Source organism: Paroedura picta, chromosome 18 (assembly GCF_049243985.1).
Source record: "Paroedura picta isolate Pp20150507F chromosome 18, Ppicta_v3.0, whole genome shotgun sequence".
Lineage (NCBI taxonomy): Eukaryota > Metazoa > Chordata > Lepidosauria > Squamata > Gekkonidae > Paroedura > Paroedura picta.
Window position 1 is genome coordinate 15554141 of NC_135386.1, and position 144179 is coordinate 15698319.

The following is a 144179-nucleotide window of genomic DNA, read 5'->3' on the forward strand; positions in this document are numbered from 1 at the left end:
TACACACCCCATGGTGTTACTCTTAGCAGGGATCACCAACCTGTTACAATTTGCACAGCCAAGCACTCTGCGAGGGGCATACAAGTGAGATGGTCCTGGACTGTGCATGGCCTTAAAGGTCAAAATCTTTAGATCCGTATTTGCCTGGATCTTGTTCACTAACATTGTGTTGGATCCGCCAGCACCCTCACTCATGTTTGCCCAAGTTCTCTCCTTCCTTCCGATTGCTTTTCCTTCCCCAGTTCCACATTTTTTGTATTTGACAATTCCATGGCCCTGGCACAGTTTTTTTAGTTGGCCGAAGGCGATCTCCTATCTGTCTTACCCAAAATTATTTGTTCTGACTGGCAGTGGTTTTTCTCAAGTTATCAACAAAAGCATGCTGAGGCATGGCCCCCCTGGACATGGGGAATTTAAATTCCCCATGTTTTAGAGATACCACTTCAGGATCTTAAGAACAGAAGAAAAAGAAGAGCTGTTGATTCATACCCCGCTTTTCGCTACCCGAAGGAGTCCCAAAGTGGCTTTCTCTTCCTCTACCCACAACAGACACCCAGGGAGGCAGGTGGAGTCAAAAGAGCTCAGATAGAACTGTTCTGCAAGAACAACTCTAAAAGAACTGTGACAAGCCCAAGGCCACCCAGTTGGCTGCATGTAGAGGGATCAAACTCATCTCTCAAGATGAGAGACTGTCATTCTTGATCCCTTACCCCATGCTGGCTCTCAAAATACTCCCCTGGTGGTCGGTCCACCAGCCCTCAGTTGCATTGAGACCATCCTCCAAAACCCTTTTCTCCAGAGGGATCCAATCTCTGTCGTCTGGGCTGGAGATCAGTAGTAATCCCTTGATACCTGCAATCCCTCTCCACCTGGAGGCTGATGACCTTACAGGTGGCCTTTTAGGAACCCCCTCCAGCTCTGCCTCCTGACCTCAGGGTTCCCTCCCATGAACACAGAGGTGTTTTGTCCAGACGAGGTGCTCCGTGCATACGTAGATAATGTTGATATCTCGCTTTAAAGATGAAAGGTGTTATATAGATGCCTGGGCATTATCCCACATCCAAAGCGCTGCAATCTTTGAAGTGATTATCGTGTGCACATAATATTGAATGGTAATTCAATATGCAAATGTGAAACATTATTTACATTTCTTCCAGGCAAGCTTAATTTCCAGTTATCGGCACGAGAGAGGGAAAGAGAGAGGGAGAGAGGAAATCTTTTGCACAAATAAGGTATCGCTTATTCCAAAGGTCCCTTTGGGCTACCGGCCCATAATCTCCCGAGAGGTTCTCTTTAAGCTGCCTGTAAGACGACAGACGGGTCTAGTTGGTGGCATTCTTATGGATTACCGATGAAACAAAAACAAAAAAACCCAGCGCATAATTTGTCCATCAAAAATCAGACCCCGGATTGGTATTCTTGTGTGTTTTTTAAAAAATAAAGGCACCCATTCCAAGCAGGCCCCACACGATTAGCCAGCCAAGTCGCAAAACCCATGGAAACTTAATTCTCTCCGAGCTCCTTTGCTTGTTAATTATGGTGAGAATTAAAGGTCTCACTGCAGTTCTCAAACAGAACTGTCACGGGCTTATTCTCGCTGTCACATGATCGGCGCTGCGGAAAACGGTTCCAGCGTGATCCCCTTCCAAAGGATCCGCGTTCTAACATGTTCAATCTGTACACTGCCAGACTGAAGTTTCGGTAACAGTGTTTCGGATTCAGAATTCATTCCCCCCTTCGAATATAACAACAAGCAGCCTCAGTAGCGTGGCCTAACTGGGCCTTGTCAGAGCTTGGAAGCTAAGCAGCATCTGCCGAGGTTATTAATTGGGTGGGAGACCCCCAAGGAAGTCCAGGTTTCCTGTGTACATCTCCTGCCTTGGAAAACTCATGGTCCTGGGGTCACTGTCAGTCAGCTGCGGCTTGCTGGCAGACCATGATAATAATATTAAAGCAATCCAATTTAAAGAGCCTCTTGTGGCGCAGAGTGGTAAAGCAGCAGACATGCAGTCTGAAAGCTCTGCCCATGAGGCTGGGAGTTCAATCCCAGCAGCCAGCTCAAGGTTGACTCAGCCTTCCATCCTTCCGAGGTTGGTAAAATGAGTACCCAGCTTGCTGGGGGGTAAACGGTAATGACTGGGGAAGGCACTGGCAAACCACCCCGTATTGAGTCTGCCATGAAAACGCTGGAGGGCATCACCCCAAGGGTCAGACATGACCCGGTGCTTGCACAGGGGGTACTTTTACCTTTACCTTTTAATCCAATTTAAATTTTAGCCCGCCCTACCAGGCACTCAGGATGGGGAACAACATTAATAAAAACGCCATAGAAAAGAAAAAAAATATGATTAACTAAATGCCCCCAAGTAAAATTCCCAGACGGGGGTGTCTGGCATTGGGAGTGGGTCTTTCCATCTCTCTCAGTGGTGAGGCGGACTTTCGTGGGTGGGTGTTATTTTGAGGCCCGACCCTAAGCCTGGTGTCATCTTACAGGCCCTGAATAACTGATTAAGGTTCCGCAGGGCCCTGATCTCCCTTGGGAGTGCATTCCAGCAGGCTGGGGCCGGGACTGAAAAGGCCCTGGCCCTGGTCAAAGCTCATCGCAGCTCTTTAGGGCCGGGCATTCTGAGTAGAAGTTGATCCAAAGATCTCAATGCTCTTGGGGGAATATAGGGGAAAAGACAGTCCTGCAGCTACGCTGCTCCCCTTATTATCCATTTCAGGTCCTTGACGTAAGGAGCCTCGCATCTGGTTCTTTCCAGGATGTGGAGCCTTGATGGAACATCGTAATTTCTGATCCACCTTTCGCATTTGGACTCAAGGCGGATTACACAGATTGCTCTGTTTGGGGTTTTCGGGATGCTTTATCAGCCCCCAACCTCCCCCGAGCGCTTCACATCCCACCCGCAAGCTGAAGACAAAGAACGGACAACTGTTCCCTAAACGTCTGTGACGGTCGGTCAATGGCCAAGTGTGAGGTATGCTATCGGCTCATGAGGGTTCAGCTCTTTCCAAGTGACAAGAATCAGAAACCCACACGGTGAACGGCTCTGTTCAGTTTCAAGGGGCTGGCAGGCTGCGGATCCCAATTTGAGAGTCCAGCTCTTTGGCTGAACGTAAAGCCTTTGCTTGCCTTTCACCCGGGGGACGCCTGAAATGTCAGAGTTCCCCATCACCTCCTGTGTCATCTCACATCTCACAAAGGAACATGGAAGTCATCAACCTGTCTCGCTGGTTATTGTCACAACCCCCCATAAACACTCACTCCCCATAAATGGTATCAGCCCAATTAAAGCACTCTTTACGGACCCTGATCATTTTCAGACGGAACGTATTGATTCCCCCACCTATGGGCAGTGCGTAGAAACATCCCTTAATGAGAACGGGGGCGACCCCTGAACTTTGCTCTCTGACCCCGTAATATACTCTCTCAATTTTCTGTTAAGTGGTCTAGTGGCACGTCAGCGGAGACGGAAAGGCCTGCCTATTCTTTAATGTTGACACTGGCATACACAGAAGGAATCTCAAATCTTCATTTTAATGGGAGGTGACGCGAGAGGTCACTTTTATGCGGGGCTCTCGGCTTGTTCGACAAGACTTCTCTTAATAAGTGGGACCTTGCTGGGGGGACAGTGGCCGTCAAGTGCCTCTGCCATTTAACCGGAGGGGAGGGGGCCGGGAAGCCAATACAACAATCCCAATTGGCTCGTCGGCTGGCCCAATGTTTCTCCTCCACACCCTACCCTAAAGGTTTGTGGCAGGTTTGTGGCAGGTTTGTGCCTGCTCACAACTTGGGTTGGCTTCGCCTACACAACCGACATCTGCCTCTGCTCCAAACGAAGGGAAGGCGTGAATCCCGTCGGTGCGGAAGCCGAAGATCTGTGACATCTCTCGACACATTGAAGGAGGAATCCATTTGGCTGAAACGACTCTTGATTTGGAACGCAGGGGCTGCACGATGAACATTAGGAGACCAATACAGGTGGGCGTAAAGACGCTTTGCCAATCAGGCTGGGAAGGAGAGCGGACGCATCTCGACACTGTTCGCTCGGCTAAATGCCCACCCGAGGAATACAAAACCGACGGCTTTCAATTTGCACGCTGTTTGGTTTTATTGTAAATACAGCCATTTGCGGGGCGAGCGACAAAGCTTGGCACCCCCGAGCCCATTATGCCGCTGCGCATTTGCATCCGATCGTTTTTGCCTGGTTTCCACTGGCGCTCTTTGAGAGCCGTACTTTTGGCAAAGTGGAAACAGCACCATGGTAATGCCATATGCCACAGCTCAGAGACCTTTAACAGACTGAGAACAAAAGGGGGGGATGCACACAGTTCACAGTATTCAAGCAAATGTCGATCGTTCCGTATTTAGCCATATTTAGATGACAGCATTCAAATTTTAGTGATTTTCCTTGTATCACACTGGAACGGTTTTACATATTGGGTTCCTTCCTTCCTTCCTTCCTTCCTTCCTTCCTTCCTTCCTTCCTTCCTTCCTTCCTTCCTTCCTTCCTTCCGCTGCTCTGGACACAGCATCTCCCTCCCTCCCAAATAAAAAAATTAATTCTGAACTTTAAGAACCTACGAAGAACCCTGCTGTATCCGACCACTGGTCCATTCAGTCCAGTATCCTATTTCACAACCATCTCCTCTGGAGGTCCAACAACAGGGTGCCAAGGGAGAAATTCCCCCCCCCCCATCCTTTTGCTTTCTGCCACTGGGATTCAGAATTAGACTGGTTGGAGGACAGCAAATGCCACATTTTGATCATTTCAGCTTCTACGTTTCATGTCTGGTGTTAGAGAGACAATTATCCAATGGCTGTTTCCTTTTAAAAAAAATGTAAATAGTTTGCTTCTATGTTTGGTTTCTTCTTCCAAAGGGCACAGTCTATTACCAGCTAGTTTGGTTTTTCTCTGATAGGAGACCTCCTGCCTTTGTCAGTCTAATGGGATCTGGGGGTGAGAGATTCCCTGCCTCTACTGGGAGCTTGGTAGTCCTAAAACATAGTAAGAACTTAAAAGAACCCGGAGGTTCCACCTTGAGCAAAACTTCTGCGAAATTTCAAAGGAAGATGAAAAACCTTCGCCGTGACCAGCCACCTAACAGAATATCAACAGCGTGAAATCACTTGAAGCAGTGGTCCCCAACCTTTTTATCACCGGGGACCAGTCAACAATTGAAAATTTTACTGAGGCCCAGGGGGGGGGGTAGTCTTTTGCCGAGGGATGTCCCCGCCACCTGAGCCCCTGCTCCACTTGCTTTCCCGCCACCTGCTGGGGGGGGCGCTGCCAGCAGCAGCTGCGCAGTGCCACGCCGAGGGGGAGCCCTAGCCATGGCAGCTGCCGGAGAGCACCAAAGGTGAGCCAGTGGCAGAGTGGCAGGGCAGCCCCCAAGGCAACAGCCAGGGAGGAGGACGAGGAGGAGTCACGGCCCGGTACCGACTGATCCATGGACCGGTCCCGGTCCCGGACCGGGGATTGGGGACTACTGACTTAAAGTCAAGTCCAAAGTTGCCTCTAAGATGGGTGATTCAAGGTAGCCCCAAATATTTCAACAAGACTAGAGACATTTCATAGACTGGGGAGGACAACCGAGACCTTCCCCCCAAGCGACAACCGGTGTTTGCATCTTAAAACAGCCCTTTGGGATTCCAGCACCTGGACAAAGTCCTAAAACTCAGGGAACATTTGCAAAACTGGATTGCATTTTAGGCACACAATGGAAGATGCTATCTGCTGTCGGATGCTTCGCCCGCAGAAAGAGCCGCACAGGCCGCGCCGTCCGAGAAGATTAAGGACCGAAATGAAGAGGGCCTCAGCTAGTTGAAAAAAATGTATAGAGTACGGCATATATAGTATCTCGTGAATGGAACTCTCACATGCAGCCATTTAAAGTATGAAAGTCGTTGCGAATATAAAGGCTCCGGTTTAGAGCTTTCCTTTCTTAGTAGGATAATGGGGGTTGCAGAGGCATGTCACATGATCGGCGGCTTCCCTTTGCATCCATTATTCTCATTTTCCTTACATTATCCCTTTTGCCCTTTTCCTTATTTCGAGGAAGCCATTGTTGCAAAGGAGGGGGATGCCGGCAAGGGATGGTTTGGATCGTAAAGGCCAAAATGAGGCTGAAACGAGGGGAATAATGGGGATCGGCGGAACGAGGAGGCTCAGGAGTGAGGCTCGGGAGCCGGTGTCATTCCATCATCTCATTTGAGGTTTCTTTTTCAGAAATAATTCTGCATGAGAATGCCAGCTAAAGTGTCACCTCACCCAAACGGCGCAGGATATTGGTCAGGGGTCACTGGAATGATGCCTGGAAATCGCTCCGAAAGGGTGGGGCAGGGGAGAGAAAATTTCCCTAAGTGGATCGTGTAATTGAGTGTAAAATTAACCCGTTCTTATGGTTGGCTGGTGGCCATTCAACAACCCCAAGCGTAGCAGTTTAGGGGGAGAGTGGAGTGCCGATTTTGCATGCAGAAGGTTCTGGGTTCAATCCCCAGTATCTATGGACGGGGCATAATCACAAAATGGCTGCCACGGGAAATGAAGCCTGCAACAAAATGGCTGCCAAAGAGGTGATGCTAATCACAACATGGCAGCCAGAGAGGTTATATATAACTCTAATACTTATTCTTCAGCCTTTGTGGCAGAAGTCCTGTTTAATGGGATGTCCTATCTGCACAGTCAATTGGCCAAACCTGCTTGGCAAAACCTCCACCTAGCCCTGTTCTCTTTCTGAAAGACTTTGGGCTGGGTGCCAGGAAAGGTATGGGCAGGCTCCATGGTGTCATGGGTACTATCCTGGGAACCCCTAATCCACAGCTAAAGGGTCAGGGAGTAGATAATATGGAAAAAACTCAACTTGATTCCCCCCAGGGCACCATCGCCAGTCAGAATAGATAAGACTAAGCTTGAGACAGCAGAAGTGTGACCATGGCCACTTGGCACACAAAGTCAAAGGTTTTGTTCATGCCATCAATTGTTAAAAGGATTAGAAAAATCAGGGGTGTGGGAGGAAAGTCAGCATAATATAGCCTGACACTGTCAGATTGCAGAAGCTAAGAAAGATTGAAACTTGGTAGGGTTTCTCCTGGCAACCTGTAGGGGTAGAATTACCTGGAGAATGAAAAACGCCTCAGCCTCATAGCTGGCATCACACAGGAAGTGACACCATCACACCAGCACCATTCAGATGATCCCCTAGGGCAGTGGTCCCCAACCTTTTTATCACCGGGGACCACTCAACACCTTTTACTGAGGCCTGGTGTGTGTGTGTGGGGGGGTAGTTTACTCCTCTACTCTCAACCACTGCCCTAAAGCTCTCTGATCGCTATGGTAATGTTTAAACATCCCTTCAAAATAAGATACAGACATGCCACAGTGATGAACATAAGGGACATTTTATTTTCATGGAAATTTTAACTCATGACAATGACAAATCAATGGGAACCCTGAGCTTGTTTCTCTGCAACGAGATAGTCCCATCTGGGAGTGATGGGAGACAATGACACCCAAAGTGTGTTGTAAAGGGCTGGGGGGGGGGTGTGAAGTAAAGGGCCGGGGGGGGGGAGAAGGCGTCCTTCGGGGCCCACCTCCAATTAGTAGAAGGACCACATGTGGTCCGCGGCCCACAGGTCGTCGATCGCTACCCTAGGGTACAGACACAAACTTTATGGTGAAACTGACTTCTATCATGGAGTTCTTTTCTCAAATATCAGAGTATCACCAGGACACTAATGCTGTGATGATGTCACTTCCTTTGTGAAAACAGGGATGAGGCCTAGGCCTTTCTCTTTCTGGTAAATCCCCCTGTTGGCCAGCTGGCCAGCATCTAGGGGGCAGGGCTTGTTGGCAGGGGACCCACTGGGCATCTGACACCCCTAGAATTTGGATGGATGAGCAACAAGAAAGATGCTGATGAGCAACAGCCTCTGCTTCTCTCTTGCCTGGAAATCTCATTGCCAGGGTGCCATCAGTTGGTTGTCACTGTGCGGTGTCTACTGATTGCCAGAAAAAGATATCTTGACTTGGTGCAAAGATCACTTTATTGGAAGTTGCAGATATACCCTACAAAACTTTGCCAAGACTAAGGAACGATGGTGACTGGGGTGCTTATATCCCTTTCCACCCCCACCCCCCTCAGTTCCAGCTAGAGCGTGAAACAGTCCAGGCAATATCAAAGACATGACATCCCTCCAGGAAAAAAATGGAGAATAGATCTTGTAGCAGAAAGGAAACCAAGGATCCATAAAACAATTGACACTGTCTAGGGCTCCCCCCTGGAACTACCCTCAAATTCTACCTAGCATAACATGGTTTGCAAACAACTAACTTACACTTGGTTTGCAAAAGTAGAGGGACCTTCAAGGATTTTTTTTCAAAGCTTTCACGGAGGTAGAGAGGCTGCATCATGAGAAGCAGGGTGAAAACAGGAGAAACATAAAGAAGGCTGCAAACAATAGAGAGAATATACGGTATCTCTCCTTAGAGTTCAAAAGGGCGAAACATGCTCTCCATCAATATTTACATCGAAGAAACTGCTCTCCAAGAAGGTGTAGGTGGAAATCTCTGCCATGTGTCACCGTGGTCTGCAGGGGAGGGTGCAGCGTTCTTCTTTGTAAATATGGAAATGTGTTTGCAGGACGAAAACTCAGAGTCAGGAAGTTCCTTCTTGTGATTAGAATTTTTCAAGTCTGCACTCTTATGATGGCCTGCTGTCTGCCTCCCCCACCACCCCAAAGAACCAGGGTAACGCTTCCCTTTTGAGCAACTGCTGGAAATCCCATCAAACCCGTTTTGTGGTGTAACGGTAAGTATTTCAGGATAGGATCTAGGAGTTGTTGTTAGATTTCTAGCCCACCACTCCCAATGGCTTGTGGTGGGTTACAACATATATAAAAACTCTGATAAAATAACCCAGTAAAATTCCCCTAAAACCAAAAACTACAACAATTCCCAAGATGTCCAGAATGGCGGACTAAATATAACTAAACTCGCCCAACTATCCACCAAGGGGAGGGGCATGGGGTCGATGACCATAAACCCACCTAAGAGTAACCCAGGGGGGGTCCAGCTCTTCCCTAGCACACCGGCCTCAACCATAGACCTGGCGGAACGCCGGAACGCCAGAAGCTCCCGCAGGGTCCGTAGCTGCGGAGGAACTGGTTGGCCACTGCGTGAGAAGGGAGGCTGGACTAAAAGGACCCTCACTCATCTGATCCAGAAGGGCTCTTTTTTTAGTCTTAAAGCACTCAGTCGAAACGGCTGCCCTACATACATTCCCCCAACGTCAGGCATCTTTGCGGGTTTAGCATACGAAAAACGACTCCAGCCCTCCTAGCTTTCATATTAACGGTTCCTCATTTGCAGACTTCACAGCGAAAGGGAAGCAAAAGGTCATTCTGCCGGCACAGTAGCTGCTAAAATATGAACACTGGTGACCAATTGTGGGCCAGGAGAGAAAGATGGAAAGAATTAAGCTTCTACAGCGAATTAATAGCTGGGATTACAGCTGCGGAATCCTGTCATGCCACTACCCTTCTTTAATAACTCCTCGACAGCTTCTCCCTCTTTCCTCACAGTTTGACAGCCCAATTTTCTTTATCATTTTCTCTCTCTCCCCTCCTCCTTCTTTCATGTCAGTGTAGAACTTTTAAAAGAAATCGGTGGGAAAAGGGTGAAGCAGCAGGAGACTTTTCTGTTGCAAGGAGCCCAACTTTTACAGCCCGCCGTTTCTAGAAGAAGGCAGTCATCGGTCTTATCGAACGAGCGCATGAGTCCCCAGAAGCCGTCATCAGATGCTGTCTTCAGGTCGCCGGTTGGTTTGAACAAATGCAGGGCGCCAATGTGCAAACCATCTCCAGATGTGGATTTACCCGAGCCAGGGGTCCTGGGGCTGTCAAGATTCCGGTGGCGCCAGGAAGGCCTACCTTGAGGTCCCATTGCTGATCCAAGAGGGGAACACTTTCACAAAAGAACTGGGATGACATCACTTCTGGGAGAAACCCAGAAGTGACGGCAAGGTAAAACCATAGAGTTTCTGGTGATTCCTAGGTCGACTTACCATCAGTTTTAGGTTTTCCCCAGAAGTGATGTTGTCGTGCTTGCTATGACACCCTCACCTGGTCCCCATCTCCAGTTCTTCTGACGGTTCCCAGGCTTGCCCTAAAGACTGTCCAGCATGGCAGCTATTAGTTCCACAGGGCCTGCAGATTTGTTTCCTAGCACCCCTTCTGGTCTGCATTGATTGGTTTCATTTCAGTTCTTTTATACCCTATCATTTTCATTGAGCTTCAAGACAAACGACAAATATTTAAGGGAGGAGCTCCATGGTAGAGCATCTGCTTCCAAGTCCTGATGAGTGAGCAGGACATGATCCACACGTTTCCCTGTTTTAATGCTTGGCCCAGGCTAGCTAGCCTGGAGGTATTCTGCACAGAGCCAAATAAAACAGTTTAAAAAACAACTAGTTTAGACCGCTTTATTATACTACAATCGTCTGTTGAAAAACTTCATTGCAATGCTCTCTGCATTTAATAATTCATAGCCCTGCCCCCTGTAGTTTTGCCAACTTCACTTTGTTCTCTAATGCAGTCACTAATCTGCATAACCAAGGAGCTTCTCTGCATGACTAATGGATGGACTGAGATAAATGAATCAGTGAAAAGCCTCTTTCAGAAACAACGCTTAAAAGACACTTAAAGCACCGATGAGGCAGTTCACCATGCAGAGCAAAATCAGTTTTGTGGAGTCAATTCCCTCTCTTGTGCAGAGATCAGAAAAACAACAACGTATTTAGTGAGTTTTCATCAGCTTTTCCATCATGCAGAAGAGGCCCTGATCTCATCAGATCTCAGAAGCTGATCAGGGATGGCCCTTACTAGTATGAGAATGGAAGACCACCAAGAAGGTCCATGGTTGCTATGTAGAGGCTATCAGTGACCAACCACTGCTGAACATCTCATAAACACTACGGGGTCATCCTACATCAGCTACAAGCTTGACAGGAACAAGCAAACAAAAAGCTTCTCCCCTTGAAGTAAATCTCAACACTTTATTGATCCCATTGACTTTCTTTTTAGTTCCCTCGCGGTGGATATTTGGCTTGTACAAAACCTCAACATTTGCTTCCAATTGAACCTCAGGCAAGTTTGGATGATCAATGAAGTCCATGCCCTTCTTTGAATGTCCCATATTAAACAAGATATGCTAAATCAGGCCTAAGTAGGGATGGTTTCAAATTTCTCATCCCTATTATTCAGCCCTCCGAATCCCAATTTCAGACACAAGCCAACCTGGATGTAATGTCCTTTGCAGTCGAGAGCCAACTGAAGAGACAAAAAATACCACACAACTTTTATCAGTCCAAAACATAAAGGAAGAAAAAAAAACCCAGATTTTCGAACCCCACCCCCTATAATATGTGCTCAGATTAAAATGATACACAAGAGTTGATTAGTGAGAGAACATCAACCATACCCTTCTGTGCAGTTCATTGGCAGTAGAAAAAGGCCGGTCAGACAAAATGCTATCTGTTTTTGGATCCAGGCTGGAGGTACCCAGATGAAGGTATCTATTTGGTGGTCTGGCATATTCCACATTTAACATATGATATAGGTTTATAGGAGGATCATTGTCCATGGGATCGCGATGAGTCGGACACAACTTTGCAACTAACAACAACAACATAGCTTTATAGATGCTGGACAGGGGGTGTACCCCACTGTTTACACCCCAAAGTGATTGCAAAGTAGTTTATAATTGCCTTCTCTTCCTGTCCCCTAGCAGACACCCTGTGTGGTAGTTGGGGACTGACAGCTCTGTGAGAACTGTTCAATGTGAACAGTTCTAAGAGAACTGTGACTGGCCCAAGGTCACCTAGCTGGATGCAGGTAAAAGAGGAGAAGCGATTCAGGAATCGAACCCAGTTCTCCAGATTAGAGACCACTGCTCTCTCTCTCTCTCTCTCTCTCTCTCTCTCTCTCTCATATATATATATATATATATGTAACATTATATATATATATATATATATATATATATATATATGTGTGTGTGTGTGTGTGTGTGTGTGTGTGTGTGTGTGTGTGTGTGTGTGTGTGTGTGTGTGTGTGTTACATGTTTCAGTAACAGAACTATGAATATTAAACTGATATTTCTCAATATGTCTTATATTTTCCTTTCCATGCCATTTTATCAATCTATATAATCCATTTTCTACTAAACTGATTTTGATACGTTTTGCTTCAAATATGTACATTTTGCCATTGACCCATATTCCATCATATTGCAATAAAATATGGTAAAGATTCCTTATTGATGTATATAAGATCTTGGCAGTTGTTACTATATATTTAACAGATTCACTCTACGTTTTAATACTGTGTGGTACTACATTGCATAACATATATTTTGGACCCATTGCAAACCTGATTTTCCATAGCTTTTGCATTTCATCATGAATCATAATTAGATATTTCCTCACCCTCTGACAAGTCCACCACATATGATAAAATGGTATTGATTTCATAACATTTCCAACATTTTCCATTATTGACCTTTAAGGTCCCTACTTTTAACCACTATACCATGCTGGTTCTCCCATGTGGGATCGGGGGAATCTCCTGGAAATACAGCTTATCTCCATACTACAATGATCAGTTCCTTGGGGAAAATGGATGCTTTGGAGGGCGAATTCTATGGCACCATATCCCAGTGAGGTCCCTGTTCTCCCTAGGCTCCATCCCCAAATCTCCAGGAGTTTGCTGATCTGGATCTCCCCCCCCCCAGTGGGGACGGGGGATGGGACCTGGCAACCTTATGTAGATCAGCCATTTATATAAATGAAATAAAGATGTAGTTTTGAAAGACATCATGTCTTCCTTTTGAAATGGTTCTCGAGACCAACAGGGAGCCAGTCAAAAACCATGGAGGAGAAAAAAAAAATAACAGGCACACACAAGATACCAAATAGCCCGGAACACCTTATTTATACCGACTTACACTTCAGACTTCCTTCCACTTTGAAGTTTTATTTATGCCCCCGTTTCCCCGTGCCACTTTTACCCAATGTTTTCTCGACAACGCATTAACTTCCCTCGCGGTACAATAATCTACTTCAATCTGCTATTATCACGGAAATAGAAGAGGTAAAGTGCTCGTAATAGGATCCAAATCAAATCACTTTCACTTCAGCTGGGTTTTGCTGTGAAGGCAAAGATTCCCCAAGGAGATTCAATACAGAGAAACACCTGGAGACATGGGCTGAGGCCTGCAGATTATATAGGACACGACAGGCCTGGGTTTGCTGTGGCATTTTCTTAGTCACAAGATGGCCCCATCAATGGTAATAACTAGAGGCAGGACTTGATGCAACCAGGCCTCCTCGCCGGAGTTTTAGTTGATTTGACCCTTCCTGAAGCAACACAGCAGTTTACTGGGGAGAAAAACACAGCTATATTTAAATTTTGTTTCCTGGAGCATGCACAGTGGTCCAGATCTTTGTGTGCGGAGGGGCTTGATATCGCTGCAGTTTTCCAGGATTTCCCCCCCCCCTTTTTTTTACCATTAGTGTTTAAGAGCAGGACAGCCTGGAGTTTATAAGAGGAGAGAGACGACGTTCCATATCATTCTGCCCCGGCGGCTAGGAAAGGCCAAAGCAAATTGAATTTAATAAGGTTCAGGCTGAAGGGGGAAGAGGCCGAGAATCTTTTCCATGTGACCTAAAAGATACTGCGCAGCAAGGAAGGGCTAGGAGAGGCATGGAAAACACTGCACACAACTCGTTTCTGGAGTGGTTAAGGCAGGGGTAGTCAAACTGCATACCTCCAGATGTCCATGGACTACAATTCCCATGAGCCCCTGCCAGCGTTCACATCTGGAGGGCTGCAGTTTGACTACCCCTGGGTTAAGGATTTCTTCGAGGCTCTCATACCTGATGGGGATGTTGGTCTCCAGCAGAAGGTCAGAGAATCTCTGAGGGGCTATTGCTGCCAGTCTAGGACTGGGGCATGATATAGCTTCTGGGAGAACCTTGGAAAGTGTATCATGTCATAACATTTGTTTGTTTGTTTCCGGATTTGTATATCACCCCCTCTTGGCAAAACCGTCTCGGGGAGGTTTACATGTATAGATCCCGTAAAACAAACCATGCAGTCAAATACAGTGAATTATGTCAATAATTGTGTCTGTTGTGGGGAGAGGAAAGGGATGGCGATTGTAAGCCGCTTTGAGCCTCCTTCGGGTAGGGAAAAGCGGCATATAAGAACCAACTCTTCTTCTTCTTCTATTTAAAACCTTTAAAAAATTAAAAAATCATTTATCGTCGCATTACCAATAGTAATAGGGCTGTGCTCTTCGGCTCAGTTTGGCCACCCCACCGCTCACCAAAGCCCAAGGCGGCCAGAGCCATGGCATGGAGAGGAGGGGCGGTGGTGGTGCGCCCTCGGGTGGCCGCATGCAGGTGCAGAGCTCTGTGCTAAAATTAAGAAAGAAAAAAAATAGAAGTATTGTGTGGACAGGGTGGGGGTGGATGCTGACAGATACAATTGACTTGGTTTGGAGGGCTCGTTTTCTTTTTTGGGGAGGGGGGTCCCTTATCCAGGACAAAACTGACTCTGTGACCCACATCGCCTCACTCCACGCCTGGAATTTTTAAAGCCTTCGTAAAATTAAACCAGCGCGGGCGAGATTTTGACTAATTAGGTTTCTTGGATAATAAGAGCTCTTTAATAAGGTACATATCACTTACAATATTGCTAATGAAACGTGAAAGCGATTCAGGACTCGGGGAGATGACGGCTAACTTGTTTTAATTGTGAACGTTTCTTCCTTGCTTTCAGTGACACAGTCATTATTTTGCAGTCCCCACTTATCGCCGAAATCCGAGAGGATTAATGGTTTCACTTATACCAGCGAAAATGTTTAAGCTGTCCCGATTATCTGTGCACTTGGAAAGAATAATGGTTATTTGTCATTCCATTTAGCGCCAGGATAAATTGTTCCAAGGAGTACGAGCACTTTAACCCGTGGACGGCCAGGAAAAGGGCTTCATGGGGTTTTTTCCCCCAAAAGCCAGAAAGCAAAGATTTATGACTTGATAGAAGAACACAAATACATGTACACATACTTACGAATCGCTCAAATTCACTTCTGGATGTGCTTAAAACACTGATTCTACAGTTCTGATTTGTTGGTACCCCCAAGTCTCCAATCATAGCATTTGTTTTGTATTTTCTCAGTCTCATCTCCCTCCCATCATGCCTCCCCATTTGGGGTGGGGGATGGTATAAGCACGCACAATGATGTACTCATGCTATAACGCAATCAAAAGTAATTTTTTAATAAAATCACACACACCCAATCCCTTGATTCTTATGACACTTATCACCCAAGCGAGGGAGGAGGGGTGTTGTATGTTGATGTATGTTCAAAAACTATTTATGTATGAAAATTAAGCACATCAGCTGCCGTTACGCAACGGCTTTTTCTGCACAAAAGTTACCAAGTCTCCTGTTGCTCCTTAAAACATAAAGAAGACCTGGAGGATCGTTGTCCATGGGGTCACGATGGGTCAGTCACAACTAACAACAATAACAACATCCCTTCTAGAAGACTCTTGTTTGCTGTGTCACGTTTCCTATTGTTGTTGAAGTAATTTTGGCATGCATTGGACTGGATTCTTTCAACTCTTCTAACCTGCCCTCCTAGGGAAGACCGGTGGTGGGGAGGTACAATTTTATGTCCCTATATTCCCTCCAGGGAAAACCTGGAAATGGCAAATGGTAGCTCTAGGGGTCACCGGAAACTCTATGATTTACTATAGAGTTTTTGGCAATTACTAGAGTTACTCTGTCACTTCTAGTCTTTCCCCGAAAACAAATATATCACCGTCAGCTCTCCTCCCCACTTGGAGTTGCAGCAGGCAACAGAAACCAGGGGTTGGTGATCCCCCTCCTCAATGGGAAGCCAGCAAGTCCATGCCTTCCTGCCTTCTAATTGTGTGCAGAATGGCACTCAGGTTTTGCGAGCCAGATGTGAGAAATATGCTCCGGTTTCTAGTGTGTTAAGTGGGTTGCCAGAAGACAAGTTAATGATGTACACAATCAGTCAATGAAGATTGATTGCCGGTGGTGCAATCCGATGGTAGGCAAGGACAAAGGAGATCGCTGGGAAGGGGAAATGGAAAGAGGGAGGCTCATGCAAGGTAGACCAGATGCCTGGTGGGTGGGACTGTCTCCCAGAAGTGGGCAGGGATCTGCATTTTGGAAGAATATTCCTCCGAGTTGCTCAGCAGGCCTCTGAAGAAAAGAACAGGCCGGGGGGACACCTGCGGATCAAGTTTGCATACCTTGCAGAGCAGTCGCTGAATTTCCTGCCCCATTAAGCACAGATGTAGCTGAAATTAATTGCCTTCACTCCAGCTAATAAGCTGTTTTAAAACTCCAGGGTAAAATGTTTTTGGTTTGAGGGTTGCCAGTTCTGGGGTTGGGAAATACCTGGAGATTTGGGGGGTGAAACCTAAAGAGGGCAGGGTTTGGGGAGGGGAGGGTCGTAAGCAGCATACAATGCCACAGATAAACCCCATCTTCCAAAGTGGTCATTTAGTCTAGATCAGGGGTGAACAAAGTGTGGCTCTCCAGATGCCCATGAACTACAATTATCATGAGCCCAAGCTGTCATTGTAATACATGGATACACAGCAGGGATCTGCAGCCTCTGAACTTTGGAGGGAAGTGGAAGGAGGAGGGGGTGGTCAGGGGTGGGGGGATGGAAGATGATTGGCTGGCTGCTGGACAGACAGGCAAGCCGGTTGGAGGAGAAAGAACTCAGGGGTGGGACAGCTGCCCTGAGTGGGTGTTAAGAGCTGTGTGCCACTTCAGGCATGAGACACGCTCCGCCTCCAAGCCCTTACCAGAAATATATTAAGTGGGACAGATTATGAGGAAGTTCCTATTCTAACTATGCACACTGCACTTCTCTTCCGATGCCCCCTATAGGATATCCTACATATGCCTTTGAATCATGCACTGTCCAACACTGAACATATGAAGATACCATATACCAGACCCTTGGTCCATGAAGGTCAGTATTGTTTACTTAAACTAGGAGGAGTTCTCCAGGTTCTCAGGCAGAAGTTTTTGGCATACAATTATTTGAAGAGGCAGGAAAATCAGTCACATACACATCCGATCTACCACACAAGAGACAAAGACACTATGGGCAATTTTAGTGTTGAATTGTTTTAAAGTTTTTTTTTAAGTTAATTCTAATGTCTATTTCGTATTTTGGAATTTCCCACATGTAATTTTATCTGGCTTGTTATCTGGCCCACATCTGCAGAGCTAGAGCGAAATAGAAATTTAATTATAAATAAATAGATCTAAATATAAAATTATAAATAAGTCAATCGTTTCTAACTGCTTTTCAAAATACAATCACATTCATCTAAGTAGTCTATGACGATCTAAGGACGAAAGATGTGTTTCTGATCATTTTCATTTTCTGAGCATTTTCACATATCAGCAGTTTTGGGGAAATATAATGTCAATGTTTTCAGCAGGAGTTTGAGTCGTTAAGTAAAGAAGCAAGTTGATCCAGTGCTTGGCTCCCATCTGAGCCAAAGAGTCAAACACAGGAAGTTCGACTATCAAACATATCTGGTGTGAAATTCACAGCATCTCTGATCAGGAAAGAAGAACTTAAAGACCTGCTGGATCAGACCAGTTTATCTTGCTCAGTAGCTTGTTTCCAGCCAGTTACTTCCAAGAACTGCACCAGTATGCTATGAAGGCACCCATTGTCACAAAATTACAACAGGGTTTCTCAAACAGGGTCTTGTGAAATACTGGGGAGAGCCAGTTTGGTGTAGTGGTTAGGAGCGCGGACATCTAATCTGGCATGCCGGGTTCGATTCTGCGCTCCCCCACATGCAACCAGCTGGGTGACCTTGGGCTCGCCATGGCACTGATAAAACTGTTCTAACCGGGCAGTGATATCAGGGCTCTCTCAGCCTTACCCACCTCACAGGGTGTCTGTTGTGGGGAGAGGAATGGGAAGGCGACTGTAAGCCGCTTTGAGCCTCCTTCGGGTAGGGAAAAGCGGCATATAAGAACCAACTCTTCTTCTTCTTCTTCTTCTTCTTCTTCTTCTTCTTCTTCTTCTTCTTCTTCTTCTTCTTCTTCTTCTTCTTCTTCTTCTTCTTCTTCTTCTTCTTCTTCTTCTTCTTCTTCTTCTTCTTCTTCTTCTTCTTCTTCTTCTTCTTGATGGCCATGGAAGGGTTTCCCAAAATGGTGGGAGTTAATTAATTTTTAATTAATATATTTTAAAAATTGTTAAACACATAGAATCCCCACTCTGCCCTGGAAGCTTGCTGGGTAAGCTTGGGTCAGTTATGCCCTTCCTGTCTAACCCATCGCATAGGGTTGGGCAGACCATAAAGAAAGAGGAGAGCAAGAAGATCTACGCTGCTTTGGCTCCCAGTTGGGAGAAAGGTGGGTTATAATAGAAGTATATAAGCAAATGCCGGTTTTACAGGGAGACTTGTGGATGGCAATCTCAGGCGGGCTATTCTCATGCTATATGGGACCAAAGGGTTTGCTTTAGCAAATATAAGGATAAAAATTGCATACTCCTCCCTTTTTCTGAATTTGGATATGTACCAGGTGGAGCGATTCAAGGATCCTAACCACACCCAGACTTCCCAACATCCAGGTGAGGCCTGGAATTAATATATATATATATATATATATATATATATATATATATATATATATATATATATATATATATATATATTTCTAGAATACAGAGGTCAGTTCCCCCGAAAAGAAAATGGTTATTTTGAAGGATGGACTGTATGGTATTATTCTCCACTGTGCCCTCCCCAGCGTCCACCCAGGCCCCAGTTCAAAACTGGCAACACTAATCGAAATTCAACGTAATCGCCAACCCCAGTGGACCCGAAGGGTGGAAGACCAGTTTGGGGGATTCTACAGAGGTGTAGCCTGCAGCCTCCTTTGGGTTGGGAGATTTGGACCTATGGGCTTTGTGACTTTAATGCATTAATCCTCAGCACCTGCTTGACGTTCTCCCGTGGCTTTCTTGTCTGCCCTTCCGCACATAGCTTCACTGCACTGCCCAATAAAAAATCCCCTAATATCTGCCTCCCCCCTCAAAGCTGCATCTTACCCTTTCTCCTTTTCCTCCCCTTTCCAAAAGAGAGGGGGAGGCGAAAACAAAATTCTAGCATCGGGGCCGATTCGCTGTGGCTGCATTTTAGCAACCCCCTCGCCCCCTACGTCCCCTTACGTCCGGGTGTGTTCAAAATCAATTTGATAATTGTGGATAATAAAAACCGCTTTGCAACTCTGGCATTAAAAACGCCTCATAAAGGAGGGGGGGGATGGAAAGGGAGACTTGGGGAGGGGGGGGGATGAAGGCCCAGTATGACAGTCCTTATCAAAGTGTATATAGAGATGTTATATGTTCCAGTAATTGTTTAGGCCGGTGAATTAATGGATCCCTGGCTGTAAGTCTCCATTTGAAATGATTTTCGCCAGTGCCTGCCTGCTGTTCTGTTCCTTTGGAAGGGGGGGAAAAAGCCGGAGCTGGCGTGTGAAGCTCTGAAGAAGGGCCTTGATCCTTGCCATTCATAGCTTTTCAGCCTATCAGCTGAATCTAATTGCCAGAAAGCATACCAGACCCCAAAACCTGATTGTTCTTCGACCTCCTTTGAGGTTCTGAGGCATGAAAAGCAAAAGGGGTGGGGGGGAGCTCTCTTTTGATCTTCTGTTTCTCTCTCTCTCTTTCTCCCCCACCTCTTTTTCTCTCTCCCCCCCCCCTCTCTGACTTGAAGAATGACACATTTCTTTATTCGGCTGCAGCTTCTCCTCTTCCACAAAGACAATAATTAATAAGGCCTTTATAAAAAAAAAGGGGGGGGAAGCCTTGAATTGGTGTCTCCTTCAGGGGTGGTCCAAGTGTGAAAGACCCTGGTGGGCCATGGGTGGGGGCGCGAGAGAGCATTCCTGGCCTTCTATACGGGTCAGGTTTAAACACCCTGACCTCAATTTTCGCTCTCTGCCACTAATGAGCCAAATCGCACGCCGATACAAAATTGTACGTGGGAAGAAAGACAAAGGGAAGACGATGTCATTGACCCCCACAAAGGCCTGGGCGGCATTGTCATCACAGCGTTCATGACATCACGGTTATGGGCACCCTTAATCTCGTTCTCCCTCCAGAGGAGCATTTCTCCCTGCTCCTCCAACCCTACTCCACCGCCATAGAATTACTTTCACAAACTTAAAACCAAGACACCCCAACCTCTTATTTGTCAAGGTGTCAGGAAGTCATGGAGAAGAGTAGATGGAAGCAACCAGTTCTCTGTCTCTCTCTGTCTGTCTCTGTCTCTCACTCTGTCTCCCTGTCTCCCTGGTATGGTCACACAAGCAGAACTGGCATATTTCGCCAAAGGTTCTGCCGTTCCTCCTACCTGTCAATTGTTAGGGATAAAGCGGCATTATTTGTATCTCTTCTATTTCACTGGCTTACCAAGTCGACACTTAAAGAGGGAATTTGTGTTCGTTTTCTCTCTATCTCTCTCTGTCTCTCTCGCTCTCTCCCTGCCTTCTTTTAAAAAAAGATGGTCCTTGTTTGAAAAGAAGCTACATCAAGATGGTATCCCTTTTGTCCACGTTTGAGGAGGGAGTGACATTGAGTGAGCTCTGGCTCAAAAGGGAAACCATTGTGGTAAATATAGATGTCTTATAAAGACAATTCTTTGCAAATTTAGGAAGGTCAGTATAGAGATGGGTGCAGGCGGGGCTGATTTTCAGGTTTTGTCTTAGGTCTGAACCATCCCCTTTTTTAGTTTGGAATTTTGAATTAGCATTTTTGACATTTCCAATATTTCTGGCTTATCTAAATACAATGAAGAATCACAGATCCAGAGAGACCACCACACCCTGCAGGCTCCATAGCTTGACTTGCTGGATAGAGGCCTAGGTCACTTTAGATTTATTTCTCTCGCAGAAGGGGGGGGGGATATGCTACTTTGACCTCAAAAGTTTACAGTTCCTTAATATTTAACCTTACCTTTTTAATATTGAAGAATTATTAATACTTCTTATTTAATGGGTAACTTTCAACATGAGATTTTAGCTCCCCCTCCACATCTGGTAGCAACATCAGGATCCGGGACTCCTTCTTTTGTTGGGTCAGAATAGTTCCATCTGCTGCTGACCTTCACGCTTCAGACTTTATGATGAACCGTTCCCCGTCTCTGATTTCAACCACCAACAACTTCAGAGATTCTACTCCAAGAAGCAGACCCTAAGCACTGCCAACTTTAGGACTTGGAAGTGCTGTTCTCACAGAGCTCTCTCAGCCCCGCCTGCCTTACAAAATGTCTGTTGTAGGGAGAGGAAGGGAAGGCGACTGTAAATCGCTTTGAGACTCTTTCGGGTAGAGGAAAGTGGCATATAAGAACCAACTCTTCTTCAGTAATATCAGGGCTCTCTCAGCTTCACCTCCCTCACAAGGTGTCTGTTGTGGGGAGAGGAAAGAGAAGGTGACTGTAAGCCACTTTGAGATGCCTTTGGCTAGTGAAAAGCGGGTTATAATACCAACTCATCTTCTTAGCTGCCACTGCCCTCCCCTTTCCTTGAGAACGGCTTGATTTGATTCACAGCACACAGGGAATAATCCCTGACTTGTTTCATTTACATTTGGGATCCTAAAGCAGCTTCTTACATTCTCCTTCATTTTCTCCTGACAAAAACCCTGTGAGATAGGTGAGGATGAGAGAATGTGAAGGGCCCAAGGTCACCCAGCAAGTTCCCATGGCAGAGTGGGCATTCCAACTCAGCTCTCCCAGATTCTAGTGGGACACTCTGACCATTATAACCACATTGGCTCAAAGAAGAAATGTTCCCCAGCCGTCAGAACCCCCCTCCACCGCCCCAGGTAGATTTTGTTTTCGCTCGCTGCCCTGTTCCCAAAGCCATCGATATAATGCAAATAAATGTCAAATTAGCTTCCCTGTTCAACATCAGTTTCCTTGAGTAAGGGAGATAAATTGTGATAAAATTTCCATGGAATAATCACATCTGTAATGCAGAACACATGTGGAGGTTAGATGTTTATTAACATGCGCTGAGAATGTCTATTTGTGAACAATGTCTTGTTCTTAAACTGTGTATTTTCTCACTTCTGGGCATTTCCTCTGTCTCTCCGGGACCACCCACTGTGTTTCCAGAAGAGAAGAACATAGATTCTCTTTGCAGAACGTCCATCCCATTGCTACTCTCCTCCAGGGCGGTCACGCAGAGTCTACTCAATGGCATGTCGATGCAGAGTTGAAAGAGGAAAATACGAATCTTCGCTCTGCAGAGAACACCACGAAATTCGGCCGGGTGAAAATGAAAAAATAGAACACAAAATGGGGTTCGGAAACTAAATTTTGTCTTTGGGGGTTGGGTGGGTGGGAATCGAGTTTTCAAAGACAGAACGTACTTCGTATGAAATTATTAGTATATATCAGTATAGTAATGTGAAAATAGATCAAAATTCCAATTACAGGACAAATACATTGGATGTAGAAAGGCTAAAATAAATGTTCAGAAAGATTCTGAACCATGAAAGTTAATAAAGTTTCAGAGTAAAATATAAAACAGCCAGAAACAGTACCTTTGCTCCAGATTCACCCAGGTCTTGGTCAGTGTGCAATACTTCACAATTTAGTAGCTAAATATTCTTTTAATACTACGACAACCCTGTATGCAGTTTTGGGGCACTTAAAATTGGCCTTTGACTCTGTTTCAAGGAGAATTTTATGGGGCAAACTAGCTAAGCATGTGTTTTTACTATGTAGGTGGGGCCAGATGAAGTTCTGGCCCACCAGGGCTTCTAACAACAACATATAAGAGTTGGTTCTTATATGCCACTTTACCACAGTGGCTTCCAATCACCTTCCCTTTCCTCTCCTCACAACAGACACCCTGTGAGGTAGGTGAGGCTGAGAGAGCCCTGATATTCCTACTCGGTCAGAACAGCTTTCTCAGGGCTGTGGCAAACCCAAGGTCATGGCTCCATGTGGAGGAGCAGGGAATGAAACCCAGCTCAGCCGTTTAGAAGTCCGCACTCCTAACCACTACGCCAAGCTGGCTCTTGAGCCAAACTAGCAGGTGTTTGAGTAGCTCTACCTGCTGCAGTGTGGAGTGCACTTAGGTCTATGACAGAGCAGCCACTGAAACCCCTTATCTGAAATTCAGGAGAGCACTTCACAGCCAGGTTATCTATAAACCCCTGGTCTGACTAGGCAGAGTTATATGTTTTCCTGTCTTCCGAGCTGTCCCGACCTACATTTTTGCAGGAACAAAGTCCGTTGCTTTCTGAAGAGGTGTCTGATCTCCGGTATCGGCGATCGTCTCCCTGCTGAATATCTTTACACCTAAAACACAATAGAGCCCTTAACCTTAATAGGCCAGGGCTGAGAAGTAATGATTTTGTCAGCAACAGAACACTAGCCCTGACTGTCTAATGTGGCGCCAAGGCCTCGCCTGTTTAACAACAGTCTGCCAGACCCCAGACAGTATTATCAGGACCACCTGTCTAGGATGCCATGTTATCTGATCACCCTCCGCTCCGAGGGAGCCTCTCCGTTTACCCAAAACAAGCTGTGGAGACCCCCCAAATAAAACAGCGTTCATGCCATTCGGGGAGCGCGGGGAGGAGGGGGAGAGGAGTCACCGGGCGATAAATAAAAGTTGAGCCGAAAGGTTTGGAATTTGCAACCGATGCCACATATAGCAGGAGCGATAAGAGGCTCTCAGACAAGTTGGAACGCCAAGATATGCCATTCACCCTCGAGAGGATGCGAAAGGGCGGTGAGCACAGGTGACCAGCCTTGCAACAGGCTATCTCGCCTTTCTCGGATGACACGGACCGATACAATAATCAGGCACTTGGCACATTGTGTTGACGTTTGGACAAGGGGTGGGGGGAGAGCCATTGTGCAAACAGGCGAGCGAGCCAGATCAGATTATGCTCTCCATTATTCTGTGCAAATCGGTGGCTCGGGGCCGCGAGGAGGAAGCCTGATACCGGCAAGGATATGACATGAAAAGACACGACTCCCCAACATGGGGGAGGTCCTAAACTTGTGGCAGAGTCATAAGCTGCAGGAAGGCACCAAGGATCTCCTCACTGGTAACTCTAGCACTGTCCTCTCTATGGTAGCTGAGTACAGGAGACAATCGTTTGCGTTGTCTCTGCTGTAGCGCCACCACTGAAAATGGCCAAAGGGTAGGATTGCAGATGGTGTCAAGTGATATAATTCCAGGCTCTAGCCATTACTTAGTCTGTGGGCTGCGGAGAAGTGCGGTGGAACTATTCCACCTTGGTGGCAGGTGTGCACACTGAATTCTGGGGCGCACCATGTCCGGCAGGGGAAATCTTCCTCCGTTCATACACAAGAACTGGCAGGTGCATAATAGGTATGAGGGGAAACTAGAAGCCTTCCACACTGACACAGTCCCTTAGCTTCACAGGAATTGTGTAAAGAAATGCAGTGGATCTTTGGAAATCCATTTGCAGTTCTGTGACATCGACCACCATCCCGCCGATCCCCACCTTCTCCTCAGACCTATTTGCATGGTTAGCAACCTACTTAAACCCAGACAGTGATCTTGAGCAAGAACTGCACTTCCCTTAAGGAACACAGCACAGATTTCTATGCTTAACGGGTCTGGCTAGAGAAAGCAAAGTCAAGCAGCCGTGTGGGTTTACAGAGCAAGAAGCATCCCAGCCCCACCAGTCTCCATTTCCCACCCTCTGGTGGGCATCTCATTTGCCAAAAGGCCATTGAAACTGTGGGCTGATGCGGGACCGCATCTAAAGCTCAGAACTGGAGAACAGGAAATAAAGATCTCTGTGATAACCATGGGGGGGAGGGGGAGTAACAAGACAAAAGTATCACAGGGACTAACAAGGGCAAAACAGATAATGACATCGATTCCGCCTCCCCCTCCCCAAATGACACCGAAATTGTCGCCTCCCTAGAAAGCTTCCTTTTTTATTGCAATAAAAAAGTGGTGAATATCCTTTCTTGTGGGTTTTTAACGTACATGGTACACACAAGCCTTTCTCCCCCTCTTCCAAATTTACCCCCACAGGCTTCTTGATGTTCTCACTTCAAAGGCACCGATCTGTTTTTAAAGTCCTTCTTTTTGACGCCCGGCAGCTCTGATCTGGGAGTTGCCATCCACGAAAACAGAGATGTGATCATTCTGGAGCTGCCGCTTCCACCGTCATTTCCAAGTTTCCCACTAGAAAAGAAGAAGAAGCGGCAGCCATGATTACCTTTGATACTGCTAATGATGTTGCCACGACAGCAAAAATTTTCCAGCTGATTAATTTAATTTCCAAGCTGGATGATATTATTTAATGGCTAGAAAGTTCTTTTTTCTGTTTTTTAAAAAATGTTCCCCAGCCTTATGGATTCCCTTTTGCACTGACCGGTGACAAGATCAAAGTGCAGAACTTTGATCTTTGAACGCAAGACCCATGTCTGTACCTGATGTGGGTGGCTCTTACTCCAGCTGGCTGCTTTCTTCAGAAGCAATTCACATAGATCAGCCTTTTTCAGTCTTTTGACAAGCAAATATTTTTCAGGCTTCAAGGAAGAGGTGACATTCCCCTTCTGAGAATTGGGTACAGAAGGAAGATGTGGGAGCCAGAGAATCAATCAATCATTTATCGTTTCCATTTTGGAGAAAAAGACTATTCTGCACACATTGGATAATGCACTTTCAATGTGCTTTTGTGGCTGGATTCTCCTGTGCAGAACAGGAAAACCTACTTTGAAAGTGCATTAACCATTGTGTGCGGAAAGGGCAACAAGGAAAGTGGATTACAGGGAAGTCTAGTGATGTCTGCAGCCTTCAGAATTTCTGGGAATGGCCACATAAGCCCTGGGGAGCTCTCACAGAACCCCAGGGTTCCACAGAAACCTGGCTGGGATTTTCTGAAGTAGACCATTAGACCAGCTTTCCAACCAAACCCAGAAAACAAGAAAACCCGAGTTCTCCCCCCTAAAACTCTGGTTCCTCTGCCTATGGACATATTCCATCATTGCACCATTCGTAGGGTTACCAGGCATGACCTGGAAACCAGCAAGAAATGGGGGATGTGGGTACTTACTGTGGGGGGGGGGGAGGCGATCTTCATGACATCACTTCCCGTACAACTGGGAACTGCCAGCATCACAGCTGGGCAAGTGTCATCCCAGTGCAATGCCAGTGCTTTCAGGTGATGTCATTGCACACTGATGATGTCCTTTTACTACTTGAAGTCAAAGTGGCCCTTTGTGGTAGGTGAGCTGAGGGGGCTCTGAGAGAACTGTGACTGCATATGGAGGAGGCGTGGGGAATCATATTCAGCTCTCAAGTTTAGAAGCTCCCACTCTTACCCACTATGTCGGGCTGATAACCTAACTCATGGCAACCCTCTTGAATCTATGCAAAGAATTGTGTCCGCACACAAAAGCTTATACCCCGAATTGATTTTCATTGGTCTTCAAGGTGCCCCTCGACTCAAATTTTATTTGGCCATCCATACTCTCTAGCTATCATATTTAGCTAACAACCTTTTGCATTATTTGTAGCCTCATTTTCTCACTGGAAGTCCTGGTGCATTACACCTAAGGACTCGACACAATTGACTGGTTGGGACATTTAGGCAACGATAGGATCAGGACCGTCCAAGTCTGGAACCATCCCGTAATCAAAAGACCTAAACATAGCAGAAGTATTAACGTGACACACTGAGCAGTGCAGAAATGACATAGGTCCGAGTTACAATCAGCTCTATGCAGCAGTACAGACGACAGCCCCCAATTATTTATCCAAGTAACTTTGCAAATCATTTTGTACAGCGCGACAATATGACCTGTCCCGAAATACCCTGAACGATTCAATCTCCCATGAGTATGGGAGCCTCCTTGATTTCCTTAGGCAGACTGTTCTCAACAGAGAAAGTACACAAATGGGGAAATGGTTGCATTTTCCCTTTGCGGGCTGCACCTGCAGAAGGCCCTGAAGAAATGAAAGAATGACTCAGTGCCACAAATTTTACTTTATTGCCCATTGCATTTTTAGGCAACGACTTATTGTTCCTATCATGGTGGACCTTTCTGGCCCTATAGACATCATTAGACATTTGCTAGCTGTTAGGTCCCCAGAAATAACGGAACTGGTGGCCAAATTCTTGGCTACAGTGATACAAAGGGACAGTCGGCTAGTCAAGAAACAGTTCTAGAACAGGGGCATCCACAGCTGGTGGAAATTGCTGATTGTTGGGCATTTGTTTCATTTAGACTATGTAATTATTATCAATTAATTATGAATTACCCCTATCTGGACGATGTTTTTATATGCCATTAAAGGTTTTTTGAAATTTGAGATCTGAAACGAAAAAATGAGCATAGTTTGGTGTGTGTGAAAGACAGCAGCAGAAAAGGGCTGGCGTTAGATACAAAACGATCCTCTTCTCAGAGGGATCTGATGCGAGGCTCTGTTGCGTTCCTTGCATTCTATCTGCAGAAACCCCAAAGGGTTTCTGTCTCACGCCATGAAATGGGCCAAAGAAGCCAAAATAGATGCACGTCCTGCAGTGCAAAAGCCGGACCACAGAGGCCAAGATAACCCCACCTTTCTGTCACGTTGACTCTGGCGGTCTTGCTGTGAGACGAGTGGATTTGATGCCTCCAACCAGGGACGGCTCATTAGCCGCGACTTTCCCAGGGTCTGCAATCCACCTCCGGTAGTTAACGGCTTGCCGATCGCAGTCTCCACCAGCCGTCGAAGCCGCGTGATCCGGTCGCGTGTCAAGATGTCAATTTCACCGCCTCTTGCGTGGCGCGCAGTCGCTTTTGATTTGATTGAGTTTTGACCTCTTTGTCACCTTCAAAAAAAGAAAAAAAGAAAGGAAAAGAAAACTCGTCTTTGTTACTTACATGTATCCACCAGGCCGGATCAATAGCTCAAGTGGGAACTTGGTGACCTCAGCAAAGTAATTTGACGAATCATCCCCACTAAGGCAGAAGGAAAGTGCCCTTCCTTGATCAATCACAAAAGAAAGAAAATTCACCTGTCACCACCACTTAATCTGTACATCGACGGTGGGGGGAACTTTCTACTTGTACAGACGTACTTGGGTGGATCCGCAGGCTGCTGCTCCGAGAAAGCCACTGATAGCTGAGATTTGACAAACCACATGCCTAACGTGGTGAGATCTGGTGGACTCGTTGCCAGAGGTCAAGCTGGGCTTTCTCAGCCTTCACAATTGTCTCCCGGCTTCTATACTTCAGTAGGTAGTAGAAAGTGCCATCAAGTTGCAGTGACTTATGGCAAGCCTGTAGGGTTTTCAAGGAGAGTGGTGTTCAAAGGTCATTTGGTGGTCTCCCATCAATGTACTAACCAGGGACTTAGCTTCTGACATCTGATGAGGTTGGGCGAGCCTGGACCATATAGGGCAGGGCAAAAGAAATACAGACATGGGCTGTCATTGCCTACCTTTGCATAGCAGTTCTGATCCACATTTCATTCCACTGTTCACCACTGGTGAATGGGATGTGACCCAAACCTTATTTCTAGCCTTCCTCTCTCCCTGGGGCTCACAGCAGATTGCGCAGAATGAGTCAATACAATCAACTGGATGGGATGTTCTGTGAATGACACTTAAGGATTTTAGAACTTGGGAACTGCCACCCTCAGTATTCACAGGACACACAACACAGAATAGAGATTACACAAATAGAAGCTGAGCCAGCAGTAGAAACCACAGTCCCTAATTGTTTATCCAACCAAGGGGAGTGGAAGGGCTATGGCTCAGTGGCAAAGCCTCTGCTTGGCATACAGAAGGCCGCTGGTTCAATCCTTGGCCTCTTTAGTTTAAAAAGATCAAGCTGTCAGGGCTTTTTTTCTGGAGTGTTGCTGCCAACCTGAGTCGACAACACCATCTTTGATGGACCAAGGGTCTCAGCATACGGCAGCTTCACATGTGTTCAAGTGTGTAAAAGCATTCTGTATGGGGCAGAACTTGCCCTCTCGAATAGTTGAGCTTTGTTTGTAGCTGGAGATGTTTGAACTAGTGGTGCAGCCCGTCTTGAGCCAAGAGGGAAGGTGAAAGAGACGTATTTTCATAAATAAATGAACGCATAATGAACCTGTCACCCCTGGTCGAGGAAAGGAGTGTGCAAAGCCATATAACATTAAAACCTGGTAAAAAAGCCATTGGTCTGTCCATGGCAGGGTTCAAATGAAGCCATCTCTTCTCACAGCTGCCTCCTGTGACCATGAAAATGAAATGCAAGGACCATTTTGGAGTCCTCCTCACTCCCGTTCCTCAATATATATATATATATATTTTACACGAAATCTGATTTCATTCTGTGTATTCCTCATTAACAGGTAGATGTGCACTGCGGTGTCTTTGAGCACAAATATAACCAATCAGGCCATGCGGCGTGGAAGCACTAATGGGGACATGCAACGCCACCACATCTCAGCTAATTTCCTTGCACTTTGTCTAGTTTCTGCGAGACGCGCTCGCTCTGCAAAGGCATGCACCCCGTCTATGATTCCCATAGGTGAAAATCATTTTGGCCTCCACACCAAGCAAATTGGCCCAGATGCACATTAAAGCTCCGCATCTATATTAAAGCCCAAATCAACACCCTCTTCCTCGTCAAGCTGTTTGGTTTGGTGTTGTTTTTTTAAAGGATTACGAGGGGGGGGAAAAAACCCACCCAACCTCAAAGCGAAGCGTTTGTGTTTACGCTGGTTATTTCATGTCAGGGCAATTACCGTGATGCTATTAGGAGAGATCGGGGAGGGAAAAGTGATGTCGGACGGGAAGGAGAGAAAACAAACCTTTAAGCAATCATGTAGAGAAGGCAGAACATCTTAAAGCAGGTGGGGGAACAAAGCCCCACACTGTCAGACGATCGATCTATTCCATAAGGTGCGGAGTCCTGCGCCACTGTGATTGCCTTCCCCGCTGGGTTGAGAGCAGACTGAAAGAATACAGTATCGATCTGGCCCAGTTCCCGAGAAGTAAGTTGCTGATAAACATTGAGCCGAGGCCACCGGCTCGGATTCCAACGGGGTGAAGCGGCACAGTGCGGGGCCTTGAGGCCCCGGACGATGTTTGCATGGGTATGTGATGGCGGCTGAAGCAATGTGGCGACAGCCATTTGTTTGGGCGAGGGGCAGAAGAGGTGGGCTGTGGGATAGGAATTTGGGCGGTGGTGAAGAAGGCACCGAAGGAGGGAAGCGGAGGGTTAGGCATTCTCTGGAAGGGTCCACATCAACAGTGTGCTAAAGATGGCGGGGGCATCTATGGAGGGTTCCAGGCTATGGGTTAGTAAATCCCTGGAAGTTCGGGGTGGGTCTGATAGAGATTGAGTGGTGAGACCAGCGGAAGCAGAGGGCTTAATTAAGCTCATTTGCATAGCACAACATTGTGGCTGCGGCAAGCATGTAGGCCAAAAAAAACAGCAAACAAGGAAAACACAAACTCAGGATGTGCTATTGAAGTAGTCTAAGAACTATTTATTAGAGGACTCCATTCTAGACCGGGAAGACAGGAAGTTCATCCATGATCTAATCTAGGTTGTTGGATGGGGAGAGATGCGGGAGCATCTCTACACCAGTTTGATATAGTGTTTGGTGTAGTGGTTAGGAGTACGGACTTCTAATCTGGCAAGCCAGGTTCGATTCTGCGCTCCCCCACATGCAGCCAGCTGGGTGACCTTGGGCTAGTCACAGCACTGATAGAACTGTTCTGACCGGGCAGTGATATCAGGGCTCTCTCAGCCTCACCCACCCCACAGGGTGTCTGTTGTGGGGGGAGGAAAGGGGAGGCGACTGTAAGCCGCTTTGAGCCTCCTTCGGGTAGGGAAAAGTGGCATATAAGAACCAACTCTTCTTCTTCTTCTTCTACACCCACCCTGTTGGGGGCAGACAAGATGGAAGAAGGGGAGAGAGATCTGAAGAAGCCCGTAACAGGAAACAGGAAGTTGTCCCGGACTCAGTCTAGCCTTAAAGGGACAGCGTTAGAGAGCTTGAAAAAGAGAGTGGCCAGTGTTTCGGTCTATCTCACAGACTCTAGGTAAGGAATCTTCTCCTCCTGCCTGATGAGGCAAGCCTCGTTGCACAGGGCACAATTCCCAGTGGGACCTGGGGAGGGCTGGATTTGGGGACAGGAGGCTCCGGCAACAGAGTCTGCTCTCCAAAACTGACATTTCCTCCAGGGGAACTGATCTGGATCATCTGGAGATCATTTGCAATTCTAGGAGGTCCCCAGGCCCTATCTGTAGGTTGAGTTTGTGGAGGCAGGATAGGCATATGCTCTTGTTGATCTGGTGCTCTGGTATCCAGACCTATAGCCAGGAACAAGCTTCACTCTTCATTCATTCATGAAGCTGACATATACTGAATCAGGTCATTCGTCCCAGTTTACTGTTGTCTCCTACAGGGGTGGCCAAACTGCGGCTCTCCCGATGTCCATGGACTACAGTTCCCATGATCCCCTGCCACCATGCAAGGAAAGGTGGCATGGTATAGCCCAATCTCATCAGAGATCAGAGTAGTGGAATAGGCTGCCAATATGAATAGCAAACATATAAAGATGACGCTTACCCAACAAAAACTAGACTGCACAAGTGACTAGAGGCCTCTCGAATTTTGTGATGGGCAGCTAATGGTGGGGAAGGGGTTAGCTCAGGAATATTGTTGTCGTAGGGCTGAAGTTGTAAGCAATGGCTATATTAGGAAGCGTCTAAGGAAATATTATATGGGCCTTCAAGAGAGGCTCAAATTACCCAGCTGCATATGATTAAAACAAGATAAGCTCTCATTACTTAAGCTCCCCACCATAATGGAAAATGGGATACTAATGTGGAATCTAATCTTTCAGGCTCGTTCCAGCCGTTAGAGGGGTATTTGGAGGGGGGGAAATCCTAATATCTATTATTAGGTCATCGGGGCAAAGGAAATGGACCAACGCGCACCAAATTTGGATGAGGGAGAGAGTCACTTTAGCATTCAGTCCCTGTAGCATTCGCCGAAGCTCCGGGTTTTGGGTTTCCTCTTCCTCTCGATGCCCCCGATAAGAAGCAGTAACTTAATGGTCTCGGTGTTTTCTATCAGCAGTGATAAAAGCGCCATTTACAAATTGGGAGGCATTGTTCAACCGCGATCTGGTTCCACCGGCTTCCAGTCCTGCCAAAAGTTAACACCCAGAACTAAAGGAGAGAATGCAGGCACGAAGATACATGCCATGACCATGACATAGGCAGGAAGGGGGAGTCCCTAGAAAGCAGGTGCTTAGAACAGCTTTTTCAGCTATCTTAGGAGAGATTGATTAATGAATTCACTTGGGCAGCAAGGAAGGCCGTCTACTGATCCATGCCTTCAGCACTGGTATTGATGTGAAACTAATGAGAAATGTGATGTTCACATTTGAATGTTGATTCCAATTACCGAACAACGGATCTAACTCTGCGTGTGTTTGTTAAAACAAAGGAGTTAGAATCTGAGCTTTCATTTGCAATGCAAGGTGTACGCCATAACATAGAGCAAACCACTGTGGGGCCACCTACATCAGGCTTTCTCAACCCGGGTTTCAGGAGACCCTGGGTTTTCATGACAGTCCTGGAAGGATTTCCTGAATGGGTGAGAGTTAATTAATGCTTTATCTATTTTTAAAATTTGTTGAAGATTTATTGGGTGATATGGCCATATATCTGTTGTTTTGATTGTTTTGATGGATATTGAACTGAACTGAGGAACTGGCAGACTGAAAGGTTTTCAGTTCTTCAAGCACATTTTGCTATCAAATGTTTCCATTGAAGGAAGAAACTGTGACAAGTTTACAAATTATCTGATGATGTTTATTGTTATCAGAAATTATTGCCACACAGCATTTCTCTCTGTTTCCCACCTGGAGCCTGGCATCCCTGTACCTCCATGGGATCCAAAGCCTGGGAATGGTTTGGCTGATGGTCTCCATAGAACTTTCCCCAGTGGACGTTGATTAACAAAGACACATATCTGAGGAGCAATCTTGCTTTAAAACATATATTCATTGAGGAAATTAAAGGGGTGGTTGAGTCTGCATGAGCTTTTGCGAAGAGAAAGTGGAAGGGGGGTGGGAAGCCCTGAAAACCTTTTTGTGGAAATACAGGCGAACTTTGAAAAGAAGTTATCCAATCCCTTCTTTTAGTTCACACTTAGGCGGTCAAAGAGTTCAACTCTCTGCAGAGACCCGGAGAGACACTGAGTGGCTGTCATGTGGAACCGATTTGCTACCTTTTCAGGGGCGCCATCCCTCCCTCCCACCTCCCTCCCCCAGCTGTTTCATCTTCCAGTGCAGCTGACAGGCCTGTTTGGGCTGCCAAAGGGAATCAGGCCACTTTGCGGTGCACCTGCAAGCCAACGGCTCCTGTTGGGCTGGATCAGGGCTCTTCACTTCATTGAACCCATTAGAATCCCACCTTCCCATCTGGGAGCAACAATGGGGGCTCTTCTAACTCTGTCCCTCCCTCCCTCCTCTTCTCCGTGGCAGGAAGTGTTTCCTCCGGCACTTTTGGTGACCTAGCCTTGACTCTGAGATAGGAAAACCTGACCACAGGCAGGATGTGTCTGAGCATGTGAACGCTAGCAAAGAGACCGGCCAATTCACCACCAGGGGAGAAAAGAAATGAAAGCTAAAGCTCAAGGAATTGCTGGAAAGTAGGGTTGCTAGACCCCCAGTGGAAGAGGGGCTTCCCCACATCCAGGCCCCACACCAAAAAGGTATGTGTCTGAATTGCACCCAGCTAGGGTGGATTCAGTGTGTTGATATGCAGTCAAAGGCCTTGGTGGGGAAGGACCAAAATGGGTCAATAGCAAGGGAAATGTCAACGGCCCAAGATTAAGGTTTGCTTTGGCTGAGCCAGAACACAGATTGATTATTAAGTGTCTTGAGGGTGGACATAAGTGAATATTAGCATGCCTCCACACTTCCTTATCCCCCTGAAAGTCCTGTCCACTAGGATGTTCTCTGACCCAAGACCCAGTGAAACAGATGGGAACAATTAAGTGACTCAGAAACCAACACTCTTAAATGGTCAGAAGAAGAAGAAGAATAGGGATATATATAATATATGATATGATACATGTCCTGCTTTTCACTGCCCAAAAGAGTCTCAAAGTGGCTTGCAACCACCTCTCCTTCCTCTCCCCACATCAGATACCCTGTGGGGTAGGTGAGGCTAAGAGAGCTCCGATGGAGGTGCTTTGTGAGAACAGCACTAACAGCACTGTGACTGGCCCAAGGTCACCCAACTGGCTGCACAAGGAGGCATCAAACCTGGGTCTCCGGGGCCAACACTCTTAACCATTCCATCAAACTGTCCTTTGGAGACGGACAGGTGTAATAGCTAAAAGTGTAATCGTGCCATGCGTCCATTTGCTCACTTGTATTTTCCCTCGTGATCAAAAACACACACGCACAGAATAAAATTGTCCTTTTATCATTACCTCTTGGTCTGGGGACCTTTCTTCACCAAAGGAAGCAGCAGCAGACACTGCCGCCAATCTTGTATTTATTTAAAAGCAGAACGGGGAAGCATATCAGAGCACCGGACTTCTCCGCCGGTCTCCTCCTTATTCCTTAGAGGAGCGAATAACCTTTTCTCTTGGTACAGGATTCAGGTATTGATCTGTCCTCCTGTTTGTTCTAGCACAGCTCCCAGAGGTGCGTTCAGTTTGAAACGTTAAGGCTAGTTCATTAGCCATCCCTAGTTCGTTTCTCGGAGAGAATAAAGATAATACTGTGGTTACTTAATGGCTTTCTCTTGTTTCCCCCAGGGTCTGCCTGTCCAAAGCCTGCAAGTCTAGAAAGCTTCTGCTCTCCCTACTTCTCCTAGACCTTTCCTCCCCCCACCCCAAAAAATACTATTTTGTAAACGAGCAGTGCTTACAAGAACCGACGGTGTTTGCAAACAATATGAGCGTTCCATGGGCATGGTGTGTGTGTAGGCACATGGACGACAACCTGGGAGCTGTATTTCTCAAGGACAAGGGGGTGGGGAGTATGGGGAAGCGGGCAGAGATGGAGGCGGTCTCAAATGCAGCACAATCGTCATGTCTCTTTTTTCAGAATGACCGGGCAGGAGGAAACAAAGCCTTCTCCCAGCAAAGGTGTCATGGTCCTTTCTGTTCAGGTAAACTTTGAAGAGAAATATGGGCTCAGAACCAGAGAAGCATAGAGCAGGAAGGGGTCTCCAGGATCATCTAGTCCAACCCCATGCAGAATGCAGGAAATTCACAACTCCCTGCCCACCCACAGTTCCCCCCAATGTCATGCCCACATGATTCCCCCCCCCCCGAAGGAAAAAAACCCTCCAGAATCCCCGACCAGTCATTTCCCTGGGCATGAAAGAAAGAAAGAAAGAAAGGAAGGAAGGAAGGAAGGAAGGAAGGAAGGAAGGAAGGAAGGAAGGAAGGAAGGAAGGAAGAAAGAAAGAAAGAAAGAAAGAAAGAAAGAAAGAAAGAAAGAAAGAAAGAAAGAAAGAAAGAAAGAAAGAGCCACAACAACTATGCATAAAATCGACCCCTCCTGCCCCCCTAAATCCAGAGAGAATCTACTTAAATAAAGCATTCTAGTTAAGTAAAGTAAGGAGTTCTTACCAGTTGTTGTTGTTGTTATGTGCGAAGTCGTGTCCGACCCATCGCGACCCCATGGACAATGATCCTCCAGGCCTTCCTGTCCTCTACCATTCCCCGGAGTCCCCGGAGTCCAGTAGTTTCCTTCTAATAATATAGTTGTGGGCAAATTACTGTACTGATTTTGTAATATTTTTTGTCACCCACAGGATTTCTGACCCCCTAGTTGACAAAAAATATTTTGTATATATTTGATTTGTTACTGTGAGTTACTGTATTGACCTCTGATGAAGACAGTGCATTGTCCAAGTTTTTGGGAATGATTGCAGGCTATCTCAAGCAGGGTTTCCCAAATGGGTGGGATTTAATTAAGCCTGAAGAATATATTATTGGTAAAGAAAAATGTTGAGAAATGGTGACTTATGGTGTATGGTGTACATGGTTGACTGATATATGTGTGACCCATCAGGAAGTGGTTTTAAAAATATTTTAATTACCTTGGGCTCTGTTGAATAACATGTCCATTTAATATATATTTTTATATTTTTGTGTCCCTTGATATCTTTGGTTCTTAGCCACGGGGGTCCACAGGAAAATTTGAAATTTCCTCAAGCAAAATATTTGAAAACTTTGGAAGAACTTTAATAAGTCTGACAGAATATCTCAGGGAAGGCCCATACATCCCAATTACCAGGTTCTAATGGGGAATTTTCCATCATAAGCCCCAATCTTCTGTTCTCAAGAAATTGAGGAACTGGGAAAAAGTTACATCCATGTAGACACTCTAGGATTTTCCACCTGTTCCTGGCATCACCCATCAATGATATCACATCTTCCCCACATTCTGCTCTCTATGGGCATCATCCCCCAAATCTCCTGGCCTGCGCCTAAGGCAGCCTTCCTCAACTGTTTTACTGTTGAGATCCCCCTGAAACATTCTTCAGGATTCAAGAAACCCCAGAAGTGGCAGAATATGGTTGGGAAACAGCTGTGTACAACCCCACTTGGGGCTTACACCCTTCCCATCCCCTCCAGGTCCATCATTTGGGAGAGGGGGACAGGTTGACTTGTCCATATATAGCCATCCCACCCGATAAATGTTGAACAAATTAAAATATCTATATAAAAATAATGAACTCCTGCCAATTCAAGAAATACTTCCAGGATCATCAAGAAATTCCAGGTTTTCACAAAACCCTACTTGAGAAAGCCCAACCAACGGAATGTCAGGAACCCTACAGCCATCCCTAGATGGTCACTGGAGAAGAAACTTTTGAAGGACATGGGAGGTGCATCTTCAGACAAAACTGGGGAAGAGTTTTGAGGGGCATCAAAAACATTTCACGAAGGCGGACGACAAAGGGAATTAAAAGAGAATTGCAAAGACATTCGAGACACAACATTTCTTCTCAAACTCGAGGGGGGGGAACCAGTGGAATACTTAAAATGGAGCCCCCTTCCACCTCATGCAGGGAGTTGTGTATTCAACGCTCCACAGTGATGTCAGCTGCCTGGCTATCTGTGTTTCTGCCTCTCTTCATTGTTAACAGCTGGGCACTCACAGGCAAGTGTCTCTCCCAAGAGTCACCTTTGTAGCCGCTCCTAATGGAAGTTGTCACTGTACTTGGCTTCTGTTTTGAACGCACTTTGTCCTCTCAATTCTCAAGTAATTGCCGCGGCGAAGCAAAATGGGTACCGTCGTTCTGACAAGGAGCTTGTCATGGCTAATGTCACAAGAGGCAACGCATCGCTCAAAGGCCTGAAAGAGTTTCCCTCCCGGCGCACTTTGTTTTCACTACTTAGTATGTGTTAGATGCGCCGGAAAAATGAATACTTGGGGAAATGAATGCGCCATTAATGAATCTTCAAGTTTCACCTGTGGCTACCATTCAGACTGGCGCGACCTGGTGTCAAACCGAGACACAATGAATGGAGTTTTCCAGTGGCCGATTTTATTGAATTGTACATGGCCTTAAAAAAAAAAAAAGTTTAGCAAATCCATAAATAAGTGCTGCAGAATTGTGAGCTCTCCCAGCTTGACATATTACAACAACTTACAGGATCAGGTCAAACTAAGATCTGGGTTAAAGAAACCTTTATGCATCATACCCAAGGGTTCCTGTGAGAGTTGAACTTGAAGAAAACCCTTTCAACAGAGCAAGAGGATGGAAACAGGCAGTAATGCAAATAAATACCCAGGAGACGATATCGTGCTGCCCAGTGAACACCGATATTAAAGAGGGCCTCATTAGGCTACTACTGTAGGATGACGCTGAACTTCTCATCCTTGAGAAGAAATGAAAGAGCTGGTTTGGTGTAATGGTTGGAGTGTGGGGCTAGGAACTGGGACGGCCAGGTTTGAACCTTCACTCCAGGGAAGGTCATCAGATGACCTTGGGCCAATCATTCTTTTTTAGCCTAGCCTACCCTACAGAATTGTTGTGAAAATAAAATGCAAACCTTTCTCAACATTTGGGCATCTGCACATCATCTGTTCCACGTAATATTTGGGGTAAGGCCTTGGAGGAGGAACATGACTCATGTCTATCCCTGTTTAGCCCAGGCTATCCTTATCTCACCACTTCTCAGAAGCTAAGTAGGGTCAGTCGTGGTCCGTATTTGGATGGGAGACCATTGAAGAAGTGGCAGGCTGGGCCCAAGTGTTACAAATGCCTTGTCTGGAGCTTCCGATTGCTTGGTAGTAATGCTATATTGTTACATCTATTTTACATCTATACAATTGCCTAAAAAGAACCATTCTTTTGGTGAAACAGCTACTTTTATGTACAACCGAGAAACGACCATAGGTAGCTGTAGGACTCTCCAGAAACTTTATGGTTTTACCATAGAGTTTTGGGCAATTACTAGACCTACCTGTTGTCACTTCTGGTTGATACCTGGAAATCATGTAGTGATGCCACTGGTATCATCGCCCCCGCCCCCATGTCCTGCCCCCCCAGTCCTCCCACTCTTTCCCAGCTGGCTAAGAGTAAGCCCCATGAAACTGAAGCTTAACAATGCAGAGGAATTGGAGTGGTAGACTGGAAAAATTCTGTGCAGGTTGGCACTGTAAATCCACTTGCATAGGATCAGACCATAAAAGCAGTAATCCTGTAGAAATGGAGCACTTTTTGGCAAGTGAGCATGTACTTTGGGTGAAACAGAGATCTGTATGCAGTATTTTTTTTCATTCCTTTGGGTAGGGGAAGGGGAAGGCTAGTTGGATGATTTTATGTTTACAGTTTATGTTTAAAATTCTTCCAAAGTCTTTGTATCCATCCATCCATCCATCCACCCATTTTTTGATTTCCCGCCACTCTCAGCTAACCAGCTCATTCTTCTTCTATTTATATTTGCTTTGGGGGATGGAGGTCTTGCCAAGTTGTATGCAAACTTCGGGAAGAAAACTTAGAGTGTCGGCAAGAACTTCATTTCACATGTGACCTTTCCCCATAATTGGATCTGAATCTTAATCAGTCACCTGAGTCTTGAAACAGATAAAATAGTTTTTGAATGTTAAAAAGTTTTAGCCCGTGGTTGATTATCTATCAGTGCTTACAATCCTGTGAAAATAAGATAAATGAGAAATTTGGTCTCTAATTAGACTTCACTAGATTTACAGCTTTTAATTTCTACGCCAGCACAACTCGGGCCTCAGTAACACTGATAGAGACGGAGTCACCGTTTTCAATTGATTTAACAATTTAATTGCAGCATTAACATCCATTAACATTTAACTAACCTTTTAAACTAACCTCAGGCACAACCTTAAAGACTAAATGAAGTAAAATTGCATATAAAAAGGTAGTAACGTACAGCCGTAAGGAGCTCGAGTGAAAAAAAATGGGGGGGGGGGAGCGAGGGTGATTTAGCATCCTTTCTTTGTACAGGAGTCTGTTTCTCTTCTTGCAAAGATTTGAGAGGTATGCATGTTCTCATTTATAGGAAAAGGAAATAGACACATTTAATGGCTATTAGCTCTCATCTCGATCACTGCAGACTTACGTGATGTCTGACGGGTCCCACAGGCAGAGGCCGAGCTGCCCTGGGAAACCATCAAAGTATATTCGAAATCCAGATGATCTGCTGAAATAATCCATGCCAGGGAACTGGAAAAAGTCCAGTGACATTTCAGCCAAAGTGGATGGAGGCTATTATAGGGTCGACACACATTTCAGAAATGCTTACGTCACCTGCTCTTCTTTTGGTAGAGTTGGGTTTTCAAAACCCAGAAATTTCAGGATGATTTTTGGGGGTGGGGTTAGCCTGGGAAGTTATCCCAACTACTGACATTACATATTTGGGATAGTTATTCATGCTAGGGATAGCTTCAAGAGGATACTGGATAAACATATTAAACAGAGGACCATCTGTGGCTATTAAGCATAAGGTATAGATCAGGGGTGGCCAAACTGTGGCTCTTCAGAGGTCCATTGACTACAATTCCCATGAGCTCCTGGTACAGATGGAACACTCTGTTTGGGGCAATGATGCTCTGTATTGTTGATGCTTGGGGAACACAAAGGGAAGTCTTCTTTTCTGGCCTTCCGGTGGACCTGATGGTACCTGGATTTTGGCCACTGTGTGACACAGAGTGTTGGACTGGATAGGCCAATGGCATGATCCAACATGGCTTCTCTTATGTTCTTAGGCCTTGAGCAATGGTACCCTGTATCCTTCAGGCCACAATGGGAGAACTTCAGGAGTTCTGGCCACACTGGTGAACCTCCTGATGGCACCTGGGTTTTGGCCACTGTGTGACACAGAGTGTTGGACTGGATGGATCATTGGCCTGATCCAACATGGGTCCCTAGAGATCTCCAGGCCACACCTGGAAGTTAGCAACCCCATTTTAGCTATAGATTCAGGAGTAACCAAAAAGATCACCTTGTTCAACCAGCATCTGCATCACATTCTCAAAACATCACTTATTCAAATAATTAGGTAAAGGTAAAGGTATCCCCTGTGCAAGCACCGAGTCATGTCTGACCCTTGGGGTGACGCCCTCTAGCGTTTTCATGGCAGACTCAATACGGGGTGGTTTGCCAGTGCCTTCCCCAGTCATTTCAAATAATTACACCACAGGAAAACTGATGTTTGGCTGGGATGGGTATTGTATTCCATGGTTTTCCAACCATACGACTGAAGTATAATAGGGTACCACAAAGGCCCCTCAGTGGTTCCATGTAATGGGTTTTTCCCCCAAAATGGCAGCTAGGGACCACTCTCTACCCTTATTTGGACAGGCTAACCTGCCCCCTCTCAAAGTGGCCAATGATGGACCTGGAAGGGGGTTGGGAGAGGAAGGCCCTCATAAAGCCTTTGGTCCTCTATGCCCCTCTCACATCTGTAGGGCATGGCAGGGAGGCGTGGACAGATGACATCACATCCTGGTTCTTCAAAGCCTGGAAAGTACTTCATGGGAACCTCCGTGATCAAAAGGCCGAAAAAGGCTTTTATATACTGTATATTAAGCACAATAACGAATTCCTCTGCATTGTGAAGGACTATGAAGAATATATAATAGAGCCACTGCGAGAGATGAAAATACCCAAAACCCTGGCACACAAGGGCTATGATCTTCAGATTTCGCATGCCAGAGTACTTAGGTTTGAGTCCTATTGATGACTTGAAGTGCCACCACTATTCAAGAGGCTCAAGTGAAATCACACAAATCATTGGTCGTTTACCATTCTGCAGAAGACAAAGATCTTTCCAAATTTAGTTATATAGCCCTCGGACCCATCAATCAGTTTTTCCCAGCCTGAATGAATTCCAGGGCCATCAATACAACATTTAGCTGCCTTAATTGACCTTGGAAGCCAAATACATGGTCAGAGGAGGCCAAAATACCTGAGATTGTACAGCTATGTCTGAACACTAACATAATTGTGTTGTGTCTTTCCCTCTTGCACTCGTACCACCTCTTCTCTACCATGCTGTTCATACATTATAGAAAACAAATTAAAAAATAAAATAAAAATAGAGTCATGGTCTATGTGGCCCAGTTTGACATCTTCAGTAGAACTGGAAAAGACACATGTTGGACATGTGATGGATGGACTCATTGGAGTCCAGTGGCAACTTACAGACCAACAAAGTTTTATTCATGGTCTAAGTTTTCATGTGTAGGAACAATTTTTCAGATTATATCTAAAGAACTTGGCTGGTCCTCAAGATGCAAGTGGACTCAAACTTTGTTCAGGGGATTCAGACCAACCTACCTGAGCCTATCTATTACCCATTTGTTGTGCATAATTTAGACCAATTATCTCATTTTCAAATCCCATTTTCCAACAAGTCTATTTGTTTCTGAAGAAGGGTGGCCAAACTCCGGGTGGGGCGTCCTGCACAATCCTGCCTTGAGTTAAGATCCATACTTGTGAGTCTGCTCCCAGGATAGGTTGTAGTAACTGGGTTGCCAGATTTCCTGGGGCCACCTGGAGGTGGGGTAGGGATAGTGTGGCTAGATCAAGGTTGGGAACCCCCTGAAGATTTGAGGACATCATGGAGCACTATGCCATTGAGTCTTTCCTCCAAAGAATTGATTTTCTCCAGGAAAATTGTTCTCTATATTCTGAGGATCAGCTGCAAGCTTTATCAACCAGGGTTTCTTACAGGGTTTCGAACCCTGTATTCATTTTTCTGAAGTTTTACATATGAAATATGACCTGTTTGCCCACACAAGTTTAACATGAATTCCCCCCCTCCTTAAGTAAGCTTGTGTCCCTCCAACGTTCTTTTTAAATTGCTTTTGAAACTTTTTTTAAAGCCCCATTTTTATCAATAAGTCTTGCAAATAAAGGCGTTAATGGACACCCCTGATCAAAACAATACAAGGCATTCTTTTCCCATTAAAAATAAAGAAATGTATTTTTAATTGAACCCACAGAAAACGCCTTTCATTCTCAACACCCAATCGCATTGGGAAATTGATCAGGAAATGGATTTCGATCATCTCCTGGTGATGTGCCCTTTCCAAACGGTCAAAATAGGCAACAAAATGTGAATAAATTATTGCTCTACCCTACCTCATGCTGGTCAGTAGCCCTGCTTGCCTTAGTGGAACAGTGGAAAAGGGTGGGATTTAAACTGTTTAACACCTCGTCCTGTACTAAATAGAGAAAAAGAGTCTTTAATGGGGCTAACAAGTGCCGGGAGGGGGAAAGAGGCTCGCTCTACCCTCCTGTTTCTTTTTCAACTTTTCAGTGGGACACAAAGAGGGGAGACCTGGTGGGCGGGAGGGGGGGCAGAGCTGAGTGCGGATAACGGTGCATTAATAATAGGGGAAACCTGATTAGAATATAATTCGTCCTCATTAGCGTGGCCATTCCTGACATGAATCCGGCTCCTTGAATCCTGTTTACTTTGAAATGCCAAAGAAAGAAACCTCATATTATTGTTAACACTTGGCTTCCCAAGGAGAGACTGGCTGTAATGAGGGTGGAGTGTACATGGAGCCCCGTGGGGTTCTTTATCCTGCAGGGACACCCCGGGCATGCAGCTGCCCGCCGGAGCATGTAGGAGGCCCTTTGAAACTACCTCTGTGGCCTCTACCCGTAAATCTTTTCCCTTGTCCTGTTGAACTAAAATCCAAGACCCATTCAACCCGAAACCCATCAGTGTCAGAGAAGGGAAGCTTTAAAATGAGCAAACACTAGACTTGGTCACAAGTGAAGAAAATTATTATTATTATTATTATTATTGATGATGATGCTACAAGAAAAAAACTAAAATATTTTGGGGCACTTTCTGCAGAGAGAGACAGAGACACACAGAAAGAGCACTGGGGTGACTTCCTTTTAAAGACAGATGCAGTTGTGTAGTTATGTTGGCCTGAAGCAGCTGGGCACCTTTGAGACCAATCAGATTTTATTCAAGGCATAAGGTTTTGGGTGCAAGGACCCAGAGTAAACCCTCCAACGTAGCCACGTTTTCCAGGGGGACTCATTTCTGTTGCTTGGAGATGAGCTGAACTTACAGGGGAACCCCAGTTCCCACCTGGAGCCTGGCATCCCTAAACCTCAGTGGGGAGTGATGTCTCAGAGTCACACACACCCCTCTCCAAAGCAGCTATTTTCCCCTGTGGAGCTGATCTCTATAATATGGAGATGAGCTCTAATTCTGGGAGATCTCCAAGCTTCAGCTGGAAGTTGGCTAGCCCTGGGTTGGGGATATTCCTTGAGGTTTGGAGGTGGGGCCTCCAGATGGAGTTCATGTTTAGAGTCTGGAGATGAGCAGTTTGTCATGACATGCATGTTTGTGTGTGTGTGACATTCCCCTGGCAAAGCCCACACAGGACCACAGGAAAGGGAAGGCAATTGGAAGCCGCTTTGAGACTCCTTCAGGTAGAGAAAAGCAGAATATAAGAACCAACTCTTCTTCTTCATTAATATCAGGGCTCTCTCAGCCTCACCTCCCTCACAGGGTGTCTGTTGTGGGGAGAGGAGAGGGAAGGGGATTGTAAGGCACTTTGAGATTCCTTCAGGGAGAGAAAGGTGGCATATAAAAAACAACTCTTCTTCTTCTAGCGCCTGTTGTCTTTCAGGGTGCAATGGGCTTTATTGCTAGTTTGGAAACATGGATGAACATAGGTGAAGCCGCCATACTTACTACTGATCCATCAGAACCAGCACTGTGTGCTCTAGACTGGCAGCTACAGAAGCCTGCAAGGTGACTTTGGGTATTAAAGTGGATGGATTCCGGAGTCAGACTTCCTTAGGTGAGATTCCCAAACTAATTTTTTAATTCGTTTAATTCCCAAACGAAGACTGTTTTATGTATCGTTGATTAGTTTTAATGTAAACCGCCCTGAGCCTTCGGGGAGGGCGGTATATAAATCTAAATAAATAAATAAAATAAATAAATAATTTCATTGAACTTTAGAATCTGGTGGACTTTTGTTGGGGGGGGGGGGGTTGTCCCACCACACTAGACCCCTACCCCCTTAAAATGCCCCCTTGCTGTTGGTGGTGAATCGATGGGGACAAAAGTAGTTTTCAACCGGGGTCTATGAATTTTCATCTCAGGCTTAGTGACAGAGATAAACTATCGGAGCTCTGTACGGTGCCTTCATGTTACCACCCTGGCCTTATTATGCACAGCAAAGGCAACGGTATTCGATAAATTCTAAATCACCACCCCATTTTCGGTCTCCATTAATGTCAAAATTACAGGAAAAACTCTCACGGAAAATATGCGTGCTGAGTCCGTGAACGACAAAAGGATAAATTGTGATTGATTTTATTAATTAGGTTTGGTAGCTAATGTCTTTACAGTAATGGGTTGCTTAAAAGACGGAGTCGGGATTTTAAAAAAAATCACACCTCGAGGTTAGAGGACTTGGTTTATCATGATGCTAGAAGCCGAGTTCCAGGAGCAAAGGATTTTGATGTATTAGGGCCGCGTTTCACGGTTCATGGGCGATCTATGTTTAACAAAATGTTTAGCAGACAGATCTAACCCTCCTTGCTCAGGTACGGCTCACGGTATTTTAAAAGGTCCTTCCACTGACACCTTGAGAGCCCTCTGGGTGGAAAGAGCCAGTTTGGTATGGTGGTTAGGAATGCAGATTTGTAATCTGGTGAGCCAGGTTTGATTCCCCGCTCCCCCACATTCAACCAGCTGGGTGACCTTGGGCTCACCACGGCACTGATAAAACTGTTCTGACTGAGCAATGATATCAGGGATCTCTCAGCCTTACCCACCTCACAGGGTGTCTGTTGTGGGGAGAGGAAGGGAAGGCAATTGGAAGCTGCTTTGAGACTCCTTCGGGTAGAGAAGAGCGGCATATAAGAACCAACTCCTTCTTCTTCTTCTTCTTCTTCTTCTTCTTCTTCTTCTTCTTCTTCTTCTTCTTCTTCTTCTTCTTCTTCTTCTTCTTCTTCTTCTTCTTCTTCTTCTTCCTTCTTCCTTCTTCCTTCTTCTAATTCTAATTCTAATAATTCTAATTCTTCTAATTCTTCAAAGGTGGAGCTGAAATGATTGAAGGGACAAACAACAAATTTCTTATTTGACTATTGAACAGCTATACTTGGGTCACGTTGCAAGAAGGTAAGGCTCACTGGAAAAGGGAATATCACTATGAAAAGTTGAAGAAAGAAGGAAGCAAAGAATAATAGAGTTGGGGGAGGGGGGCATACAGGCAATCTAGTCCAATCTCTCCTAAGTGCAGGATCAGTCTAAAGCAGGGTTGGCCAAAGTATGGCTCTCCATATGTCCATGCCATGGCTCATGGAAACTGAAGTTCATGGACATCTGGAGACCCACAGTTTGGCCACCCCTGGTCTAAAACATCCAGGATAAGGATCTGTCCAGCTGCTGCTTGAAGACCACCAGTGAGGGGGAGCTTACCACCTCCTTAGGCATGCGACAGATTGACTCAGTCAAGGAAGCAAAAGACTTCAGTTTGGAAGACCTGCACAAGGCTGTTAATGGTAGGACACTCTGGAGGTCATTAACACATTGGTTTGCCATAAGTCAAAAGCAACCTGACTGCACATAAACACACATGCTTAGCCACTGGTTACCTTGATTGTTTCCAGGTACAATGAAGAAGCAGTGGAAAAGTTGGTTCTTATACCCCAATTACCCCAATTTTCATTGTTCGAAGGAGTCTCAAAGTGGCTTACAGTCACCGTCCCTTCCTCTCCTCTTGAGGAAGACATCGGGGAGTTTTGTGAAAAGCCCGCAGAGTTCTGAGTAGAGCTAGCCAATCCTCCCAGAGCTTATGAGGGAGAGATGTTTCCCGTCTCTCTTTCTCATGTTTTTTACTTTTAGCAGTTGCCATTTTGTACTGTACACTTTATCTCATGCTTGAAATTTGCAGGAAACGTCAACAAAAGCAGTGTCACCATGCGGGGTGGCTTTGATGCTCCTTGTGAGATCGGAGATGGCACAGGGATGCCACCCGCCTCTCCGCTAAAGGCACTGTTCGGAAAAGAATGTCAATTCATTTGTCACTTGTCTGTGTCACCCGTGATGCTCTAAGTACTTGAAACAATAACATGACAACAAAAAACCCCAAGGAGTCTTGTTGAAGCACAGCCGGTGAGTTCAGTTGCTCCAGATCAGTTTGAGCTAGTGAAGAAATGATACTTGTTTCAAGGGAGCCTCTGTTTATTGATTGCCTTCATTTACCATCTGCCATTCTTGCTGATACTCAAGGGGGAATGACATCTGAATACCGTAGGGGTGGAAACAGCAGCCCAAATAGGCCAAGTTATCCTGCACTCATTGGAGCTTGGAAGCCAAGTAGGGTTGGCCATGGATGGGATGACCATCATGGAGGACATGGGGTGCTATGTAGAGGAAGCCAAAAGAAAACACCTGTGTTGTGACCTGCCTGGGATACCCTGTGGATGGTGTCACCCTGAGTCAGTTGCGTCTCGGTAGCAGTCTTCTTCTTTGAGAATGATATACTACCGACCACATTACAAACAACAACTCTGTAGCACAGACAATAAAGCAGAATTACAGGAGCGGGAAACAATGTTGTTTATTTTGATTTATTTTATTTCTTGGGATTTATAAACTGCCCTCTTGCCTGGATTCACATCCAGGGTCCAACCAGTGGCTCTGTTCCTCCCAGTGCCCCCTCTGTGGCTGGTGTTCTCCTCATTCCCGTTGAAGCCATGTTTGGGATCCAAGGTCCCACCCGTGAGTGCTGTCTTTCTCAGAGCGCCGGGCATCCATCAGGATAATTCTATAAGAGTTCGGATTTCAATACTAGTTGAATAAGAGGCCCACTGCATTAGGTAAACTCAATCACTCCTGGTGATGAAATGATTATTTAATCACTGTCAACTCACTTTCCAATATCGCAGAGGGGGAAGCCAAGAACACTGGCAATCAATGCTAATGCGCTAATCAATTGGGAACAGTAGGGCCTGAATAAGCATAATTTGCATGGCAAAATTAAATTATTGGCTGGCAACTCAGGTGTCTGTTTGTAACACAGAAGACAGCATGTAGGACAGAATGCTGGAGGCTGTAGCTCAATAGCTTGAACTCTTTTGAGAATCTAGAGGAGGAGGACCTGAATCGGAAGGGGCCATCGTCAAACCCAGACAACCCAGGCTAGCCTGATCTCATCAGATCTCGGAGACAACCCAGGTTACCAGTTGGATGGGAGGTCACCATAGTGTAAGGACCACTTGGCTGACTATTCCCCCCAAAGGATATTAAGATCATCCAGCATGAACAAATTAGTGATCCCTGGCCCAAAAGAAGTATGTCTGGCCTCAACCAGGGCCAGGGCCTTCTTGGTCCTGGCTCCAACCTGGTGGAATGAGCTCCCAGAAGAGCTAAGGTCCCTGATGGAACAAGGTCAGTTTTGCAGGGTCTGTAAAATGGAGCTCTTCTACCAGGCATTTCATTGGGACCAATGAACAGCAAGACAGCTTAGGTTTAACACTATCTGGGCTCCCTCTATATGGATACCTGAGCCTTCGGGGAGGGCGGTATATAAATCTAAATAAATAAATAAAATAAATAAAATAAATACCTCCAATCTGAAAACCAAATTGCCTATACCCCCAAAAGAGCTTCATGCTCCGCCATCTCCAACTAGCTACAGATCCCTGGCCCCAAAGAAGCACGTCAGACCTAAAACAAGGGCCATAGCCTTCTTGGTCCTGGACCCCACTTGATGGAATGAACTCCCTGAAGAGATCAGGGCCCTGCCTGAACTCCCACAATTCCACAGGGCTGCAAAAGGGAGCTCCTCCACCAGACATTTGCTTGACACTGAGCAACTCAAAATATGGAGTCCAAATGAACGAGGATGAGCCAGAGAAGTTGGAATGGGGAAGGAAGATGGGCAGAGAGCACAGGTGGTAAAGACAATATGAAGAATGCCAGTTGAATCTTCGCTTCTGAGCATCCTCCTCCGGCATTGGAATGGATGGTCCATCTGATCATGACCCTTTTATATGGGGAGACGTTTTCTAGACTCTGTACTTAATAGGTTGATCAAACCAATAAGTCCTGAAACTCCTGTCTATTTGGGCTATGGAGGGGAATCTATAGAGCTCCCCTTTCTCTTTCTTAATAATGGTTTTAGCACCCAATGCTTCTGGCTTCTTCCAGCAGAGGAAGTAAAAGAAGAATTAGAATTAGAATTAGAAGAATTAAAATTAGAAGAATTAGAAGAATTAGAAGAAGTAGAAGAATTAGAAGAATTAGAAGAATTAGAAGAATTAGAAGAATTAGAAGAATTAGAAAAAGAAGAGTTGGGTTTTATACCGTACTTTTCACTGCCTGAAGGAGTCTCAAAGCATCTTACAAACACTTCCCTTCCTCTCCCCACAACAGACACCCTGTGAGGGAAGTGGGTCTGAGAGAGCTTCTGACAGGTCTGCTCATTGCTATGAGGGCTGGGAAGAGGCCATGGACACCCAGCTGGCTGCATGTGGAAGAGCAGGGAATCAAACCCGACTCACCAGATTACCAGCCACTACTCCTAACCACGACAGTACGCCGATGGGTCTGCTGCCTACCAGTTTCCAATCTCCTGACTTTAGCAGAGAGCTTCTTGGCCACACAAGGCGAGAGCAGTTGGCTTCTTTGCAGTTGAAAGCGAGAGACATGATAGGTTTTGTGGCACGAAGCTATTCCTTTTTGAACCAGCGGCGGGGGCCTGTTCAAAGCAGATGCGGACCTGGTTTAGCAGCAATAGGTCCGTGTCGGCAAATGACAGTAAAACATTGGCTTGTTGTGCTTGGAGTGCATTTCTTCTTGTTAAATTACCACGGAGGCCTTTTCAAAGGGAAGGGGGACTTTAAATGAAAGGACGTCTGAAAACCCAGCAAGCGTTGCTGCTCTCAAGTTGGCAAAGAGGTTTCGCGTCTTCCTGAGAGATAAAACGGAACAGTGCTGGCCCAATATTCTTCGAAGATGACATTTATTTTATTACAGTGGATTTTGGCAGGTGAGAAAAATAGCCGAACTCTGTTTTTCTTTCAGCTATCAAAGGGAAAGGCTCTGCTTTGTTACTTGACCACCTCCCTTACCCTCCCCCCCAAAAAAAAATTGACTTCTGGCTAGAACAATCTGCTATATCTCTGAATATTGCCACTATTGCCCCAGAAATGCTGCCCTTTTTAAATTATTTTTAATCTATCTGTCTGTCTGTCTTCATGTACTGGTAATAACAAAGTGTCACTCTAGGAATTGCTGGAAATTCCATGGTTTTACCACAGAGATCCTGTCAATTCCTACCACTGCCAGGAACAATTCCAGTAAAAATCTCCTTCCACTGTCCCACCTGGCATTTCTGATGCTCTCCTAGTCCAAACTGGGGTTCTTGCAAACTGCCTATTTAAAAGGCCTGGGTCCGCTATCCCAAAAGATGGGAGTCCTCCTTTCATATGGCTGCCCTCTTTGTTGAATTCCATTCTCTTCTATGCTGTTGAGGCATCACGGACATGATGCTGTTTCCCCCTCTCTCCCCATTCACTGTCTTCTAAAATATCTTCAATAAAGAGCTTTCCCCCCCTCCCTGGTTTTCTTGGTCTGCATGAGGGAGCTGAACTAGAACCAATGAAGTTCCCCTTTGTCTTTCCATGTGGCCTTTTGAACTATTTGCACCTGTAATGAGATTCAACTGAAGGACCCCATGCGGTGGCCCAGGAAGGAGGCCGAATTTTCTTCTTCTTCTTCTTCTTTTTTGTTTTAGGAAGGCTTTCCCGCTCGACAAATGAAAAGGCTCTGGAGTTCGAGTTCTGAGACAAGATACCAACGGAGACATGATTAACATTGCTGACATGCACACAAAGGGAACGGGGGGATGCGCTGCCCCGCCGCGGCATGGCTTTAAAAAGTAGGCACTTAGCAGGGAATGAAAATTACAGCAGTCCAGGGTATAGGTCTTGCCATATTTAATGCTGGAGGGCTGCCAAACCAAGCACTTCACATTGCGGGGAGGGTCGGCGGATCGAGAAGAGATTTTCATTCGTACAGTACTACAGCTTTTAGAAGAGGTTTGCCCTGCTGGGAAGCGGTGACATAAAGTGCGCCCCCCTCACACACATGTATCAAAAGGAAACGTGACAACATTTACCCCGTAGGCCCATGTAAACCAGCGAGCATAAGCAAGCTAGAGAGCCGAAACCTCACCATTGGTGATCAGTCAGGAAATGATAACAGTTTTTTCCCCTCATAAATATATAAGTACAGATAAGCTAAGGTCCTTTGGATGGCCTGAATGGTGAATTTACCTCATGAAGGAGCCAACCAAGATGAACTCACAAACATTAGCTCGGCAGTGGAAACCTCATAATTGTTCGTCGGCCCATCCATGGGAATCATTTCTCACATAAATACATAAAGGCCAACAAAGGAGCATTCATGTTAGCTGGATAGGGGAGTAGTTTATTGGTTAGTAAACTGGAATGGTTTACCTTGTCAATAAATGCACAGAGGTAAAAGGGCCATTTTTTTCTCTATCGGTTGGAGAGCTGTACCTCATAAAAGTTTGCTTCGTAGATGAGGAAGCCAAGATAAATGAAAGCAGGACACCAGCTAGGTCACGGACACCTTGTAACCATGTACCAGTTCATCCGTCTGATTGGTTTACCTCATAAATGGATATCTGATAATGGAGGGGAAGAATAAAAGAGAAAGAAGGACATTCAGTAACCTTCCGATCTATCCATTATTCTGGTGCCCACCTGTATGGCCTGGTGTTCAGGAAAAGAGGGAGTAGACAGAGTCATCGAAAATATAACTGAAAAGGATGTTTTCCAATCAGGACATTACACAGATGTTGCCACCAGAGAGGAATATCCTGATAGGACTGTCTTTACAAAACATTTACATTGATAGCATTTCTGCTTTGCTGGTTATAGAGGACTTTCGTTTTACAGGAGCAGTAGCCCTGAATGTTTAAATTGTTCTTTTCCTTATTGGTGCTTTCTAGGCATGGAAGCAAATATTTCCAGTTTTACCACAGCGATCAATGTACTCTGGGGTGAGGGACAGAGGCAAATTTACATGGACAAATATAAGCATCTGTTTACAGCTAAATCATCAAAACAGGCTACATTACAGTTGACTGAAACATGTTAAACTGGATTCAAAACTAACTATAATTAGTTTGACATGTCTGTTCTTTGTACTTTGAGATCCCCCCTTGGTTATATACTTTTTTTCTATTTTTGTCCTTTTTTCTTTGATTTGTATTGAAATTATTAATAAAAACTGTTATTAAAAAAGAAACATGTTAAACTACCGAACAATAACTGGATAACTGAAACCCGTGATAGGTTATCCATAAATCAAAATGCTTTATCTCATAAATATTATTAATTCATTAATTATTATTGATTGATTTGATTTTTCTACCGCCCTTCCCTCGTGGGCTCAGGGCGGTTTATAAGATGTAGGATAAAATCAAAATTGTGATTAAAAACATGAGTTACAATGATAAAAGTCTACAAATTGTTTCAATTAAAACTCTATATAATCTTTATTTAATACGTTCCTGGTAGCAGTTTGTGCTCACATGGAAGGATAAAGAAGCACAGGTGAATTAAAACTGTAGGGAACTGCTGTTTCTTTGAAAAACATTCTTGTTCTAAGGCCCAAACTGATATTTTTACAGATCGTCCTTACCCAGATGTTAAGGGAAGGGTCTAAGCCTCAAGAAGGGTTAAAACCATTATATAGCAAGATATATGTTTTAAACGGAGTTTTGCTTTAAAATTACTTCTAATTTATCTACTTCCTCGACATGCATTGAGGTAATATGATCAGCGGTAATGTGCAGAAAGAAGATATATACTTTTTTAATTGTTGCCAAGAGGAAAAAAAACCAGCATGGAATAACTTAATCGTCACTAATTATAATATCACTGTGGTAATTACAATAGATTTTGATTGTCTCATTTTCACACCAGAGGAGGGAACATGGCTGGCTTTTTCCTTTAATACATAGTTGTTTTTAAGAGAGGAGCTGACAATTACGCTAATTGTAGTCACAGCATGAAACGTTGTTTTTAAAGAGGGGGAAAAATGTCTACATGTCACACAGCCTAAATGCCTCCTTTCTGTTTGGTTAGGTGCAAATTAAAGACATATTAATTGCTTTGTTCCGCGTGACAATGCCGAAATCGGCAAAGGCGAGGGAGATGAAATCTGTCAGAGTCCCTTCGCCTGGAAAAATTGTGGCCGGTCCCCTAAACAGCCCTTGTGGAACTAACAAGGAACTCTTTTGCATGGCCCACTGGGGATGACTTTGAGGACGGTCCAAATGATGTCGAAATTGAGGCTTGTGAGACTTGTCTAAGGATGCATTGAATACAGGAAGATGCCATGTACCAAGTTCATCTAGTCCAGTGCTGTTGATTTCTGACTGGCAGCTGCTCTCAGGCAGAAAAATCATATTTGGCAACAATGCTACCTGAGATAATTTTTGCTGCAGATGTCCCGGACTGAAACCAAGATCTTCTGCATCTAGACACTCCAATGTCTTTTAACTGGTAATAGAGGGTTAGACAGATGCGTGAAAGTCCACCACGAGTAGAATTGCCCCCTCTGAGTTAACAGTGTAAAGAAGAGCCTTGTTGAATCAGCCAGGTGGGCCATCTAATCTAGCACCCCACATCACACAGTGACCAGCTGGTTCCTCTCGAGTTCCAGGACAGAAAGATTGAGATCTCCCAATGTTGCTTCCATAGACTGCTCTTCAGATCCTGACTGCCTTTGAACATAGAGGTATCCTTTAGTCACCATGGCTAGCAGGCACACCTCCATGAATTGGTCCAATCCCCTTTTAAAGTTGACTAATCGCAAACATGCCGGATCATGCCCTCCTCCTGTGTTAAAAGTTGCTGTGAGGACCTGTGAGTCATGCAGGGATGCAACAGGCAGCATCCTTGGAGGGGGATATATATATATATTGCTATCTAGCCGGTACTATTCTGCATTTAGTTTAAACCCATTACTTCAGGACCTATCTTTTGTTAATAACAGGAACTACTCCCTGCCCTCCTCTAAGAGACATCCTTTCAAATACTTCAAAATACTTCTGTCACAGGGCTTGGTTCCCATCATTATGCCAGTACCTCTCTTCCAGACACAACCCAGAACTGATAAGAGGTTAAAAAGTACAGATGTATTATGATTATTTATCTAAGTTTTCTCTGTTCCCAAACTAGTTTTATGCCAATAAAGGCATTTTGTGTGTGTGATAACAGGTAGTGTCAGGAATCTCCAGAAACTCTATTGTTACCATAGAGTCTCCAGCCATTCCCAGAAACAGAAAACAGCACATCTTCAGCATCTCTGGGCCCTGTGTGGTTTTAGCTGGCTTGGAAAACTACTTGCCTTCAAGCTAATGCTGAAATAAGTTCTCCTCTCTTAGGTCATTTCTGCACTGGGAACTTCAGTGCTTTGGCTCCCATGCGGGAGCACAAGTCCAGGGCAGATGAGGTACACTGGGCCTAATGCTTCCCTGTGTGGGAGCAGGAAGAAGTGAGACAACCTGCCCCATCTCAAACACCAGCCTGCAGTCCAGCACAAAGTTTCCAGTGCAGAAATGGTCATAGCAGCCATTTTCTCCAGGGGAGCTGATCTCTGTTATCTGGAGACCAATTGCAACTGTGGAAGGTTTCCAGGCCCCACTTGGAAACTCCACAGAAGACACCCCTTCCCACACACACTGACTGGCTAGGCTTCTGTGCTCTGTTCCTTGGTGCCAATTTACATTCCTTCCCTTCCCTTCCCAGTTGTGTTTCAACGCGGTACTGATAGCGCAGACACGTGTAAAGAAAACGGTGTCAGCTGCCCCTGTCATTTGGATTAAATGGCAGCGAGGGCAAGTGAGGTCAAGGGCAGTGAGGGCAAAAGGGCAGGAAGGCAAAGGTTGCCAGGGAGAAGCGATGTTCAGGGGAACAAAAGGGCGTGGAACGTCGCAGGCACAATGGAAACGCTCTGCAAGAAGTGCTTTAAATATAATCCCTGTGCCGAATGCCTTATGCTTGGAAGCAAGCACTGAAATTTTGTGTGTTTTTCCATGCATCCCTCATTTTCACTGCAGCGTCATCTGCACCAGGGATCCGTATCTTGGTTAATGTTCTGAATCTGTCGAGATCACTGGAGGTGGGGATGAGTGGGGGTCTGTCCTCCCCCTCATCTATATCGAACAACGTTGTACTAGAGAGCCGTGTTTCCAGAGGGGTGGCAGCTCCAAGTTTAACATACTTGGTTAATTAGCAATTCTTACCAAACCGAGTGTACCTTCTCTTCTCGGGGGCTGAGCTTGCTCTCATTTAGACATATTTACGGGAAAAGTCAATGGATGAGACATTAGAGGCCAGCCTCAATAGTCAGAATAAAGCAACCATAGACCTTAGAGAGGTACTTTATTAGCCAAGGCCTGGTTGGTTATCGATCGGGGTCTTTTTGCCTTTGGTCACAAGCAGCACTTACCCCCGTATGTTTTATTTTTTTTTTCCGAGTGTAAATATAAGTAAATTTGAATGGGTGTTGCTGAAAACAATCTGTAAATCTCCATTTTGTGGTTAATGTTGTAATTGCTGTTACGGGAAGGTTCAATATCTGGGGCAGGGGAAAGGAGACAGGCCTCTGCTGAAGCAACCTCAGCTCCACAAATAGGTCCTGATGTAGTTTCTCGGAGGTCATTAAAGCGACTCAGAGACAGCGCTCTGCTCAGAAGTGGCAAAACCACACTGGCACTCAACAGAGAAGGAACCAGGAAGGGGGGGCGGGGAGGGGAGGGGGTAGGAGCGGCCCTACAGAAAGGATCCTTCGGCATTGTTGCTTTCTCCCCCACTGAGGTCAACCAGATCATTCGGGGGGGGGGGGAACAGAGGGGATGGATTCCTTTTAAAATTTTTACTTTTCTACAGGCAAAACTTTATAAATGACCAGGGCTTCGATTCAGGAAGAGGTCACCCCTCACTCCAAGAGCATCCTCAATAGAAGGGCAGATTTGGAGAGGGGGAGGGGGAGGGGGCCAGTTTACATAGCCAGGTCATAGGGTAGAGAATTCCAGGGTTTTCCCAAGACAGGGTCGAAGAGCGATCCCAGAATAGGTGAAATAAATAAATAAATAAATAAAACCGCTTCTCGCCCTTTGGGCTAAGATCAAAATGCAGGATCTTTGTTTGAAAGAAATACAGGTGGGTCCAGGTGACCTCCTGGGATTACAACTAATCCCCAAAGTACAACAATCGCATGCGTGAGAGAAAATGGCTGGTCTATGCAGGGATGCCCAACCTCCAGGTGGGATCTGGAGATTCCTAGACGACAGAGATCAGTTTGCCTGGAGAAATCAGATGCTTCAGTGGGTGGACTCTAGGGGATTGTGTCAAAGCCATGCACTCCAGCCTTCTCCGTTTGTGGTTTTCCTCTGCTTTTCACACTCTGTAACTGCTGGTTGTAGGTGCGAATTTAGCTGATCGAGAGTAGGGTCATTTACACCAGGAATTCTGGATGAAAACATTTGATCTTTGGGAATGGGTTATCTAACTCTTTGACTTTGGGAAAGTAGGTGCCAATTATGTTTTTCTAGCCTGGCTACGCAGTGGCCTCTGGAGAGTCAGGGGAAGCTGAGTAGAGCTGGAGGGAGGAAGAAGAAGAAGAAGAAGAAGAAGAAGAAGAAGAAGAAGAAGAAGAAGAAGAAGAAGAAGAAGAAGAAGAAGAGGAAGAGGAAGAGGAAGAGGGCACATGCTCTGCTCTGAGTCCTGCATAGCCAGTATGCACACAGGGTGTTCAATTGATGAAATGGCTATTTAAGAACCTTCCAGAACATAGGCTAAGCAGAATTTCTTTGGCCCCAAGATGAATCTAATAATCGACCCATAAAACAGCTCTTTGTGTGTGTGTGTGGGGGGAGGGGGGGTACACTAAAAAGTGAATGGTGTTATTCATAATACCTAATTCTCCCCTTCTGTTCTATCTTCCCTGTGAGATAGGCTAGGTTCACAGAGAATGGCAGGTCCACAGTCACCCAGAGAGGTTTCATGACAGGACAGAGATTTGAACCTGGGACTCTTGAGTTTTAATCCAATAAATAACTACTACACCAAACTGGCTTTAATTAGTAGTTACTGCATGACAAGGCCTTAAGTCCCACTAAGGATGCCAGTCCCCAGGGGGTACCTGGGGATCCCCCAATTTTACAGCTCATCTCCAAGCGACAGAGATCCATCCATTCCCCTGGAAAAATTGCTGTTTTGGAGCATAATGCTCCACTGAGGTCTCTGCTCACTCCAAATCCTGCCCACTCCTGGCCACAACCCCAAAACCTCCAGTTATTTCCCACCCCAGAGCTGGCAACCCGAATTCGCACATACACACATGAAGACATAGATGCACACAGGGGGCATGGCCAAGTGACATCATATCTGGTTTGCTTCCGGGACTCCCCAGGGCTTGAAAAAACAATTCAGGGGCTCCTCTGTATATTATATCACTGCCCAGAACATACCCTGTCTGTAGAGCAGATTGGATAAATATGGCACCCCAAAGTCATCGTAATGTATTCTCTCTCTCTCTCTCTCTCTCTCTCTCTCTCTCTCTCTCTCCATATTGCCCAATTAAAGCTGTCTGTCCGCTCCCCTCGGGAGTACTCAGGGGCTGTAGAATGGGAACCATCTCCGTACCTGAATGGGGATAATAAAACCAATCGTGTTCAAACACTGAAACAAAGCCAATCCCCAGAAGGGCCGTTTGCTCCCAAACGATTCAAGTCTCTCGGCAGAAGCCTTTGAATTTCACCTTGACGCTGCCATGAAAGAGAGAGAAATGCAGACCCAATTTCACTCTGTGGAGGGACTTGGGAGATGGAGGCTGGGAGGGGGGGGCAAATTGCACCTCCGAAACCGAATCTCCTAGTCCTCCATTGCTGATCTCAAAGACGAGCGTGTGTGTGTTTTGAATCCATCCCTTTGAGAAAGCTGCAAAGCTGTTTCCGTCACTCGTTCTTCCCTGTTCCTCCCCTTTGGCAATGATGCCCAAAGGTTGGATGTTTTGATCGGGGTCATGGGACCAAGATGCCTGAGGTCAACCAGTGGGGCCAACATGATTGATAAGGTAGACTGGCGTCAGAGGAGTGACATGCTGAGAGCACACTTCATACAGATGGGAAGCGAGAAAGTGAAGCTATTTTGTTTGTGGTAGGTTACTGGTGAACAAGAAAAAAATGTTTTTGTCTTTTTCTTTGAAAGAAGAAGAGTTGGTTTTTTATACTCCACTTTTCCCTGACCAAAGGAGTCTCAGTGGCTAACAATCGCCTTCCCTTGCTCTCTCCACAACAGAGATCCTATGAGGTAAGTGGGGCTGAGAGAGCTCTGGGAGAACTGCTAAGTGAGAACAGCTCTAACAGGTGACTAGCCCAGGTTCACCCAGCAGGCTGCATGTGGAGGAGCGGGGAATCACACCTAGGTAGCCAGATTAGAAGTCGCCACTCTTATACACTACACCACGCTGGCTTTAACACTATCTGTTTGAAACCTCAGCAACATTATAGATTTTTTTAAAACTTAGATTTTGGAGCTGTGTTTCTTCAGGCAATGATTTGCGAAGGGCCCAAGCCACTCTCTACGTTGTGACACCGAATGTTCACCCCCCAGGCCTTGAGTAACGATGAGCATCAATGCGCTGATTGGATTTTGGGAAGAAACTGGATAAAGAGAAATTAAAGGAAATATAGTCTGACCATGGTGGGGCTTTGGATCAAAAGAGTCTCCTCTCTCTCTCTCTCTCTCTCTCTCTCTCACACACACACACACACACACACACACACACACATATCTCCCTCCTTGTTTTTCTTGTTGGCTGGCCCACCATGCGGGTTACATGGTGATAAAAAGGCAGCTTGCAGGCACTGGAGGGTAAAAAGAGAGAGGGACGAGAGAGGAGGAGAGACACAATATGTTACGACACAATACCCTGCGGGCCATCCAAAGCAGAATTTGCTGTCAAAATGAGTCTAAGCTTCCATAACTATCTGCGTTTTGTGCGGATCTGAAACATAAAATCAGATTCATCTTAATCTTCCCAAATAGCCATTTCCCTCTAAAAGATGAGGCCAGAGCATATGAAAATTCCAATGAGAGAACGAGAGAGAGAGAGAGAGGCAGAGAGGAAAGGCAGGGGAGTGGGAAAAGAACCGAACAAAATAAGACATTAGAAATCTGTACTTAAATGTAACCGGAGCTGAGAATTTGGCGGAGCCAGTCTGTGGCGATGCTTATCAACAGAACCATTTCTTAATGACTGGAGCTGCTCTCTTGGATGCAAAGCCATCTCTATACCGAGCTATTTATTAAATTTGAGGTGTTTCCTACACTGCCCACCAACCGCCAGGCTCCCGAGATGGTAGACAACCACTGCGTCAGCCACCGATAGAATCAAACGCTCTAAACAGACAACACAAACAACAGTACAGCGCAATCCATTACAAGACACAATGGCGGGCTAAATCCAGTCTGAGGAGGGGGAAGAGAGTCCCATCTAATTCCATTGCTTTCAATCTGTTGTGGAGGCAAGCAGAGAGGAAGTGGGCTCAAAGGAGCAGGAAGTCACCAATCAGGAGCCAATCAGGACACAGAAGGAAATAATTTGAAAAAAAAATCAGGAAGTTCCTGATTTCAATATGCTAATATCCCCTTTAGGATATTCTTCATATCCTCTTGAACGATGCACACTACAGAGCTTGCGTATTTGAACGTTATGTTTATGTAAAAAGCCATGGGGAGCTGAAAGCAGGGATTCAATGGCCCTGGGTCATTTCCACCAGCTGAGTGGTGGGGAGCTCCCCACCGTTCAGCTGTTGCTCAGAATCCGTGGTTGTCTGTCCTGGTTTTTCAGTTTATGAACTTCGGTTTGTGAACCCCGAACAAGGCAAAATTTGTGACAAATTATAGTTCATCTGCCAGTCTGTGCCTACCCATGTTCCAGTACTCTGAGCTCTGGCTCCATTCTGACACTCAGTATTAAAAACCTAACCCTAACCCTAAAGTCATTAACAATGACCAAACTAGTAGGTGCAAATACCCACCTTAAAAGTATCATCTCCCAATTGTTTATTGGGAGGGGGGCAATATAGCAGAAAGGGGAGGGGCTGTTGCTTAGTAACAGTAAGAGCAAGATAATACATACATTTAGCAGTAGAATAACTACAGTCCTGCTCCCTTTATATTATTATTGTTGTTATTAAAAAATTGTCACAGTCAGATACCACTGGTAGGTGGTATTCGGCACTTCAAGTTCTAGCCAAGTTCTTGGGAATTGCAGAGGTAACCCCGTGTCTTACTACATGAAGGAGTCCCAAGCGATTTACAAACACCTTTCCCTTCCTCTCTACCACAACAAACCACTTTGGCTCATCTCATGACTTCAGATCCCTCCAGGATCACCATGACTTTTTGTTGTTGTTATTATTTACTAAATTTCTAGACCGCCGTCCCAAGACCGGCTCGGAGCAGTGTACGTACATCAATGATCAATAAGAACAATTGAAACCATGGTAAAACACGAATAACCATCCAACAATGTGAAATCTGTTAACAGTTTAGATGTATATAATGAACAGCATCAGTTATTGTCTGACCACCCAGAAACTGGTCACTGCTGGTAGGTCTTTCTCAGAGTTAGTGTCTTTAGGGGGGGTTGTCAGAGGGGCCCATAGATTTCATAGGGTCACTGGCCCCAACCAAAGTCTTAGTAGAAGAGGTCCGTTTTGTAGGTCCAGCTGTGCCAGCTCTGATAGCTCCAGTGATGGATATGGAGCTGGTTAGAAAACTGTACCCAAAGAGAAGTCAACAATGGTGTTTCCTCTGATTCGATGGCACACCATTATTAGAATTACCCTGTCATATAGATCCATCCCCTTTATAAACGTGCCCTCCCATATCTGGTTGGTGGAACGTCAGAAGAGCCTGGAGACAAAATGAAGAAACACAGAAATTAAGGCATAAAGTAAGAATTGGGAAAGCCATCGATTTGCGCTACAGAGGCAACGGATATTTCAATGTTGCCCCAAATTTCTATTTTGGCCACTTTGATTCTGAACCGGATATTTTGAATCCCGTATCCAGAGTGGCCTTCCCAGGTCGGCACTTGGAAACTTCAAATGATGCATTCTTGTCAACAGCTCCCATTATTGCTTTGGCAGGCACCCGGGATGAAATCTCTGCAGCTGTCGAATCGTAAATGCCATTGCATGCCTTCCATTGAATGACGTCACATCCTAAATACGATTGCATGCCAGCCATAGGATGCGGCTGTGCACAACGTTTTCTGGCCTGCCAACTGTCCAATACTTGCTGAATACCAAATGCCCATCTCAAATACCACGGAATGTCAAAGACCGGGGTGGAATAACCTGTGTTTTGCCACTTGTGGACAATATAAGTGGTTCCTACCAAGGTTATCTGAGCCACTGGGAGATTTAGTCCTAGATAGAGATAACTATTGTTAGCACCAAAGTTCACGACCTTCTAGGATTTATAAGTAACAGCTGATTTATGGCTGTTCCTCCACTCACCTAGCAGGGGATAAGGAGCACCAGCCAAAGAGTATCAGAGTTCAAGGCTATAAATCTTCCATTTTCCTTGGCTAGCCTGTGAGAAGGCCAGATAGAGTTCCTTGCCCTAGTTTCTCTCCCCCTCCTCTCTCAGCACAGAAGGACTCTGCAGAGGAACCTGTCTTAATACGTTGTTTTCTTTCCAACCCAGCTTCTTCAGATTTCCCATGTGCTTTTGCACCTGGAGTCCTTTGTGCAGTTCCGGAGGCCTCCCTTCGAAATGGCCACGGGAAAACCAGAGAGGGTTCAGAGGCGAGCAGTGAGGATGATCCGGGGTCTGGGGACAAGCTAGTCTGCTTATTGGGATTTCGACAGAAGCTTAACATACTGCTTTAAGGTAACAATGGGGAAATATCCCAGAGTGTGCGAACACACCCTTCAAAAACACACACACACACACAACACCACAACCTTGTCTGCTCATGTGGGGAAAAAGTGAGATCTAATAGTCACATATGGCATTCTGGAAGCACCAAGCTTGAATATGTCTTGAATATGTCTTCCTCCTGGAAAAATGACAAAAACTCTGGTATGCATGCATGATCCTCCAGGAATAATCTCTGCAATACGCAGAGGTCCTTCGGTAGGCAAATTGTCATGGAAATGATTTTTTTTTAAAGAACAAGGTATGAAACTTTTGATTTCAGGGAGTGATACCATTAACTCGCACTGAGTCCTGTTGCTAATGGAGCCTTAAAGGTGGGACTCTGCCATTACCCAGTAGCCTGCACAGCCCTGCCATGCTCTTGCAGGGTTTTTCCCATCTTCCAGTCCCATCTTGATGATCAGGCGGAGAGGAGTCCTATGAATTTTAAGTAGACCCCGATCCCATTACCACTCAATCAGCAGGGTAGGTGAGCCAGCCTGCTCTTGGTGCTAAAGCTAGGAGAATACACAGGAGAGATGGGGTTGCATCTGGGTTACGCTCAAGAAGAAGGGGGAAACTCCCCTAGAATGAGAATTTTTTTCCCTGGTTTGAATAGCTTTAGAAGCTTTCACAACGAATGATTGTATCAAAGCAAAGATTAGGTGAAGGGGCTCCCTTAAGTCCAACAAACTTTTATTCAAGGTGTAAGTTTTTTGGTGCATGCACTTTTTTTATCAGATTCAGGTGTGTCTACATGTTGGTCTGAAGTAGCAGATCACAGTTACCACCTTGAAGACCAACAAAGTTTTATTTAAGGCTTTATTTAAGGCTTCTGGGTGTATGCACACTTTCCCAGATAGCTCTGCATGGTCTCCTACTTTAGCTGTTCTCAGGAACTTCCTGACACTGACACTCTTTCCGATGCTGCTGCTCAGTACACCAATGGGAGTGGGAAGACAGGGTATGAAACACGTTGATGGTGTGACCTCATTTCCAAGGTGAACCTGGAAGTGATGGAACAGCACTCTAGGATTCTGTGAAAACTCTATGGTACAACACAATGTCCTGCTTCCACTGCTTTTCTACCCAATTCTAGTGTGACATGACAGCACTTCTTGATTCAACCTGGAAATGATGTCATGCCATAGAAGCAGTGGTGTCCCCTATGTCTGGCCACTGGCTTGAAATCCTAGGTGGATTATGCAGGGCAGGAAACCTCACAAAAAGTCTGCCCCAAAAGACGTTGTTTTTTATTTCTGCATGGAAAAGCCACTGCAGTATTTTTGATTCTGCATGCCATTCCCATCTCTCTCCCCTTTTCAGTGCAGTATTTAAAACTAGCTTTAAAATGACTTTTCTTTTACAATGGTAATGAAAACACCTCTTTTTGCACTTATAAATGCTAGTGTGTTTTTGATCTCCTCACCTGTGCCACCATACACCAGTGGGGGAAATGGACAGCCTCTCGCCCCCCATACACCAATGGGAGCCTGAGGCACCCCTTGTTCAGCACAGACCCTCCCACCTCTGCTATGACAACATGACACCAGCAGAAATTAATTTATTCATTCCCTCAAAGGCATTTTGCAAGCATTTCAATTCACTTTCTATGAGGAGTGGCATACCTCTGAGGGGGAAAGTCTTTCCTGTTTTCAAAAGGCTATGTGCCCCACAGAAATTTCTTGTAGGGGTCTCAATGTCTATGAACTACAACTCCCATAAGGCACTGCCAGTAGCACATGCCATTCCAGCTGACCAAAGCCTGCCAATGAGCATCTAGCACAAGATGAATTGACTCCCCACACTATATGCCATTGTAAGTCCATCTTTCAAAGCCATCATCCTTGCGGAAAACACAACGTTTTTTTTTTTTAAATGATGCTTTAAAAGGGTCAGTGTTCTGGCTTTGGTGAGAACCTTCACATGCATAATAGCCCCTAGTGAAGGAGCACTCTTCATGAAAATATTTAGGGAGAGGAAGAAAAAAGTCTCTCTTCTTTCTTTATACCACACATGATTTCACAAATTCCCATCATGTACGCCCTTAGGAATCTCCTAGTACACAGTGTGAGAAATCCCAGAGGAATAGGAATAAATCATGATAGCAAGAACCTTCTTAACTGTTGCCAGTGATTAAATATGCAATGGGTTGGAGCACCATAGTGCTGAAAGACTAAAAAAGTTTTCTTTTAATTATGATGAGAAACAAACATTGTATAGAAAAAGAGAACATAGTCCTAACAGTCTAAAAATATCCTTTATTCAAGGCTGTGCAGAAACAATGCAAAAAGCAACTTGTTGAATCAAAGAAAATCTTTAACAATAGTAAAAGATAGAGACATAATAAAAATAATTTCAAAATAGAGAAAAAGTGAGTAAGAACTAATTAAGAAGTTGCATGAAGGTTCTGGAATGCATCATACCCATTCCCTTTTCAAAATCCTGGACATAGGCATGCCTCTGTTGTATTGTATTGTATTCTGTTCTGTTCAACTGCTGTTCTGGAGGCAAGCAGGGAGGAAGTGTACTCAGATGAGCAGGAAGTCTCCCATGAACCAATCAGGACCTTGGAGGAGTTTATTTGAAAAATCCCAAGAAGTTCATAATCTAACTACACTAAATATACATCTCCTCCAAAGCCCTCTGTAGAATATTCTGCAGAAGTTGTTGAATAATACACACTGCAGATCTTGCAAATTTCCAACATTAACAACCTTAACACTATAACATTTAGAATTCCTTACACTGGATGCACATTACACAATATGATTTTCAGGACAGACTGACTGTACCTAGCTGGCATGCTCCTCACTAGGAAAGCTCCTTTCATTGGGAACCTGTTTGATGTAATCCAGGCACTGGTCTATCTTGTGAGAAAATGCGACCCTTTAAGCAGGATCAATCGCAAGGTCTGAATTCTCAGAATGAACTTCTCCACGTCGCTGGGGGAAAAAAACCCAGTGAAGGCTGCATTGGCCATAACAAATATCTCGACGATATTTCATAAAGGCCAGATTGTGTGTTAACATCAGTCAGCATCTATAACCTCATACATGCATGGACACGTGCATACTCATACATGTATGCTACCCTATAAAGCTCTCAAAAATCCTTTCATTTCTTGCTTCTGGTCAAGCACATGGGCTCCCTAAACAGCCAGGTTCTTTAGGGTCTTTTCAAGCTTTGTCATTGCTACATTTTGACGATCTTTTGGGAGCGGAACCCTTGAAAAGAAGCTCATGGTTGCTAAAGAGTTGAGCTTTTACAGATCGACCGACGTCATCGAGGGTCTGCCTCTCTTGCCAAGGCTTGAGGCGGATTGCAACAACCACCCAAAAACCATAAAACAATGTAGTAAGAACAAAGCAATAGGTAACTGCCAGCAACACTGGAGGATGTCTGATGCACACGGGGGACAAAAACCCAAAACAAACAAGCCACAGCATGATGCGGGCGGTAATGCAGAAATGACAAGAGCAGAAAACGATGCGCTGAAACATCACATCACATGCAATCCACAGAGAAATAAAACTGGAATACAATTTGGAGACCAATGGTGTGAGTGTGTGTCAACCGGCGTAACCTTCACAATGAAGAATGATAAAATGCCACAGAAATGAACTGGAGCAATAGTAAATGGGAAACATTGGCTGAGATGCACAACAGAGTTGTACTAATTTACTATTACTTCAGTTCACTTCTGTGGAATTATATCTCTCTAACTATATATCTCAAACTCTATCTCTGTCTATCAGTCTCTATAGCTCTTGTCTGCCTGTCTGCCTGCCTGTCTGTCTGTCGTCTACCTACCTACCTGCTGTTTTATAGTTATAGCTCTATGGTTTTACATTTTAATGTCTTCTGTGGTTTTATTCTATTTCTGATAAACATGTCTTCTTTTTTTGTAAAGGCCTATGGCTATATCCAAATAACTTCTATCTATCTATCTATCTATCTATCTATCTATCTATCTATCTATCTATCTATCTATCTATCTATCTATCTATCTATCTATCTATCTATCTATCTATCTATCTATCTATCTATCTATCTCAAACTTATACATCTGCCAAAAATTTAGATATCTGCCAAACAGCCTTAATAACTCCATATTCTGTGTCCATAGCCCAGTGACCCGCAAATCTCCTTTGATAATGCCAAGCTTCAGACAAAACCAAGCTGAACTGATCGGGGGGGGGGGAGATGGGGAGAGGGAGACGGACCATCGCTTTAGCAGGGGGGCCCCCACAATGAAGCCATCATGTGAGGAGAATCCTAAGAGCCTGCTGCGAAAGGAGGCGGAGGGGGGATGGTGGGGGGGGGGAGCAGGAGATGGAGAAAGGGCATTGTGGTGCCACAAGCTGATAGAGACGTCAGAGCCGCTTCAGTAATCTTGTGAAGCCGGGGCTCAGGGTGGGGGCGAGCGAGGGCTGTCTCCCGGCTGCCTTGACGGGGAGGACCACCCCGAGAAGCTGGCGAGGGGGCAGGCGGCTGGACAAATCAAAGCAGAAGAAAGTAATTTTCGATAAATTAAAGAAATCTCCATGGAAATTAGCATGAAACATTTTCTAATCTCCGGCTTTTCACTGCTGACGAGGGTCACCGGTTTAACTTCTCTCTCTTATTTTATTATTCCCGAGCTGCATTCCTCTGCTTCTTCTTCTTCTTCCTTTTTTTTTTTTAAGAAAGGAGAAAAATATCCTTCACTTTTTTATCATCTATTCCCTCTCCTCCTCCTCCTCCTCCTCCTCCTCTTCAAGCACTTTCTTTAAAGCTGGGCTGGCTATCTCTTGTTAACTATTTTAGTGCTTCTTTCCAGCCATTCTGCCAGAAAACGGATGCTGTAATGCACCTCATAAGACCTGCTGTTCTGGAATGAGATTTTACACAGCAGTTCTCCCCTGGAACGGGCGCCAAGACAGCCTGGTGTCATGGTTAAGAGCAGCGGCCACTTATCTGGAGAACTAGGTTTGTTTCAGCACTCTACTTCTACATGCAGCCAGCTGGGTGACCTTGTGCTAGTCACAGTTCTCTCAGAGCTCTCTCAGCCCCACCTCCCTCACAGGATGTCTGTTATGGGGAGAGGAAGGGAAGTCAATTGGAAGCCACTTTGATACTCCTTCTGGTATAGAAAAGTGCAGTACAACACACCTCACACACCAGTTCTTGAGGGTGAACTCAATGGCTTTATACCCTATGGAGGTCCCTGTGCCCACCAAATTCCACCCTCACCAGGCTCCACTTTCCCCATATCCAAAAAAAATCTTAAACCAGAGTTGGCAGCTGTATCCACAACTAATGTAAAAGATGAAGAACAGCTGTTTTTTATACCTCGCCTTACACTCCCTGAAGGAGTCTCAAATCAGCTAGCGATTGCTTTTCCCTTCTTCTCACCACAGATACCCTGTGAGGTAGGTGGGCCGGAGAGAGCTCTAGCAGAACTGCTCTGTGATAATAGCTCCCAGAGAACTGTGACCAGACCAAGGTCATCCAACTGGCCGCATGTGGAGGCCAGCATCATTTCCTCAACTACGTCCTCTTATTTCCCACACATGGCTCTGAAATATTTGCACAGGCATTTTAAAGGTCCTGTCATGTGGTTGGAGAGATTCGGGTCTTGCCCTGTACTACCTCTGAAGATGCCAGCCACAGATCCTGGAGAAGCATCAGAGACTGGGATGAACACAATGGCCACACAGCCTGGAAAACACACAACAAATTGTTGACTCCAGCCCTTAAAGCCTTTGACAATTCGTCCCCATGTATATGTTTCAAAATATTGTACATTGTCTGTTCTGGATTGTTATTAGCAGAAGCATTTTTTGGAATTCCTCCTCCTGTTCTTTCCATGCTCAATTCTGAGAACCAAATGAGACTCTGGGGAACTTCAGAAGAAGAAGAAGAAGAAGAGTTGGTTCTTATATGCCGCTTTTCCCTACCTGAAGGAGGCTCAAAGCGGCTTACAGTCGCATTCCCTTTCCTCTCCCCACAACAGACACCCTGTGGGGTGGGTGAGGCTGAGAGAGCCCTGATATCAATGCCCGGTCAGAACAGTTTTATCAGTGCCGTGGTGAGCCCAGGGTCACCCAGCTGGTTCCATGTGGGGGAGTGCAGAATCGAACCCGGCATGCCAGATTAGAAGTCCGCACTCCTAACCATGACACCAAACTGGCTCTCATATTAGTGAGTTCCTGTTAAGCTAGAACAGGCAGGACTTGAGAAGTCCTTTCTTGATGTGCGTGTGAGTCGGGCATCTCCCAAAATCTGGGAGGGAAGCTTTCTGGGTGACTTGAAGGTACCCAAGTCACAGCTGGATCTACCTCACAAGGTTGATGTGAGGGCAAATTGGCTTAGGCCAGGTGTGAACAAATTAAATCAATAAATTTGGAGGAAACCTGGGCCCGTTCTCCTGTCCTCCATGACTCTGTGGATTGTCACTCTGGTATGGCCATGTCGAGCCAAACCTGGAAGGCCGTAGGCGAGCAAGGAAATGGTCCCAATCTGCCATCTGCTATTGCCAAAGGGAAGAAGGGGAAAAAAAATCAATTTAGAGAAATCACAGGGATCTTTCTTCATGTTCAAGCAGTTGGGCGTCCGTGTCTTTCCTTCTCCGGAGGAAGACAGATGCCCCTGGTGTGAGCAAATACAGATGTTATAGGAGAGACCAGACAGCACTTCTGGCACTGAATTGATGTCAGACTTAATCATTCAGGGTTAGAAGGGGAGCGAGGGAATTATTGGGCCCGAGTCATGTGTGGTTTATGTTTTAAAAAGTAATACGTCACCTCCTTTCTTCGTTAGAGGGATTGGGGACTGCAGAGAGGTAGACAGCGATGCCGGAGGCGATTGGTAAAAAATCTCAGCAGAACCTAGCGAGGGGAGGTACGTGACGGGGGAGGTACAGACGGAGACAAGTTATCACGGATGTCGGGAAGAAATGTCAACTGGGAGGGAAAAGAAAGAGGAATCGCGCCCTGACAAAACTGCACAGCGAACAGGGAGGGGTGTTTTGGGGGAAGGGAGTGTTGTCTGCACACTTGGGAAGTTTCCCATCTTGTTTTCGTTCTCGGAAACAACACAACCGAGAGGCATTTGCGACAACAAGATTCTATCCTTTAGCGCCACAGAAAAATGCTTCTTTCTCCTGCCTTGTGTGGGATTTGTGCTTGAGATACCCAGCGCACTATTTTAAATAATACCACTAAAGTCGCCACTAAAATTTTGGCTAGGGAGAGATTCTCCAGTGAAGTTAGGGAGTTCTTCCTCTGCGGGCACATCTGGGGAAAGATTAGTCACATTCCTCACTTTCTAATTGTGAATTTCCAGCATTCTGCAGGGGGCTGGACTAGATGACTCTGGAGGCCCCTTCCAACTCTGTGATTCTATGATTCTCGAGGTGTCTCTCTGCTCCCAGCACCTTAACTGTTCTTTGTTCTCTGTGTCAATTCAGGTGGGTCTCCATGTTGGTCTGAAGCAGCAGAACAAATTTGGAGTCCTGGGGCACCTAGAAGACCAACCGAGCTTTATTCAAGGTGTAAACTTTGGTGTGCATGCACACCTTCCCAGCTAGATTCATGTGCGTAGCTGTGCTGGTCTGATGCATATCTGAAGTATACCTTGAATAAAAGTTGGTCTTCAAGGTGCTTCCAGACTCAAACTTTGTTCTTTTTTTCTCTGGGGTTAGTTGGCTGCTTTACTAACTACAGTACAGAACAGAAACCCAACTCTACCTGAACGGGTGGTACTTAATTAATTTATAATATATATTTTAATATGTTAAACATTGATCCGGTTATATGACCATCTCTGCCCCCCATGGCCTACGATGGGCTAAAGCGGGTGGGATGGGGAAGGGTCCCAGGCGGGTGTGTACACAGCTGTTTCCCAAACATATTCTGCACAATCAGGACACTTCTGGGGTTTCTTGAAGCTTCAGGAGTTTCTCAATGGTAAAAAGCTGAGGAAGACAGCACTAATCACACTCCTAAAATACGGTGCCGTTTCACCTTGACTGTATAGGCAAAGAAACCTCTTTCTCTCTTCTCTCCTGGGATCTACATGGGTGCCCCTAGATTTATGAAGCATCTCTCTCCTCTACTTTGGCAATCTTATGCAAATGCCTGTCTTAATTAGCCCATACGCGTCACAGCCCTGGCCCCTGACACTGTAGGTGTGTATTTTGAACATGATTTTTACCACTAGAAGAGAACGGGTGTGAATAACGATGGGTTGGATTAATATATTTAAAAAAAGGTTCTTCCCTTCCCCGAGAGACTCGTTATGCAATGACGGAAAAGGGGAAGTCTTGCCCCAGAAGGCCCACAGGTGACATCTTTCTTCTGGGGCAGAAATTTGTATTAGAGGCTGAATAAAGATGTCTTTCGGTGGTATGAAAGAGATCTGTGCTCACATCTTCAGAGATGGCGCCTGTCCCTGCAGCCATACACGCCGGCCGGGCTCCGCCATTGATCTAGCGTGCAAAACACGGCCATTCTTTCTCTCTCTGCCAAGCATGGCTCTGAAGTGTTGTGTTTCCAGGAGCAGGGCTGCAGCAGGAGAGGCCAAGTCTCTCTCTCTCACCTGCCTGGAGGAACACGACCGTGAGCTTGTGCAGAAAATCTCTCACAGGTGTTCAGCATAGTGGTGCCTTCTGCACCAGATGGGTGCACAGACGTGGAGAAGTGGCTTTAAAAAGATCTCCTTGCAGCTGGCATCTGTATGGGAGGCTTCGAATGAAAGCCAGGAGGGCAGACCAAGGTCAGTTGGCAAAATGAGATGATTTTGGTCTTTAAGATATAAACTCTTCCTTCTTCACACCTGGTTGCAAACCCTGATTTATGTCCCAGTTTTCTCTCTGATTTAGGGCTGCCAGGGAATGGGGAGCCTTCTGGGAGATTCCCAACATGCTGACATCACTTGGAAGGGATATCAACATGTTAGAGGCATGGGGAGGAGGGGTGACTCTCTGGCTTTGGGGCAAAACTCTATGGTAGAATTTGCTTCAAACCATAAAGTTTTGCCCCAGAACTAGACCATTACCATCATTCCTGACAACCCCAGCATGCTGATGTCACTGGGGTCATGTCAGGACTTGTATTAAACAGCAATGTTCTTCCATGTTGGGGTGAGTTTGTGAGAGGAGGTGTGGGAGACCCCACCCAGGCCAGTAGGCCTAGCAATCCTACCCTGATAGACTTTTCATACAGTTTTCCCTTACTCTGCTTTATCCTCAGAATGATCTAGCAAGATATCTTCATTTTTAGCTATTTATATCTCTCTTTCCTTTCCAATGGGGATCCAAAGTAGTTTACACCATCTTTCTCCCCTCCTGTCATTTATAACAACAGACCTGTGAGTCCGGTTAGATGGGGAGAGAGGGACTGTGGCTCAGTGACAGAGTATCCGCTTGGCACACAGAAAGTCCCAGGTTCAGTCCCTGGCATCTCTTGACAAAAGGTCCAGGCAGCAGGTAATGTGAAAGCCCCCAGGCTGAGACCCTGGAGAGCGGCTGCCAGCCTGAGGAGACAATGACCTTGATGGACCAAAGATCTGATTCAGTCTGAGGCAGCTTCAGAGGCAGTAATTAAAGGGAAGGAACCATGGCTCAGCAGCAGAATCTTTGCTTGGCGTTGAGGAGGTCCCAGGTTCAATCCCTGGTATTTCCAGTTGAAATGACACAGTAGAAGGTGATGAGAAAGGCACCTACTTGCACCACTGGAGTGAATGGCTGTTTTAGAAGGTGGACTCTCCAGTTGAGCTTTCTCCCCGCCCACAAATCCTCCCTCCCCAGGATTCACCTCCCCATCCTCCAGGATTCTCCCAACCCAGAACTGGCCACTTGACATGATGTGGTGGTAACAGAACTGGATTTGAATCTGGCCCAGTCATGTTCAAATCCCTTCTCTGCCGTGGAAACTGACTGCATGATCCAGGCCCACCCCTGTTTCTGAGATGCAGCCATTGGGGGTTGTGCAAGAGGAGAGGTGTGGTGAGATCTAGGCAAGAGAAAGAGATGGGTCAGGCAAGAACCAGTTCTCCTGCTACGTTCCTTTGGGGCTAGAGACCATGTGGGAATTACCTGCCCCTCTAAGCAAGATCAATGGCATAGATCCATCTTCTCTTCCTTATATAACCCCCCAGAAGTGATCCATAGGCTATAGCCCTATAGATCCTGGGGAGAGGATTGGACCCTGAAGACAGGGAGGAGAATTGAACCAGGCATTCCTCCATACAGACACGAAAAAAGACAATTAACTAAAGACAGGAATCAGAAAATAAGGTTCGCCCTTTGCAAATGAGCTCTGGATATGTGCGTTGCATGAAATGGCTGACATTGTAAAAATACAGACAACAACAAATACATTTTGCTGGTTTCCCTTCCTCTCAAAGGACCAGCTCCCCAAACTTAGAAATCTATCTTCAGCCTTGTTTTCCTAAACTCAAGTGCCATATTGAAATGGCAATTCTTTGTGCATTTAAATCAGTGTAAATGGTTTCAGTGTGTGTGTGTGTGGGGAAGCAATACTATTGGGAAATAAGAACAGGGCCTGAAGTCTGTGCTCAGCACAGGACTGTATGTGTTTATGAGAGGAATTAATTGAAATTATAATTATATTACTTAGCGTAGTAGCAAAGCATTTATTACTACGGTGAAAGGTTACTGGTTGTTGGGTTTTCTTTCCTTTTCTTTTTTTTCCAGCTTGATTATTTCGAAGTATCACGTGGCAATTTAGCATTCTACTCCAAAATCATTTTAGAGCCCCCTTAAAAAAAACTTTGGCCTTTTTCTAACCAGGCCAATAAAGTTCTAAGGCAGTATAAGGGGTTGGTGATATTTCGGGCTGACAGCTTGCATCAACAAGGGGGGCAACACCTTGACGAAGAAGAGTTGGTTTTTAGACCCCGAATTTCACTGTCCAAAGACTCACATTCGCCTTCCCTTCCTCTCCCCACAACAGACGGGGGGGCTGAGGCAAGTCCTGAGAGAACTGCTCTGTGAGAACAGCTCTAAAAGAAGCATGACTGGCCCTTGGTCAGCCAGCTGGCTGCATATGAAGGAGTGGGGATTCAAACCTGGCACTCCAGATTAGAAACCACCACTCTTAACCACTGTCCCAAGCTGGCTGTAAACAAAACTCTAGTCATGGGGGCTGGGGAAGCACCTAGTTCTCTCTGTGTGCTAATTTTCTGCTTGCAAGGATTATATTAATGTGTTCCCCCATTCTACTGTTCAGGACTCCACCCCCTCATCCTGATTTAATTCTGCTGCATACAGGACAGGGTTTTAAACACAAATAAACAAAGGGGAAACCATTACCTACTGATGTATTGTTTATTGAGGGAAGGGAATATTTGCCCCAAGAGGAATATATCTGATATATGGCTGGATCCCGAAATCCACTTGCAAACGGTCATGGAATTGGATTGAAAGAGCATTGATTAGCACCCAATCTAACAGTCTGCAGCTGGTCAGTCACATAAGGGCAAGAAATGCCCACACTAGTTGGTGCTCACTCAAGCATCTGTGATTTAGAGATACACTGCCACCAAACATGGAGGCTCCCTGATTAGATTTTGTCTGCCGATTCATTACTATTTGTAGTGGTTCTGACCTCGCTGGGATGGCAATCTTCTGATGCTCAGCCAGTCTCCGAACAGTCTTCAAGGGCTGCCCCACACAGGCCGCATTGCTGCCTCCCAGCCTGTCCTTGTTCCCTACCAGCTTCTTTGGTGAAAGATCGTCAGCCCCAGTGTCTTTTGCTGTCCCCCTCCAGATCTTGCATGCCTTCAACTCCAATTCGTTGATACCCACGATTACATCCCCCGGGAGGTCAATTGAACGATATGGACAGATTACAGGCTTGGACCTCGGGCTGCAGTGGGTGGAATCAGCTCTCCCACTGCCTGGGTAGGACACTGCCACTGATCAGGCTTCAAAGTCATCCGGGGGGCAGGCTTGATTGCCTCTGGGCTTCCCTGGCGGTGGAGCTTGGCGGCTGCTGGAAGGCAGTGAGACGGAGCGGAAAAGCCAAGAATGTAGCGAGAAGCTGTGTGCTTTGGCAGAACCACAGGGCAGCCTGCTGCCACCTGACGTTGCAAGCCACAGGGCAATACTCTGTGGAAGGAGTTTATACGGTCCGATTCAGATCGGAAGGACCGTCTTTTCCCAGGCAAGGCTTCCCTGTAGCTTTTGTGCCGCAGTTGCCCATCTAAATCCGAAGCAAAAGTTCCTTCTTTGCAAGAAACAGGAGAGAAACAAACTACAGAAACTGTCTTATTGTCCTTTTTTTTTTTTTTTTGACCATCGAATACAAGCTTCGCCTCGCTGTCTGCCTTTATGCCAAGGGGCTTTGTAGACAGAATCGCCTTCAGGGGAATAAATAAATAAATAAATAAATAATAATAATATGATTTCCATGCCGCCTCTCCACCCATGAAGCATCCCGAAAAAAGCATGATAATAAAATTACAGTGAAATACTATTTGAGACTCTGTCCCCACCCTCTTTGCACCCTCCATCAGCTACCTGGGGCTGAGGATGAAGTCAGAATCGGGGGGAGGTGAGGAGGAGGAGGTGGGGAAATCAGGCGGTAGATCAATCCGAAAATAAGTACAATGAAACAATAATTCTTGGGATGAAGAAGAGTTGTTTTTTAATAGCTCACTTTTGACTTCCAGAAGGAAACACAAGAGCAGAGTACAATTGCCTACCCCTCATTTCCCCACAACAGATATCCTGTGAGGAAGGTGAGACCGAGAGAGCTCTGAGAGAACTGTGACTGGCCCAAGGTCACCCAGCTGACCGCATGTGGAGGAGGAGTGGGGAATCATACCTGATTATCCAGATTAGAGGCCCCCACTCTTAACCATTTCACCAAGCTGGCTCTCAAGAATTGGGTTTTTGTTTTGTTTTTTTTGTTTTGTTTTATGCCTCGTTTTTGACTACCTGCAGGAGTCTCAAAGCAGCTTCTACTTATGTAGATCAACTGTGTAAGGTTTAATAGTTAATGCCATAGCTTTTATATTATATCTTTATTTTTTTTTCTCCCCGCTCCATTTCTTTTCCAAAAGGGACCCGGGGTGAGGGAGAACGGTGCTGGAAGCCAAACAACAAGTCTACGAGGTAGGACAGACAGTGGCAAGCCCCATGTCATGCAAGAAGCTTCTGGGGCAGAGCTGGGATTTGTGCCAGAGCCTCCCAGGTCCTCGCCCCGCACCCTAACCCCATGTGACCCACTAACTCTGTTTTCTAATGTTATAAGGGCTGCTAAACATTTCCTCTTCGATAGAAAGATATCCGTATAGAGATATCGATAGATCGATGCTGTGTAGATGATTGATAACAATGATGATAGATGATAGCTAGACCGACTGAATGAGAGACAGACATTGTGGTCATTTTTCTACCCCATATTAGTGCAGAAGTGTGATATACATAAATGCAATAGAGAAATAAGGATTTGTTACAAGTAATTTTTAAAGAGGAATTGTGAAGCTAATCTCTCTCTCTCTCTCTCTCTCTCTCTCTCTCAATGTGTGTGTATGGATTTACACACACACACCTACAGACACAATGCCCCAGCATGGGGATCCTTGTAAGTTAAAGCATATTGTCCAGCTAATAAAGCCATTCTAGCAACCATAAGAAAACTAGATTAGCAAGCTTCAAGGGTCGTTTGATGACTTCAAAAGCTTGTCAGTGACTTCTCTGCCTTTCATTTTTCCTAGGTCTTCATGACTCCTGACATTTTTTAAAAAATTCGGACCATGACAAAATTACAGGGCTGACATGTACAGCGAAGAGCCCTGGAGGTCAAGATTTATCTTTGCGAATCGGCAGTCTCCGGCTGACACTTCTAGGCCTCCCTTCTGCCAACCATCGGAGACAAGGAAAGCTCCGTTCTGCTTTTGCTGTGGCTATGAAGACACAACCCAACTTCCAGCTTCTTGGCTTTTGTTCTGCCTTTATTTATCCGGCTGAGATGTAATATAAGGTCTTTAGGTTATCTGCTGAAGTCATTTTACAGTAAAGGTTTAAAAAAAAAAAGGAATTTGATATAGAAAGCTATCGTGATACCTAATATCCCAGAGGGCTTTTGTCCCCAGGTAAATAAATGGCGGATGACTGAAAACTAAATAGAACCTCCATGTGCCAAGGCAGGATACCTTTGGGATGCCATCCCATTGTGCGACAAGTTCTAGACCATGTCCCTGTTAAACTTTTGTTCCTGTTTTGGGGGATTTGGAGAATGCTTTATGAGGATGCAGTTAGTGGGGGACAGCTAGAATTACCCCAATCTGCCTCCCTCTATAGTCTTTTAACTTTTATTATTAACTCTCAGAATGGGGGAGCGAATGTCTCTAATGTGCATGCATATCAATAAATACACATGAACATTCAGGCATCTCAAGATGCACAAGCTTCCTAGCTTTAAAAAAAAACAAAACTGCTGATCAGAACAGATTGGCGAAGATTGGTTTTACTTGTGTTTGTTGTTGTCCAACAATAAAAACTTCTGGTTGGTTCAAAGAATGTGAAACAGCATTTTTTTTTTGGGGGGGGGAAGTAGAGCTATAATGCTTGGGTTGACAAGAGCTGAGTCCATCCATATTTTCATGTCAACCACTGGCAGTCCTTTGTTCTTCCCTATCTAGGGCCGCTTGGGCTGCCAGGGCGCTTGCTATGCTTGAAGGTCTCCCACTGGCAGCCCTTTGTTACTGCCAACATTCGGACCAACAGCCGGATTTCTTGTGTGAAATTTGCTGGTGTTGGGAAGTCTTTTGCTTGGAAAGCCCTGGATTCCTAGAACGACCCTTACCATATGGTTGCAGATGATGCCTAGAGCTACCCTACATGACTTCCAGGTTTCCCCCGGCATTGCTGTAGCAACATCTGGGCTGATGCCCATGTCTCTGCCCCCAATCCTCCTACCAGTGGCCTGGTTGATTCTGGCAGCTCGACTCCTCTGTCCCCATTCCCCAGGTTATTCTTCTTCAGCAACTCCATCTCTGCCCAAAGAAACCCACACTGTCCCCTTGCTTTCGCGATTGGTACAAATGGAAGGAGAGGGTGTGTGTGTGGGGGGTGGGGTGGGGGGTGGGGGGAGGAGACCTCTCATTCTACTGAATTAAGAAGTTTTAAAAGACTTGTGTGGATGAGTGGATTTCCCCCCCCCCTTCCTGTTCCTAGTAACTGACAGTATACTTAACTCCTTAAAAGAGACTGAAATAGCTCAGAGACAGCGAGAAAGGTGACTTTCATCTTGACAAGCGAGATCTCCATAAGCAGACTGTCAAAAAACTAATAGGAAGAGAGAGGGAGGGAGAGGGGGGAGAAAAAAAGTGAAAGAGCCAGGCAAGGATTTATCTTTGATTTTTTCCCCCCTTTTTTGCCACCTCCACTCGGAGGAAATATTCTCTACCTTAAAATTGTCACATTTTGTCATCCTGATAGATCCTAGAGGGACAGAAATCATTACCAAAAAAAAAAACATACCCTGTATTGGAGTCTTATGAATATTGTTTTTCTGTAGTTTCTTCATGGGGAACAGGGCACACCGCCTGGTAGGTGCTAAGGGGTGGCCAGTTCTCGTGGCCATGAGGCCATAAGGACACACGGTTGCTCTAGGGGCAATGGAAAGAAAAATAATAATTTTTTTGTAAAAAATTATGTGGCCCAGCACCATTACCGAGCACATTAGTCAGTTCCTAGATTCCCCGTGGTTGATTTTCACATTCACACCTGCCTGTCAAGGTGCATAAGAACCTAAGAATAGCCCTGATGGATCAGACCAGTGTCCCATCTCCCTCAGCATCCTGTTCTAAACGATGGCCAAGATAGAGATGGAGGCCTTCCCCTTGTGTTGCCTCGTAGCACTGAGATTCAGAAGCTGAATGCCCCTGGACATGCAGGTTCTCTTCTTAAGGGGGTGGCAGGTGACAGTGGATGAGCGATAGGGTTGTGAGTGCAGGGGGTTGGACTAGATGATCCAGGAGGTCCCTTCCAAGAATTCTATGATTCTTCGATCTCCATAGCTAGTCATCACCGGTAGTCCTTTTCTTCACAAATTTGTTTGCTTTTCTTTTAACCCATTTATGTCTATGAACTTCTCTCTGTGCTGTGGCAGGGAATTTCATAGTCCCTCTCTGTAGAATGTGGGTGTTGTGCATAAAAGTGATTAAATAAAAAGTCCACCAGGGTCTGGCATGGCAGAGAGCTCCCGTTTCTCTCCCTTCCAGTTGGCATGGATGGGGCGGAGGTGAGAAAGAGTCTCCTAACTGCAAGGGGTGAACAACCTTCATTCCCAAGGGATGAAGACATTCTGAAATAACTCGGAAGAATCATAGAGCTTTGGGGGAGGGGATGCCAGAGTGTCACCCCGGCATGATGCCTGCAATTCCAAATTCTGCCAAAGGTGGCATCATCACGTCAGGGAAGAGCATAGCCCCCCATTTGGCCAGAGTGCTCCCAACCAACTGAGCCTCAAAACACATTGCCCAAAATTTCCAAAAGGTTGTCCATCAGAAGGAGGTACCTGGGACGTCTCCCTCCCAATAAGGATCAGTCATATTTTTGACTAGTGGTATTTTTGACTAGAACTACTTAGGGAGACCCTTTTGGGCTGAAAAGCATGAGAAAAGCCACAATGAAATATTATCTTTATCGAAAGTTAAACAATGCCACCAGAAAAAATAATATCTACTACTCCATCGACTACCTTGATCGGGACCCATACTGCTGATGGGGCCCTGAATCATTGGAAAGGAGTTTTGTATTTTATAGTGTACCACCATGTTGACTGTTGCATTTTGGGGGTTTATTAGTATGCTGTTTTTAGGACTGGACTGTGTTTTTATGTGATGTTTTTACTGTGAATATCTAAGGTAAAGTATGATATGAATCAACAGTATAATATATTTTACTACCCGAAGAAGTCATGGCTTACAATCGGCTTTTCCTTGTCACTGATGAAAGAACTGAAAATGGAGATTACCTGGATTCCGTTTTGACAGAAGTCCTAAAGAATAAAGAAACAAGGAAAACCACAAAAATAGGACATTTTTCTTTATTTATCATATTGCCAGTGGATAGGTCTGTTTCGCTCTGTTTGGTTTACTGTGAAACCGCCATGAGGCAGCTTCCTGGGAGTGGTGGTATATAGAAGAAGAAGAAGAAGAAGAAGAAGAAGAAGAAGAAGAAGAAGAAGAAGAAGAAGAGTTGGTTCTTATATGCTGCTTTTCCCTACCTGAAGGAGGTTCAAAGCGGCTTACAGTCGCCTTCCCATTCCTTCCCATAAATAAAATAAATACATATTTTCACCTCAGCATTTTGGTTTCCATTGTAGAATGTTATGTACTTTTCTCCACCCACATTGAAATCTCTCAACGACATTGAGAGGATTTGGGGATTGCGGACGAACTTCTCCCATGCACAAGTCCCCCTTGCCTGTCATTTGAGGTTGAATTATCTGATCTTGAATCACCTGATCTTTCTTTCAGTGACATGCCACTGGTAATTTCTAACCACTATCTACAAAAAGGAGTCTCTGGAGAGGGTTGTTAGATCTAGGTTGGGAAACACCCACAGTTTTGGAGATAGAGCCTGGAGGCCAGGCATCTCAGTGGGTTACAATACCATCAAGCCCATTCTCCTAAGCAGACATCATCTCCAGGGGAAATCTCTGTATTTTGGGGGATACACGAGCATCCCCATCTTCAGGTCTACACCAAAAGCTCCCAACCCTACTGGCCTTTTTGGTGATGTTGTTCATACTGTGTCTGCAACTAATTTGTGGAGTCCACATGTTCCTTGTTCCTTCCCCTATTCTATTTCATTTCCTGTTCCTGGGACTAAGGGCACTTTTACACACTTTACATAATGCACTTTCAAATCCATTTCCAAAGCACTTTAGTGATGGTTTGCCAGTGGATGTTGCTGTTCTACACAGTAACATTCCATTGCAAAGTCCATTGAAAGTGCATTATTTAGTGTGTGGGAAAACACCATCAGGCTTATTAGTTTAATAAAACATTTTCTCCCTGTCTTCCTTTTCCTTTCCAGAGCTTTAGGGGAGCCCAGGTGCATTTCGGGAGGGAAGTAGTAACCAGTCCTAAATCTGGGTTACAGATCTGAGAGGAATAAATCAACCTTTTCCTGTCTAGGATCCTGTGTGCACATTTCAGGAACTGGGAAGTAGCATGGTTGAATGCTGTTATTGAAAGGTGTGTCCCCATATCCCCGGAAGAGCTACAGGCCCTGTTGGAGTTGTCAGCTTTCTGCAGGGCCTGCAAGATGGAGCTCTTCCACCAGGCATATGGTTGAGGCCAGATCAGTACCGGGGTTGCCACCTCAGGATCTCTCAGCTGAGGCCAAAACGGCATGCAGGGTTTTGATTTCCTGACAGTCAGAGTGGTTTTCTCAGTGGAACAGGCTTCTTTGGGAGGTGGTGGGTTCTCCATCTTTGGAGATTTTTAAACAGAGGCCATCTGATGGAGAGGCTGATTCTGTGATGGTTCAAGGGGGTGGCAGGTGACAGTGGAGGAGCGAGAGGGTTGTGAGTGTCCTGTATAGTGCAGGGGGTTGGACTAGATGACCCAGGAGGTCCCTTCCAAATCTGCTATTCTATGATTCTATGATTCTCTAGAGCTCTTCTTCCAAATAAAAAGGAGGTCCAGGGGAGAGAAAATGGATACATTCCATGCCATTGTTTTAAAACCATCTAACAATTCACAACCATGTTTTTCGTGGGTCCCAAGCTGGGGTACTCTGAGCCCCCTCTTCCCCTCTGTGGAGACATTTCACTGATTTTATCAAGATTCTTTGGGCTTCTCTCCCACTTGGGTACGTTTCTTCCCAAATTTGCCTGGAGATTTTGTTTTAAGTGCCCACTGATGGCAACCCTGCCCGCATTGCAAATGCTATTCTGAAAGTTCATCCTTCGTTGGTGCCTCTTCTTCTGCATAATACCGTGGAGGTCATCTTCCCCCCCTTAGTCAGCTGTGGCTGCCTGGATTTCCCTGGGCGGTGGGGAAATGACTCAAACGCCGGTTCGGCACAGAAGCCTCGAGTGAAAACACCACTTCTCTGTTAGGTATGTACGGATTTCGTGTGTCTGATAAAAAACACACACACACAAAGATAAAGGGGGAGGGGGGGCTTTTAAAGTCCTAGACAGCCGCAGCGGTGATTTGTACTGAAGAGAGTCACTGTTTCTTTTAAGTGAGACCACGCAGGAGGGCCTTCAGGTACCATATTTCAAATCACATGAAATTACAACTTAGGAAGATCCGTCTCCCCATGGGGCTCCACTCTGATTTCTTAAAGGCTTAAAATAGGACACCGGCTTCGGGGGAATTTTCGACTCTCTGAAATGGAATTTCTTTGTTCAGCGATGATGACATATTTGATCTCTCCCAACCCCCCCTCAAAACATTCCTGGAAAATTTTTATAATTGAGGCAGCAACTATTAAATCTGCAGCTCTTTTCTTCAGCCTCCTCTCTCTCTCTCTCTTTCTCCCCCCCCCATCCTTTCCCGATATCCTATTCAGTGTTTTGAGATTTCTCCAGCCTTCAGTCTCAGCAGCCTCTAGAAAATGAGGGAAATGTATTGATTCTGAATAACCTACTCTTTTCTAGCAGAGGCACACTCAAATATATAACTCATGCAGAGACCCCCCTTTCTCCTTGGGACTCCTTAAATGCTATCTAGTGGATTTGGAATGTAATTAAGAGAAACCTTGCTTTTTGATTTAAGGCTGATTTTAAACCAGGCCTCGACATTTCAGCCTCACCTATATTATTATTATTTTTTAAGAAGCCTAAAACAGGGAATAAAACACAGGAGCACATCAAAGGCAGAAAAGAAATATATAAAAAGTAGCATTTTCCTCCTCCCCCCCTTTCTCTGAAGAAATTTTTACTGATCTCCCTGAAATCCATTTGGATTCTGTCAACATCGCGAAAATATTTTCTCGAGTAAATAAAAGCACCTCTATTTTTTTTCTTTTTTTCTTTTTTGGGAAACCCAGTATTGATGGAGAGGCACATTATATAGCACACCCATTGCTATATAATGGAGTATCTATTCTTTCTAGACTTCGAGGACTTTTCTCAAAATCCCACCCATTTTCTCCACTCAAAATAAGTTCCCCAAATTCATTTCAAATTTTGGCTTAGGTTCAATACTGGTAAGTTGCTATAGCAAGGAAACACAAGTGCCACAATTAGGCATGGAAATAATCAATTAAGGACTGGGGGGAATAAAGATGTTTTGATATGATGCTAAACATGTGACTGGACTGGCCTCCTTTTGGAGATCCTTGGGAAGATTTTTATGGCACTGTGGTGCCACCACCAAAAGGACCCTACACGCAGAATTCGCATCTGCTGTTCTTTTAAGTCACAAGACTGTTGCTGTATTTCTAACATCACAAAGGGATAACTCTGCCTTTCGGATTGGTTCCAGAATCTGCAGCATTCAACAGCTACGAGTATTTTTTAAAAATATATATTTTAAATAAATAAATGGATGGCTACATAAGCAGCTTTCAGTTATGTTCTATTAGCAATGTTTCGTAAACTGAGCCTCCCTGTACAGAAGTAGTATACCTTGCATCCCAGGTGCCAAGGACAAAGGGAGTGAGCACTGCACCATCTTCCATAGCATTTATGCTTGGTCTGTAACTTGCTTTAAACATCTGACTGTCTGGTCTTGGAAGAAGAAAGATGATCTAAATATTTAGACCAGGGGTAGTCAAACTGCGGCCCTCCAGATGTCCATGGACTACAATTCCCATGAGCCCCTGCCAGCAAATGCTGGCAGGGGCTCATGGGAATTGTGGTCCATGGACATCTGGAGGGCCGCAGTTTGACTACCCCTGCTTTAGACGAACCCAACAGGACGTTCTTATGTGCTGAACTCCAGTGGGAGGCAGGTCTTCCCGAACCATAAAGTATTGTTAGTTGGATTGAAGCTCACTTGGATTGATAACTTTTTTCCTCATTAGAAATGAATCCAGCCGCTGAAAACTGGCTCGGCTTAAGCACGCGACATGTCAAAACTGGGATGTTCCGAAATGACAACTGCTGTCCATTCGCCATTTAGGGCATGCCAAGCTTGAAGGCGTCTCCCAAGAGCTTCCATTCCCATCTCTGGAGAGGAGATGACACCATGGGTGTGCCTTTAAAAAAGCACTTTACATCTTCTTAGCCTCTGACCGAAAGCAAGTTCCACAACCTCAACTGGCCAGGGTGCCCAAATTAAGCCAGGATGAAGATCGTAAACGAATGTTCGCACCCTTGCAGAATATCACAGTTCTCCCCCCCCCCCAAAAAAAAAACACAGTCTGGGTGATTTTTCTTTTCCCTTGGCGTGCAAAACAGGGTTGCATTTGAGACCCTGGGATGTGGGAAATAAACAGTCAAGGCTTCTGAAATAAACGCCCAGACTGGGGAATAGCGGTGGGCTTTAAAAGAGGGAGAGAGAAATAAGAAATAAGCTTATTCCTTTATGCAGCCAACTTTTCATGACGAAAGCTTTATTATATATATTTCCCCTCTGGAATAATTTCTAAACACCTCCTTGCGGACTCTCACTGTGCGGCAGAGGGCAGCTTGAAGAAATTCATCCCATTTCATGCCGTCAAAGGGGATATTTTTGGTGGCTGCTGAAGCTGCGGCGAAATTCGGGGAGGGGGGAGACGAAGGCTGTTCAGAGAGCTCGGAGGAGGGTCACGAGGCCAAAGCTTGTGGAGAGGGCGTCGAGGGCGCACCGCAGGGTTCTTTTGCAGGGCCGGAGTGCGCAAGGTGAGGGCCAGGGCCTCTCCTGCTATGCATGGCCCCCAGCGATTCGCCCTTGTGACAGAGCCATCGCCAAGGAGGCGGGCTCTGACACTTGAAGGCAGCGTTGGTGACCAGAGAGCTGGTCTGGGGCACAGAGGGAGGGTTGGCCGGCCCCGGTCCAGCCCTTCTCACTCCTTGCATGCCAGCTCCCTGCGTATGTAGGCCAGGGCACAGAGGAGAAAATTTAACCCAGAGCCTCCAGCAATGCTTCATGACTGAATGCAACGATGCTCTTGAGTTTAGAGGAAGATGGCCAGGTTGATTTATTAGGCTGTGCGGGGGGGGGGGGGGGGAGAGGCTCATGCGACAGGCAGGGTAGGGATAACTTGAGGTTGTGTTGTAAATATGATGGAATGGCGGGGAAGGGGGAAGAGAAGCAAAAAAGAAAGAGCACTTGAATTTCTGATTTTTCTCTTTGTGATTCTTCGAGGATGAATAGTATAGATTTCCTGTGACGCATCCCGAGAGCGAGGGGATTTCTTTTTTCAAGCCAAGGCAGTGTCCTTTTAAAAGCCACAAGCTGATTTTAAAAGACAGGATCATAAAATGGATCATACTTCAAAAATGCTCATCTTTTTTTTTTTTACTTGTTTTTCAAGGTGTGTGTTTTTTTTTAAAGGCTCGTGTTTAGGTTTACATCGGCTTTACCTGAGAGAGAAAAGTAATATGTCGTTGCATTTTCTGTTGGCCATTTGTTTTAGAGTAAAACTTAAGCATTTGAGAATCCTAATTCCAGAAATATTTTGCTACCTGCTCTGCATCTCCAGATAATTACTCTTTGTATGATAAAGAATGCTATTAAACATCCCCAATTTTAATTACAGGTATCTAATATCACCAATGTAGACATTCTACCTACCACAGATGCAGAGAGAAAGGGGGGGGGGAACCATATTTACAAAAGTACTTAAATTCAAATGCTTCTTGTGAGGAGGTAGAATCTTGTCATTGTGAAACAAGTTGCCATCTTTTTTGTTCTGCGTAACGTTGCTTTAATTTGGAAGTGGAAAGAGTGAAAGTTATTAACTTCAAAGACTCGGAGCTGCCAATGTTCTTTGATCTCCAACCCCATCAAATTTCAGCTTGGGAAAAAAGGGTGCTGTCCAACTTGATTACATGTTCCGGAAGCATCGAAAATGCTTTCCCCGGGTTTCATAATTTGGGACCATGGTAGGATTCCCCACGAACAGCCTCTGAATGGAGGAAACCAATTTAAGGAGTAGCCTGAAAGAATGGATATGATTTATTTACTTTTAGAAGTGTCATCCATCCCTTAACATTGGTACGTGTTATATGAGAGAATTAAGATACCCCCACTCCATTGTTAGCAGACTGATGTTAGCAGTGGCCAATTCATTATCCTTCTCTCTCTCACACACACACACATACACACACAAACATATATCCCCCTTCAGTTCTCTTCTAAGAATGAAAGGAAAGAAATACAATCAGAAAACGATAGACTAATGCTCCTCGTTTTAAGAGACAAAACGTTCTCTCGTTGTGAATGCTATCCAAGGATGTGTGTGTGTGTGTGTGTGTGGGGGGGGTCCCATTGTTCACTGTGTCAATGCAGAGAAGAAATTAAACTGCAGTATATTGGGGGGTCTTTTGTCTCTAACTTGGAGGGTTTTGGGGGGGGATGTGTATGCATTTGATCTTGACTCCAGAGTAGAGCCTGCAGATTTGCCTACGCAAGACAGATGGCACTGTAACCAAGCAAGTTTCTCTGGCTGCATTCTCTCCCTCCGGGTCTAACTCCTATTATCCACTTGTAAATTAACCTGTCAATTTATCAATCAACACCATCTTGATTCTCCCCCTGTTCCACTGCCCGGCATCGCAAGTGAATTTGCCTCGTAAATAACTGGGAGCTGCAGGTTTGTTAGGTCTTGTGAATGAGTTTATTATCACATTGATGACTGCTATGAATCACAAATCCTGCCCGGAGTCTGATAAGCAGGGGCGGGAGAGAGGGGCACATATTAGTTGAAACTCCTTGGAAGATAAAAGATAGAGGGACTGTGATAGCAAAGAAACTGCAACTTAGGAGGGGGAAAAAAAAAGAAATCCTCTGCATTTTAAAACATGTGAGTTGAAACAATAATATCAGAAAGACAATTCTGATTGCAGTCCTTATTTCAAAGTAGAAGCGTCTGAAAGAAACACTCAATTTTTTTTTAATTTTTGAAAAATCATCCATTCTCAAATGTCAGAAAGCCGCTCCCCCCCCAATGTACGGATGCAACAAGTAATTTATTTCCTTGTTCATTCATTCCAAGCATAATTTAAAAAACATAATTTCTAAATCGATCTCAAAAGTAACATAAACCAACTAAAAGATGGGATAAAAAAGTAAATGACTTCCAAGCCAGCGGGTCAACATTACCCTTTACCTCAAAAGGTTAAGAATATTAATGTTTCTGTTTGGTGTCAGTTAATTACTCTAACTCTTGAAATTCTGTGGAAAAGAAACGATCTTTAGATGGTCTTTATGTCAAACCAGGGAGGGAAAAAAAAACATGGCTCTAATTTCTCAAATATCAGCAACCGACAATCACACAAAAAAATTGATTTGTCATATTAGAAAACATGAAGTCTTTTTCTTTCCCTCTTGCCCCTCATGAATCAAAACCTACAAATTCTCCCCGAGATAAAACTCATAATGTGATTTTAATTGTGTTTATCACAAATGTGAAACATGTGGCTTGAATTATGGGTACTTCAGACTGAATTCTACATTATTTATGAACCAAGTTTTCCAGGTTGCAATGTTACCAGTATGGGTACCTTTTCTTTGTAATATAATATAGGCACTCAAATGAAGATCTAATTTGTATTATGTACAGAAATCCCATCCCATTTTGCTATAGAAATTCTCTGTGCGATAGCAGATACACTTTACAAAATGCATATAGGTTCACACACATTATTTTTTTTTTTGTTAGAATATAGGGGAAAGTTAACGTATATTTAATTCAAAATGTGTTTCTCCAGTTGTTGGGAAAGGAAACAGTGAAGATTAGTACAAAGAGCCAGCTTTGTAATTCTTGAGTCATCAATGAATTTTCAAACCTTTGAATTCTTTCCTACTTTTTCTTTTATTTCATACCATCATCCTTTTCCTACATTATTACATTTCTTCTTAGGTAGTTTTGACCCAAGAATTCCCCCAAAATGCATCATTAACAGAATTTTTCATTTAAAAAAAAGTTCAAAGGACTTCTGAAAACTTTTCCCTCCGGTCGTTTATAACAACTGGTCTGTTTTGCTTCCATGCAAAAATTAATGTAGATGCTTATTGCAGGTTCTTCTTTGTGTATTTAATATTTTGAAGTATTTTGAAGGATAGACTTTTCCAACTGATTTAGAATTGAAATCCAGTTGGTTTTATTTCACGGATATCCAGAACAGGATGTGGAAAATCTATTGATAAATCTAATTCACACATACACCCACACAAATACAAAAACACACTGCTTAAGTTGTTTTGGATTAGTTTTGAATCCCTCCATTGCTAAGATCACAATATATTCCACTCAGTCTATATGTTCATGCAACAACCACACAGCAGGTATAGACTGTCTCATCGGAGTATCTTAAGCTCAATTAAGGCAATGGAACAGGATTATGCCGGACATTGTTAGCCCCATATATCATTGGTGGGAAAGTAATAGAAAATGAAATTATTTGTTAGAATGCAATTTAGGAAACCTGATAGGTTGTCCATTTTATTCAATTTATAATTAAGATAGTGTTTAAATTTGAAATGAATTCTATATATGCACATTCAATAGGCGGCAGACCAACAATAAAAGTGGATTCACATCTCATTTTATCATAAATTGTGTAATAAGCGATAAGGTAAAAACCAGGGCGACAATCCTCCCAGTCAAAATGAAAGAGGACGACCTCAATTGCCCTAATTCATTCTGCTTTTTCTTTCTGGGTTTTTTTTTTAAAGGTCTCTTCATTTTCCCTCTGTTCACATTATTAGCTTACACATGAGTGCGTTATTAGGAAGTAACAAAGGGAAGCAGCCCGACTTGGAAGGAGTTAGAGATAGGGTCCCCCCTCCCCACTACAGCTGAAAGGTGTTCATGTTTCGTTTGTTGGCAGTTGCAAAAAAATAGTTTTATTGCTAATAAGGGATGATGACCTCTCTCTTTCAACAAGCATGGTGGTTGGTCTTTTGTGGGGAAAGGGGGAAAAAAATTACCGGGCAAGGGGGGATACAACATCTGGTAATTCGTGTTAGCAGTCTTAGCTGGGGTCTTAACGATGTAAGCAGATTATTCCGAAAAGAACAAAACAAAAATTCCGGAAGACTCAACAAACTATTTAAAGTTATTAGCCAGAGAATTTGGGAGTTTCAGAACTCTTTTGGGGGGGATTAGTTCTCTTTGGAAATGCAGGCTTTGGAGAACGGATTCTTGCCCCCCTCCCCACAAGGAGGTTCAAGCATCTTTTGATTCGGTTGGCCAAGCCATATTTCTTTACTGGGTCCCTTTCCCCCCACTTTTATCTTCCTCACATTGGAATGTGATTACTTTCCCTGGTAAAGCAATGGGCATCTTTAAAAAAAATTGAAGAATTATCAGGAAAACATCATTATTCTAATGCCTCACCGGTCACCCTGTCCTGCTGCAGGGCCCAAATGTGGAAACTCTACCAACCTGACACATTCATGTTCGTGCTTGCTCACTGATATGAATATTTGTGCACTGGGTGCTCCTGCAGAGGTTTCACTTCTTTGCATCTGGACACAAGGAATGAAAGCAGGGAAGCCGCAGGGCTAGCAAATCCCCAAGCCGAATTGGACAAACACATCCCTAAAGGGGGAAAAAATAGTGGAAACACCCAGAAAATCAGAATGGTCTCTGATCATAAACAGGATCCAGTGTAGTATCTAATTTGTCCATTGCAGAACATTTGAAAATTGGCTCTGCTCTTTCTCAGGCACTGATAGCCAGGGGAGATAAATCCTTCCTATCAAAGAGAGGGAGAGAGAGATTACTTTAAACAGAAGAACTACAAGGAAAGCCATGTTGGGATCTTTTCCCCTCTCATGTCAAAAACTGCTTGTAGAAGTTTCCCATGAATTCAGCCTTTGTGAGCTCCAGATAAAAAAATGGAATGCAGCGCTTGTAATAACCACTAGGCTTCCATGTGCTAACTGTTGGGAAAATGCAAGCTTCTTTCTCAAGCAATTACGGACAGGGGGGAATAAATTTATGGCAAGGAAGAGCACTGAAATTTTAATTTTTTTGGGGGGGGGGAAGCAAAGTATCTTCGCATAACACCTTTAACCTGAAGGAAAAAGAGATTAATTCCAGGAGAAACTACAGAGGGATGGTCATGTCTGATGATTTTTTACATCACAAGCCACCAAGATGTGGCAATGAAACAACAGATTATTTTCTTGTGGCATAAGATTTTGTCAGGATGAGTTGAACATTTTGTCAGGATGAGTTGAACATCCCCTGTTTCTTAACTGCTTACATTGACTTACTGTTTCTTTCTGGATCTTAGATTCCCCCCCTCTTTATTTGCACACTGGTTTATGTTCTAAGCCACTTTTTATATAGAATTTTATATAGAATATCTAATATATAAGTGTAGAGCATATATTGTTGGCACACTAAGTATACAGTGCTATATCATACTTGAGGAGGAAATTGTTTTTAGAAATGGGTGCATGTTATGAGGAAAACTGAATGTATGGAAACAGAAAATAATGTCATTTAAAAAAAAATTTAAAGTGAATCAAGGGAGAAGTTAGATCAAAACTAGACTTCTCAGTTTATGAGAAATTTAAAATCATTTCTAGCCAAAGACTGGTTTGCATGTAAGTGTATGGTACAATTCATTTTTTTTGTACTCTTAGGGGGGGGCAAGATAGTCCTTGTTGAAACTGTTGTAACACAGAACATTTTAAAGAAAAAAATTTGGCTCCATAAAGTCTACCAACTTTGTAATATTGTTAACCCTGAAACTCAGAAAAAAGTGATGTTTTGAGCTTTCCTCTCTGAAAACTTTTGAGGGAAACAGAGTAGGCTCTATTCAAGCAGACAAATTTCTCAAGGTGGTATTGGCATATACCTGGACTGTCATGGAATGATGCCTGCAGAAAAATCAGAGAAGATTTATGAATTATGAAGAAAGTCCAATGAATTTCTGTATGACTGGCAACATTTCTCACAGAAGAGGATACATGTGGTTTGTAGGAACAGACAAAAATGATACCAAGATCAACTTTGAGAGGAAAAAATAGGGATTCTTTGGGGTATAAAATTAAAAATATTGTTCTTTTTTAAAAAGACAGGGATTTATCAATATTTGTTGCAGGGGAACAGCATTTCCCCTCATTAAGGAATTTTTAGAGGGTTTATTTTATTTTAAAATAAACAGGCTCCTCATTTAGGAATATTTCTTCAAAAAAAACAGCATTTGATCTTTTCAAAGGAAAAAAATGGACCAAGTAGTATGAACAAGAATTTTCACTAAGGAAATTCCTGGTTTAATTTCTTTTTCTGTGATGTCAGCGGTTTTGGTCTTCTTTTTTTATGACTGCAGAACCATTTTATGTGGAGTTACATCAGTTTAATTTAGTGGAGTATAAGAAACAGAGTTGGTTCTTATATGCCACTTTTCTCTACTCCAAGGAGTCTCAAAGTGGCTTACAATCTCTTTCCCTTTCCTCTCACCACAACAGGCCCCCTGTGAGGGAGGGGAGGCTGAGAGTGCCCTGATATTACTGCTTGTTCAGAACAGTTCTATCAGTGCTGTGGCGAGCTCAAGGCCACTCAGCTGGCTGCATGTGGGGGAGCGGGGAATCAAACCCAGCTGGCCAGTTACCCAGGAAGATCTCTGCGTACGAGCAAGAAAAGAAATCCATTTGGTCACATTCCAATGAAGGGAACGACCAAGTTACTGCTATCGCAATATCGTTTGATTTCTGACATCTGTCTTGAAGTTTTTGGTGGACATTGAATCACTGTTGTGCATGGAAAACAAGGTGCTAAATGAATTACGCCCTATCGGTTTTTATGCTAGAGTATTCTTGACAGTTGATGAGGACAGGAAAAAAATGGTTGCTAATTTCTACGACCTGGTAGAAATGAGAAAGGGCATTGCAGGTGGGTGGACTGGGGAAATGTTGAGCTTCTATTATTAGACAACCTGTGGGAATGATGGATCGTTCCAAGGTACATCTATGTTCTCACTACTTTGTATCTTCTTAGGTAGTTGAGATGTGGTGGGAGGTGGAAGAAAACCAGCCAGAAGTTGTTACATCCCACAGAAAAATCACCTGACAGATTAAGAAACTGGACTAAAATTTTATGGCCTACCAATACTTGTCGTGAACGAGTTGAGTTTTAGAGGGATTTATGCAAAACTATGTTGAGTAGACTTTAATAGAATGACATAAAGATTCACAAAAGTTGGCTCCAGTTTCTAGCCTGGCTACACAGACTGTGAATATGGCCTTGTCGATTCACATTGTACTGACATTTAGACTGTGAGATCCCAAACCTCAGAATGTTCATTCAGAGCTGTTTTTCCAGCAGTCGTCAAATACGGACTTTCATGACATGGTTTCCCAGCAGCAACTTTCTTAAGGTCTCTGATGTCAGAAAAGTGTGACCACAAAAAGGGGGATAAAACTTTACAAAGGAAATATAATCAAAAAAGTTGAGACCGAGAAAAATAAACTAAATATAGTGACACACATAGTGCTAATGTACACACACACACACACAAAATATATCATTTAATTTTACATTCAAAATGTCAAAAATATTATTTAAAAACCACAACCCTATGATTTGGCAAGTAAGAGGTTAATCCTAATATAAAACAACTGTTCAGTCGTTTAAATACAGGTTAAAAGGTACAAATTATATCCCTAAAAGGGAACCAATACCAAACACATGGCGACTAATAGCCTTCCTCACCAGTAAAATCAGAATTTAATAAATATATACGTTAAACACCTCATACATAGAATGGACCCAAAATGAAAGGGTAAAGGTAAAGGTATCCCCTGTGCAAGCACTGGGTCATGTCTGATCCTTCGGGTGATGCCCTCTAGCATTTTTATGGCAGACTCAATATGGGGTGGTTTGCCAGTGCCTTCCCCAGTCATTACCGTTTACCCCCCAGCAAGCTGGGTACTCATTTAACCGACCTCATAAGGATGGAAGGCTGAGTCGACCTTGAGTCGGCTGCTGGGATTGAACTCCCAGCCTCATGGGCAGAGCTTTGAGACTGCATGTCTGCTGCCTTACCACTCTACGCCACAAGAGGCTCTTAAAATGAAAGGGTAGAAAAGAATAAATTAAGGATATGTGGAAAAGGTGGGAATGAGGGATATGGTGCAACAGGAGAGTGGGGGAATGATGCCACAGAGAAAAATCAGAAGCACTTGGGGCAGGGAAATTCCATCAGGCTACAAAGGATGTGCAAAAGAACCCAGTATTTTCATGTTTGGACAATTAGAATTTGGTAAATATTTGAGAATCCAGAATTCTTTAGCCTCCATTATACCCTATGACAGGGAAGGTCAGACTATGGCTCTCCTGAAGTCCATGGACTATAGTTCCCATGATCTGGCAGGTAAAGGTAAATGTATCCCCTGTGCAAGCACTGAGTCATGTCTGACCCTTGGGGTGATGCCTTCTAGCGTTTTCTTGGCAGACTCAATACGGGATGGTTTGCCAGTACCTTCCCCAGTCATTACCGTTTAACCCCCAGCAAGCGGGGTCCTCATTTAACCGACCTCGGAAGGATGGAAGGCTGAGTCGACCTTGAGCCGGCTGCTGGAATTGAACTCCCAGCCTCATGGGCAGAGCTTTTAGACTGCATGTCTGCTGCCTTACCACTCTGTGCCACAAGAGGCTCTTTTCTGATCTGGCAGGGACTCATGGAAATTGTAGTCCATGGACATCTGGAGAGCCACAGTTTGGCCACCCCTTCCCTAAGTGCCCCACTATAGTAAATGATCCCCATAGAGTATAATGAACAATAGATCCAGGGTATCTGGAGCTGGGGAGGGGGGGCTGTTTTTGAGGCAGAGGGAACAAATTAGCAACATCACCGCTGGCGCTTTTCCTTAAACCCGTCTGTGAGTTTCAAAAATATTAGACCAGAATGTCCAAATTTATGGGCCCCCAAAGAAGGTGGCCCCATTCTCCACTGGTTTCAATTGAGGAGGGAAGGCATTTAAAGGGAATGTGTTCCTCTTAAATGCCTTTTGCAAGCTGTGAGTGAACTCTCAAAACACTTAAAGGGTTGTCTGTCTCTTTAAACACATTCCACAACTAGTGTGTTCAACTGGAAGGCATTTAAAGGTAAAGGTAAAGGTATCCCCTGTGCAAGCACCGGGTCATGTCTGACCCTTGGGGTGATGCCCTCTAGCGTTTTCATGGCAGACTCAATATGGGGTGGTTTGCCAGTGCCTTCCCCAGTCATTACCGTTTACCCCCCAGCAAGCTAGGTACTCATTTTACCAACCTCGGAAGGATGGAAGGCTGAGTCAACCTTGAGCCGGCTGCTGGGATCGAACTCCTAGCCTCATGGGCAGAGCTTTCAGACTGCATGACTGTTGCCTTACCACTCTGCGCCACAAGAGGCCCTGGAAGGCATTTAGAGGTAGTAATTTTTTTTTAATGCCCTTTAAATCAGCTAACCAGCGATCTTGAAAAATCCCAATTCTTTTTTCAGGGATGGCCATTTTAGATAGCTGAAATTTAGCCCCACTTTGTATCCATCTAAAAGAATAGCCAGAAAATAACAATAAAGTATTTTTTTACTATTCTTCCAGCTCAAATATACCAAATGAACACCCCTACAGCCTCCTTGAGCTCAATCTAAAAATCAGTCACATATATAATTTGACATTCCTGATTTGGTACAACTTGAATCAACTGAATCACTCATTCAGTATATAGATTTGACTTTCACTGATCAATTCAGTCAAAACAGCTGCTAGGCAGCTGATCATGTTGTGGAGAGAAACCTCTCCAGGGATCAACTATTGGGTGGCTCTGGAGGCATTTAAAGGAACCTGGGTCCCTTTAAATGGCTGCACACCTCAACAAACAGTTGATCCTCAGAGTCTAGAGGGGAGGAATTTAAAGAGCCCACAAAACAGCTGAGCCTTAGAACAAGCTGTTTGGTAGGTTCTTTCTCAAACAGCAAAATCTTGAATTAACCAAATCAAGCCCAAATTCATTTGGCTGGTTTAAACTGATGGAATGTTTGATTCCATTTAGATAAACCTGAAAAGTACTTGAATCAGCATTGATTGTTTGTTAGGTTTATCCAAGTCAAATCACCCATCCCTACTTATGTATGTTCCAAGGACGTTAAGTGCTTCACAAGTAGAGCCAGTGATCTTTGCCTGTTTTATGCGATTTCTGTCTTCAGATATTCTCACTTTAACCAGCCACATTTTCATTCCTACATTCAACAAATTGCTTGGGCACTGTATACAATAAATGAGTCTTCTAGAGTTATACTTAACAAAAGATCTAATTTAGAAACTTCTGGTCACTGAAGAATTTTGGAATAGATTGGTTTTAAGGCAAAGGCTACAGACAAAACTATTGCTACATGGAAAATAACCTTTTAGACTGTGTCCTACCCCTTCCAAGGTATTGTCAGAAATATGCTCTTTCAGGGTACTCATGACCCTCATATCTTAAAGATTTTTAGCCTTCTTGAAAGTAAATAGAGTTTTTGATCTACATCTATGGATGTCAGACAAAAGGTACAATTATATTGCTCATTCCAGTATTATGGCCATCATAAGTTAACAGAATGATTATCCTGTCTGTGTTGTTACTACAAATCTTAGGTGTCAATAAGGATTTCCTTGATGTATTCATAGCTTTATAAAAAACTTGTTTGAGAATTCTGAAAGGATGTTATCTATATAAATCTATATCATGGCTGCAATTTCTTCTAATCCTTAACATCTGTGTGTAAATTTAAATATTTGAAATACATGGAACTGGGATAACTATCTTATTCACACTGAGATGATCATCTATAAGGTAAATGGTGATAAAAACTCTTGAAATGCCACATGGGCAGCCAACCGGGATGTACAATATGCCCATGGAACTAAAATACACATAAACCATATGAATAAACAATTTCAACTTAAAATGAACAAATTAGAAAACACCTTCAACCTCCAGCAGGATAATACTATATATAGGGCCAGTATCATCCTAAGCAAAAGGTATTTGGATGATATTTCAATCACATGGAAAGGTCCAGAAGAACTCCTTATCCATGCTGGGCAGTACATTAACACTATGAATCACAGTATTAAATCTGAAATGGTAGATGACAAGTTTAGGATTAACTTTTTTGATGTTTAAAAAGGAAGGTACTGAATTACATACTGATGTTTTCTGAAAACCCTGGGATGTGAGCTTTTTTTTTCTTTCTAACCAGGTGTTAGCTTCCATCCTTGTCACCTGAAGATATATTTAACTTTCCTCTCAGATCTTAAGGATTAGAAGAAATTGTGGCCATGATACAGATTTTTATAGAAAAGCTGATGGATAAGGACCTTAAGTTCTGGGTCATAGAAAAGCTGCAAGTGCACTCTTCACAACAAATTTGGCTTTTGAAGACAAGAGAGGCCTTCTATACCTTCACATTGGATACTCCAGTGCCAAGAGGTCTGAAGGAAAATATAGATTGGTGTGTGCCTGGGGGCTACTTTTTGGATTGGGGTGCAAACAGGTTGGTACAATGCTATTTTCCTCTGTGTCATAATTCCCCCCACGCACTATTTTGTTGCATCATATTTTCCGCACCCCCACCTTTTCCATATATTCAGAGGGGTGGGTGACCATACTGCTGGTTCGTTTCTATTTGTACCTCAGCACTCCAGAAGAAGAAGAAGGATAAGAACAGCAAGGATTTTGTATTCTCCTTCACTTTGGTATGGAGAGATTCCCATCTTGCCATGTGTTACCTCTGAAGATGCCAAGCCACAGTTACCAGGGAAATGTCAGGAACTAAAACTACCAGACTGTGTTCACACAACCTGGCAAACCCATTAACAGACAGTTTCTTTTTATTGTTCTTTAGCTCAACCTTTTTGGTTATTTGTCTGATGTCGGACAACAACAGATACTGGCTACCATTATGTCCCAGTTGTCATTAGCTGTCAAAATATAGGACTAGTCATGGTCTCAAACTACCTCACAGATTTGAGGCAGGTAATTGTCTGCCTCTATGCCATGACCCCTAGTATTCCCTGGAGGTATTACCCCCCCCCCCCAATCCTTGGAGGTCTCCCATCCAAATACTAGCCCTGCTTAGCTTCTGAGATTTGATGAGATTGGACTTGCCTGGGCTCTCCGGGGCAGGGCAGGGTTGCCAGAATTTGGCTTCAACTTAGTGGCAATTTTCCCTACCAGTGTTCCATAGGATTGCCCAGTGCATCTCTTGGAGAACCTCTCCATCCCAACATCGCAGTTCAATGTAATATATAGCCTATCGTGCACATAAACCCACATACCTGCCTGCTGTGGCAGCTGTTTTTATTCGCCTCCCAAAAAATTCAAGTGTATGACTGATAGGCAGCTTACCGTATAGGCTAGGCTGTCTCTCACCCCCTTGCCCTCCCCCCTGAAAAAATTACAATTCATTTATATTCTGCAAATCCAGAAACTAAATCCTGGGCAGCAGGGAGAGAATTATAAGCACTGCTTTTAAACCTGCTGCCTTTTGGAAAATTTCCACCTCCTCTATGCACTTATCAGAGTTGATAAATGTGACAGTTACAAGCCTCGTAGCTATGCCGGCTCCTGGCTTTCAAACCGCCGCAAACTCCATTTTTCTAAAGTCACAAGCGAAGAAATCTGCTTGCGCCGATAAGGATCTAATTCGCTTGGAGTTTGAGATTGGCACACAGAGGTGCTAACAAAGAGCCGTACTCTGTGCAGGCAGCTAAATACACAGGCAAGTTAGAGATACTTTGGGTTGCTTTGTTTTTCAGCTTGAAGGTCCTGAGGTCCAACAGAAAATCTAGTGTTGCTGCTCTCGAGGTTTTGGGAGAAAGTTCAGCATGGGGTCATGCTGCTTTGGGACTGTCTTTTACGCTTGGTGCATGCATGCTAGTAAGCCCTTGCATTTCTATGCACTCTTCAACAGGAGAAATTACAGGAAAGCCAGGGCACTCTTCTTGTGACTTTTGAGCATTTCCCATGAATCATGGCTACAAGGGTTTAAGGGAAATGTACACCACCTCAATATTTTCGGCAGCTTTTATGGGGGAGGTAGGTCATAAGAATATAAGCAGAGTTTGTTGGATTGGACCAGTGATTTGCCTGGCTTATCAGTGGCTAACCAATTGCCCTAGAGGGCCAAACCAACAAGGCACAGAATCAAGATAGAGATACTGGACCTACTTCCCCCATTGGGATGAGGGGTTTCTTTGTTGACAGCTGTCGGAAGAGGGAATATATGCCCCTCAAGGAAGGAACATTGGAAACTAAACCAATGTACTATGTGACCCAGAAGTGACATAGGCATGTTGGAGATAGCAGAGGTGACATTTTGCTTCTTCGGCAAAATCTCTATGATAGAAACTAATTCCACCATAGAGTGTTGCCCCCAAACCAGTATGTCACCCCTAATGTCCTCAACATGCATTCTGGGTCAGGCAGGCATGTCACTGAATTGCCAAATGTTTCTCCTGCTCCCAGTCAGTGCAGCCCTGACCCCCATTGGTTGCTCACAGGAATCTGGTAACCCAAGTCCAAGAAATTTCCCCTGATGAGTTGGTTTTGAGTGTTTGTTGACTTTTCACTACTCAAAGAAGTCTCAAGGCTTCCCTCCCTTCCTCTCCCCACAACAGACACCTGGTGAGGCAGGTGGGGCTGAAAGAGTTCTGAGAGAACTTGGACAGGCCCTAAGTCACCCAAGCTGGCTGCATGTGGAGGAGGAAGAGTGGGGAATCCAACCCAACTCTCCAGATTAGAGGCCTCAGCTCTTAACCACTATATCAAGCTGGCTTCACGGAGCTGGTATTCAGATGTCTTCCACTGCAGACACTGTCCTGACTCACTCAGTTCTAGGGCTGCCTGTTCTAGGTTGGGGAATATATGGAGATTTTGGAGGTGGAGCCAGAGTAAGCTGTGACATTTGGAAGGGAGGGACTTCAAGAAGGTGTAATTGTTTCCTGTATAGTTTCTAAGGTTTATGTAAACCTCCCTGAGCCTCCGGGGAGGGTGGTTTATAAATAAAATAAACAAATAATGCTTTGTTTGTAAATGCTGGCAGGGGCTCATGGGAATTGTAGTCCATGAACATCTGGAGGACTACAGGTTGACTACCCCTGCTTTACAGTACATCTTCCAAAGCAGCCATTTTTTCCAAAGCAGTTGATCGTTACTGTATGGAGACCTATTGTAATTCTGGAGGCTCTTCAGCTTCAGCTTAGAATCCCTTGACAGCACCAAAGAAGACAATAATTGAAAAAAGATTTCAAGAACGTTGTGTGAACGGAAATTTCAAATGTTTTGGTCTGTATGCCTTCTTCAGTGCAATTGATATACCATATTTCACCACGGTCCAACGGACCCTTCTCAGTATAAAATGCAGCCGAGACTCATCGCAGCCCCTTGTGACGCTGCAGAGGTGGACGCAACTGCCTCAGTGGCCCATTTGTGGTGCGCACTGGATGCATACAATGTCAAGGGGCAAGGCAGGGTCTGTGATCCCTGTGACCCCACTTGAAAGAATGAAATCTGATTTCCTGGGGATTCCCTTGCTCTGGGGCCTGAAGAATCATAGTTTAGTGCGGAAATGGGCAAAAAAGTCAGCCCTTTAAAAATGAAGATCTGAACAATGTTGCTAGTGCGGAAACAGTCCTAGAGTCTGGCAGCTCTGCTCAATGCCCCTAAATGGCCACTGTCCTATGTGGATGGTAGGTAGAGCCAGGAGACCCCTCCCCACCTCCCAAGAGACTGATTCCCCCCCTCATCCGTATCTCATGATCAGGTCTTAGCCTGACCAAGCCAATCTCAACTCTTCCATGATACTGCTCTTAGAATCATAGAATCATAGAGTTGGAAGGTACCTCCTGGGTCATCTAGTCCAACCCCCTGCACTATGCACTATGCAGGACACTCACAACCCTATCACTCATCCACTGTAACCTGCCACCCCCTTGAACCTTCACAAAATCAGCCTCTCCATCAGACGGCTCTCCAGCCTCTGTTTAAGAATCTCCAATGATGGAGAACCCACCACCTCCCGAGGAAGCCTGTTCCACTGAGAAACCACTCTGTCAGGAACTTATTCTAGATGTTGAGATGGAATTTATTTTGCATGAATTTCATCCCATTGGTTCTGGTCCGTTCCTCTGGGGCAAGAGAGAACAACTCTGCTCCATCCTCTATATGGCAGCCTTTCAAATACTTGAAGATGGGTATCAGATCCCCTCTCAGTCGTCTTTAAGCGACCCGTAACCACTCTTAATACTATATACCTCCTAGGGAGCTTCTCAGTCCTGAATTGTAGGGATACCAACCACCCAACGTAAAAAAAATATGAAAAAACATGAGAGGCAAAATAGAGAAAAATAATGTTTTCCTTTTCTAGGGAAAAGAATAGCAGAGGCAAAAATAATGAGCAAACGTAGAACTCGAATAAGAGTATCATTCCCATTTCAGAATGTCAATTTAGGGAACTGAAGATGTCTGAGCAATTTGGAAGAAGGATGTTTCTTTAATAAGCTCTCGGACACTGATAAAGAGTTAATGAGAAAACAGTTTGCTGCCGGATGCTGTTCAATTGTGAAAATTTACTTTTGAGAATGAATGCTTCCGTTCTCTAATTTACATTCTGGAACAGGAATGGTACTCTCCTTGAGTCCTGCTAGTTCTGTGTTTGATCTTTAGATTTGACTCTGCTGTTCATTTTTTTCTGGACAAGTAGAGCATTAAATATTTTTCACTATTTTGCTTCTCGCAGCATTTCCTGTTCTTCACCTATACCGTGTGGCCCATTCATTTCTTTCCTAACCACCAGATGTAGCCTGGAGTTTTCCTGAAAGTAGACCATAGATACGAGTTTCCCTGGAGAAAACAAGCTGTTTCAGAGGATATGGCTGGATTTCATAACTAGGGTTTCGTGAACCCCTGTGGTTTATTGATAGCTCTGGAAGGGTTCCTGTATGGGTGGGAGTTAAATGTTTAACGAATATATATCAGGTGATATTACCATATATGGTCATGTTGACTTGCTACCCCCTCCCAAAATGACCAGTGATGGGCCTGAAGGGGGTGGGAAGGGGAGGGGCCTCAGGTGAGCATGTCCATACACAGCTTTGCTTCCCATCCATATTCTGCATGATCAAACCACTTCTGGTGTTTCTTGAAGTCTGAAGAATGCTTCAGGGGTTTCTTAATGGTCAAGAAGTTGTGGAAGGCTTCTCTCTGGCATTATATCACCAACCATGAGGTCCTTCACTTCTCAGCTTCTCCACAATCCAGCCCCAAAACTCCAGGAATTTCCCTGTTTGGGAGCTAATGGCCCGCTCAGACTGCTTCCTCATCAGCCAGCATGACAAAGTGGTTTGAGTGTCGGACATGGTTCTGGCAGATCCAGGTTTGAAGCCCAACTCTCCCATGGAAGCTCTCAGGGTCCCTTTGGGCCAGATTCTCTCTCTCAGCTGATTCAGTTTAACCTACTTCAAAAGATGGCAGAGAGGAAAAAACAGAGAGTAGAAGGATAATGTAATCCAGTTTGGGTCCCTATTGAGGACAGAGGTGGCGTAGATGTAAAGTGAATAAATAATTTTGGGATTTTTTGTTCTTTTGCTTAATTTGCACAGTCCCATTTTTATTCCTTTATATCTGGGGAAGTCCAAGTGCCCTGAGCATGTGGAAACTGGTTCCGCAAATCTGGGTGTCCTGCTTTGGTCATGTTTCCACATGGACACAAACCACCCACTTTACTTAAACAGTGATACAGTGGGTTTTTCCATGATACATTCAGACTAATTGCATTTCCTTGCAAATTTTACTAAACGGGCTTTCCCTTCCCTCTGATGTCAAGTTGCAGCTCTTAAGTTCCTCAGAGGCAGTGATCCATCTTGTTTGTTTATGCGCAGAAGTGCCATCGAAACCGGTGGGGCTGATTTGCTTGTGGTATCTTTGTTTTCTTTAAGAAAAAAACAGCCCCTTAGCTCCTCGTTTCATTATTCTGGCTGAAAACTGTAATTCACGCTACACTACTTGGGGAGGGGGGGTTGTGCAAAGAAATATTCCGTTCCTCGGGTGAAAAGGAAGAACGAAATCCTCACAATGTCTTTAGTTAAGATCCACCGCACTGACACAAAAAATTGAAGAAGAAGAAGAAGAAGAGTTGGTTCTTATATGCCGCTTTCCCCTACCCAAAGGAGGCTCAAAGCAGCTTACAGTCACCTTTCCTTTCCTCTCCCGACAACAGACACCCTGTGAGGGAAGTGAGGCTGAGAGAGACCTGATATTCCTGCTCGGTCAGAACAGTTCTATCAGTGCTGTGACTAGCCCAAGGTCACCCAGCTGGCTGCATGTGGGGGAGTGCAGAATCGAACCTGGCTTGCCAGATTAGAAGTCCGCACTCCTAACCACTACTGTCTCCACTGTCTTTTAAAAATATTGTAACCTCAAGCTCGATGAAGCATCCTAGTGAGATTTTAAAACTTGGACAATGTTTTGGTTCTGTTTCATTGGTTTCATTGGGGGTGGAACCTGGGGAAGAAGGATTTGTGATGGGGAGAGACCTCAATGGAGTATACTGCTATGGCATCAACCCTCCACAGCAGGGGTAGTCAAACTGTGGCCCTCCAGATGTCCGTGGACTACAATTCCCAGGAGCCCCTGCCAGCATTCGCTGGTAGGGGCTCCTGGGAATTGTAGTCCACGGACATGTGGAGGGCCGCAGTTTGACTACCCCTGCTCTACAGCATCCTTTTTCTCTGAGGAAACAGATCGCTCAAGTCCAGGGATCAATTGTAAGACCAGGAGATCTCCGGGCCCAACTGAAAGAGTTGCAACTGTTAAGAGAAATGAATTTCATTCTTTAAAACAAATTAATTTCATGACAAGAGACGAGGAGGACAAAGTGTTCCAAATGTAAAGCTAGACCTTCATGCGGCAGCGCTACCATGGTTATCAGATTGGATTATGGATTCAAGGGATTTGGTGTTTGAGAAGATTGGTCTGGAAGAGGGTCTACACCGTCTTTATGGTCCACATATAACACTAAGGAAAAAATAGATCTTAATCGTTGGACACCGACTCTGGTAAATGTATGGAAAAGGTACAAAGATTAACAACCAGAGCCTGGTCCAATCTTAACTAAATTTGAAAAAAAAATATTTCCAGCCAAACCCCATCTTCAAGGGCAAATATATAAACAGTTGTTAAAATATGAGACAGAGACTGAACAGGTTGAATATTGTATGATTAAATGGAAGCAGAACCTAAAAAGAAACATTCCAGTAGGTGAGTGGGAATTACTGAAGGCTAAAACTATAAAATGAATCAAATGTCAACCTTTGAGAGAAAATTGGTATAAGACGTTCCATAGATGGTTTGTAACTCCCAAACAATGCAGTAAGATGTCTAAAGAACATGATGATAAATCTTGGGGGTAGGTTCCTTTTTTCACATGTGGTGGAATTGCAAAAAAAATATGGACATTTTGGATTAAAATCCATAATGTTATTGAAACAATGTTAAATATTAAATTTCCTATGTATCCTGATTATATGTTGTTAAGCATAATGCCGGATAATCTCCCCTGAAAGGCTGGAGACTTTTACTGCTGCAAGAATTGTGATAACAAAGAACTGGATGCAATCGGAGCTTCCAAATATAATGGAATGGCTTGATAAACTTGGAGAATGAGCTAAAATGCCAAAGCTGACCAGTTTAATGAATAACAGACCTATAGAAGAGTTTAAAGAATTATGGCATTTTTAATGCAGATTATACAGCAAATATGTTTATTAGTTGAATAAACATATATGGTTTCAGTTTCTGATGTATTTTATCTCTATCTTTTGATTTCTTTTGATTTTCTTACTTTACCTTTAAAAAATACTAATAAAACCTGGCTATTCCAGCATTTTTTTAAATCACTTTTTCCAATGAAAGGAAGCAACTTCTTTTTCAAAAGTTAGTGAACAAACAAACAAACTAACTCATACTCCTGACTGTTCAACGGTCCTATTTCTACTTCTCCCCTTCAGAACGATCATCTTTCTTCAGATGCAATTGCACCCAAACTGGCCAAGAAAACCCAATTTTGGGCAGGTTCTTCCTCAGGGCAAAAGATGTGCCCCAAGAGGCCCTTCCAGAGCTCAGATTTCCTTGCTTGCCAAATTCAGAGGGAGGGAGGGCCTTTCTTAACCGAGAAGCAAGCAGGAACGTAATGCCCCCACCACAACAGTTTCCATAGAATGACACAGTATTACATTTCCAACATTGTTCAGTGGAAATAATTGGAAGATTACTGGCATCTCAGAGTTGTGTGTGGAAATATCTTTTTTCTCTCTCACACACACACACTCGCCCTTTGTATACATGTTTCATGCGCTTGTAAGAAAGCATGAGGGAAATTGCATCTTTTCTCCCCCCACCCCAATAAATAAAATAAAAGCTGGGCAGAGATAATAACACTGCTAATAACAAGCACGTCAGTGATCTGAATTTTCTTCTCTTCTGTTTTTGAGGGAGGGGGTTGTTTTTTTCCTTTCTTCTTTTCGAACGTTGGCCTTGGGAGAAGGACCCTTTCTTTTCCCACATACTTTTTTCTTTTCTTTTCTTTCTTTCGTTCTTTTTTTTTTTTTTGTGGTCATCCACCATAGAGCTGGCTAACATAATGGACATTTTCTTTTCTGTGTGTGTGTTTTTTTTTTAATTTTAAACAACGAGCTCCGGAGCAATTGGCAATTAAACGTTTTGAAGGGGTGCTTCTGGGCCGGGGAGAGGGTCTTCAGGTGTGAAATGCTTCTTTTCGAGAGCACTAAGCAAAATGTATAGCTGTTTTCAGGGCCTCCCTTGTCCTTCCAAGAGAAGGGAGGAGAGAGTGCAAGGACACTCAAGAGCAATTTGCTATACAGGATCTGAATACTGTGTGCCTTTTCCTCCTCCCTCTTTCTTTCCTCGCCTCCCCCCCTTTCGCTGCTTCTTCTCCCTCCACAAATTCTCCTGTGCTTGGTGAGAAGGGCAGGCCGGGGTGTTACAAATAGCTTTTTGGTACAATGGCGGATCAAGAGAGGGACGCCAGGCAAAATGAGGGAAAGAGACAATGGGGAGATGAATGAAGTAAGAGCAGCTCAATTGTTAATTATGGGCAAATGTGTTGGGAAAGTAAAAAGGGGATGATCGGATCCTTTAAAATTACACCCCAAGCACTGGGGAGTGGAGAAGGGGGGGAAGGAGGGGGGCATCTCTGAGGGGCAGAAGGCGGCAAGGGAAGATAGACCTGGGCCTGCTGAAGGGCCCTGAAAGCTCATCTCTGCTCTCTTCAGCAAGGAGATTAAGAGCTATTCAGAATATCAGCCAATCCTTCCCCTGGAGTAGGTTTTCATGTCCTGCCCAGGGACCTCCCCTGTTTGAGGAGATGCACCCCTTTCCCCCTCCTCCCGGACAGCTCCGGGGGCGTTCTCCCTATTCTCCGGGTTTCTTGAAAAACTGGCTTTTTGAAAGAACGTCAGGCAAAATGGAACCTAGATTTCTATTCCAGAATGAAATAGATTCTATTCTCAGCCTTGCACAAAGATGAAGGGAACTTCAAACGAGACGAGGGGAACAATCTCCTTTGCGAAGGACTGCTTTATGTCATTCTCTCCACTCTGACCTTTTCTCTTCTAACATATTGATTTCTTTTCCGCCTAACAGAGGCACAGCCTTGCTTAGCAAGGATATATACATACATTTATATATATATATATATTCCTACCAGCTGCTTACATATCACTATTGTACCTTCATCCTCAAAGGTGAAAGATTTGCTTTCAGGAGACAACTCACAGGCTGACAACATGATTAGGACGGTTCGCAGATCTTTCTTTCTTTCTTTTTTTTAAGTGGGACTCAGCAGAGAGAGACAGAGGTGTTGGGAAAGGGTAAACTCCGGCTGTGTTACCCTGGCGAAGAGGGTCACCGGTCAGCTCATTTGCCCACTGGGTTTCTGACGAAGGAAACAGACTGATTCTTGTTCCACAAGGTCAAAGATGGTGGCAGAGGGGCCAAGAGGTAACACGGGGTGCTCTGGGAACTAACGGCATTAGAAAGTGTGGCCATCCCAGTCAACTTCAGGGGATTGGGGATTCTAGGGCCTACCCTCTGTAGTTTCTGTGATTTAACAATCCCGGGCCATTCAGATCAGAGCATGAGAACAAATATTATGGTTTATATAGAGGGGGACCCCACCCTTCTTCCATCTCAAGTGTTTCTAAATGGAACCTCCCAGAAGAGCCCTTCTCAACTTCTTCACCACTGAGAAACCCTTGAAACATTCTGCAGGCTTTGAGAAACCCCAGAAGTGGCAAAATCTTGCATAATATGGTTGGGAAGCACAGCAGTCTATGCACCCACCCACCCCCTCCAGGCCGATCATTGGCCATTTTGGAAGGGGGAGCGGGTCAACTTGACGGTCAGTTCAACTGATAAATGTTGAAGAGTAGGAAGTTCTTTCAAAGAGCCCAAAATCACATAAGGATCTCTACCTCAGAACCTTCTGTGGAGCCTTCCCAAAATTTGCAATACAACTTAGCCACTGCGGTGGCCCTTTGGTGATCAATCAGTCACTATTCAGCGTTTGTAGATTCCTAACCTAAACAATTTCATTTAGCACACAAAGTAACGGATTAACCATCTAGCAACCAGAGTCTGAAGTACGGTTTGGTGCCAACCAGCCAATACCGGCCTGTTTAACCATCCCGATTCAAGTGACACAAGACCTGATCAAACAATGGGTTGTAAAATATTCATTATACTAATATCTGATTAGAACTGTGGTCTGGGGGGTGGGGTAGGGGGGAGACAAAAATGTCTCCTTTGGTAGCCAGGGTGAAATTTTGCAAACAGTCCGACCACCAAGCGGGCCTAATGGCAAGTCAAATGACCAAGGAGGGAATAAAAGCGGGACTCCGAGCAGGAAATGCTATTCTTAACACACACATTTACCCAACAAAGATTAATCTTATTAGAATCGTATATCATGAAGGTGTCAGGTGTGAAGGCAAACGAATGGCCCTTGTTTATCTGAACTAAACTGCTGAGACTCATGGAGAGAGTCAGTCCAAGGGAGTCTCTCTTTTTTTCTCTCGCCCTTAATAAATTGGCCCAGTCGGCGTGTTGCGTTGATAATGCAATGTGTGAGAACGAGGTCTTTGCTTCCTTCCCGGTGTTTAGACGCATCCCACCCCCTCTCTCTTACCCACACGCACACACACACATGCTTGCTCTCTTTTTTTATCACCTCTGATTCCAAAAACCCCTTTAGAAAGATGAAGTAGGTAGAAATCAAAATAAATGGGTTCTATTAAAACTAGCAATGCATCAACCGCTTGATAAAGTGATTAATAAACAGCTTGGGATAGTGATTGATTAAGCTCTTTAATCAAAGTGCTAAACTGACTTAATATGGATAGTTTCCCCACGTTCAAAGCATACATTTTCCCTGCCTGGGGTTGGCGGTTGTTGAAGTTTCTTGGTTTCCCGAAAGAGCATCTTGGGGGATGGGTTTCCGATATCATACACGGTAAGGTGAGGATTATAAAGGGTTTAATAGCCTGCAGATGATATCCCCCCAGAAAAGAAACAAAGTTTTCATACTTAGTATTCTAGATGTTTGGACAGGGACTCCATCCAGCCAATAATCTGTTTTACATAGGCTGGTTCACATGTGCATAGATACCACCTGGTTTCCCATTGTCTGTAACTGGATGACTCGAATGGAAATTGATGAAACCTCTTCCTGGAAAGCATTGCCTAGATCAGGGGTAGTCAAACTGCGGCCCTCCAGATGTCCATGGACTACAATTCCCATGAGCCCCTGCCAGCATTTGCTGGCAGGGGCTCATGGGAATTGTAGTCCATGGACATCTGGAGGGCCGCAGTTTGACTACCCCTGGCCTAGATGGTAAAATAAACAATCAATGTGTGGGGGCTGAAGGTGCGGTTTGAAACAAAAAAGTAGGCGATGCTCTAAAGCAGTTATTACTTTGAGTTTATGGGCTATTTTCATGCCCATGCAGACAGGATCCCTCAGATGGGACAACCAAGGTCAATGGAAGGCTTTCGGCGCATGCCCATTAGCTGATGTTTTTTAATCCTCAAGGTGCTTTCAGAAGAAGTGTCCTGATCATGGGAGAAACTTGGCTGATGAAACATGGGAACATAATTTACAGAAAACAGTACAATAACTTGGAGGAGGAGGAGGAGGAAGACAATGAATAGGATGAAGGAGGAGGAGGATTTTTTGTAGTCTGCTTTTTACTACTTGAAGGTGTCTCAAAGCGACTGCCAATCACCTACCCTTCCTCTCCCCGCAACAGATACCCTACGATGTAGAAGAGGCTGGGAGAGCTCTGAGAGAACCACAACTAGCCCAGGGCCACCCAGCTGGCTGCATGTGGAGGAGTGGGGTAACCAACCCAGTTCTCCAGATTCAATGCTGCCACTCTTAACCTCTACACCACGCTGGCTTTCTTAGCCTGGCTGAGCCTTTATACTCAGAGAACAGCCATCATATCATCAGGGTTGGAGCATCATGTATAACCGTAAAGCGGGGCATGTATTATTGAGCAAATGAAACTTTTTTCAAATACAAATGTATGAAGAAGACTGGAAAACAAACATGTTGTAATTTGAGGATTGTTTGGGGGAAAGGGGGAACAAAAACTTTCCTCCCATATAACAAACTGGAAAACCACTGCAACAAATCAGTCGTTTTTAACACTTTTGCAAGCCAACTAAAGGTTCTAGCAGGGATAAATATATAAAATCCAGGGGTCCAGTGAATTTAAAAACCTGATACTTTCCAACAGGTAGAGATGGTTGTGATGTCATAACCTCCAACCCCCTCAATTATGGTTTTGGTTCCCCTAGGTGTGTAACAAAGTGACAATCCTTTATTTCAACACCACTTTGTTTCTCAGGTGGATGTACACTGTCAAACTGATGCATTCTTTATGCATCAATAAATCAGCATTATGCATGTATTTATGAGCACTGTCCATATTGTATGCACACTGCTAAATGTTCTATGCTTGGGGGTTTTGTGTACTTTTATGTGCTAGGCATTTTATTGGCTGGGTTTTTTAATGGTTTGCAGATTTTAATACATTGTATGCTTTTCTCCCCCCCCCCTGCCCACCCCCATTTGCTAAGTCACCTGGAGCAGGTCTCTGAAGCCCTGGTATGTACTTCTAAAGAAATCAACATCTTCAGATACTTGAAGGGCTGTCATATAGACGATGGAGAAGATCTGTTTTCGGTTGCCCCAGAGAGTCGGGACCATAACCAATGGGATGAAATTAACTTTTAAAAAATGTCGGCTAAACATCAGGAAGAAGTTCCTGAAAGTTAGAGCGGTTTCTCAGTGGAACAGGCTTCCTTGGTTGCGGTGGGTTTTCCATCTTTAGAAATGTTTAAGCAGAGGCTGGAGAGCCACCTCAAAGAAATGCTGATTTTACGAACTTAGGCATATTGTGAGTGGGTGGGCAGAAGGGATTGTGTGTCCCTTCCAACTCTATGATTCTCTAAAATAAAATTACCCAATACTAATTAATATGTAAAACCTACTGTATGTCCCAACTCTCACAATGTCTCGGGATGGCTAACAAAGTAGGGGAGTTACAATAAACCTGTAAAAATACAATAAAATTATACTTATACCTGAGGGACCACCTTTCTGCCGACACCCCTAAAAGAACTATACACTCCACCACCTCCAATTGGCTGGTCATCCCTGGTCAAAAGGAAGCTCGCTTGATCTCAGCCATAGCTAGAGCTTTCTCCATCCTGGCCCACACCTGGTGGAACGAGCTTCCAGAGGAGATCAGGACCCTAATGTAACTAGAACAATTCCATAGGGCCTACAAAAGAGAGCTTTTCTGCCAGGCATCTGGTTGAAATCAACCAGAACCAACATCTTCTACTGCCACCCCAACCCTTCCTCCCATGAAATTCAATGTCCTAAACCGACCAATCACAGGTCCAACTAAATGTTGCGGTTATGAATTTACTGTACACACTGTTTATTATTGTCCTATTGCTATTTATGGTTATCAATTTTCTCTGTATTGTTCTCATTCTATGTTCCATGTGAACTGCCCTGAGCCTTAGAGGAGGGTGGTATATAAATGTAATAAATAAATAAATAAGATAGACATACAACTCCTCCGTAAATCAACAATTGACCCCACTTCACTGGTCCCACTGTGGGTAAATTGGGTGGTCTTGGGGAAAGATGGTAAATTCCCACCCCAGACATTGAGGGGGCAATATACAGATACACATCCATCAATACACATAAATATATGCAGACGTGAATATAAAGTGTGGGTGACTGCATAGGGCAGAAGGAATCTGTGGATATTTCTCCTCTCCACATTTATAGAAGAGGGCCAGATAAGTTTCTTTCTGGAGTGGTTTTCAACCAACCACTGATGAGTCCTGCTTGAATACATGCATCACGACTCTGTTGGGTAATTTCATCACCGCCTTTGGTCAGGATGTTCCCCCGATAGCTGCAGCTGCATTCTTGCAATTGTGAAAAGAACGTTTCTCACCCGATGGCAAAGTAATCCCATTTCAAGCCTGCCATTAACTTTGTCCCTATTAAGAGGGGGGGGGGGAGGGAACAGATTTTTCCTCTTTTTTACAAGTCCATCCCATGCCTTTTGGAGAGACCAGCAAGAGGGGAGCGATCCCCTTTCTCAAAACACGAAACCCTCTTGCAGCTCTTCCACAAAAAGGGGAAAATAAAAAAAAGAAAAGAAAACTCTCTACTCTTCTCTTTCAAGAATAACTAATTATTCCAGCCCAACCAAAGTGTGGATTCATTTCTATTAATAGATCACAGGGCGCATGCGCTCCTGGGCACAGCTCTCTTTCCCCATTAAGAGTCAAAACAATGCTTCCACGTGTATCTATGTTCAGGGCTAACAAGCAACGCCATCTGTAAGGCCTGTGTATATTTTCACACTCCTTCCCCCCCCCCTTCCTCCAAAACAATAAAATGGGCCCAGCTGATTTCCCTCATTGTCGAATGCAAATTGCTTCGATGGGACCTCGCCGTCTGAGAAGACACTTATCAGACAGATACTGCCCAGGCGTTGCCCCTAAATACGCTATACAATTTCTAAATGTGCCAAGGACAAAACAGCCTAATGGTGAAGCAGACTTCCTTTTGTGCTGCTGGAGGGGGGAAGGGGGTAATTCTGGTCTCAACCCTTCAGGCTGTTCAGCTATTTTTCCCCAGGACACCGATCTACCTTTTTTTGTGCATGTGATCCCACATGGAACCGTCGCCCACTAAGCGGAGTTAGAGGGTCTTAAATAAAAGATCTGAGAGCAGAATCGTGATGGAGCAAGCTCTCTTTCATTGCTTTACATGCAGGGGGAGAGAAAAAGCAAACTCCTTGGTGTGATTAAGATAGCATCGCACCGCGGCGAGCAACCATGTCTCCTGGCGCTTCCCGGCAGATAGGAGAGAACCTCGTCGAAACTTTGTTCCCCACCCCCCTGTCGATGAAAGGAATCAGCTTAACCCCCGTATCTAATTCACTGTTGGCAAAAGACAGCTGGAGCTCTCCGGAACATGCTGATTTGAAAGCGAGATGCTGTTTGGATTACGGCGAGCCAAATAATTTTACCTTTAACTTCAAGCAGAGACAGATGTGAACGGAACCAGGTGCACTGCACGGAGAACAATATCAGCTTCCGGGGGTTGCCGGCACGGTGAGGCAGGCTGCCGTCCTGGTAATTTGGGCCAGATCGCTTCCATGGGAGAGAAACTATCCCCCTGTCAATGTGAAATTGCTTGACCCCATGGTGTAAGAATTGCCAGCTGACCCGCAAAGTCCGGCCTTTCTCATGAGTCTGTGTTCAGCAGCTGGAGGGGGAGAACTTTTCACAAGAAACAGTCAGACCTGGAACTCCTGCTGTTGGAGACACAGCAGCAGTGGCCGGTGGAAGGGTTGATCATCTTTCATGGTGATGCTCAGCCTGCATTGAGAATTGATGCTGGGTTGTTGGTAGATCAGCAGATGAGGAACTGACATTTGGGTTCTGGTGGACTGGGACTCCTAAGACCATAAAAATATAAGAAGAGGCTTGCTGGATTAGTCCAATGGCCCATCTAGTCTTGCATCCTCTCCCGTACAATGGCCAAACAGATCTATCTATCTATCCATCTGTCCATCTATCCAGGTGTAGTGGGTGGGAGTGCGGACTTCTAATCTGGTGAGCCGGGTTCGATTCTGTACTTCCCCACATGCAGCCAGCTGGGTGACCTTGGGCTCGCCGCGGCACTGATAAAGCTGTTCTGACCGAGCAGCGATATCAGAGTTCTCTCAGCCTCACCCACCTCACAGGTTGTCCATTGTGGGGAGATGAAAAGGAAGGAGAATGTAAGCCACTTTGACACTCCTTCAGGTAGAGAAAAGCAGCATATAAGAACCAACTCTTCTTCTAACTATCGATTTATACTCCACCACAGTATCAGGAATAAAGCACCCCAAGAAAGCTCCCCATTAAAACGCAATGAAACTCAAGACATCTAGGTGGTGGTAAAAAACCCTCTTCCCCACCCCCCTCAGCACCAATGTGTTCATGCTCTGGTGTAATGGAGGAGGACCAGATGCTAAAATTGGCCTGGGGCAGGGCCCCAAGGTCTTCCTAGCCCCAAAGACCTGACTGAAGACCTCCATCTTACAGGCCCTGTGGAAGTATGAGAGCTCGGTCAGGGCCCATAGCTCTCCCGGGACCTGATTCTGAAAAGATTGAGGCCAGGCGCACTTCTCTCGAGCTGTGGACTTCCAGAAAATTTGCACCCACAGAGCAAAGAGCCCTGCTGAGTCGGCAAATGGTCTCTCAGGTATGTAGGGTCCATCTTGATCCGGGCTTCAACCAGCCTTACTTCTTAGGATCCAGGAACCACCAACAGGTTTGCATCCACAGAGCGAAGGGCAATGAGGGTACGCATTGGAACTCTGTGGAGGTGTGGTAGAAGATATGTGCATGAAAAACCAATTCTTCGGCAATCAAAAGGAGAAATGGAAGAAGCAACCTGCTGAAGAGTCACAAAATGAAATCAAAATGAAGCATTGCTTCCTCTATGTGGCTGACGAAGAGGAGCTGAACCACTGGGTCTCTGAACATCCTTAGTGGAGATCCAAATACACAACAAACTCTCCACCTGAGAGAGCTTTGAACATGGTCCTGAAAGCAACCCTTCTCCACCTGACCCGGCAAGCCATTTTTGAAATTGAACAACTCCTCAAAAGTGGCTCCTGTTTCATTCATTTCTTTAGACTATTTCCATGACGCCGCTCCGGAGTCCCTCTGGAAGCGGCTCACAATGAAAGAGGCCACAATATTAAAACACAAGTTGTTGGACATCTACAGAATAAAAACGAGCCGTTCAAGTGGACCAGACTGTTTAAAAAGCCACTTGAGCCCATTCCGCACACGTTGGATAATGCACTTTCGATGTGCTTTTGCAGCTGGGTTTTCCTGTGCCTTCAAGTGATGGCAAATCTATGAATTAATCTCCAAACTGTCCTTCTTTGCTCAGGTATTGCAGACTGATAGGGCCTACAGCTCAGTTCAGAATTTCTCAACCAGGGTGACCCGGTGACGTTGGGTTTGTCATTGTCTTGCAGCTGGATCCTACCTCACAGAGTTGTTGTGAGGATAAAACGGGGAAGCCCCATGAGAGAGGAAAATGGGATCTAAGTCTGGATGCCTTTGGATTCCGTTACAGGTGCCATGGATATTCGATCAGCAGAAACAAACTTTGGGCAGTTCATTAACTGGTTCAAGTTAATCATATTTCTCTTCAGTAGATTTTGGCACGATGAGCTGATTTGTGCTTAATAGCTTTGTTTCGAAGGGGTGTGTGTATATTTTGAGGGTGTGTGTGTGTGTGTGCATATATATAATGTGCGAGGGTCACAGCCTTCCCTCCTCAGCCTCGCTCTGAAATTTAGCTTCCCATGTTCTTACAGAGAAGCAATTAAGGGCTATCATTTCTAATGCATCATAAACCATCTCCTCATTCCCTGTTAAGCTAATGAATATAATCAGCAAGATCCCCAGCATCCAAAATGGAGCTTATCTTGCAAACATGCAAAATGCCTCACCTCAGATTCCAGGTCCCCTCTGGCCATGGGCAGGGGAGAGGGATGGCGGAGGGAGGGTTGACAGATCCAGGCTGGGAAATTTCTGGAGATTTGGGGGTGGAGTCTTGGGAGTTTTCTGGTAGACCTTTGGCCAGTCACATGTTCTTAGCCTAACCTGTCCCACAGGGATGCTGTGAGGATGAAAATGGACAGAGGAGAATGATGTAAGACATTCTGGGTCTCCACTGAGGAGAAAGGAAGTGAAGTAAAATAATCTATGCATGATATCTAGTGGTTTCAGTTGAGGGAGGAACATAGCCCAATATCCAGTCATGGGTGGAGGTAGCCCAAGAAGTAGAAGTAAGAGTTGGGTTTTATACCCCACTTTTCACTACTAGGAGGAGTCTCAAAGTGGCCTACAATTGTCTGCCCTTCCTCTCCCCACCACACATCCTGTGAGGTAGGGGGCTGAGAGCTCGGAGAGAACTGGGACTGGTCCAAGGTCACCCAGCTGATTGCATGTGGAGGAGGAATGGGGAATCAGGCTGCTGCTCCTAACCACCACACTAAGCTGGCTCTCCAAGAGACAGGAGCCAAGATGGGGCTATGCCGATATGGTCCAACAAGGTTTCAAATGAATCTTATGGTATTCAATAGCACAGAGAGCACTGAGGGTGAAAACCTGCCCAAGACCACGAAGCTGTTTCATGGAAGATAAGAGCATCAATGGAACCTCCCAGTCCAGAGGTTGCCCAACTTGCTTATCACTAGCCAGAGTCAACAGAGGAGAACCTTTGTCCATTGTTTACTTAATTGTGGGCCTCCTATTGAACCTATGCGGTTGACTATTGTGGGAAACAGTCGATAGACCCATGCTGTGATAGGAAAGCTGTTCTTCTGCCCACAATATACACGTGTTTAGCTCTCAACAATGTTGTTCCACAATGCACTTTCATAGAATCATAGAATCAAAGAGTTGGAAGGGGCCATACAGGCCATCTAGTCCAACCCCCTGCTCAATGCAGAATCAGCCCTTTAACATCCTGTTATATACAGGAACGGCTGTTAACACTCTACTTATAACTTCTTGTTGCTGAATCTGTATTGTTCCTAAGTTCTGTAGGACCTCTTCCCACAACCCTGAATAAAGACCCCTCCCCATAGTGGCAGAAATGGGTAAGAACAAAGAGGAGAATTGCCAGTGAGTGTTTTCCTCTGTAGAAGCAGAACCCGAGAAGAAATAGCTGAGACATTTTGAGGAAAGGAAAAAGAATTGGACTATGGCTTTTCTCAAGGTCTTGGCACAAACCCTTCTCTCTCTTTTTCACTCTCAAACTTTCAATACTTCTAAGAAGCTGGGCTATATTTCTGTAAAATAGCTTGAAATGTGCATAGGAATTGACTAACCAGCCAGGATCGCAGCTAGTGGGATAATTTTTAAAAGACCGCATTCGAAAGGGACCTTCCTTAAAAGGAAGATCAGATGAGACAAAAAGGATCGGACTTTGTACGCCTTGCCAGACGATCTTGCTGCCCGTCAGAGCAGGAGTGTAATGACATGTCAATTTGATTCCTTTAAGTCATGAATCCAGCGGCCTTCCTCGGGCCCAAATTCTTCTGTACTTCAGTTTTTCTTTTGTCCGGATGACACGTCTCTCAACGTTCCATGACAATGAATGATGCTCCCCAGCCCTGCTCTTTCACACCCTCTGGGTGACCTATAACTTTCCATGCGCGACCTCTGACCTGGGTCCTGACAGTTTGATTTATTGTCCAGTGTTATGATTTATGAGTATCTTCTCAGAATAATTAACAGACAACAGGTGGCAGCATAATAATTTTGATTAGCCAGCGGTTCATGAAACCCCCAACAAAGGTGACTTCATTTTACTGAATGAGATAAAAAGGAGAAGAAGAAATGACATTCAGAAATGACACAAAGCGCTCTTATGTCAGGATACCCCACGTGTATCTGCCCTTTGTATGGTGCACAGAAGACTTTATTTAAACTTACTGTTTCCCATATGAGACTTAGGGCGTTTAATTCACTGGGGTTGGCGAACAATTGGCATTCAATTATTTTGGGGGAGATCTAAATGGAGAAAAGAAGAATCCTGGATTGCTCCAGCCCTGCCAGGAAACCCTCAAACCATTCAGCTAGCTGGGAAAGGTCTCACCAGCAGTGACCTCCTCCTTAGCAGGAGACTTTGAAGAATTTCTGAGTTCTTCGCATAAATGCTTACATGCATTTTCTGCGCAGGACACATATTGGAAGGCTCTCTTTGATGTTACTTTTACAACGAGGGTGGTAGGCTCAGAAATGCTTATCAAGGTAGCAACAGAACAGCTACAGATTGGGTTGGAATCGCCAACATGTACTGTCAACAGAATCAAGTGGTTTGGAGGGGGGAAATCCATGTTTTCATGTTCTTCTTCTGAAAAGGAGACCATGTGAGATACATTTCTTGAATGAGTGGCCAGAAGATCCAAAGTTGGTGAGAAGTGCCATCAAGTCTTAGATGACTTATGGAGACCCTGGCAGGTTTTAGAGACAAAGGACGAGTCCTTTGGACACTAGAAGATTCATTTCATTATCATCTGACGTGCCTGTTTTAAAGAATTAACCTTCTTAGATTGGGTGTACATCCATATATAATTGGATATTGCAGAATCATTGCTGTGCAGAAGACTAAAATGGGGTTCCCATTTGCAGACAAGATAACCCCATTGCAGGTTGCACCCAGGGAAACAACGAGTGCTAGAATGCACACCTGCACTGTGTCGTTGCTGGGGGCTGGCTACATGGCAAAAGCTTCTGCCCACCCCTGGATCCTTGAGGGCCTGCCTCTGAATGTCAAGGAACATTCCTGACCCAGAGGTCACCAGCATCCAGGTAAAGCTTGGAAATCTGGAATTTGAGGTCATCTGCAGACTACAGAGATCAGCTCCCCAGGGGGAAATGGTTGTTTTGGAGAAGGAACTCTGTAATTATAATTCATCTCTAGACTCCTGGTGATGAAAGGGCTTGCTTTGGAGGGAGGAACTCTGTGGCACTGTGCCCCAGAGAGCTTGTGGGATGCCAAACTCCAGTTAGGACCTTGGAATTTGCTGGAACAGCAGGACATTTCCAGGCAATAGAGATCAGTCCCCCTGGAGAAAAGGGCTACTTGGGAAGGGGGAACTCTTTGGTTTTGGATTTCATGGAAGTGCAGGTATGCCAGGCTCCAAGTGGGAAACAAAGAGAAATGCTGTGTGGTAGTAATTGATAATAACAATGAACAATTAAAATATTTAATTGATAGCAACATTTGCTGGAAGAACTGAAAACCTTTCAGTCTGTACATTCTTCAGTCCAGTTCAATATCAAAGCCAATCAAAAACAGTTGTATGTTATAATCAAACATGAAAACATTGGATGGCAAAGAATTTACAGAGGGTTTCTCAATTAATGCATCTATTCCAGTTTTTCTGAACTTTATTTGCCATTGAGAACCCCCTAACATATTCTTCGGGCTTTGAGAAAACCCAGAAGTAGGATCTTCAGGTCCCAGCTGGAGGCCAGCATTCCTGCTACTGTTCAGGTCTGCCAGCCTCCAGTTGGGACCTGGAAAAACCCCCAAATGAAAGCTACTCTCCAGACTGCAGAGATCAGTTCCCCTGGAGGAAAGAGCTGCTTGGGATGGGGGCTGTGTAGCACTCCCCCCCCTCTCTCACACACACACAGAGAACACTGAAAACAAAAGCATTCCTCCCTTCTCAAATTGCAAACCTTATTAACCACCTAATTACCTCTCCATGTAGGAAACACATGAGTGTCTCCCTCCTTGGATTGCTCTGGGAAGCCATTGGCCAGAAGGTCCAAATTTAAAGGAAAAGAATCCCACAACAGTCAATGAGCATGTCAAAAAAGACTTACACCATCATCAGTGCTCTAGATATATCTCAAAGGCACTGGCAATTTGTACTGCTTGGTGTAGTGGTTAAGAACAGCAGCTTCCATTGCAGCCAGCTGGATTCAATTCCCTGCTCTTCCACATGCTGGGTGAAGTTGAGCTAGCTGAGTGGCCCTGGGCCAATCTCAGTCCTGTTAGAAACTGCTCTCACAGAGCAGTTTCACTCAGAGTTCTCTCAACCTCACAGGTGTCTGTTGTGGGGAGAGGAAGGGCGGGCTATTAAAAAGCCACTCTGAGACTCTTTTAGGCAGTGAAAAGCATGATATAAAACCCAAGTCTTCTTCTACTGGAAGGGGCTACTGAGAAACAGTGCCCCCCCTCCACATGTCCCCAGGGCCTCATACTGCTTCTGTGCCCCATCTACAGTTTCCCCATCTCCCGCACCATCAGATTGGCTTTGTTGTGATGTTCTTGGAAAGATTGCAGCAAGACCAAGGTAGCATCCACATGGGAAGAGAAAGTCTACATCTTCCCAATCCCACCCTGCTTCGATTTCCTGTGACTATTATCCGCAAAGCATTCTTCCCTTATCAGACTGCAAACTGCAAACACCATGTGATTTACTCATAAGTAAAGATTCCCAGGGCAGAGGCTTTTCTTAGCTGTCGTGGGTCTCAGAGGGCTGGCAGGGAGTCATTTTTGGCCATCCCTCCAGAAGACATGCTGAGGCTGTGCCAGGAGACAGCTCCCTACCACCCCCATGTCCTCCAAGTTGAAAGAGACCAGGTTAACTTACTGGCAACTGGGCATGCTCTGAGCCTGGTTCCTCTTCCACCCAGAAAACTTCTGAAACTGGCAGGAGGTTGGAGGTGTAGAGCTGACCCCTTTATTAGCTCTCATTGGCAGAGTGCAACTTGAACTAATTGGCCCTCGTTGGCCTACAGTGCTAATTGGCCCACAGTGCTCTTTCCCTATTAGCAGCACACCAACAGGGATGGCCAATTGGGTAGGGAGAGTTGTCTGCATGCAATTTGAGCTGATCGGCCCTCATTGGCAGGGTGTAATTTGAACTTTTTGGCTCTCATTGGCAGAATGCAATTTGAGCTGATTGGCCCTTGTTGGCAGAGTGTTCTCCCTATTAGCAGCACACCCACAGGTGGGGCCAATCAGGTAGAGAGACTTGTCTGCATGCAATTTGAGTTGATTGGATCTTCTTGGCAGAGTGCAATTTCAACTGATTGTCCCTCGTTGGCAGAGTCCCTATAAGCAACACACCAACAGGTAGGGAGTGAGTTATCAACTTGAGCTTTGTAATGTTTAGTGATTATGTCATCATCATCATCTGGCTTGTCCTTCCTCCATGAAATTCAAGGTAGGATACTTATTGTTTTCATCTTGTGATGGCCTATGGCCTAGTGCAATAAAGTTTGACTTGACATTTTTTCACTTCCGCCATTTTGTTCCCACAACAACATGAGAATGTAATGGTTAGGACAAGAGAGGATGGCTGGGCCAAGGTCACCCAGTGAGCTTCATAGCAGATTGGGGGATTCAAACCTGGAACTCACAAGTTCTAATCTGCACTCTGGTCACTGTACCACACTGGCTACTAGATTTTACTTTCTAGTTCTTCAGCTCTTCCAAGAAAGTGCTTGTGGAACCAGGAAGTGAATCCAAGTGCTTCCGCCTGGACCCAGAGTGCTGAAGTATATTACTGCCACATATATCATCTGAAGACCTGATGAGTTAGGAACTCATCCAAGATGTCCTTTCATGAGCTAGTGGAATATGCCATCAGGATGAAGCTGATGGTGGCCCTGTAGGACTTTCAAGGCAAGAGATTTACATGATGGTTTGACTTCGCCTACTTCTGCATAGCAGCTGTGGACTCCCTTGATAGTCTCCTATCCAGTACTCGCCAGGGCCATCCCTGCTTAATTTCCTAGATTAATTCTAGATAGCCCAGGTCATCCAGGTTAGGGCTTCATGCCCTAGGACCCACATATCTGAAAGGCTACCTTTCCCTAGTTCTCTGTTCACTTCATCCATAGCTTCTTTCAGTTCTTCCCTTTCTACAGGTGGTCTACTAGGGTAAGGGGACCATTTGTACAAATTGTTTTTTTTTTTTTAAGGAGGTGTCATTAGGGCATTTTATCTGTGTGGGCCTTTAACCAGGCTTCAAACTGCAGACGATTTTGTAGGTAGAGGGGAGGCTAATGGGTTTTATTCTGTTTTGTATGTTTCTAATCATGAAATTGTAAGCCATCTTGAGCCACAAGGGAAAGGTGAGAGAGATTATCATTAATAAAATACCTTAAATTATTAAGAATAGCTTTACTTTCCATGGAAATCAAATCCCAGATAAACGACCCAAAGGACTCCTGCCTGCTACTGACCAGTATTCCCTCACCAAACAACTTTCTATCAATGTTTAGAAAAATAAAGACACAAAATCATTGCATTCAGCTATTCCCTGAGCTGACTCCAAATCACTGAGTGCCTCTGGTATGTAGGGTTCCCAAAACTGCCTCAGCAAAAGCTGGGAGATTGGGGAGGAGGTGCTGACATCTCTGAGTTTCCCATAGTCTCTATGGTCTTTACCACAGAGGTTAGGGGGAAATTCCTAGAGTGTCACTATGTAGAGACCACTTTTTCTTCCTCTGTTGCTGGAAGCTGGTAATTATCTACCCTGGATGCATTGTGAATCGCCACGAGCCAATTGTTCGGGAGTGGCGGCCGATAAATACAAGCATAAATATAATAAAATAAATAAACAGGAGGCCTGCATGCATGGGGAAGAGATACTAGATGCAGTTCTATTATGTCGCAGATTTCTTTATCTAAATACGACAGGTGAAATGCATGTGGTGGGGGTATCTCCTTAGGAGTCTGGTTTATGGCAAACTAATTTGCACCGGGGAACAGCAAGCTCCAGTTGCCCTCCCTGCACTTCGACAAATAAAGTGGATTTCTATTTCGGCCTAAAAATAAACCAGAATTTTATTAATAAACCAGGGAGCTACAGCTGTTTCTGCACACACTTCCTCTCCCTTCTCTGCACCAGTGATAACGAAACCGTCCAGCACGCGTGTGAGGAATTTTTAATGGTGCGCGACAATGGTGATATTGCAGGCTTATCGCTTTTTAATTGACTTTTTGACTCCTGCAAAAAAAAAAAAGCCTACCCTCCCACTTTCCATCACGGCTTAATAACAGCTTAACACACGGCATCGAAATATTCGTCCCCCCGTTACAATTCAAATTTTGAAATATCTGATGGAGAGCCCCCGTTAATAGATAAAACGGAATCCCTGGAATATTAAAAGCTCTCAGACAGGAGCCATGTTCCGCCAGAGGAAGTAGAGAGAGATGACATCCCTTGATGATCACAGGTATTTTCTAGAATCCCTTTCCCACAAGAACTCATAAAAGACTCCCCTTGGTTTGGACACACACACACACACATACAATGAAGACAATTTTGTCCAAAGGGAGTCTTATCAAGCTTCTTAAAAAAATATATAACCAAATTGGCTGTTCAGTCTGCACTCATAATGACAATACATGGGTGCGCATAGCGCATTCTTGATAAAGATAAAGCGGGACTTTGTACCGAATTGCTTCTTGGATTCCCTCCATTTGCCTTCCTTTTTGGCTTGTGAGAAAGCGCCACACTAGAGAGGTCCGGGGATATGTCATCAACACATAAGACAAGAAATAAACCCAAGGGTAGGGTGGGACGTTTCCTTGCTGGTGAACGATTAGTCGATCAAGGGCAAAATGCTGCAGGTTATTATCCTCAGTCAAGTCGGTCACGTGATATCTTTCCGAAAGACCCATTGGACAGAGCTGTTTTTTAAAAAAAGACACTTGTTTGCAAGTTGAAATGCATGTACCCACAGATGGTTAACATTGGCTAGATGGGAAGCTCTACCCACCTACTTGCCCGTTCTTGAGGGCAAGTAGAATCCCGTTCTCTGAAAAATTATGCCCATGTTCAATGGGAGGAAAAGAATCTACAGGGCATATTCTCCTTCTCTGTTCTTACCATAAAGAGCCAGGGGCTCAGTTTATTCCCCCACTCCTGTGTAAACCCACATTGCTCAGAGGAGACTTGCTTGGAACAATTATTAAATGGCAAAAAAACCCTGTCTTTTTCAAGCCAAGTGGCCAAATTTTGTGCTTATTTGTGCAGAGCCCGAAATAAGATCATTGATGGTAAAGGTGAGTAGAGCATATTCTGATGTCTGTTGAATTTTCATATAATTTTATGTGATTTTATGTTATTCAGATGGCTTTTTACTGTTTTTATCTGGATTTGATCCTTGATATTTCCTGGTCTATGACCGTAACGATAAAATAAATAACATACCCACAGGTTGCAACACCTGATGCTTGGACATTTGAGTCTTTGTGAAAATTTGCAGGCTGTTATCATATGTGTACATACACACTATATAAATTTTTGGAGGAAAAAACAATGCTTGTCAACATTCGTCTTCTAGGTACCAGATATTCCTCTCCCACCCCTGCCTCTTGTTTCCAGAAAGGCATGTTCATCATGTGATTCGCTTTTCAACAAGGGAGATTAAGTCACTCAGGAGTCAGATGTCTGCTATGCTCACCTGTCCAACCCCCAGCACTTCCAGTTAAAAAGAGGATCAGGTACTGAATGAGGTCAAAATGCTCATCTTGAAACTCTGGATAGCCACTGACTTTGATAAACTGGCCGTCTGACTCAGCAAAAGGGTGGCTTCAGTTAGGAAGGAGATGGGGCTCAGTGAAAGGAACATCTGCTTTGCACACAGGAGGTCCCCCCTCTGACCCCTGGCATTTCCAGATAAAAGGATTAAGTGCCATGAAAGACCTTCACCTGAGACTTCAGAGAACTTCTGCCAGTCAGAGTCGACATTCCTGACCATTATCGCCATAATAGGGAGAGGCCTTGATTCAGTGGGGGAGCCTCTGCTTGGCGTGCAGAGAGACTGAGATTCAATCCCCAGTTAGAAAGGAGTGTAAATATTGTGAAGACCCCCAGAGAGAAGACAATACTGACCTTGAAAGACCAACAGTCTGCCTCAGTAGAAGACCTGTTCAAAACGCGTGCTCTGATTCGGTTTTGATTCACTCGGGAGTGATTCTTGGTGCCCCACAAAATGTTCCATCTCACCCATTGTTCCATTTGCCGTAGAGCAAGGGTGGTCAAACTGCCAGTGGCAGGGGCTCATGGGAATTGTAGTCCATGGACATCTGGAGAGCCACCGTTTGACCACCCCTGCCATAGAGGATACATCCTGCAGGGAGTTGGCAGCTCCGCAGCAAATGTACCTGTAGGATACATGAACTGGTAAGCTCTCCAGTTTTATGTTTTCCGGTCTCTTTGGAATATATCTTATTCTGTTTTAATTGAACCGATGACTTGCTTTCAACTATTTATGTAAATATCTGTGGTGTGCACTGCCATGACCCAGTCTGCCGGGCAGATGGCACAGAAATTCAATTAAATGGATGATGATAACATGAGGTGTGAAGAGGTGTGAAGGTAGCCCAGTTTTCGTCACGGTTCAGATCAGCCCCTTGAATGCCCTATTCATCCCAGTGGGAGAGATCAGCTATACTGGCCTAAATGGGGTTTATGGCAAACACATGGAGTTGCCTTATACTGATTCTGACTCTTGGCCCACAAAGGCCAGTATTGTCTACTCAGCGGCAGCTGCTCTCCATTGACTTAGTCTGACATCCTTCACCAGCGCTTACTATTGGTCCCTTCCCGCTGGGGATTCTGGGAACAGAAATGGAGACCTTCTTTATTCCAAGCAGGTGCTCTGTCACTAAGCCACACGGGGCCAACATGTTAGAGCTGCATAACAACTGTCAACTTCCTTAGTGTCCTCCCATCCAGTATTTACCAGGTTCAGACCTGCTTAGCTTCCAAGATCGACCAGCACCAATCTTCTCTGGGCCATGCAGCAGCACCCTTTCTATAGAAGCCAGTTCGAAGACTGCAACCGCTTAGGAAGGCCCCGTGAAGCTCATGAAATCAGTGAGATTGAAGCCTGCTCCATTTTGGACCTATCACTCCCTTTTGGCGGCTCCCTCCCCATTTCGAGTAAAAAATGTATTATCTCCGAGCAAGTAGCAGTTAATTTTGGATGGAGGATTTTGCGATTAGTAGCTGTGACCCCTGTTTTGCCAGCTCGGCACCCTCTATACAACAGCAGTGACACACAACAGTGACCCTTGACAGGCAATTGGACACAAAGTGACTCCTCAACTGAGCCCTCGGATTTGGCAGTTTCTTTGTTCCACGGGGACCCCCTCCCCCCTTCTATGCCCACGGGTCCCTGCAATGGGGGCCCCTTTTCTGGTCTTGTTTCTTCTTCCCGGCCCCCTTCTCTCCAGCCCCGGACGTTGTCGCAACTGCATACGCGCATGTGCGTGCGTGCGTTTGTGTACGTGCGTGTGTGTGTCCCCACGTTTCGAGCTCACACGATTGTGCCTCTCCTTCTGTTTTGACTAAACTTTCCGCCATACCAGACTCCCATATGCCGGCGCAGTGCGAAAAGGAAGGTTTCTTTAGAAAGCGCTGATGCTAATTATAAATTTAATTTGCATTTTAATTAGAACGGTAGCAAATTAAAAGCGGGGCAGCTGGAGAATTTGGAACGCTTTACAGAGATTTGGTGTCAGTATCTCTCTCTGCTTCTGACTTCAACCTTTTCATTCTCCCCCCTCCCTCCACTATCTTTCATTCACACAAACATATTGGCGGTCCCCCTCCCCTCTCCTCTTTCTTTCTTTCTATGTATTTTTGCATGCTTCCCCCCCCAACTGTTTTTTTTTTTTAATTTCTTCGTTTCCCTTTCTCTTCCCCCATGGATCAAGTTATAAATTATTTCTTTTTTTGTGCTGATAAAGAGAATACTCTTGTCTGGTGCCAGAGACACTGTGTACTCCAGTGATAGCAAACCTTTAAAGGGAGTTTTCGCACGCCCCCTTCATTTTTGCTGGGGTTTGCTATTTATATCTGCCATATACACTTACATATACACTCCGGGATGGATGAACGGTTTATCCATTTTTCATTCCCAGTTCGCAAATTCTTACCTTTAGTCGGTCTTATTTTACTAGGCCATCATCAAATCCACTTGTTTGGGATTTCTTTGGCTGCAGTTCTATGTCAGCCACCAGAAACAGTGTAGGCCTACGTCATTCTCCCTCCCACAGCATCTTGGGGTGGCCTTGTTCAGGTTCTTTTGCTCACTCTTGGTTCGTTTCTCCATTTCTCCATTTGGCATTTGGCCATGTTGGTCCCATAGTCCACGGCATGATCTCTAGCCTTTTTGCCAGCCCCTTTTAACCAGAAGAAAAGATGGTTGGATCCTGCCACTAGTGTTACAAAACCTCTGAGAGTACTACTTTGTGAATCCACGAGGGTTGCCAGCCGACACTGAGTTGGGATATTTTTGGGGATTTGGGGGACGGAGCCTGGGAAGGGAGAGAGAGAAGAGGGACATCAGTGGGGTACAATGTCATAGACTCCACCCAGCAAAGCAGCCATTTTCTCAGGGCAAAGGATCTCTGTAGCACCCCCAGTTTAAGGGAGCACCAGAACCAGTTTAAGAATTTTCAGGGCCTTGGTAGGATATGTAAGTGCAATATCCCAGTATCTAAGAAGTCCTCCATACATGTGGCTTGTGGTCTACATACATACTCAATGAGCAGTGTTCATGCTCTGTTACTAATGGAACATGCCCATCACTATGTTCCTGTTCTTGCAGTCCACAAGCCGCATGTATGAAGACCCCCTCACAATCACAAAGTGAAGGTCCCCGACCTGTACAACATCATAGAGCCTCTGGAACCACGGTGCCCATGGCATGTGCCACATGTGTTACTAGGACAAACCACCTCTCCTCTGTAGCCTGAAGATTTGACTGCCCTTGAATCCAATTACCCACCACTCCGCCACTGTCCATTGCAGGGAAAGGGAAATCTTACTGTGACACTTTCATGTTTGCCATGTAGTATTGGGAAATACCTGGAGATTTGGGGGGGTTGAGGAATCTTGGGAGGATGGAGTTCAGGGAGCTGAGAGACCTCAGTGGGCAATGGTGCTACAGAGTTCCTTCTCCAAAGCAGCCATTTTCTTCAGGGGAATTGATATTTGTTATCTGGAGCTTAGTTGTAGTTCTGAGAAATCTCTATGCCCACCTGTGGGTTGGCCAACTTATGATATGGTTAAGGAGTAAGGAGGAGGAGCCAAAGCCAAACAATGGCACTGTTCCTTTGTCTCCCTCAAGCCCTGTCAAACCAGAAAAGTTGTGTGACTTCCATGCTGAAACATAATTCTCAGGCATATTAGGACCCAACTCAGAACAGTCCCATGCCATGAATAAGCCCTGTAGGCATGTTACACTGAATGTTCACACATTCTGCCTGCCCATGTATATACCTGTTTGTTAGAAAAGGCCAACAAGCATTCTTTTTACAGCCGAAACTTGGGATGGGTATGTAGATAAATGTAGAGTTTACATCACATGTTCAGCTGTTCATGAGTTGACTCAACACAAATATAAGGAAAAATAAAGTCAACACCATCGAGGGAACGCACATACAAAGAACAGTCAAGTGTATACTGTATACAGATTGCATATTAGTTCAGTGTAACTTGTGAACAGAGCTATCCTTAACTTGCCCTCCATTTGTCCCAACTGGGGCAACTTACTTGTAGCTTGTTAGTCATAGAATGACCAGGAGGGTCATAGAGATCTCCTGGAATTCCAACTGACCTTTGGAATGCCTCCCCTCTACAAACCCTGCTCTTCCCAGTAAGTAGGATTGGGCAAGAACCACCTGACGAACTAAAGTTCATCACAAATTTTGGCTGGTTCTTGCTTCAAAACGTGATGTTTGAGAACTGAAGAACTTTTTTGAATGTTAATGCAGTCCATGGTGATTTGTTAAGAGCCATTTAAATCCCTGCTTTTTGCTCCCTGCAAAAAAGCAATGGGGAGCAGAAAGCAGAGGTGTGACAAAACTGACTCACATTTGTTTAGCCAGCCCTGTTAAGCCTTGGCCACCCCTTTTCTTGCCAACTGTAGGAGTTCCCAGTTCTTAGAGCATGTTCCTCAGCTCACCTGGCAGCCACATGGTCGAAGATGGCTGCTCACCTCTTCTCCTAAGTTAGAGCCAGCCTCCAACTTCAATGGTCAGCAGGTAAATAAGACTCCCCTTCCTGTGGTCAGCAGCAGATATACCTCTCTGTTCCCTCCCACAAGAAGCTCCTGAGTTTCCCAGGGGAATCAGGGAAGAAGTCCTCCCACCGTCAACCCGGTGCTTATAGACTATAGAGACTATGAGAGGAAATTTCTAGAGTGTCACTCTCACAGTGACTGTTTTTCCCCCCCTCCTGCTCCTTGATCTCTCCAAGGCAGGAGGTTGTGACTTTTAACGGGTAATGACATATCTGGGCTGAATAAATAGAATCTCTACTTGTGGTCAGTCTTCTCACAATAAGAGGGAAAAATATTCTATGTCTTCTAGGCCTATCACCTAAGTCCCTCACGGCTGCCTTCCATCTTGGTTCCTGCTTCCTTTTCTTCCCCTTTCCCTGCTGTCCAAGTGCCCTCGTCCCCCCAGATCGGCCCTTCTCCCAACGGCATCTCGCCGTGGCCATTTTCATTCCTTCTGTTCCCTTTCTCTGTTTCCTCCCCTCCTCCACACACATACACCGTGTCCATGTCCAATAATTTTAATTAATTAATTGACAGATCGGATGGACCCAACTAACCCCCTGCTCACTCTCCTGTAGGTTTTCAAATAAGGACTTGTATGCCCAATGACCTTGTCGCCTCATCAGGTATCAGAAAATGAGCATGCAGATATAAGAGAATGCTGATTAGTGAGAGGAGGAAACGTCCATTCCCGCCATGAGCCCCTAACAAGCCCTGACAGCTAAGCTGACAGTCAGAGTTTGAAATGGGAGGCAATGGGGTTTCCGTGAAAAACCTGACAATGGTGCGATACAGAATTATTTTTTGGAAACTGTGCACGCAAAGGCCCACTCTGCGCTTCTTCCAGTGCACTTTTGAAGGAGAATCTCCTTTTTCGCCCACAAAAATCCAACTGCAAGAGCATATTCAAAGGGTGCGGAATGAGGCCAAATGAGTAGCCGCCATTTTTATGGGACCTGTGGTTTTTGAGCAGGCTGAATAGCCCGGGCTAGCCTGAGCTTAAGGGGATTCAGAAGCTAAATGGGTTCACTCATAGTTAGGGTTGCCAGGTCTGGGAATTATGTAGAGATTTTTGGGGTGGTATTTGGGATGAGGAAGAACCTCAGTGGAATATAAAGCTATAGAGTCCTCCCTTTCCAGCAGCCAATTCCTCCAGGGGGAATGGATCTCTGTTATCTGGAGATGAGTTGTAAAACTTGGAGATCTTCAGGTCCCACCTGTTGACTGGCATCCCTAGTAGTAGAAGAAGGAAGAGTTGGTTCTTATATGCTGCTTTTCTCTACCCGAAGGAGTCTCAAAGTGGCTTACAGTCGCCTTCCCTTTCCTCTCCCCACAACAGACACCCTGTGAGGGAGGGGCGGCTGAGAGAGCCCTGTGTGCCATGTGATTTTTTAAATATCCTGCCGTTGTAAAATCCCCCCCTCCCGGTCCTTTCCAGTCTTTGAGAAAGAGAAAGGGAACACATCAGGACAAGCACTGACCATCTACCGGAGATTCCCCACTGGCCCAAATCGCATGGAGTTCCCCACCCATGGACTGCAAATCTGGCCCCTGTCTTACTGACCTGTGTTAGAAGTTTTCTCAGCTTGTAAAAACACTTGCCTTAACCCATGCATGGATTATTTAGGAGGGCTAATTAATGGATCCTTCGGAACGCCAGTCGACAAGCTCCAGGGGAAACCCCGATCTAAGGAGCTCTCTTAATCATGCTGGTATTTCCACCCTCCTTCTGGCCTGGCTATCGGGTGATCTGAAATGAAGGGGACTTTGGCAGTGGTCCCCCAGCCCTCTAACGGGCATCTAATTAATATGACTAGGATATGACAGTCGCACTCCGAACGTCACCATGCCGCCTGACAATAACTCAGTGAAATTACATTTCAGCCAAAGAATGGAAACAGTGTTAAATACCATTATTTGCCTCCCTTTGAACTCTGAGAGTCATTATGGAGGCAATTACAGCCGTGTCTCTGTCTGTATGTCTACAGGGTATTTATCTGGAGTTCTCGGGAGTCCTTTGCCAGGTGGAAAATATATGGCATTTAAAAGACAAGGGAGTTCTGCTTCAATTATCAGATGGGGAACTAGGGGGGAGGGGCAACAACCCAAAAGGCCTGGAGTTTTATAGCTGTCAAGAAAACCTCGACTTTGACTTGGGGAAGGAGGCAGGAGGGAGGGCATTGTATTTATTTATTTATTCTTATTTATAATTCGATTTGTAGCACGCCACTCCTGAACAAGACGACTAGTGGCACAGAACAGACACAAAACCTTGCTTATGCCCTGTTTCCTCGTGAGGCCTTAACATAGCCTTTTTCAAACTTTTGACCATGGAGGATCCCCTGATCCCCCGGAAGTAGTGATATTCAGAGGTGGTTTGACTTTGCTTACCTCTGTGTAGCAACCCTGAGCTTTCACTCCTGGAAGCAGCCTCAAAGTGGCTTACTGTCACCTTCCCTTCCTGCCCCCGTAACAGAACCATTGGACTCCAGTTTTGTCTTGTGGACAGAAGTCCCCTGTTGGGGGAAAGGTAAGTGGGAGAGAGTCAGAGGGCCTAGGGGGGCGATCCACGGTGTATATCCAAAGGCCTGCAGAAGTCCAGCTCTATCTTCCGTCATTGTTTTCCAACAGAGTTGCCAACTCCAGGTCGGGAGACTTGGTGATTTGGGCGGTAAGCCTGGGGTGGGTAGGGTTTGGGAAGGAGAAGGACTCGACATGCCATAATGCCACAGGATCCACCTTGGAAAGTCGCTGTTTCCTCCAGGGAAATGGATCGTTGTAGTCTAAAGATCTCTTGTAATCCAGAGAGATCTCCAGACCTTGTTGTATAGTAAACCTTGTTGTGTAGAGTTTTATGTTTTGCTCTTGGAAGTGAACACCATTCAAACGTTGTTATTTTTGTCACCTTAAAGCTCCGCTGTTTTATTTTTGATCTACTGCCGCTCCTCAGTTATTTTCATATTTTGTCTTGACCGGTTTTCTCCTGCACAGCTAGTTTCAGCTTGTTTATTGTACATTTCATCAGCTGCCTCAAGTTCCCTTCATTTAGCAGAAAGGTGACATGCAAAGAAGTGCAAGTGACACCAGCATTTTCAATTTTTTTTCTCAAGCTTCCTCAGTTAGAATAATAAAATAGAAAGCCAGATTGGTGCAGTGGTTAAGAGTGAAGACTTCTAATCAGAGAGTTGGGCTTGATTCCCCACTCTATATTTTGTCTTTAACGTTTTTCCCACACAGCTAGTTTCAACTTGCCTATTGTATATTTCATCAGTTGCCTCAAGTTCCCTTCATTTAGTAGAAAGGTGACATGCAAAGAAATGCAAGGAATACCAGCATTTTCATATTTTTCTCAAACTTTCTCAGAATAATAAAATAGAAATCCAGCTTGGTGCAGTGATTAAGAGTGGAGACTTCTAATAATAGAGTCAGGATTGATTCCCCGTTCCACCTTGGGTCAGTCACAGTCCTTTTAGGATTGTTCTCACAGAGCAGTTCTCTCAGAGCTCTCTAAGCCCCACCTATCTCACCTGTAGTGGGAAGAGGAAGGGAAAAGGGTTGGCAAGCCACTTTGAGACTCCTTTTGAAAAGCAGGATGTGAAAACCAACTCTTCTTAAAAAAAAGATAAAAATATGACGCATGCTAACTTGAAATGAAGATAGCTACTGTATTCCCCAATTTAGTACAGAACAACAGCACTTCCAAGGAACGCACACATTTTCCTCCAAAAGGGTGGATTAATACAGGTTAAAAAGCCTTCTCGAGCTTTGCAAAATTAGTACCATGTTTAATTATATGAGATAAAAATTTCATTGTACATTATATTTTAATTGGTGTTGATTGGGGGCGGGCAGAGGTTAACACCTCCCCCAGAGTTACCCTTTGTGCCGACCCAACATCTAATAACAGAGGCCTTTTAAATTAGAAGCCCCTGATGCTATTGAACAAGTTTCTTGCATGTTTTAATTCTTACCCAAGTCCTCTTTTATGCCAGCGCTCGTTGGAATCCCCAAGGCCGTCAGTGAAAATAAACTTAAATTATTGCAAAAGTCCCAGGCAATCGGCATTATCGAGTTACTGGAAAGATATTGCTGGAATGAAGATGGCCTTTTGTAAGTTCAGGCCTTATTAGGTTAAGCAAACGGATCTGATTTGCCCATTGAAACATAGTCTGTGTTTTGTTTGGTCTCTGGGAGAACAATATTGCCCTGTTCTTGAACCTCTGCTGTGTACAATTGTGGGACCATTTGGGGATGTTGTCAGATATCATGTTCACTCTGGACTGATTCGGCATTTTGGGGTGAAATGCCAGTCATGTTTTTCTTTCCTGACCCCCCAAAGGAAATTAGTTGGTTTTGGGTGCAAATCTTAATGTCTTTATACAGAGTCAAACCAGTGGTGTCGACTCTCGCTAATGGAGGTTTTGGGCACAAGGCTTTCTCATCACCTACTGCTTGGTCCTTGTAACTGGAGATGCCAGGGATTGAACTGGGAGCTTCTATCCATACAGCTCCTCACCCATATAAAACTACAGTATCAGAGTGAAAACAAAGGTGGCTTGGTGTAGTGGTTAAGAGTGGTGACCTCTAATCTGGAGAACTGGGCTCCTTCTCCTTCTCCCCTTCTCCCCTTCTCCCCTTCTCCCCTTCTCCCCTTCTCTCCTTCTCTCCTTCTCCTTCTCCTTCTCCTTCTCCTTCTCCTTCTCCTTCTCCTTCTCCTTCTCCTTCTCTCCTTCTCCTTCTCTCCTTCTCCTTCTCTCCTTCTCCTTCTCCTTCTCCTTCTCCTTCCATGCTGAATGACAGGTCATGAGGGATAGCAGACCAACACAGCTACCACCCTGAAACCAGATAAGTGGAGCTAATTTGCCTTATAGGTTTCCTGTGCATAGCTGCCCCAGTATTCCTTGGTCGTCCCTCATCTAAATACGGACTGTGGCAGACCCTGCTTATCTTCCAAGGACTTAACAAACTGAGAAGATGGGCCGAAGAACTCTGAATTAGGACAGTGGTGTCAAACTTTGCCTCACAGATTGGTAGGATACAGTCCAAAGCATGTCCCTAAGCTCTACAGTTGCCTATTCCAACCTTTGGACCATAAAGGAGTTCCTGAAATAATTTTCCAGGCTGGGCCACGTCCCCTGCCATGCTCCCCCACCGAGTTACATGTCTCTGGAAGTGACATCACCACCTCTGGAAGTGACATCACCATCTATATTGACAGTGGACTGGAGAGGGTGGAGAGACGGGTTGTAGTTTAAACAGGAGTGGGTGTGCAGGATCTGACCCCTCCCAAGGATGGAAACCACAAGAGAACTTCTGCTTCAGAGGGGAAGCAATGCAAGCAACTAGTTTCCTAGACAGTGGACAAATCCACGAAGTAAGTAGCAATCCCCACCAGAGCCCCCACAGACTCCTGGGGGTCCTGGCTGGGAATCCCTACTCTACAGCATTGCTTTGGGATGATCAGGCATTCCATATTTTATTTTGTTTCTGAGCTTCATTTCTAACTTTGGCCAATGTTTTCAGTTGTCTATTTGTCGCTGTTAGTTTTCTCGAATCTGTTCATATTGCCTGTGGATGCTGCATGATTTTTATGCAAAATTTATGGGGCATTTTTATGTACAATGCAAGTCATTTATATGAAGAACACAGGCGTGATGTCTAATGCTGATTTATGGGTGCAGAACCAGCATTGAGAAATGGGTATGTTTTATGGGGAGATTTGGTGTGAATGAAACAGGAAACAGGCGTGGGAAATCAAGAAGCGGGCATTTGCAGAAGGGAGACGAAAAAAGGTTTTCCACTTGAAAGAATAGGAGTGAGAAACTCAACCCTTAGCATTGGTCAGCAACCTGAACACACATGGAGCTACCTGATATGGCATCAGACTATTGCTCTCTCAAGGTCAAACTTGTTGACTGTTGATGCACTAGGGATATTGTTTGGATTTGCATTTTTTAATGGTTGAGTTTCTTGTCCATTTCTGCACTGAAATTCACCTCTTCGGGTGCAGACCCGAATTGCCCCCTCGCCCTGTGGGGCGAGGGGGCAATTCGGGTCTGCACCCGAAGAGGTGAATTTCAGTGCAGAAATGGACAAGAAACTCAACCATTTAAAAATGCAAAGGAATCCCCAGAAAACCTGTTTTCATTTTTTAAAGTGGAGACTAACAGGGCCTAATTAGGGGCTGCCCAATGCATAAATGCATAAAATCGGGTTTTTCCCACACGCAACATTTTGAGTTGTTTGGGAATGCCTCTTTCCTCATTGCCATCTCTCCCTCTCTCCCTCTGTTCTGAAAAATCTGCCTTTTTTGGGGGGAAGGGGTAATTGGATTACAATGCTGTTTCTGAGTTTTATCAAAGCAATCCTGTGGTCTTATACAGCAATGTTATAACATTATAACTCAGTCTGGTGATCAGGGGCACAGGGGATTTTGAGGGTAGCACCTGGGGAGTATGTGACATCACTTCTGGGTGACACTCTAGGGTTTTTTTCCTAGTCTTTATGGTAAAGAGCACAGAAGAGGGGGTAAATTCCTAGAACATCACCATGGAGGTCGTTTGGGACCAATTGTTCTCCTGCATTTCAGTTTCTCAAGAGTGGGGGATTGGGGCCTAAAGCAGGGGGTTGCCTGCTGTGAGTAGGGAAATGGAAAGCCCTACTCCTGAGCATTCCTCAGGAGAAACTGAGGTATGCAAAGCCCAAAGTTCGGGATGCCTATCTTGTAATGGCAACACATGCTGGTGATAAGAGAGATCAGTTGTTAGAGGAAGGTGCCCAAGTTGAGATATCTCCATTTAGAGCTGGGGCCACTTAGGAACTGCAGAGTTTGACCCAGGGGCACAGCTACAGATGCCCACTCTAAACAATAAAAATCGAGGTCATACAGTTTGCAAGACGTCATCTGACCATAAGACAATCCCTTTATGTCTTGCTTGTGTGCAATACGTCATATTAGGGTGAGAGATTGACACAGCGACCTCTGAATTATGGAGCCCCCCAAGGCTCTGTCCATTCCTTGATGCTGTTTAATACGCTCTAGGAATTTGTTTTTGCATACTTACTGATGGCTCATGAATCTTTTATTGTTCTTGTAGTTAAGTAGCCGGCACGATTGTATTGGTAAGATTTGTTTCATTTGAATATTCATTGTGGAATGTTTGACCTTACAGAACAAAATGCAGCATAAACATGTAATAAATAAATAAAAATAGACTTCATATGTACAATGTATGCACATATAATTATTGAGATGCAGTCCTAGGCAAAGTTATATTGCCTTTGTATTTTGTTTAGTAACTGGTTGCTAATGGATTTTTTCCCTGTTGTTTCAGACAAGCTGTCTGCTAGAAGAATTGATTTGCATCAGGCTAGCAAAGCTTTTGAGGGAAATTGCTTGCTTCCCTTTCTTACCCCTTTGTTGAGCTTATGAATCACTGTGATGTGCTGTCTATAGTACATCCTACAATGCTGTTTCTCCCCCATCTTTTTTTGCCCACAATCTTCGATGGACTTTTTTTTTTTACATTCTAAGTTGAGCGCTATAGTGCTAAACCTATATAGCATTTCAGTGCTATAGTGGCACTAAAACACTGAAGTGTCATATTGGTTTAGCGCTATAGCGCTTAACTTGGAACATTAAAAGAAAACTCCGAGGAAGATTGTGCAGTGAAAAGGGGTGGGAAGAAAGTGGAACTGTATGAAATGGCCGTTGAACTTCAGACATATCATTAATGAAAGAGGGAGAAAAAAGAAGAAGAGTTGGTTTTCATATCCCACTTTTCACTGCCTGAAGGAGTCTCAGGGAGGCTTACAATCACCTTCCCTCCTTTCCCCACAACAGACACCCTGTGACGTAAATGATGCTAAAAGAGCTTCTGACAGGACTGCTCTGTGAGAACAGTACTATCAGGGCTATGACTGGCCCAAGGTCACCCAGATGGCTGTATGTGGAGGAGCAGGGAATCAAACCTGGCTCAACAGATTAGAAGCCATTGCTTTCCACCACTACACCATACTGGCTCTGAAAATTCGCTGTATGAAACACCCGTCCCTGTATTGCTTCACTTGAAGTTGGGTGAACAATAAATAACATCTGGTTTTGAATGGCAATGTAAAAATCTTAAGAGAGTCAATGGGCTTCAATGAGTGACTCTAATTATGACTGAACAGTTCTCGTCTTTCAACTGGTGTTGTTGAGTGACTTTGAGTCTAACCTGTTGAGTATGTGGACATTAAACTGTATTGTTGTTGAAAAATGAGCTGGATTACTGAGGACACCTTGTCTGTGTTTACTGAACCCACAGATCTAACACAACCCACTTTTCAGGGTTGTCATGAAGATAAAAAAGGAACAGAGGGAAATGTCGTAAGACACTTTTGGAGCCCTTTGGGGGAGAAAAGTGGTACACAAATGAAGTCAGTAATATAAACAGTTGCTGGGAATGTGTCCATTTCAGAAAATTGAACAAACATAAAGATTTGTGGACTCAATATACACAAGATGAAATCTCCCATTTGTCTCAGCACTTCCAGTTTAAAAGAATTTCCTCCAGGCTAGACTGGCCAGGGATTTTGTCTTTCTGGGTGGGCATCATGGATTGGAGGTCACTGTGGGTGGGTAGGTAGTTGTGAATTTCCTCCATTCTGTGGGGGTTGGACTAGATGACCCTGTAGGTTCCTTCCAACTCTATGATTCTATGAATCTGGCAGTGTACGATAGGGAAGGCCCCGGAGAGCTGCCGCCAGATAATCCTGACTGATTCAGTACAAGACAGCTCCATGTGTCATTTTTTTTAATAAATGGAAAGCTCCAGTTGAGAAATGTGATGACAAATTCAAAACCATCCCACACAGTTTTGCTGAAGACGATTGGGGCAACCACAGAGAAGGCCACACTTGTGATATTAGTTGTGTAGACCAGGGGTAGTCAACCTGAGGTCCTCCAGATGTTCATGGACTACAATTCCCATGAGCCCCTGCCAGAAAATGCTGACAGGGGCTCATGGGAATTGTAGTCCATGAACATCTGGAGGACCGCAGGTTGACTACCCCTGGCATAGACTAGCTTATCCCTCCATGAAGCTGTAATTGGACAGCAGCAAAGGAATAATGTGAAAATGTCTCCTAGCCTGTAATGCCAAAGTGTCTGAGAGCCAGCTTGGTGAAGTGGTTAGAATCAGCGGCCTGTTATCTGGAGCACCAGGTTTGATTCCCCACTCCTCCTCCACATGCAGGCAGCTGGGTGACCTGACAGAATGATTTCTCAGTGGAACAGGCTTCCTCGGGAGGTAGTGGGTTCTCCATCTGTTTTTAAACAGAGGCTGGATAGTCATCTGACAGAGAGGCTGATTCTGTGAAGGTTTAAGGGGGTGGCAGATGACAGTGGGTGAGTGATAAGGTTATGAACCCCCTGCATAGTGCAGGGGGTTGGACTAGATGACTCAGGAGGTCCCTTCCAACTCTATAATAATCTATGATTCTATGACCTTCGGCCAGTTACAGATCTCTCAGCCTCACTTACTTCACAGAGTAGGGGAGAGAAAGGGTAGGCAGTAGAGAGTCACTTTGAGACTCCTTCAGGCAGTAAAAAAATGGGATACTTAAAACCAGCTCTTCTTCTTCAAAGACGACTTGGGGTTGTTTAATGGAATTTAAGATCACAACCTCAAATCTTACAGTGAGCATTTCTTTTTTACGCGGACAGTTCATTAAAAGAGCCAACTTTGAGAGCTGGGGAAATGAAATCTAGTAATTAAAGTCTGTTTGCTTAAAAATACTTCCGTTGAAGTTCTGGACGCTGGAATAATATCCTTTAGATTAAAGTTTAATTGAAAACAGTATTTACTGCTCTAGTGCATTTGATAGAGCTCTTTTGCGAGGTTTTCTTTATGTATAATTGTATTTTGCAATCAATTTAAAAAATAACAAGATGAGGGGAGTCTTTGCAGGAGGTGAATGCGAGTCCTTGGGACAAGAACGGCATCTACAGGGGTTTCTGCCAAACAGATATGAAAAAAAATGTAATTTTCATTCTGCCACTTTTGAACGATACCTTTTGCATATGAAATATGGTTAGGAGGGGGGGGGACCCTCTGCTTGATGAGATAAATATTTCCAAACATGAACACACAATATTTGTCTCTGTGTGATGCTGAAAAGCAAGATTTCTCCCAGCTGTGTGCCTCTTGGAATGTCTTGGGGCAGAATAGCTCTAAAGAAACTCTTAGATCTGCCTGGGTGCAGAAATCAGGACACGGGGAGTTCATTTCAGCTCTTTGTTGTGATGGAACAAAAAACAAAACTGAACCAGAGAAACTCACAAGCAACCCCAACTTATATGTACAAGCCCCACAATAGATCTTCCTGCCAGTGCATGCTATTGGTTAGTTTTGCTTTAAATTGATGGGATCCGGTCCGGCAGATGGGATCTAGTTGCACCTTGATCAATTACAGTGTAGGTTTACAATCCTCCCTGGGACCTCAAGCTTGGTCCTCGACAGAACTACAGACACAAAAGAAATAATATGAGAATGTGACAGATTTCCAGGAGAGGGCCTGTCAATTAACCAGTCCAATGGTCTTCTCCAAAGGCAATACATTGTATCTATCCATCTATCCATCCCTCCATCCCTCTCCTTGAGGCTCATTCCTGTCCTGGTTAGCCCAGGCTAGCCCAAGCTTGTCAGATTTTGCAAACTTAGGAGGGACAGCCATGTGTAGTATTTGGATGGGACATCACCCTTGAATACTAGGATCGGCACACTGAACCAGGCAATGCTAAATTGCCTTTAAACATTGCTTGTCTTGAAAAGCCCATAAGAGGTCTCCATTAGTCAGCTTTGACATGACAGTAAGAAAATGAGATGCCTCTGAAATTACATTTATCTTGCGTGCAATGCCTGGTTTCTCTTGCATTGGTCTTGTCTTGATGATTGATTCACAATTGAAAAGAAGCATTCTTCTGGGATGCTTTTGCCTTTGAGCTGGCATTGGCATAGACGAGGCTCAGGGCATTGTTGCTGGAACATGTGCAGAGTTTTTCTACTTTGCCAGGCTTATATATCTCCTAGAAACTTCCAATGAAGGAGACTCCATCACCCTGCAAGGTAGCATATTCTATCTGCAAACAGCCCTCCCCCTCAGAAAATGCTTTCTAATAATATTTAAGTGGAACCTCCTTTCCTGTCATTTGAATCCCCTTCTCCTAGTCCTTGTCTCTAAAGCTGCTGTAAATCTGTTGTCCGCCTTTTTGCCATGTCTACCTTTATCAACAACTTCAGATATGCAGATGATACCACTCTAATGGCAGAAAGTGAAGAGGAACTAAAGAGCCTGTTGATGCGGGTGAAGGAGGAGAGTGCAAAAGTTGGCTTGAAACTCAACATCAAGAAAACAAAGATCATTCATGGCATCCGGCCCTCTCAATTCCTGGCAAATAGATGGGGAAGAAATGGAGATAGTGACAGATTTTATTTTCCTGGGCTCCAAGATCACTGCAGATGGGGACTGCAGCAAAGAAATTAAAAGACGCTTGCTCCTGGGGAGGAAAGCTATGGCAAATCTAGACAGCATCCTAAAAAGCAGAGACATCACCCTGCCAACAAAAGTGCGTTTAGTCAAGGCTATGGTCTTCCCAGTTGCAATGTATGGCTGCGAAAGTTGGACCATAAGGAAGGCCGAGCGTCAAAGAATTGAGGCTTTTGAACTCTGGTGCTGGAGAAGACTCTTGCGAGTCCCTTGGACTGCAAGGCGAACAAACCGGTCAGTCCTAGAGGAGATCAACCCTGACTGCTCTTTAGAAGGCCAGATCCTGAAGATGAAACTCAAATACTTTGGCCACCTGATGAGAAGGAAGGACTCCCTGGAGAAGAGCCTAATGCTGGGAGCGATTGAGGGCAAAAGAAGAAGGGGAAGACAGAGAATGAGGTGGCTGGATGGAGTCACTGAAGCAGTAGGTGCAAACTTAAATGGACTCCAGGGAATGGTAGAGGACAGGAAGGCCTGGAGGATCATTGTCCATGGGGTCGCGATGGGTCGGACATGACTTCGAACATAACAACAACAACAACCTTTATCACCCCTTGCCCAACTCTTCACTCAGCCCCTCCTCTTAAGACTCGGAGTTCCAACCCCTCAATCATCTAAATCGCCATTCTCAGAACATGTCCCAACTTTTTGAAATCCTTCTTGAACTTCTTGGAAGGCAGACTGTGCTGAAGAAGCCAATGGCAAACCCTCTCTGGTTCTTGCTTGCCTTGAAAAGCCCCTTTCTGGGATCACCCTGTTGCAACCTGAGGACACTACTCTCTCTCTCTGCCTCTCTCACACACAGAGAAACACGGAGTACTGTGCACAGCAGAAGGTGAGAATGGCAATATTTCCAGTAAGTAAAAATAGGCCATTTACATGACAGCTGTTCCTCTAACCCCATCCTGACCCTGTCCCTTTCCAATAAAGGAACGGCCTCGTCAGAATCCACATGGTCCCTTCGTCCATCACCTGCTCTCATCCTGCCATGTTCATTGTGCTGGGCTATTGTCACAGACAAGACAATATCTACCTCTCTCAAGGTTAATTGACTACTGTTCTTTGAAATATACATGAGGGACTTTATTGACTGGCCTTACCGCTCAACCTCACCTGTCAAGACACAGGAGGACGATAATAGCGGCGAGAAGGACTCCCGCAAAAAGGGAACCTGACACGAGGTGAGAGATGGAAGATTGCAATGCATTATTTTTTTTTTTTGCCGACATCGCTTACCTCGTTGTTCACTGATGCCCAGGGTCTCTTCCACCTCTGCCTGCCCCCACCCAGCAGCATCAAGGCCTATGTAGATTGCTTGAGTAGAGTGAATGTCAAACAGCTTGCCCAACACCGGTCTAATAATTTGTGAGCGGCATTGATCGGACGAAATTTGGGAAGCTTCGTTTGTTGAAAACGCAGGATAAGCCTGTTGGGGGTAAGACAAAAGGTCCATCCCCTCCAGCAATGGTGGGTCAACTGTCAAAGATGTCCTGAAGGGGGCAGCATGATGTCATTTGGCCCCAAAGTCTTGTACTCAAGAGGTATACAATTTCTCAGTGTTGGGATGGAGAGGGGAGCATGCCTAACATCCACTGACAGAGCTACACATGGAACCCCCCTCTGCAGAACACGAGGTTGGATCAGGAATGCAGAGGACCAAGTTGCTTAAAGAAGTCAACAGGTTTTATGAGAAAGAGAAACAACTGTGCTTAAAAAGAGGAGAGAGAGTGAGAGGATGACCTAATCATCTGACTATGTAACTGTGCGCTGTATTCATTCTGTCTGCTGTGGAGGCAAGCAGGGAGGAAGTGCACTCAAAGGAACAGGAAGTCTCTCATCAAGCCAATCAGGACACAGGAGGAAATAATAATAATAATAAAAACAGGAAGTTCCTGGTCTAACTATGCTAAATATACATCTCCTCCAATGCCCCCTGCAGGACACTCTTTATATTGTGCTCAGTCATGCCCACTGCAGATCTAGCATATCCCAGCAGTCTCAGGAGCTTCTCTGTTCATTACTGTGTCTAGTGTAGATGGAGAAGAAGAAGCCGGCTGTGAGGTCTCCAGGGAATACTTGGGATTGGGAATACACAGAGGACTGGGAGGAAGGGGAAGAGGTGCCCATGAAAATGTCTTTCCAGGGCCAAGCATTCCTCTCTTGGGATCTTTGCATTTCCCTTTGGGCCTATTGCTTCTTCCACCGTCCCTGCACTCTGAGCCAAGCTGCCACATCAGCTCTCTCAGTTGGGTTTCTTCTCCACCCATTTTTTCTTCTGTCACCCAGTGAGCTTCCCTCCTCTCAGAACACTGAGACATTCCTCTTTCCTTCTGGTCCCCGGCTTCCAATTCTGACAAGCCTCCGCCTTGATTTCAGCAAACCCCTGCTTGCGTTTGACCCGATCTTCCACGGAAGCTTCTCTTTTCTTCCCCCCTTTTCTCTCCTCCAACGTGTGCTGAAGTATTCCCTCCTCCCCCCCCCCCCCGCCCTCCCAGCTTTCCTGCAGTTTTTTAAAGTAGATAATAAGTCCCCCAAATTCACCAGCCAGGCTTTGAAAAGGAGCTTGTCACGGTGGTTGGTAGCTAATGAAGATCCCTTTAGTTGATCTTCATCAATTGTCAAATATTTGAGTCCATGAAGTGGAGTGAGGAGATACAAAGACAGATATTTGAAGGGATTTTAAGTCATTTGAGCAATTACATGCTTAACTGCCCTCTGATAATCTGTCAGTCTGAGCCTTTTTCTCCGGCACAGAAGTAGGGAGCATTAGAATAGCTGGATTTGATGCATAAAGGGCCAGCCTGAATGGAAGAAAGGCACCAGAGAAATTAATTGCTAGTAACAAACAGCAGGCCGAGTCTCACATAGTTACCTACCAGCAGCAAGAGACTGGCGGCTGTTAAATTGTATTGAATTGTGGTGAAACAGGCAAGGCTAGGAAATCCGGGAAGGCCGGGAAGGAAAATTCAGCCAGCGCTAGCTAATTAAGGAGTGGAAGGGGTGACACACATATGGTCATACCCGTATATATTTGCCATAATTTGCTACGATTCGTTACCCATTGGTGCTTGTGTGCGTGTGTGGGCCAGGGTATAGCATTTTTTATAAACCTCCAAAACTGAGTTGGCGTTTGATTTTTAATTAATCAATTATATCGAAGCTCTGGAACAGAGTTAGAGTCCCGTGGCACTGTTAAGGCCAGCAAAGTTTAATTCAGCTTTCGTGTGTGTGCAGAATTAAACTTGCTGGTCTTGAAGGTGCCCCTGGACTTGTTCTATTGCTTCTGACCAACGTGGTGACCTTCCCGGATCTATAGCAAGACCTGTTTGGCTACTTCAGTAAATATGCCTTTAAAGACAACTTAACAAGATGTCAACTCATGTGTAGTTCATTTTTTTTAAAGACGACTTGTTGGTAAATCTGTTCATTAAACTGATTAAAGGACACAACCTTCTAAGACATGCAATGTGATGAATTCCAGAAATTTAGCCTATATCTGTCACCGTTTTTGGACTCTTTTTAAGGTACAGGAGACCCTGGTGGCCAGTTTCAAAGTTCACCAAATTCCCGGACCCAATCTCACAACATCCTAATTTTTATTGGCAGACCTGGACAACAACTAAGTCATTTCACAGAATGACCTAGGCTGCAGTCTTAAGGACCTTCTTCTGAGGGTAAAAGCAACTGAACAAAACTAACTTCTAAACAGAGTTTACTTCTGATTGCATCAGGCTTTCTCAACCAGGGTTTTGTGAAAACCTGGGGTTTCTGGACTGTCCTGGAAGGGTTTCCTGAATGGGTGGGAGTTCATTTTTAATACATATTTTACAGGTGTTAAGCATTTATCGAGTGATATAACCATATAGGGTCATGTTGACCTGTTCCCCCCTCCCCACAATGGTCACTGATGGTCCTGGAAGGGTTGTGAAGGGGAAGGACTCCAGGTGGACATATGCACAGTGATGCTTCCCAACCATATTCTACATGATCGTACCACCTTTTGGGGGTTTCTTGAAAAAAGAAGAAGAGGAGGAGGAGGAACTGCTTCTTAGATGCTACTTTTCTCTACCCGAAGGAGTTTCGAAGCAACTTACAGTCACCTTCCCTTTCCTCTCCCCACCAGAGACACCCTGTGAGGGAAGTGAGGCTGAGAGGGCCCTGATATTCCTGCTTGGTCAGAACAGCTCTATCAGTGACTAGCTCAAGGTCACCCAGCTGGCTGCATGCAGAGGAGGAGCGGGGAATCAAACCTGGCTCACCAGATTATGGGTCCGCGCTCCTAACCATTAAGGTGAGGGGTTCCTCAATGGTAAAAGAAAAAGTTGAATTAGATGTACCCATGATTAAAGGTAAAGGTAAAGGTATCCCCTGTGCAAGCACCAGGTCATGTCTGACCCTTGGCGTGATGCCCTCTAGGGTTTTCATGGCAGACTCAATACGGGGTGGTTTGCCAGTGTCTTCCCCAGTCATGACCGTTTACCCCCCAGCAAGCTGGGTACTCATTTTACCGACCTCAGAAGGATGGAAGGCTGAGTCAACCTTGAGCCGGCTGCTGGGATCAAATTCCCAGCCTCATGGGCAGAGAATTACATGGGTTTGGGGGAGGCGTCCATTCTAGCCTATGAAGACCATAACCGTCAATGGTCCCCATAGGCTATAATGAAGAACTGAGGAGGGGGATGAGAAAAAGAAGAAGAGCTGGTTTTTTATACCCCCCAGTTCACTACCTGAAGAAGTCCCTTAGTGTCTCACAATCTCCTTCTCTTCCTCCTCCCACCACAGACACCCTGTGAAATAGTTGCAGCTGAGAGAGCCTGGGAGAACTGTGACTGACTCAAGGTCACTCAGCTAGCTGCATGTGGAGGAGTAGATAATCAAACTCAGTTCTCCAGATTAAAGACTGCCGGTCTTAACCACTATTTCACACTCACTCTGGGGTAGCTGGGGCTCAGGGTGTTGGCTGTTTTTTGGAGGTAAAGGGACCCAATTTTCAGCCTAGCTGCTAGAGCTTCTTTTTAACCCCACCCCACCCCAAAGAAAAATTTTGAAAAAGGTTAGGCTAACAGGTTCAATTCTATGAGCCCCCAAAGAAAGTGCTCTCATCCTTCCCTGTAAAAGCAGTGGCACTTAAACTTTAAAGGGAAGACAGTCCTTAAAAAATTTAAATGCCTTTTGCAAGCTGAGGTGGGGCAAGAGTGAACTCCAAAGGCATTTAAAGGGGATGAGAGCCCTTTAAATGCACTTCAGCTGTGGTTACCCAGCAGTACTGAAAAATCCCACATACAGGGGGAGAGGGAGGGGGACGGGGGGAGGGGAGAGAGAGAGAGAGAGAGAGAGAGAGAATACTGAAGACAAAAGCATCCCTCCCTTCTCCAATCCCTCCCACACATATTACCTCTCCATGGATGTTGTCAGATTTTGGAAGCTAAAGTGGATTGGCTCTGGTTAGTACTTGGATGGTAGACCACCAAGGGTGGCTAGGCAGATGGAAGGAGAAGTAGAAGGAGAAGAGCTGGTTCTTATATGCCACTTTTCCCTACCCGAAGGAGTCTCAAAGCGGCTTCCAATCGCCGTCCCTTTCCTCTCCCCACAACAGACACCCTGAGAGGGAGGTGAGGCTTCTGAAAGAGCTGTGATATTACTGCTTGGTCAGAACAACCATATCAGTGCCGTGGCGAGCCCAAGGTCACCCAGCTGGCTGCACGTGGAGGAGCACAGAATCAAACCCGGCTCACCAGATTAGAAGTCCGCACTCCTAACCACTACACCAAACTGGCAAGCAGTGGCAAGCCACCTCTGGAAGTCTCTTGCCTTCTAAACCCCTACAGGGCCATCGTGAATGGGTCAACAGCACACTCCAGCAGCCTCACGGACATTCACTTCCAGCGTCCTCTGAAATGTTAAAGCCCAGCAACTCACACAGGCATATACTGGTTGCGCTGGAGCAAAACCAAACGCTGGATGTAGCCAAAGGTCCTGATTTTTCTTCAGGGCTGGAAACACGAGCCAAAATTTGCAACTATCCTTCTCTCCTCCTGGTATTCGGGAAGAGGCTTGGGTCTCAGTACAAAGAGTCCATTTTTTCCCCCCAAATCGACTTGGGAACTTCAGTTCTGGCCCGAGGGTCACCGACCAAACCCGGGAGGCCAGCTCAGTTCCCCTCCCGAGTAATCAGGACCCGGCAAAGCAAAAGCTCCACGTGGAGCCGTCCGCCTCCACTCCAAAGAGGCCCACGGCGCAGCCAGCTCCGAGAACTAATTATCCTTCCCTCCTGGCAGGGCCGCAGAACAGCCTGAGCCCTGGCAAGTGACTCTAAGCGGGCTAATAGAGAGATGAAGCATTTCAGGCATCAGAGTGCCGCACAGCAGGCCTGAATTTTATTAATGAGGGTTTTATTTTAGGTTCACTGTGCCGCATTAACATAAAAGAGAAGGAAGCCGGGCGGCGGGAGGGAAAGTTGTATTCGACAAGGCCGTGTGCGCTGCTTGGAGTCTGCCCACAGGTTGCAAGGAGGGGGGGGGGTTTGCAAGGTCGAGCCTCTGTGTTTACAGCTGGTCATTGTAGAGGTCGGCGCTTTTTCTTCATTTATGACATTTATACCACGCTTTTCTGCTCTCAGCAGGGCCAAGGGTTGCCAAGCAGGGAGCAGGGACAT